This window comes from Dermacentor andersoni, chromosome 1, assembly GCF_023375885.2.
Source record: "Dermacentor andersoni chromosome 1, qqDerAnde1_hic_scaffold, whole genome shotgun sequence".
Classification (NCBI taxonomy): Eukaryota; Metazoa; Arthropoda; class Arachnida; order Ixodida; family Ixodidae; genus Dermacentor; species Dermacentor andersoni.
The window spans coordinates 344,161,013-344,300,273 of record NC_092814.1 but is presented as its reverse complement, the minus strand read 5'-3'; the positions used below and the strand labels follow the sequence as shown (position 1 = coordinate 344,300,273).

The window sequence follows — 139,261 nt, the reverse complement described above, 5'->3', positions numbered from 1 at the left end:
AGTCGTAAGCTGACCAGCCGTGAGCAGGCGTACAGCGCCACCGAGAAAGAGTGTGCGTGTCTCGTGTGGGCCGTTCAGAAATTGTCATGCTACCTAGCCGGCTCGAGGTTTGTCATTGAGACGGATCACTGCCCTCTCCAATGCCTGCAGACCATCTCTTCCAAAAATGGCTGCCTCCTGCGCTGGAGCCTCGCTTTGCAACAATATTCCTTTGAGGTGCGTTACAAAAAGGGGAGTCTTAACGGTAATGCCGATGGCTTAAGTCGAGGCCCCTAACGTAGGAATCAGCCTCAAAGTTGTTTGTTACTTATGTTTTTCTTCCTGAGGGAAGATTTTTAACTTGTTGCTTTTGTTTATTGTTTCAAAGTCATGACGTGCTTTCTAGTGCAATTTTCCAATTTGTGGATGTGTTCTGAGTGCTGCTAGACTACTGTAAGGAACTAGGCAGTAGTATAAAAGGGGAAAGAGCTTGGCATGGCTGAATGAGGGTTGTGTCGTGCTTGCTGACTGAGCGGTTGAATTTCGGCGTAGTTCTAACGCTTACTGGGAACGAGATAAAAAATGGCAACTCTCCCGAAGTCACTTTGCAGTGTCCTGCGTGAACCTGAACGTGAGAACGAAGCCTTCTCTGTGCGCTGCACTCAAGAAACGCCGAGGGACGACCGACTTCGGTTATGAGCATCGTCGAGCGACATCCTTCCGGACAGCGGATGCAGGCCCCTGACCATCGGTATCTCCTTCTCCCGGCGGGGCGGTCTGTTACGTTTCGCCTCCGCCGTGCGGTATAGCCAGCGCGAGGCAACGGACGCGGGGGCTTCGTTCATAGCGGCGGACATTTTGGCCAGTTCAGCGCTGCCCCAACGCCTCCTGCCAAGCGCGTCCAGGCATGTTTCAATGCCACGTGTCTTCGTGTGTGTGCGTGTGTGTGTGTGCATATTGGTGCCCACGCTTGTCAAAGCGCGGCAGCCGGGGAGAGGAGCTCCCCAACTGTGAAGCAAGGAGGTCTGACCGGCGCCGGCCCGGCGGATACGTCACTTCTTGTCACAACGAGTCCGTGCGCCGCCGTCACGTGCGCCTCTTCCGAGCCGTTCCTCCTTGCCCTCGACTCCAAGAGTATAAATGCAGCTGCCCCCGGACGCCAAGAGAGAAGCTTCGATTTCTTCAGTCGAGTAACGTGGTCTCCCGTTTCTCCACTTCGGTCGACCTGACCGGCCGCTCTTTTGCGATGCTAGAATAAACAAGTTGTTCTGTTAGCAGTCGACTCATCCTTTGCCAGGAGCTTCGGATGCTTCCAGCTGTGCCCCAGGCCGCCTGGCCAACGCTACCCTTGGGGCTTGCAACCCATTTGCAAGAGAGTACAACGACATGGCGAAAACTCCTGCAAAGCGCCTTGAACCCTCCGCAGGAGTTGTCCAGGAAGCGAACCGGGGGGGGGGGGGGGGGGGGGGCTGAGCCCTTGGCTGCAGCCCCGGGAACGCAGCCAGAGACTGCAACAGGAGACGCATGTGTGAAGGCAGCAAGCGCGTCATCGTCACTGCCGCAAGAAGTCGGCCAGGAAGCAACGGACGTCGAGATGCTCATGGCCGGAAGCGCCGCCGCAAAGTGTGCTCATAAAGAAACTGGCAGTATAGGAACAGCTACTGCGTCAGGCACCGGCGAACCTCCAACGAAGGCATCGACTGCCCAGCGGTCTTTGCTTAAACCGAAAGAGAGAGAGAAACAACTTTGTTTGCCATTGCAGGGTAGGAAGTTGCTTAAACCGAAGCCGAACGTGCCGCCTGGCAGCAGAGTGGCCCCTACAACGCCTCCGCCCTAGCGGAGGACTCGTTCAAGCGGCCGTCAACGATGACCACAAGAATCCCACAGTTGCGATGTGAGTAGGACGCCTGCACAAGCAACCCCACGAGATGGCGGATAACTTCAAATCTAGCCTACGCATTGCGACACTGAATGTGTGAGGAATGCATTCGCGCAGGCGGCAAAGCCAGATTAGTCGCATGCTTTTAGAGAATGGCGTTGAGCTTCTGGCTGTACAAGAAACTAAAATTGAGAGTGAGGAGCAAACAGAACAAGTGGTTCAAATTTTTTGCTCTAGATACAATGTATGTGTTTGCCATGCTGTTGGACAGCCAGGAGGCTGCGTCATTTTTATTCGCAATAGCATTTAGGTTGTTGAAAAAGTGTCCACCTGCGAAAGTGGGAGACTTGTCGCATGTGATTTTATTTTTGCTGGACTACTGTGGCGCGCTCTGTGCATCTACGCACCAAACAAAATGCACGAACGTGAAAATTTTTAGGCATGCTGAAGGGTTTTAAAAACAGAACGACCTGTTGCGTTTCGTGGGGACTTCAATTGCGTCTGTACGGGTGAAGATAAAACGACGAGCCTCAAAATACGCGATAGAAGCGCTCAGCTGTTGAACGCGATAGTAATCGAGAGCGAGATTGAGGACATTGGTTCTGCAATGACGCGAGATGCCCAAGCACGGTATACGCACTTTCAAGGTGATTCCCATGCGAGGTTTGATAGAATGTACATACCGGCAAAGCTTGTACCACTATGTTCCTCTTATGAAACACAATATCTCAGTTTTAGCGATCACAGTTTGGTCTCGATTATCATTGACGAAAAACGAAAGACTGTCAGGTTTGATTGGTTCCGTTGGAAGTTCAACAAAAAACTGCTGCAAGATGAAGTTTTTGTCACGAGAGCAAAGGAGTACCTTTGAAATGACCTGCATACCAAAACCAACAGTTTGATATCAGTGTGGGAGCAATTTAAATGCGACATGAAAATTGCTGCCATCGATAGAGCATCTGTATTGCGCCACAAAGAAAGACAACAAAGAAACAGCTAGACAGTGAGCTGGTGTATATGTTAGGGGTAGAACATGAAGTACCTGGAGCGTTCAAAAAAGAAATAAGAGGTGAAAGCAAAACTCGAGTTGATCGACGAAGATAAGTACCGCGGCGCAATGATATGGGCGCGCACTGAAAAGTTGTGGCTGGGCGAAACGCCCACTAAGCGTGTGCTTAGTGAAGAAAATAAGCATGCTGCACATAAGGAGATAAATGAAATTCTATATCGCAACAAAATTACACGACGAAGCGAGGAGATAGAACGTGCATTCGTTAATTTTTTTACCGAACTTCTTGGAGGAAGAATTTATGACCCCGAGTACTTCAAAGCCCACTTTCTGGCATGCCAATATCAGAGGGCGCGGTTAGAGAATCACGGGAATCTGAAATTAACTTGGCCGAAATTGAAGCGGCAATAGATGACTTAAGCAAGTCACCTGGGCCAGATGGACTGGGTGCAGCCATATGCAAGTTTTTAAAGGCAGAAATGGCAGCGGCTTTATACCGAGTGATCGCTGAATGCTATGAAAAAAAGCAAGCGCCTCTCTCGTTCAGGAACAGCGCACGTAGTAATGATCCCCAAAAATGACGATCCCGCAAAATTACTTTCAGTTGAGTCCTACCGTCCCATAGGTTTGACCAATACAGGTTATAAAATATACATGAAAGTGTTAGCTAGAAGGCTCCAAAACGTTATAAGTCCCTTGTTGGCCCGCATCAAACCTGTGGCATTAAATGTAGAACAATTTTTACAAACATTCACATAGCAAGAAGTATTCTGGAATGTTGCGACGCAGTGCATGATCACGTAGCTATGATTCAGCTAGACTTACATAAAGCGTTGGAGAAAGTTGTACATGAAGTTCTGTTTTTATTGTTGGAGCACGTAAATGTTGGATCTGTAATTACTGAAAAGGTTAAAATGGTGTATCAAGATTGTACAACCAAAATAGGGATTAACAAAGAATTAAGTATGTTGATTCCTGTGCGGTTGAGCGTGAAACAAGGATATGCATTGTCCCCTCTACTTTTTGCGATATACTTGGAGCCTTTTTGTTTGCGTTTGCTTGCAACATCATGTAATCGAGGCTACACGTTTTTGAGCAGAGAAATTAAGGTTTTAGCGTACGCGGACGACATAGCCGTGTTTTGCACTGATGCAATAAGCGTGCAGGAAGTTGTCAGTGTAACTAAGGCGTTCTGCACAGCAACTGGTAGCGCGATCAGTTCGCCGAAATGCCTTGGATTTGGCATGGTAACTGGCAGAGCACACCCGAAGTGTACTGTAACATGAATTGGACAGTCTCGCCGGGAAAGTGCCTCGGTGTCCCGCTAAATAGTTATTGCAATGCTGAGGAATATTGGTCTGCGGAAAATAAATGCTTCAATAGTGCTACCGATAGATGGGGTGGCCATAACTTTTCAATGTTTGCAAGAATTTCCGTTTGCAATATGTTTTTAATTGCAAAAGTGTTCTACGTGTTGCAAATGATGGTCATGGCAAGAATTTTGGTTCAAAAAATGCACCGAGTGTTTGCGACCTTTATTTGGGGATCGCAATGGGAGCGCACAAGCCGGTGTAATTTGTTTCCTAAGGTGAAAGATGGTTGTCTAGGGCTCTCACACCAGTGCTTTAAGCAGTTGGTCAGCAGATTCTTCTTTGTGCGGTATCAAACTGATGTTTTTTTGAGAATTGTGATCCAGGCAAGATTGCGGGTTTATCTATCTGACTTTGTCGTATCATCTTTTTCTTTGGGAGCTGGACCATTCAGCCCTTCTTTGCGTAAAGTGGCTACTTCTGTACGTCTGCTCAAGGCAAGGTTTTCCCATGAATACTTGTGTGATGTCCCAAAAAAAGCGGTTGTATTCTAATATTCTCGATGTATTTTTACCATTACCGGTTTACCGAGCTGCCTACAGGCTAGGTCCTGAGCGCGATGTGCTAAAGCGCGTTAAAAAAATGCCAGTGAGACCCTCTGCTAAAACGTTCTTTTTTCTAATACATATCTACACTCTCCCTCTAAAGCCATGGTTACAAAGCAAAGGTCTTTTTGTACCTTGGTCGGTAAACTGCTTAATCTGTAATAAGCCGGAAACAATTGAGCATATTTTTATTGACTGCCATGACGCCGTATCTCTGTGGGAGATCCTACAAAGAACACTTAAAAAAGAATTGCCGATACGCCCTTTTGGAATCCGGTTTCTTCGAGGTGCAAAAACAGGGCAAGTGCTGAGTGATATGCTAATGCTGCTTTGCATGCATAGTGTACGGAAGACGAGAATGGATATCAGAAATGGTCATATCCAGGCTCACTCAGCAAGACACTGTTTTGTGGAGAGTACCATATACACAGGCAACTTGTTCAGAGCACTATGGGAACCCGCGAAATGGCTACCTGTATTAGACCAATTGGCTTCTGTGAAGCCCTTTTAAACTTTCACTGGCCGAGCTGTGGCTGGTGTGTTTAGAACATGTACACCATTGCAATTTTTTCACAATAACGCGCGAGTCTCGACCGCAAAGCGTGTCAATGGCTATGTAGCGGCGAGGGCTTCAGGATCGCCACCTTTATGTGCGGTCGTGCAAGACGACTTCTAGTTCGAATGTATTCTGCAGCGCTGATCAGCTTTAGGGTATCACCTCACCGCTACAGGGCCACTGACATGCCGCGCGGTCCACACTCGCGCGTTATTGGTAAAAAATTTCAAGGATGTACATGTCGTGTATTTGAACTTTTTGTTTGCCTTTGTGAAAAGGCAATAAAGAAAGAAAAAAGGTTCCTGTGGTGCAGTGGTTATCACGTGCGCCTCACATGCGCAAGGTGCATGGTTCGATCTCGGGTGGGAACAATATACCCCTTTTTTTAGTTGTTTCTATTGCAATACACGCAGAACAAAAGGGGCAGCAAAATGGCCTGCTCCGTGCTCGTTTTCCGTGCTCTAGTGGTTATCACGTGCGCCTCACACGCGCACGGTCCCCGTTTCGATCTCGGGCGGGAACAATGTACTCGTTTTTTTGTTTCTATTGCAATCCCATACACGCAGAAGAAAAAAAGGGAGCAAAATTACATGCTTCGTAATCGGTTCCCGTGCTGTACATTCTGCTTCCGGCTCCCGAGTTGAGGGGATCGCGGGATAATGGGCTTCAATGGAGTGGCATATGCGGCTGTTAGCCACGGCAACAGGCTTTCGACAGACGAAGATAAGGATTACCAGATTATTCTGCCTCGGCTACTTACAGGACGCATCGTTTCAAACACACTTTTTTTGCCCAGCGAGGCTCGTGTTCACCCGTTTTGTGTAGGGGATTTTCGGGATGCGCTTCAAGCTGTTGGTATGCTTTCTGGCGTCGTCGCCCTTGGAACGTACGAAGTCAACCACCTATGGGTGGTAACGATGAACACAGCCAAGGCTGCTTAAAAGCTGGCGGCACTCAAGGAGCTGCAGGTGAAGGGGCGTCGCTGCCTGGTGATCGACATCAAGGAACAACAAGTGAAGCTTCGTCTCCACTGGCTTGTGCGTGGGGTGAAGACGTAAAGGCCGCGCTGCAACCTTTGGCAAAGTGACGGAAGTGGCCCCCGAGAGCTCGCGAGTGGATGCCGTTTCTGACAAGTGCCCGACGACACGAGCAGTGCTGCTGCAGCTAAAGACGGGAATGAAAGTTGACGACCCGCCCCACCAGATCTGCGTCGCCGGCGAGCTAGCGTTGGTGGTAGCCCCATGTCGTCACATCCAGTGCCTGCGCTGGCGGGGCTGTGGCCACGTTCCTCGAGAATGTAAGGCTCCCCATTTCTCCCGGTGCAGGCTTTTCGGACACAATGACGCGGACTGTGTACGTCCATACGCAGTAGCCGTGGGTTCGGAGGAAAGCGAGCCATCGACATTAGTAAATGTGATGGACGTGACCGAGGTGCAGGAATCGGCCAAGAAAGCCGGAAATGGCAACGTGGCGGCAGAAACGAGCGGGATGACCACGCCAACCGAAGGACGGAATAATCTCCCTCCCCCCAAGGAGCCAGCAGCTACACTCGAGAGCGTGAGGACGGCCCCGCAAGAAAACAAAAGCCTCCAGCCGGCTACGGATGCTACGCAGGCAGAGGAAGACAACGCGACCACTGCTGGCGCCCGCGTCGAAGACGTCTCGGCACCGGTCAAGACGTCCCTGCCGCAGGAAGAGAAAGTTGACGGAAAGGCCGGAGGTTACTCGGAGCCACCGCCCGCTAAGACGCTTTCCGAAAAGCGCTCCACCTTCAAGCTTAAGCCGAACCTGGAAGCCTATCGTAGGCCCACCGCGAAGCCGACCGAAGACAAACTCATTCGACGGCCACCAGATGACCACGGAGGCGTCTAGCGGTCAGCTAGACGTTAAGGCGAGCACCATGCTCCGGGCCTTCTCCCTTCCGGTTTACAACAGTAATCGCTACCAAGCCGTCGCTTAGCCTCGGCATGCTAAACGTTCGAGGTCTGGCCGACCTCGACCACCACCTCGACGTTTTAGCCGTGCAAGAAACCAAGGTAGACGGCGAGGAGGAGACCGAGAACATTGTGCAAAGGTTCACGTATAACTACTATAAGGTAGTGAGTCACGCCTCAGGGACTTCGGCAGGGTGTGTGCTATTCGTGAGGGAGCTCCCTGGTCTTGTCATAGAGGCTTACTTCTCGTGGTCGATTTGTCTTTTGTGACTTCAGCTATTGCAATGTCCAATGGTGCGTCTTTTGCATTTATGCGCCTGATACTGCACAAGAGCGGGCAAACTTCTTTTTGAGTTTAAATCACCACTTCCATGTGCACAAAATGATAGCCTGTGAAGGAGATTTCAACTGCGTATTGAGCGCTGAGGATAGGTCTACGCGGCGCGTAGATTATGATAAAAGCAGCCATATCCTGGCGCAGATTATACACAAATTCGAATGGGAAGATATCGCTGACTGTTTTCGGGCTGACCGAGACGTCAGGTGCATTCACCTCCAGGGCACAAGTCACGCACGATTGGAGCGTATCTATCTAACATATGATTTATTAGAAAAATGTCAGTGCTATGCAGTTAGTGCCGTATCCTTTTCTGACCAGTGCCTGGTAAAATGCAGGGTGGGCCGCAAAAAACAACGAAAGGAATTCGTCTGGGAACTGTGGAAAATGAATGCGGATCTGCTACGGGATGGAACATTTAATGAAAAGGTAGTGACTGCAATTAATTCTTTTGAAAAATACAGTTTTATGAAGTTTGTCGAGGAATGAGATTTGCTGAAGCAAACTATTAAAATGAAGGCAATTGAAAGAATTAGCTTACTGCGATATGAAGAGAAGGCCAGAGAACAGGATTTAAAAACATTGCTGGAAATATTCGCGACGCTGGAATGCATGCAACCGGGCGCTTATCAAGAAGATATCCGCGTTGCTAAGAAGAAGCTCAAGATGTTCGACGAAGAGCGCTATCGAGGCGCGCTCGTGCGCGAGAGAGCCGAAAATCTAACATGTGCGGAAACGCCAACGCAAAGAGCACTGGGACTAGAAAAAAAGCACTCCAGACCTAAGCAGATCGAGGCCATTGAATATGAAGGGGTGGTATTCACCGATTACAATAATACAGGGCATGCTTTCTTTGAACATTACCAAAAGCTTCTTGCCTTCAAGCCTGTCAACATGCACGGTTTCAAGCATTTATTTTGGCAGCGAATGCCACAGCTCTCGAGTGAAGTTACAGAAACGTTAGAACGGCCAATTACAGAACATTAAGCGATGAAGGCCATCGAAGACCTGAATTCTGGAGAGTCACTAGGTCCAGACGGTCTTTGGTCTTTGTGCCGCTTGGTACAAATCGTTTAAGGGCCACCTAGCTCATATCTTAACCCCAGTTTTCAATGAAGCATACGAACTGAAAATATTTCCACCATCTTTGGCCAGTCCATACAGTGCTGATTCCGAAATCAAAAAAGACCGAAAAGCTAAAACAACTTTCCTCCTACAGACCCATAGCGCTTACTAATTGTGACAACAAAATATTGATGAAGGTGCCGGCACGGCGATTCCAGTCAGTTAAGGAAGTAGTCAGCCCACACTAGACTGACGGGTGGCATTTGCGGAAGAATGATTTAATCTAACATTCATAAGATGAAGTGTGTGCTGGAGTGTTGTGACGCCATGTGCGATGCAGTAGCGATCCTCCAGCGGGACTTGGAGAAAATGTTTGATTGCGTTTCTCACGAGAGATTGCTCACCATCTTTGAACACGTTAATTTTGGCCACATAATGACTGAATGGGTGACCATGGCGTACCGGAGCTGTATACGAGACTTACTATCAATCAGAAGTTGGGGGCCCCTATTAACGTGAAGCGCTCCGTCCGTCAGGGTTGTCCACCCAGCCCACTCCTGTTTTGTGTTTACTTAGAAACGCTATGTCAGGACATCATAAAAAATGAATACGTTAAGCGATTTCGTCTTCACACGGCACAGGTTAAGCTATTGGCATACACCGACGATGTGGCTGTGTGTTGTAAAGATAAGCAAAGTGTACTGAATACTGTTAGTATCGTCAGAAGGTTTGGCGCCGTCACTAATAGCTTCGTGAACTGGGAGAAATGTTTGGGGTTCTGGCATGGACGATGGGCGTCCACACCAGACCACTTTTCGGACGTAAACTGGGTCACGACACCAGTTAAGTACCTTGGAGCACCCCTTGGTGCCTACAGGGACAGTAGCGAGTACTGGAAGGACCGGACAAAAGAGGTAAAAGAAAAAGCCGGCCGATATAACGTCGGTCACTTGTCAATGTTCGCGAGAGCTAGAACGTCCAACATGTTTCTCGTGCCAAAGAATTGGTATGTAATGCAGGTCCTACAGTGCTCTCGGATTAATGTGCAGAAACTGGACCGCGTGTTCGCTGTTTTCGTGTGGGCATCAAGCTGGGAGCGATACAGCAGCGATACAGCGATACAGCTTCTGGCGTGCGAAGGATGGCGGTCTGGGATTGGTGCACCACTTCTTGCGTCAACTGGTGAACAGGTTCTTCTTTTTTCGAGATAGAAATGACCCATTTCTGCGCACCGTGATCCAAATGAGGCTGTCAAGAGTAGGAGACCGAAATAATGCCAAGATCAGTCCGTCGTTTCTTTCGGAAAATAGTTGAAAGTGTTTCTTTCTTGCGTGTTCGTTTTTCAAGTGAATATTTGTGGAGCGGAAAACGCAAAAAGTTATATCGTGATTTGTGTGACAGTGTTTTGCTTGTACCCATGTACAGAGCCGTGTACAGTGGAGGCCCACGCCTAGACGCATTGAAAATGGTGAAGATGATGCCAGTTCAACCAGCCACGCAATCTTTCTTCTTTAAGTTACATACCGGTACTTTACCTGTTAAAATATTCCTGGAACAACGTGGGTTCTACATGCCATGGGAAACCCACTGCCTTATTTGTAAAAAACCAGGAAGCTTAGATCGTATCTTCATGCACTTTGGGAAGGGGTCTTTTTCTGGGACGTGTTGCAAAAGACCTTAAAAAAGGAGTTACCGATAGATCCCCACGGGATCAGGTTTCTACCAGTAAATGACGACGAAGGTTTCCCGTACGACGTCATCATGCTTGCGGGCCTCCACTGTTTATGGCGCGCAAGAATGGCGGGCTACCATTGTGATCCGGATGCCCGACCGGCATGTGTATACTTCCATGAATGCATACAGCGGTACGTGGAAGTACAGAAGTTGCAACAGCCTGTTCCTGAGTGGCTGTCCAGGGTTGAACCCCTAACAGCACTCAAGAAATTTTAATACGACAACGTCATGCCACAGTAGCGGACGGCAACGAATTACTGTTTCTTGTTCGGTTTTTGTATTCATTACCTTTTTGTTTTGGTCTTTTTGTATATCATTTAAGGAATGTGTGTTGTTGTGGTATGTCGAGGACTGGCAACAAAGAAAAAAAAAAGGTTTCCGTGCTGTAGTGGGTATAACGTTCGCCTCACACGCGCAAGGTCCATGGTTCGATGCCGGGTAGGAACAATGTACTTTTTTTTTTCTTTCTATTGCAATCGCATACATGCAGAACAAAACGGGGAGCAAAATAACCTGATAGGTGTTCGGTTCCCGTGGTGTGATTCCACTTCCGGCCACTGTAGTGTGCGGACGTGGCTGTCATGAGCTCCGTCGGAGCGGTATCAGTGGCCCAGCTGGGCCGCGGTTCTAGGTTTTTCGCCAACGAAGATTCTGATTATCAGGTACTACTGCGTCAACTACCAACAAGGCAACTTGTTACGAATACTTTATTCTTGCATGCTGATGTACAGGGTCGTCCTTTTTGAAAGGGAACACGCGAGCGCGTGGCCTGTGCTCTGCGGCGGCTGCCTAGAGCGCCGGTCAGTGGCAGCAAGAGGAAGCACGTCCGCTTTTGGCGTCATCTATTGACGGTCAGAATGACTAGGCATGGCCGATTGGAAGCGCCTACTGGACTGCCTTCCCCGTATTACTGATGCGCAAGGAGCGGGGCCTGCAGCGCAGCGTCTGCTGCTAGCAAATCGCGCTCGCGCTGCAGGCCCCGCTGCTTGCGCATCAGTAATACGGGGACGGGAGTCCAATAGGCGCTTCCAATCGGCCATGCCTAGTCATTCTGACCGTCAATAGATGACGCCAAAAGCGGACGTGCTTCCTCTTGCTGCCACTGACCGGCGCTCTAGGCAGCCGCCGCAGAGCACAGGCCACGCGCACGCGTGTTCCCTTTCAAAAAGGACGACCCTGTACGTGCAAGGCCATACCGGGCAGAAAACTTCCCTGACAGGCTGTCAAGCTTTAAGCTGCTGCCTGACGTTGTCGCCCTAGGGGTGTATCGAATGAGCCACGTGTGGGCCGTGACTTTCAAAAGTGGTGACAGAGTGAAATATTTGCAATGGGCAAAGGACTTGAAGGTGAAGGACAGACCATGCATCGTCATCAACCCTGGAAATCAAGCAATGCACCTCAAGCTACACTGGATATTGCACAACGTGCCGGACGAGGACATTCGTGAAGCCCTGGCGCCTTACGGCCGAGTCACGCATGTGGCAAGGGAGAGGTGGCGGGTGCATGGCCTTCAGGATAAAGGTTCTTCAACGCGCCTGGTCACCCTGATGCCGAGGAAGGGCTTGGGGGTGGCCGACGTGCCTCATCTGTTACGGATAGCCGGTGAGAAAGCTCTCGTGGTGATTCCTGGAAGAGCACCGCTCTGCCTTCGTTGCCGCACACAGGGCACATCCGGCGCGACTGCCGCGTCGCGCGCATAACACGTTGTCATCTTCACGGCCATGACGAGTCGCAGTGCGTGCGGACATATGCAAACGTGACGGGGCCGACGGCTATGGATGAAAGCGGTGAACTGTTTATGGATGAAGTGGATGCCGGGGAAGTTTCTGTCGGAAGCACCAATGAGGCGAAGGCGGCAGCGACACAACCACCGAAACCGAAAAGTCAAACGACTGCCGGAGCGGTGGTTGTGCCAGGAACGCCTACGCGACTTGTAAGCAAGGACTCGGCCGTTGATGTACATAAGCAGGCGCCGCGACTTAAGAAACGCCGGACGTCTCGACTATGACAGCAGCTAGTAACGAAGCGATGGACGTTACCAAGGCTGGTTTGGTGGCCGGTAAGAGGACACACGAGGAGTCCGCAAATGACGGCGGGAAAACTGGCGCACCGAATAGCCAGGAACCGCCGCCAAAGTCGGTGGTGATGCGCCGACCGTCAATACGGCCGACGCCGAATATCCCGCCGGACAAAAGACCAGCGGCGCCGACGCCTAAGTAGCCGAACGGACTTGTGCCTTCGAAGGCACTCAGAGGCGAAGTCGCGAGGCCCATCTCTACCGATAGGTCGGGGAGGTCGGCTGCTGCTCAAGCAAGGTATTCTTGTGGACGGCATTTAAATGTGTCGCGAACCAGCTGCACTGTCCGTTAGCACTCGTAGACGTAACTCTAAGTGTAATTAGTGGTGCTATGTGTGATTATATACGTCTTTTTCTGAATACCTTTTCCGCTTATTAACAATGGATTTGGAGAGGGGTATATGAGTAGCTACAATTAATGTACGCGGTCTCGCAGCAAGGCGGAGGCAGTACCAGCTGAGCCGACTGTGCGTTGAAAATGATCTAGGTATTAAAGCCGTGCAAGAGACGAAAGTTGAAAGCGAGGAACAAACAAACAAAATGGTAATACTTTTCAGAACGTATTATAATATATGCACATGTCACGCTGTCGGCACGTCTGGTGGTTGCGCTGTCTTGGTTCGAAGGGGTATTGGTATAGGTGAAGAGATTGTTACTGAGAGCAAAAGCTGGCGATTCATAATTCTTGACTTTTCTTTTAACGAATCACAATGGAGGATTATATGTGTGTATGCGCCAAAGATGTCAATGAAAGATGGCGTTTTTCTCGAATCTAGAAGAGTACCTTCGCTGTGAGAAGCACATCGTCTTTCTTGATGACTTTAACTGTGTGTGTTATGCAGAAGATTGTGCTAAACGTACTTTCCCGCGGGACAAGAGTGCAGTGTTTTTGAATACTTTAGTAAATAATTACAACCTAGAAGATGTTGGTCGCCTTTTGGCCAGTACATTGCAGCCGCAATTTACACACTATCAGCGAGATAGCCAGGCACGTCTTGACAGAGCTTATATCTCGCTGGATCTTGCGCCTCTGTGTGATAACTAGGTTGTGCAGCCGGTGTCCTTTAGCGATCACAGTATAGTGTAGTTTTCACTCGGTGCCAAGTCAAAGACGTCACGGTTTGATTGGGCACTTTCGAAACTTGCCGAAAAACACCTGAGTGATGACAGATTGGCAAACGCTGTAAAGCGCGAGATTAAGAACTTCTTCAGTAATGAGAGTGTACCTTGGGCAGAAGTATGGGAGGACCTGAAGGTTCGCGTGAAAATAGTCGCTATTGAAATGGGAACTGTTAGACGATAGAATGAAAAAAATTAAAGAAAATGAGCTCCAGAAGGTACTGAATTTTTTTTTATGGACAGCGTGGAACCTGGAAAATTTCGTGAAGAAATTAGAACAGTTAAAAGCGCGATGGAAGCTATTGACAAGGAAAAATATAGAGCAGCTGTTATTCGGGCACGGATCGAAAGACTGTGGGTTGATGGAACGCCGAACAAACACGCCATTGCCGATGAAATGAGGTACGCAAGTAAAAATGAAATACAGATTAACTATCGTGATGAAGTTACTTCCGATTCGAATATGATTAAACAGGCCTTTACCGAACATTACCGCAAACTGTTCGGTCTCCCAATCCACGGGGCAGCCGAGTTCGAAGCAAGTTTCGTAAATTTTATGCCATGTGTTGATGAAAAGGGAAAAGCCAGTCTCGAGGAACCGATAAGCGCGCGAGAAATAGAACACGCGATCAACGAACTCCCTGCAGGCAAATCACCAGGTCCCGATGGCTTAGGAGCCGCGTTTTATAAGGCATTTGCACCTACGCTTGCTGAAATGTTGGAACATGTATACACTGAGGCATATGAAAATATGTGACTGCCCCCTTCTTTCAGAAGTGTTCACATAGTTTTAATACCGAAAACAGATGATCACACGGCGCTTTTATCGGTTGGACAACACAGGCCAATTAGCCTTACAAATACCGATTATAATATACTCATGACGGTGTTAGCAAAGAGACTTCAAACAGTCATTACAAATCTTGTCGGTGCGCATCAGACTTACGGCATAAAAGGCCGCACCATTACCACAAACACCTACGTAGCGCGAAGCGTTCTTGGGTGTTGCGACGCTTTCGCTATACAGCTTGCTTTGTTGCAGCTCGACCTGGCGAAAGCCTTCGACCGTGTGTCCCACGATGCTCTTTTTCTTGTTTCGGAATATGTTAATATCGGGAAAGTTATTTTAGATGGTGTCAGAATGGCCATCGACCAATGCGCGACACAGATTATTATCAATAAATCCCTCACCGCAAAGCTTTCACTGAGATCTTCGCTCAGACAAGGGTGTCCTCTAAGCCCATTGCTGTTTGCATTGTATTCCTCGAGCCTTTCGGTTTAACAGTGCTACGCAATAACAACATCCGAAGATTTAAGATACAGCTTTCTGGAGTCAAATTACTTGCATACGCTGATGACATCGCAGTCTTCTACAATGATCGGGACAGCGTTCTTGAAGCTGCACGTCTTGTAAAGAAATACTGCGAACAATCTGGATCTCAGATAAATTGGGAAAGGAGCATCCGCATATGGCACGGTTATTGGGAAATTCTACCTGCTCATTTTGCAAACACTCGGTGGTCAGCAACGCCATCTAAGTACTGAGGAGTGCCGCTCGCACACTATAAAGTTTTAACAGCGAGAGGCGGGCTAGCTGGTGGTCGATATTGGAACGCATCATGTAACTGCGCGAACGACAATGGACGAGGAAAGAAACGCACAGGACTGGCGCGGAACTTCAACTGAGATTTACTCCGGGAAAGCCCACATTTATAGATGTATCATAATCACGCATGATAATCGTCGGACAACCATCACTCGTCATTGGCAAGCGGGCGTGAGTGGCGCAAAATTTGCTCGTAAATAATTGTACTCTTTATCACTCAGTGACACTGAAGAGCTGCTTACGCAGCTGCCACATTGCATTTTATACAGTAAGCTTCAGAGATTTCGCGGCTCAATTGTGATGCGAACATGTTCAAGACTTTAGTGTCACGGAACCTAGGCGTGCAATTACGACAGTGGCGACAATGCTCAGCCAGTTTGCCACGCCCCACCAATCCTTCTACTCCTGCGTGGTGCTCCTGCAGTCTGACGTTTAGACACCGTCCCGTCTGCCCTATGTAGCTGTTGCCACAAGAAAGGGGTATCTGGTACACTACCCCTATTTTGCATGGGACAAACCTGTCAACGTGCTTGATACCGCATTCATTTCTTTTCTTCCTTCCGGGCACCATGTTGCACATGCCCGCCAGTTTCTTGGGCGCTGTAAAAAGCCACCGGGACTTCACATTTTTCAGCCACCTTCTGAGCGACGAATGCTTTATTCAAGCTGTGAAAAAGGCGATAAACGAAATGAAAGAAGAACGGATGCCCATTGTTGGAGTGCAATGAGATTTATCAAAGCAACATGTCAAAGTGAAAACCATATAGCGATCTAGCTGCCTTAAGTATGAGGAAAAAGTCAAAGAAAGACGTTTAAGAACGATGCTCGAAAGGCTGGTTAAGCTTGAGTATCGAGAGCCGGGCAAGCTTAAAGACGACATCCCTAGCATAAAACAGAAACTCGAAGTAGTAGTAGAAGAACGCTATCGGGGAGTGCTCGTGCGGGCCACAGCGGAGGCTTCGGCTGCCGGAGAGACGCCCACAAAGCGAGCGCTCAGAATCGGAAGAGGCGCATGCCCGTCGCAAGCACATCGATGTGATAGAGGAAAACGGTGTTGAGATAACAGATACAGAGGGCATAGGCCAAGCGTTTTTTCGATTCTATGAAGGGCTGTTTGACCATAAATCAGTAGATATAGAAGGCTTTAAAACAACCTTCTTCGAACGCATGCCGCGGCTGTCAGAAGAAAGAAAAGGAGCTCTCGAAGCACCGATATCAAAAGCAGAAATAGAAAAGGCGATAGATGATCTTAACCGTGGCAAGTCGCCCGGGCCGCATGCTCTGAGCGCGGTATTCTACAAAGCATTCAAACATGACCTTTCCTCTGAGTTCAAAGATGTCTTTGATGAGGCATTTGAGTTGGGAACGTTGCCCGTGTCATTCTACCTAGCACCGACTGTGCTCATACCAAAAACAGAACAAAAGGATAAGCTAAGACTTGTGACCTCATACACATCGATTTCATTACCTACCTGTGATTACGAAATATTTATGAAAATATTGGCTTGTAGACTTCAGACAGTTATGATGCAGATTGTGGGATCCCATCAGACCTGTGGTATTAAGGGTCGGTCTATTTTAAGTAATATTAATTCTATGAGGTGTGTGCTTGTGTGTTGTGAAGCTTTTTTATCGGTCGGCTGTCGCAATCCTTCAGCGGGACCTAGAAAAGGCATTCGCTTGTGTACCTCATCTCATTTTGTTTGCCATACTTGAACATCTTAATTTAGGCTCAATCATCACGGACGGTATATTGATAGCGTATCGAAACTGCAAAACGCGTCTCATAGTCAATAACAGATTGGGGGGCCCCGTTGAGGTCCAGCGGAGTGTGCGCCAAGGGTGCCCAGCGAGTCCGCTCTTATTTTGTATATACATTGAAACATTATGCCTAGCAATAACTGAAAATGATATGGTTCATGGCTTTCAATTGCAGGCGTCAGAGGTAAAGCTCTTCGCGTACGCTGATGATATAACAGTGTGCTGTACGGAAAAAGAGTCTGCTGGAAACCATTGATGTAGTAAGAAGGTTTGGAGAGGTGACGGGGAGCTTTGTGAGTTGGGGAATGTGTCTGGAGTTCCGGCATGGCGAGTGGTCGTCAGCCCCCGACACATTTGCTAACGTGAAATGGGTTGAAACACCAGTTAAGTACCTCGGCGTCCCCGTTGAAAATTATAAGAGAAGTGATGATTGATGGCTAGAAAACGTAAAAGAAACACGAGAAAAGGCGGAGAGATGGAAAGGTGCACACCTCAATTTTCGCCAGAGCGACAGTTTGCAATTTATTTTTTGTTAGTAAATTATGGTATATTATGCAAGTGTTGTAGTGTTCGCGAGTGTATGTGCAGAAGTTGCATCGAGTGTTTGCTGTACTTATTTGGGCGTCCAGCTGGGAACGCTGTAGCCGCACGAATCGTTTTCGGCGAGTGAAAGATGGGGGCCTGCGGTTCACACACCTTTTCGTACGAGAGCTTGTAAATAGATTGGTTTTCATTCGTGACGTTAACGACCCGTTCTTAAGAACGGTGTGTCAAGTGAGTCTTTGTTATGTGTTACCAGAGTTTGTTATCAGCCTTGAAATAATGCCTGGTGCAGTATTCGGGTTTTTTAAAGAGATAGTAGCGAGTGTCCGTTTTTTGTCAGTACGGTTTTCGAATGATTATCTGTTCTATGTAAAAAGAAATAAATTGTACAGTGACCTGTGCTGTTATTTTTCCAGTGCCGATGTACAGAACCATATACAGTAGAGGTCAAGGTAACAATGTTTTAAAACGTGTTAAAAAAATGCACGTGCAGCCAGGAGTGAAACTTTCTTCTTCAAGCTTCATACTGGCACTCTGACAGTAAGATCGTTTTTGGAAGAACGCGGGTTTTACATGCCGTGGGGTTCCAACTGTTTGATTTGCAAAAAACTAGAAACAGTTGACCATGTTTTCCTACATTGTTGGGAGGGGGTGTTCTTTTGGAATGTCCTCCAAAAAACCGCAAAGAAAGATTTCCCGTTAGATCCGCATGGCATCAGATTTATGCCGTTAAATAATGAGGATGGGGTCCCATTTGACCTCATTATGCTCACAGGACTCTGTTGTCTATGGCGAGCCCGAATGGAAGGCTTCTATTGTGACCCAGACGCGCGGCCTGCGCGCCTGCATTTCCGTGAACACATGTCCCGCTTTATTGAAGTGCAAAATGGACAAGTTGTACCTGAGTTGCTAATGAGGATAGAAGCGTTGGCATTTCTAAAAGAATTTTAATGGGCCAAGTCAGCCAAGTCCTGCTAGCCGCTTTATTACAGCATATTTCTTTTTCTACATGATGCGTGGAATATTTTTTGTTTGTTTTTCGTTGTGTTGTTGATAAGATGTAAGAGTATTTGAATGTGTCGAGAACTGGCAATAATAAAAAAAAGTTCCTGTGGTGTAATGTATATCACGTGCGCCTCACACGCGCAAGGCCCACGATTCGATCCCGGGCGGATACGATGTACTTCTTTTTTTTTTTCTATTGCAATCGCATTCATGCAAAAAAAAAAAAAAAATGTGGAGCAAAATAACTTCAGGCGTGTTCGGTTCCCGTGGTGTAGTGGCTGTCACGTGCGCCTCACAGCACAAGGTCCCCGGTTCGATCCCGGGTGGGAACAATGTACTTCTTTTTTTTTGTTTCTATTGCAATCGCCTACATGCAGAACAAAACGCGGAGCTAAATAACCTGAGGCGTGTTCGGTTCCCGTGGTGTAGCGGTTGCCACGTGCGCCTCACGGCGCAAGGTCCCCGGTTCGATCCCGGGCGGGAACAATGTACTTTTTTGTTGTTTCTATTGCAATAGCATGCATGCAGAACAAAACGCGGAGCTAAATAAGGCGTGTTCGGTTCCCGTGGTGTAGCGGTTGCCACGTGCGCCTCACGGCGCAAGGTCCCCGGTTCGATCCCGGGTGGGAACAATGTACTTTTTTTGTTGTTTCTATTGCAATAGCATGCGTGCAGAACAAAACGCGGAGCTAAATAACCTGAGGCGTGTTCGGTTCCCGTGGTGTAGCGGTTGCCACGTGCGCCTCACGGCGCAAGGTCCCCGGTTCGATCCCGGGCGGGAACAATGTACTTTTTTGTTGTTTCTATTGCAATAGCATGCATGCAGAACAAAACGCGGAGCTAAATAAGGCGTGTTCGGTTCCCGTGGTGTAGCGGTTGCCACGTGCGCCTCACGGCGCAAGGTCCCCGGTTCGATCCCGGGTGGGAACAATGTACTTTTTTTGTTGTTTCTATTGCAATAGCATGCATGCAGAACAAAACGCGGAGCTAAATAACCTGAGGCGTGTTCGGTTCCCGTGGTGTAGCGGTTGCCACGTGCGCCTCACGGCGCAAGGTCCCCGGTTCGATCCCGGGCGGGAACAATGTACTTTTTTGTTGTTTCTATTGCAATAGCATGCATGCAGAACAAAACGCGGAGCTAAATAAGGCGTGTTCGGTTCCCGTGGTGTAGCGGTTGCCACGTGCGCCTCACGGCGCAAGGTCCCCGGTTCGATCCCGGGCGGGAACAATGTACTTTTTTGTTGTTTCTATTGCAATAGCATGCATGCAGAACAAAACGCGGAGCTAAATAACCTGAGGCGTGTTCGGTTCCCGTGGTGTAGTGGTTGCCACGTGCGCCTCACGGCGCAAGGTCCCCGGTTCGATCCCGGGTGGGAACAATGTACTTGTTTTGTTGTTTCTATTGCAATCGCATACATGCAGAACAATACGTGGAGCAAAATAACCTAAAGCGCGCTCGGTTCCCGTGGTTCATTCCTCTTCCGGCCACCGTGGTGTTTTGACGTGGGTAACATTGGCTCTCAAGGAGCGGATTGAGCGGCGCTTTCAAGCCGCGGTAACGTGTTTTGCTTCGGTCGACCAGGTCTGCCAAGTTGTATTGCCTCAACTACCAACAGGTCAGGTTGTTATGGATACAATCTTTCTTCATGCGGATTTACGTGCGCGCCCATATCGAGTGGAAGATTTTCGCTATGCCTTGGAAAATCTTGGAGCGCTTCCCGACGTTATCGCTCTGGGGCCTACAGGAGAAATAACGTTGGCGCCGTGACATTCAAGAGTGCTGATGCAACGATGAAAATGTTGTCAAAAGGAAAATTCTAAGAGTCGCCGGTGCCTGGTAGTTAACCCCAACGACCAAGGCTTACGAATGAAGCTGCACTGGCTTCTTTACGGGGTCAGTAATGAAGAAGTGCGTGCTGCCTTGGCCCCGTATGGAAAGGTTGCGGAAGTAACGAATGAAAAAGGGCGCGTACGTGGTATCACGGAAAGAGCATCTACAACCCGCCTAGTCACCATGAATCTGGGAGCAGGCGTCACTATCGACGACCTACCTCACCAGCTGCGTGTAGGAAGCGAACTTACCCTAGTTGTTGTGCCGAACCGAGCACCATTATGCCTCCGTTGCAACACCACCGGCAACATTCGACGTAACTGCCGTGTGCCTCGCTGTTTCCAGTGTAGGCGCTTCGGCCACATCGACCAGGGTCCGAATCTTATAAGGTTCGGAATACGAAGCGTTCGCTTCGCCGCTTACGTCACTAAATGTGCTACTCCCAACGGCGGTGGAAGAAGGGGAGGACGCGACCAATAGATGAGAGGGTGCCACCTCTGAAGTGTACGTCATTATATGAAGAGCTAATCGAGGAATTGCAGAATGTTTCTGCTTGCTAAATAAATGTAAAATATAAATTAACTATTTTACGCCAAGTTCTGAAGTATAAACTTGTGGTGCAGGGGGCGTTTACGCAATGCAGAAGTAATTTATTAATGTCATTCTTTTTCATTCTCAGCCCACAGGCGGTATCGCAAGCGTAAATGAGTTGGCAGAGCGCAGCGCTATGTCGTCTGCTACCAGGAGCTCACACGATGCATGCAACAGGAACGCACTGCCAGCACTTCTCCAAGTAGCTAGCGCGACAAAACCGTGAACTGGTTCTTAGGGACACCTTTACTAGCCGACTATATCAATTTTCCTTCTTTTTTCGCCCTTCGTCATCGGCTCGGACATGACTGGCTCGCCGCCGCGCTGCCGCTATGCCGGCGATCTGGCCCACGGCGCGTCGCGTGATAGAAGCAATGGAACTTAAATCGAACATTACGATATACGGGCCCTGCATCGCCTGCGCGAAGTCAAATCGAACAGTGTGGTGCTGACGGTGTGCGCTGTGCCGTGAAATTGAGGAACAAAGTGCGGCACTCCCGAACTAGAGAAAGAAGGGCAGCCAAATAAGAGATTTCCAGAATATCTTCCCGTTTATCAGCCGAACGAAGTTTTATCAGTTTTATAGTTTTATCAGCCGAACGAAGGAAGCGCTGAACCAGCCTAGGTTGAACCCTTCTGACTGCTGAACGGCGATCTGCTGGCTGTTCACGCTGGCGATAGCACTGGGAATTCGATATCGCCATGCAAATATCTCCTTGGCATTGACTTTGAAGCAGAGGTCACGGGAATGCTGACCCAACCCTTCAACCGCCCAACAAAGTAATTGCGAGAGCAACTTTGTGGACAGTGTCGGCAGCAGAGATCTAGGCCATTCCGATGAATGCTTCGCGTCCGACTGACCTCTGGGAGTTGCAGGCCGGTGGCGATGAACCGCAGCGCGCAATATTACTTCCTCTGCGTGGAATGGCCACTCGTACGCTTGCACCCGAGTCTCCTCCATTTGATAGCGTAGCCTGCAAAAGGTCTACTTAGAAAGCCAGCAATAGCGGTGCAACTCAATGTCCGTCTCTTCTTCGAATGCGTATCGCACTTCCAGCCGTGGTCGACACCGAAAGAGCAACGCCAGGCAGACGACGAAGGCAAGTAATAGCCTCCGAAGCAGCCTACGCACGCGCGCGCGACGCCCGCGTGTCTCCGGGGTCGCGCGACCGGCGCGCGCGGCCAGGGTCACAAGCCAACAGCCAAGCCACAGCAACGGAACCCAAAGCGGACTACCCCTTCGCCGGTCCCTACGACCGGTTCGCTTTGAAGATGATTGACAGATGCGTGACGTATTCAAAAATTGCGATACCGCCCCGCTGCCTCTGACGGCCTGTGACGTAATCAAAATTTTGGCCAATCAGGTGAGGCCAAAGGAACGGTTCCCCAACCTAACCGTTATAAGATTCGGCCCCTGGACTGCGTGACCACATATGCAAGCATCACTGGAAAAGCAAAGAAGGACGCGGACGCAGAGCTCATAATGGATGAAGCAGACACCGAAGAAGCCACTGGTGGGCGAAAGCAGGCGGACACAAGGAGAGAAAAACCAGAAGTTGCCCCTACCCAAACGTGGAAAGGTATTTTTGCTGATAACACCACACCCCAGACAAACGGAGTCCCTGTGATGGGGGAAACACAAGAGGGGGACAAGGTCAAACTGGTAGAAGCAGTGTTGGGTGCAGAAGCAGAAGCCGACGCGCAGGCCATGGAACTTGAACCTGGTACTTCTACCAAGATATCGCACGACGATGCAGGCAATGAAATGGGCAGGCATAGTGCAAGTAGTGGAGAAGAACCGCCCACCAAAAGAGTCATGAAGGCCGGCCTTCAAGTGGGCAGACGAGCCAGCGTAAAACCGAAAGCCAGCCTCTCTCCTGACCGGAAAACGGAGGGAAATAAGGCCTCGTAACAATGACGGTCAACGCACAGCGCAACGATTCCTCCACTTACGATCACCGAGCATCTACCATGGCGTAAAGTCACCTAGTAAAAGAGCCACACTGGCATCGACCCGATAACAGCTGGCTGGACGCGATGTTGCCCGTCGCAGGAAAGAATCGATCATGTGGCAACATAAAAGATCGTGGTAAACTTCATGCAGTCCATCTTTTTCGGTTTAACCATGTCCCTTAACCTTTAGAAGCCCCTTCGTTTAAGCACTTTAAGCGTTCGCGGTTTGGCGAGCAGGAGACGCCGGTACCAATTAAGCCGGCTTTTTCATGAAAATGATTTAGATATTGTCGCCGTGCAAGAGACAAAGGTGAAAGACCAGGAACAGACGGACCGCATGGTGCAGCCATTTAGAGCAATGTATACCGTCTGCGTGTGTAATGCAGTTGCCACTTCTGGAGGCTGCCCGCTCTTTGTTCGTAACAGTGCTGGTATTATAGAGGAACAAGTTATTAGATGTGGAACTGGCGCATTTGTCATACTTGATTGTTCCTGCTTTAAGTGGCGTATTTTGTGCGTGTATGCTCCAAATGACGAATGTTCACGTAGAATTTTTTTTCAACAGCTAGAAGAGTATGTGAAGTGCGTGCGATACCTAATTTTGATGGGGGATTTTAATTGTGTATGCAGAGGACTAGACCGAGCTAAAATAATGAAACGAATGGATATGAGCCCGTGGTTTTTAAATGTACTTATGAATGATTATTAAATGGAAGATGTCAGCGTTCTGTTATCGACGGGGAAAGCTTCCGTTTATACGCACTATCAAGGTGAAAGTCATGCGTGATTAGACCGAGCTTATAGTGCAATGTAGCTCGTGCCATTGTGTCAAAGTTACGAAATTAAACATGTATCCTTTTATGATCATAGTCTAGTGACGTTTGATTTAGGGCAAAAACGAAAAGAATCGAAATTTATTGGGACCCTTGGAAGCTTAATACCAGACTGCTTGATGATGGAATTTTTGTGAGATATATAAGCGAAATTATTAATTCCTCTATGATAGCGCAGAATATTCACTATTGAAACATGGAGAAACTCTCAAAACTGAGGTTAAGATAAAAGCGATAGAAAAGGCAACTGCACTGCGCCGCAAGGAAAAAACAAGAAGAAAAATAATTAACCAGTGAACTAGTATTTCTCATGTCAACAGAGTGTGAGAACGCTGCATCTTGCATTAAGCAGATAAAAGAAACGAAAAGTAAACTCGAACTTATCGACCAAGAAGGATACAAGGGAGCCATGGTACGAGCGCGAGCGGAACGATTGTGGAATGGGGAAACGCCCACTAAACGGGCGCTAAGTGACGAAAAGAGATAGACGACAAAAAATGAAATACAAGCAATATTATATCAAAACGAGGAAACTTCCGAACCCACAATGATAGAGCGAGCATTCGTAGATTATTAACGTGAACTGCTTGGGAACAAGAAAAAAATAGATGGGTGTGAGCAAGATTTTCTTCATCTTATGCCACGTTTAGAAGATGACATTAAAGCAAGCCTTGAATTTTCAATCACATTGGGAGAAATTGAAGACGCTATAGTTGGACTTGGTGCAGGAAAAGCTCCCGGGCCAAATGGTTTAGGTGCGCCCTTTTACAAGGCTTTCAAATTTCAGCTCAGCCAATTATTGCATAATGTCTTCAAGGAAATGGATGCAACACAGCGAATGCCGCCATCGTTCCGAACTACTCATATTGTGCTAATCCCTAAGTGCGAGGATCCGGTTAAACTGTTGTCAGTAAAATCTTATCGACAAATAAGCCTCACAAACTGTGATTACAAAATATTCACGAAAGTGTTAGCAAAGAGAATTCAAAGTATTGTAACACGACTATTGGGACCGCATCAAACATGTGGAATCAAGGGCAGAATAATTTCTACCAATAAACATTTAGCTCGTTGTGTTCTTGAGTGCTGTAATGCCCTCTCATGTTGGGCTGCAGTGTTGCAACTTGATTTGGAGAAAGCGTTTGACAATGAGTCACATGCAGTACTATTTTCAATATTATAATATGTTAATATCGGCGGAGTGATATTAGAAGGAGTAAAAATGGCCTACTCAGAATGCAGCAGACGCATCATTATAAACAAGAAGTTAAGTGAACCAATCCAGCTTCTCTCCAGTGTGAGGCAGGGATGTGAGATTTCATCATTACTTTTTGATATTCACCTAGAATCTTTCTGCTTCAGTTTAATTAATAGTCAAAGAGTACGCACTTTTATGCTTGAAACGACAGAAGTCAAGGTTCTCGCATACGCTGATGACATTGCTGTCTTTTGCCAAGATCAAGAAAGCATCAAAACCGTGGTTAGGTTGACTGTAGAATTTTGCAAGGAATCTGGCTGTAAGATAAATTGGGAGAAGACCGTACGTTTCTGGCATGGAGAGTGGAGCAAACAAGCCCCAATTCTTCGTTGGCATCCAATTGACAGCAATGCCAACAACGTACTTAGGTGTCCAATTACAACGTTATGAAGACACTAAACTATATTGGAACGAGGAACAGAACGCGTGAAAGAGAAGTTACAGGGATGGTGTTACGTTTCGCCTACAACGCGCGGTAATGCCGTCGCGGATGCAACGGACGCCGGGGCTTCGTTCAAAGCGGCGGACATTTTGGCCCGTGCGACGCCGCCGCAACGCTTCCCCGCCAAGCGTGTCCAAGCGTGTTTCAGTGCCACGTGTCTTCGTGTGTGCGTGTGTGTGTGTGTGCCCTCGCTTGTCAAAGCGTGGCAGCCGGGGAGCGGAGTTCCCCGAATGAGGAGCCTGGAGGTCTCTCGGCTCAACCGTTCGCGCCGTCGTGTGGGCGGGTTGGCGATGCGTCACTGCACTCGGTTCAGCAGGTCTCTCGGCTCGACCGTGCGCGCCGTCGTGGGCTCATGCTCCGCCGTCCCGTGACCTTCATCCCGTGACCTTCCCTTTTGGACCGCGACGCCGAGAGTATAAGAGCAGCTGCCCCCGGACGCCAGGAGAGAGGCTCCGATTTGTACTGTTGAGTTACGTGCTCTCCCGTCTCTCCACTTCGGTCGAACTGACCGGCCGCTCTTTTGCTATGTTAGAATAAACAAGTTGTTCTGTTACCAGTCTTCTCTTGCTTTGCCGGGACCTTCGGATGCTTCCAGTGCCCCAGGCCGCCAGGCCAACGCTACCCTTGGGGCTTGCGACCCATTCGCAATAACGGGCGCCAGCACCGAGACCCCATCAACTCGTGCCAGCGGTGCGATTCCAACAACTGGTTGCCAGCGGTGAGATCGCGACAACGGAGGCCAGCAGCGAAGAGATGCGGTTGACTGTATGCTGAGCAGCACAACGACCATCCGGGAGCAGTGCAACGAGCCCTGTGTGATGACTGGTTGCCTGCAGCGGAACGACTGCGCTGAATTCTTGGCTGCGAGGTTTGGTGAGTGCGGGACTTTCTTCTTCTGAGTTTTGCCAGGCTTTTGTTAGTGTTAGAAACAGAGCTGGTAATTGTGGTTGTCGTTGCTGCCGGGTTAGTTTGCGGCAAGACAATAGTAGGCAGTAGAGAAAGCAGCATTCAGAGCAGCCATGGATTTGAAGTCGTTGCGCAAACCGATATTGCTGGAGCTTGCAAGAGAGTTGGGTCTGGATGTCTCAGACAAACTCAGAAAACCAGAACTGCTAAGGGCTATTCTTGAGTTAGAAGCTGAGGATGACGAGCTGTCGGAATGCCTTGAGACCATTGAGGAGAGGGAGCGTGAACTTAAAGAACAGAAAGAGAAAGATGAGCGTGAACGAAAAGAACAGAAAGAAAAAGAAGAGCGCGAACACGCTTTGGAAATGAAGCGTCTCGAGGTAGAGATGGAACGCGCTCGTAATGGAAGTCAGGCACACGGTGCAGGAGAACGAGTATTGTTCAAAATGACTGACCTGATGCGGCCGTTTAAGCTTGGAGAGGACATTGGTTTGTTCCTGGTTAACTTTGAGCGAACGTGCGAGAAGCAGGGGTTCTCTCGGGAAACGTGGCCACAGCGCTTACTCACTTTGCTACCCGGCGAGGCGGCCGACGTAGTCGCTCGCTTGGAGAGAGAGGAGGCAGAGGATTTCGACAAAGTGAAATCGAGTCTGCTAAAAAAGTACCGGCTGTCAGCGGAGGCGTTCCGTCGGAAGTTTCGGGAAAACGAGAAAGGCAGAAGTGAGTCATATACAGAGTTTGCGTAGAGGCTTATGTCAAACATGCAGGAGTGGCTCAAAGAAGAGAAAGCGTTTGGTGACCACGAGAAAGTTCTGCAGTGTTTCGGGCTAGAACAGTTTTATAGTCGGTTACCTGAGAACGTGCGGTACTGGGTCTTGGATAGGCCAGACGTTAGTACGGTGGCTAGAGCCGCTGAGTTAGTTAGCCGAGGAGTTTGTGACGCGTCGGGCTCGCGGAGCTAAGGACGGTCAAAAGGGTGAATTTGGCTCCAAGTTTGAGAGGCCGAAGTTCACACCCATGAGAGCAAAGGGGGATACACGTAGTGCGGATGCGAGTGAAAGCAGTCCGACCGAACGTAAGGAGACGGCGGCAACCGAAGCCGAACGCAGAAAGCGGTTCGAGACGAGGCAAGCGCGCGTTTGTTATACGTGCCAGAAGCCGGGTCACTTTTCGGCGCAGTGTCCAGAAACAAAAACACAAGTCGTTTTTTTGTCTATATGCAGCACTGACGAGAACATGAAGCTTCTCGAGCCTTACATGCGAGACCTCCTCGTGAACGGGAAAGAGTGCCGAGTGCTTCGCGATTCCGCAGCTACAATGGATGTAGTTCACCCCTCTTACGTAGAACCCGATATGTTCACGGGCGAGTGCGCATGGATCAAGCAAGCAGTGGAAGCTCATAGCGTGTGTCTACCGGTAGCAAAAGTGCTTATTGAAGGACCTTTCGGAGCACTTGAGACGGAGGCCGCAGTGTCATCTATGCTGCCCCCCCAGTACCCGTACCTATTTTCGAACAGGTCCGATCACCTCCTGCGCGAGAGGGGCTTTTGTTTGGTGAGGCTAGCGTTCAGGCCTTAACCAGATCGAAGGTTCGGGAGCTCGCTGCAAAGGCGGTAGTTGCGGGGCCGACGTTGTTGAACGATGAGAAAGGGTCAGAGGCGCAGCAAGCTGGTATTCAGAGCACGCCCGAACGGGATAAAATTGAGCCTGTAGCGTTAAAGGCACCAGATACTGGAGAGGAAATTCCCGACACGGGAAAGTTAGAAGAGCTGTCTCCAGATTTGCTCATCGCGCCTACGTCAGACGGACTTAACAGGTTGCTAAAAGTCAGCCGGTCGGCTTTGATAGCCGAGCAAAAGAAGGATGGCAGCCTAGAAAACATACGCTGCATTGTCAAGGAAGGTATCGCCAAGAAAAATGCTCGCTTTGTGGAAAGAGGTGGGGTCCTGTACCGGAAGTATCTAGACCGCAGGGGAGTGGAGTTCGATCAGCTGATCGTGCCTCAATGCTATCGTCAGGATCTGTTGCGCTTGTCGCATGGGGGTTCGTGGTCCGGACACCTAGGAGTTGAGAAAACTAAGGACCGTCTCTTGCAGGAGTACTATTGGCCAGGGTGTTTTCGGGACGCAGACCACTTTGTGAAGACATGCGACACCTGTCAGCGGGTGGGCAAGCCAGGGGACAAATCGAGGGCGCCGTTGAAGTTGGTACCTATCATTACGGAGCCTTTTAGACGGCTCGTTATTGATACAGTGGGACCTCTCCCGGTAACAGCCACGGGGTACCGACACATTTTGACTGTGATCTGCCCAGCGACAAAGTTCCCTGAAGCAGTGCCGCTTAAAGAACTCAGCTCAGTTGAGATAGTCAATGCACTACTGTCCATATTTGCGCGAGTTGGTTTCCCTGCAGAAATCCAGTCAGATCAGGGCACAGTGTTTACTAGCGCTTTGACGACAGCCTTTCTCGAAAGGTGCGGGGTAAGGCTATTACACAGCTAAGTGCACCACCCCCAGTCGAATTCCGTTGAGAAGCTCCACTCCGTCATGAAGCGCGTGTTGAGAGCATTGTGTTTTGAACATCAAACTGACTGGGAGCTGTGTCTGCCTGGAGTGATGTTTGCATTAAGGACCGCGCCGCATGCGGCTACGGGGTTTTCGCCAGCTGAGCTGGTGTACGGTCGCTCGCTGCGATCTCCGCTTCGCATGCTTCGAGAATCATGGGAAGGCAGGGGCGACGACCCAGTCGTGGTAGAGTACGTGCTTAAGCTCCTCGAACGCTTAAGAAGGGCACAGGAGTTGTCAGGTGAAGCAATGGCAGAGGCCCAGCAGAGGGCCAAGGTTTATTATGATCGGACAGCCAGGGCCCGTCGTTTTGAGGTGGGCGATGAGGTCATGATATTGCGCACATCGCTAAAGAACAAACTCGACGTGCAGTGGGAGGGCCCAGCACGGATTGTTCAAAAACTGTCGGACGTTAACTACGTGGTGAGTCTGCCAGGAAAGCGGAAAGTTAGAAGAGCTTCCGGTCGAGCTTCCGGGACTAGGCTCAGTGACAAACAGGAAAGACACCGATCAAGTCATTAGTGACTTAATAAGTAAAGCATCGCTGTCGCCTGAGCAGAAAACAGAACTACACCAGCTCTTACAAGAGTTTCAAGGTCTGTTCTCTGAGAGGCCTGGTAGGACTTCTGTCCTTACTCATGACATAGAACTTACCTCCCCAGAGCCAGTACGATCTAAGGCGTACCGGGTGTCACCCCGCCAGAGCGATATTATGGAGGCTGAGGTAAAGAAAATGCTACAGCTCGGTGTTATTGAAGCGGGTGAGAGTGATTATACCTCCCCTTTGATTTTAGTTGAGGTACCGGGCAAGGAACCTCGTCCTTGCGTCGACTACCGCAGGCTTAATTCCATCACTAAGGATCAAATTTATCCGATCCCTAACATCGAGGAGCGCCTTGAGAGAGTGAGTAGCGCTCAGTTTATTTCCACCCTAGATCTTGTCAGGGGTTATTGGCAGGTTCCACTTACAGAAGAGGCTAGTAGGTATGCGGTGTTCATTTCACCAATGGGGACATTCCGTCCTAAAGTTTTGAGTTTTGGTTTGAAGAACGCGCCATACTGCTTTTCAAGCCTCATGGATAAAGTGTTGCGGGGACAGCAAGAATTCGCTTTACCGTATCTAGACGACGTAGCGATATTCTCCGCATCCTGGCCGGAACATATGGCGCACTTGCGGGCAGTGCTAACCCGCCTGCGCGATGCGGGCTTGACAGTCAAGGCTCCCAAGTGCCAGTTAGCACAGGCCGAGGTTGTCTACCTCGGACACGTGATTGGTCGGGGTCGTCGCCGCCCCTCTGAAATAAAGGTGGCCGCTGTGCGAGACTTCCCGCAACCGCGCACGAAGACCGATATTCGGTCGTTCTTAGGTGTCGCCGGCTACTATCAGAGGTACATCCCCAGGTACTCTGATATCGCGGCTCCCTTGACGGATGCTCTAAGAAAGACAGAGCCGCAAACAGTCGTCTGGGATGAGACGAAGGAAAGAGCTTTTAGCGCCCTAAAGAGCGCCCTAACAAGCCAGCCTGTGCTACGATCGCCCGACTACACAAAAGGGTTCGTTGTTCAGTGTGATGCTAGTGAGCGAGGCATGGGCGTTGTACTGTGCCAACGGGAAAATGGAGAAGTAGAACACCCCGTCCTGTATGCTAGTCGTAAGCTGACCAGTCGTGAGCAGGCGTATAGCGCCACCGAGAAAGAGTGTGCGTGTATCGTGTGGGCCGTTCAGAAATTGTCATGTTACCTAGCCGGCTCGAGGTTTATCACTGAAACGGATCACTGCCCTCTCCAATGGCTGCAGACCATCTCTCCCAAAAATGGCCGCCTCCTGCGCTGGAGCCTCGCTTTGCAACAATATTCCTTTGAGGTGCGTTACAAAAAGGGGAGTCTCAACGGTAACGCCGATGGCTTAAGTCGAAGCCCCTAACGTGGGAATCAGCCTCAAAATTGCTTGTTACTGATGTTTTTCTTCCTGAGGCAGGATTTTTTTTAACTTATTGCTTTTGTGTAGTGTTTCAAAGTGATGATGTGCTTTTTAGTGCAATTTTTCCGATTTGTGGACGCGTTCTGAGTGCTGCTAAACTACTGTAAGGAACTAGGCAGCAGTAAAAAAAGGGGAAAGAGCCTGGCAGGGCTTAGTGAGGGTTGTGCCGTGCTTGCTGACTGAGCGGTTGACTTTCGGCGTAGTTCTAACGCTTGCCGGAAACGAGAACAAAAATGTCAACTCTCCCGAAGTCACTTTGCAGTGTCCTGTGTGCACCTGAACGTGAGAACGAGGCCTTCTCTGTGCGCTGCGCTCAAGAAACGCCAAAGGACGCCCGACTACGGTTATGAGCATCATCGAGCGACATCCCTCCGGACAGCGGATGCAGTCCCCTGACCATCGGGATCTCCTTCCCCCGGCGGGGCGGTCTGTTACGTTTCGCCTACAACGCGCGGTAATGCCGGCGCGGATGCAACGGACGCCGGGGCTTCGTTCAAAGCGGCGGACATTTTGGCCCGTGCGACGCCGCCGCAACGCTTCCCCGCCAAGCGTGTCCAAGCGTGTTTCAGTGCCACGTGTCTTCGTGTGTGCGTGTGTGTGTGTGTGCCCTCGCTTGTCAAAGCGCGGCAGCCGGGGAGCGGAGTTCCCCGAATGAGGAGCCTGGAGGTCTCTCGGCTCAACCGTTCGCGCCGTCGTGTGGGCGGGTTGGCGATGCGTCACTGCACTCGGTTCAGCAGGTCTCTCGGCTCGACCGTGCGCGCCGTCGTGGGCTCATGCTCCGCCGTCCCGTGACCTTCATCCCGTGACCTTCCCTTTTGGACCGCGACGCCGAGAGTATAAGAGCAGCTGCCCCCGGACGCCAGGAGAGAGGCTCCGATTTGTACTGTTGAGTTACGTGCTCTCCCGTCTCTCCACTTCGGTCGAACTGACCGGCCGCTCTTTTACTATGTTAGAATAAACAAGTTGTTCTGTTACCAGTCTTCTCTTGCTTTGCCGGGACCTTCGGATGCTTCCAGTGCCCCAGGCCGCCAGGCCAACGCTACCCTTGGGGCTTGCGACCCATTCGCAATAACGGGCGCCAGCACCGAGACCCCATCAACTCGTGCCAGCGGTGCGATTCCAACAACGGCAAGGTCGAAATCTGTCAATGTTTGCCCATGCAACTACTTGCAATCTATTCTTGGTTGCCAAGTTATGGTATGTTATGAAAATATTGTTCATGTCGCGTATTAAGCTGCAAAAAATTCATTGTTCTTGCAGTGTTTATTTGGGGAGGCAGTTGGGAGCGAACTAGTCCAACTAACCTGTTTTTGTCCGTCAGAAAAGGTGGGCTTGGTCTGTCGCACCTCTTTGTCAAACAAATTGTGTCGCGTTCTATATTTTTAAGAGTTCAGTGTGATCCATTTTTGCGTACAGTTATGCAAGTTTCTTTATACAATGCACTCCCTGAATTCATCGTTTCTACAAATAAGACTGCGATGCATCGTATAAAAGGTTATTGGCGCGAGGTTGTTGTTGCCTTTCGCATGCTTAAGGTAAGATTTTCCTTAGAATACTTGAGTACGGTTAAAAAAAAAAGCTTCACAAGGTTTTACTTGATGTTATGTTACCTCGGCCAATGTACAGAACCATATACACTGGAGGCTATGGGCATGACCTCTTAAAAGGGGTTAACGGAATGCCGATACGGCCGCATGTAAAATCCTTTTTATTCAAGCTCCATACAAACACTTATCCTGCAAAAATGTGGCTACAAGATAAAGGAATCATTGTACCGTCGACAGTTAACTGCATACTATGCCAAAAACCTGAGACAATAGAACATGTACTTATTGAATGCTGGGATCCCATATTTCACTGGGACATCCTTCAGCGAACTATCAAAAAGGACTTGCCAATTACACCACATGTAATCCGATATTTACCAGTTGAGAATCATGGCGACATTCCCTACGACTTGATAATGGTACTCAGCCTCCATAGTATATCAAAAAATTTAATGTCGGTAAGACATGCCTACACTAACGCTCGACCGTAAGGGCAAATTTTATTGAACATGTAGCCTATATGCGAGAGCTTTACCGAGCCCAGCCAGAACCACCTGATATTGTAAGTCTCTTTGATGACTTGATCACTTTCGAAAGGTTTTGAAATCATTTTTCATGCTGTTTTCTGTACTATGTAAACAGGCAATAAAGAAAAAAAAAAGCGGTTGCTGTGCTGTAGCGGTTATCAGGTGCGCCTCACATGCGCTAGGCCCCCGGTTCGATCCCGGGCGGGAAGAATGAGCCGCCCCCCCTTTTTTTTTCTATTGCAATCGCATACGTGCGGACCAAAACGGGGAGCACAATAGCCTGAGGCGGCTCAGTTCCCGAGGTGTAGCGGTTATCACGTGCGCCTCACACGTGCAAGGCCCCCGGTTCGATTCCGGGCGGGAACAATGTATTTCTTTTTTTTTTTCTATAGGAATCGCATACTTTCAGAACAAAACGGCGAGCAAAATAGCCTGAGGCGTGCTCGGTTCCCGTGGTGTAGTGGTTATCACGTGCGCCTCACACGCGCAAGGTCCCCGGTTCGATCCCGGGCGGGAACAATGTAGAGGCGCACAATTATTTCACTGGCGTGCGCGAGCGGCGACTTTTCCGTGCATCAGCGCCGTATGACGGGGCCAGGCTGGAAACAGTCTGAGGCTAAGCGCATGCGGACAAAGCGCGCTCAGCTGGGCCCATTGTCTTCTAGGCTGTTCCTTCTTGAGGACGTCATACGACGCTGACGCACGGATAAGTCGACGCTCGCGCACGCCAGTTAAAGATTTGGGCGCCTGTACTTACTCTCTTTCTATTACAATCGCATACATGCAGAAAAAAAAGGGGAACAAAATAGCCTGAGGCGTGCTCGGTTCCCGTGGTGTAGCGGTTATCACGTACGCCTCACAAGCGCAAGGACGCCGGTTCAATCTCGGGCGGGATCAATGTAATTCTACTGCAATCACATACTTGCAGAGCAAAATATCCTGAGGCGTGCTCGGTTCCGGTGGTGTCATTCTGCTCCCGAGCTAAACGGATCGCGGGATCATGGGCTCCAATGGAGCGGCATATGCGGCTGTTAGCCGCGGCAACAGGCTTTCGACAAAGGCAGATAAGGATTTCCAGATTATTCTGCCTCGGCTACCTACAGGACGCATCGTGTTAAACACAGTTTTTTTTGCACGGCGACACTCGTGTTCGCCCGTTTCGCGTAGAGGATTTTCGGGACGCGCTTCAAGCTCTTGGTATGCTCTCTGGCATCGTCGCCCTTGGATGGATGGAAACAACTTTATTTTGAATCCGGCAAATTTGACGACCCGGGCTCAGGTCTCCCATGAGGGGACTTCGAGGCCTTGCCTCGTCGCCGCCTCTCGGGCTTGCTGGACAGCCCACTCTTGTGTCTTGAGGTTGGAGCTGCGCAGAGCGGCGGCCCACTTCGACGCAAGAGCCTCCGGAGCTACTGCCGTTGTAGCTGATGTAACCCGACACTCCCACAACATGTGTGACAGCGTCGCTTTATTTTCCTGGCACAATTTTCAAAGAGCAGTCGAGTATTGCGCGGGGAAAATGTGCTGCAATCGCACCGGACTGGGGAATGTTTGTGTTTGCAATTGTCGCCAGATGACTGCCTGGCGACGTTTCAGCATAGGGTGAGGTGGGGGCAGCAACCGCCTGCCTAGCTGGTAGTGCTTGGTGATGTCATTTTACCTGACCAGGCGTTCTCGCGTGTTTTGAACCAGGAGTTCCGAACTCGAAGAGGCGGTCTCCGATTCTGCGCGGCGGGTCAGTTCTCGGGCAGAGCGGTGTGCAACCTCGTTCAAGTTAATGAGGCCCTCATCGGTGGGGGTGGCGACGTGCGCTGGAAACCATATGATCGCGGTGTTATCGAACTGCTGTCGACCAGCTTTCCTTAGAATCTGGAGAGCTTCGGAGGAAATGCGCCCCCGCGCGTAGTTGCGAACTGCGGATTGTGAGTCGCTAAAAACTACCTCGCAGAGGGGTTCGGTAAGCGCAAGCGCAATCGCTACCCCTTCCGCTGTTTCGGGGTATTCCGTTGCGACACTACACGCGTGCGTAAGCCGGGAGCTAACGTCTACGACTACCGCCGTGAACCGGTGTTCTCGTGTGTATTCTGCGGCGTCTACAAAGCGCGTAGTCCTCTTTCCACCCAAGGAGCGCAGCAGTGTCTTGGCACGCGCCTGGCGTCGGCCCCGATTAAATTCGGGGTGCATGTTTCGAGGTATAGGGGCGACAATCAGCGTGTCGCTGAGGTCGCGTGGAATGACCTGTTTCTGACCGTGTTGGACGTGGTAGTTTAAGCCGAGTTTCTGCAGGATGTACCGGCTCGTGGCTGTCAGAGACATGCGTTCGAGTTGAGAGGTTCTTTGCGCATCCACGATTTCCTCAAGCGTGTTGTATACCCCCAGCTGTAGCAGACGAGCAGTGCTTGTGGACTCCGGTAGGCCAAGGGCAATCTTGTAAGTCCTGCGTATAAGGGTGTTGATTTTCTCCCTTTCAGTGACATTCCAGTTGTGGAAGGCAGCCGCATAAGTGATGTGACTGATTGCGAAAGAGTGTCTGAGGCGCATGACACTGTCCTCCTTCATGCCCGTGTGCTTGTTTGTAATGCGTTTGATCAGGCGGGTAGCCGCTGTAACCTTGCCTTCGATTTTGCGAATAGCTTCTATTTTTGACCCGTTGGCTGTTATATGCATGCCTAGTATGCGTATCTTCGGGACTCGGGGAATGCAGGAGCCGTCTTGCGTATAGAGGATTATGTCGTCACATTGGCGCGAGCACCTTGGCGCACCCCTTGATGCCTACAAGGACAGTAGCGAGTACTAGCGCGACCGTACCGGATTGAAGATTTCCGTGACGCATTGGCACAGCATTCGCTTCTTCCGGATGTTATCGCCCTGGGGGCGTATCGCATGAGCCATGTCTGGGCTATCACTTTCAAGGACGCGGACGCGGTGAAGAAGATCTCGAGCATCGGGGAGCTGCGTGTAAAAAACCGGCGCTGCCTGGTGATTGACCCGGCGAACCAGGACGTTCGACTGAAGCTCCACTGGCTTCTACACAATGTGCCTGATGAGGACGTGCGTGTCGCCTTTGCGCCATATGGAAAAGTTACTGAAGTAGGCCGGGAGCGCTGGCGTGTGCAAGGTATGACAGAGAAGGGCTCAACTACCCTGCTCGTCACCCTCAAGTTGAAAGCGGGCGTGAAGTTGGATGACTTGCCGCACCAGCTGAGCGTTGGCGGTGAGTTGGCGCTTGTTGTGGTACCAGGTCGACCCCTGCTGTGCCTTCGGTGTCGTGGTACGGGCCACATCCGCAAGGAATGTCGAATCCCGCGTTGTGGAATCTGCCGACGCTACGGGCACGAAGAAGGCCAGTGTACTCGCACTTACGCGAGCATTGCAGGCCCGGGAACCAGCGAGGACTCGGCCGAGATGCTGATGGACGAGATGGATGCGGAGGAAGCAGCCCGTGCAGGTGGACAACCACAGCGCGATACTCAGCCATCGTTCACGACTCTTGTGAAGCAGAAGGCGGGGCCCTCCCGCGCAACAGATGGTAGTGTACAGGCGCAGCATAAGCCTGAACAGGACGACGTTGACAAGGTGAATGAGGCGGCGAAAGCCGCGGTCGCCGAAGAAAGCAACGTGGAGACCCCCGGCTTTGATACGATGGAGACGAACCTGGAAGCGGCGAGCACCATGGCTGGGAAACGTCCGCATGAAGAAAGCGTCGACGTGAAGCTGCAGCCTGGCGGTGGCGGCGATGAGCCTCCGCCGAAGGCAGGGGGAGTGAGACGCTCGTCTTTAAAACCGCGGCCGAACGTTCCGGCCGACACGCGGAAGGCGGGGAAACCGCCTCCATAGTAGCACACGGTCCTGGTCGGTGTCGGCGCCGGTTGTGTTGGTCGGCCGGTGTCCAGAGGTCCTGGCAGACATGAGGAAGGCTACGTCAACCATGAAGGTGGGCACCATGCGGATAGAGGCGTTTCTTCTTCTAAGAGATGGCTTTTACACTTATTGCTCCACTTCGAGTTGCGACCTTGAATGTCAGAGGGCTGGGAGCAAGAAGGCGACAATACCAGCTTAATCGCCTTCTTCTGGATAACGATATTGATATAATTGCTATACAAGAGTCGAAAATAGAGAGCCAAGAGCACACTGACCGCATGGTGTCTTCCTTTCAAGCAAACTTTCCTGTGTGCGTTTGTCATTCTGTTGGGACGTCGGGTGGGTGCCTTGTATTCATTCGTAAGACGTTAAGAGTGAACGTAGAGTCTGTATTTGCGTGCCCAAGTGGTCGCCTTTTGATTGCTGGTTTCACATTTTCGAATTTATGATGGCGAATTCTTTGTGTATATGCTCCTAAAGTAGAAAGCGAGCGCAAAATTTTTTTTGAATCCCTTGAGCCATGGTTCAAAGGCGACAAGTTTTTGCTTGTACTGGGAGACTTCAACTGTGTGTGTGCTGCAGTTGACAGAGTGAAGTGTAGGCCACTGAGAGACAAGAGCTCTGAAGTTTTGAATACTTTTGAGCATGAGTATGGCCTCGAGGATGTTGGCAATGTGTTTTCCAATGGGAACCACCCTGAATACACGCACTTTCAGCGGGAGAGCCATGCGAGACTAGACAGGATGTATGTATTGGTCGAACTTATGCCGCTATGCTCAAGTTATGACGTTAAACCTGTGTCTTTCAGTGATCATTGCCTCGTGAGCATGACTTTAGGAATGAAGGGCAGGAAATCGCGCTTTAACTGGAACTTATGGAAACTGAACACAAAGCTTTTGGAGGATGAAGGGTTCATTATGCAAGTAAAGACCAAGCTAGACAAACTGCTAGACGCGCAGCCAGCTAGTTTTGCAACTGAAAGGGAGGAGTTCAAAGAGTGGGTAAAAATGAAAGCAATAGAAAAGAGCAGCGTGGCTCGTTATAAAGAGAAAGAAAAAGAAAAAGAAATGAACGGGCAACTTGAATGGATGCTGAGCATGGAAAGTAGCGCGCCGGGAACTTTCACGAAAGAAATACGGGAAGTGAAATGCCAGCTCGAAAGAATTGACACTGACAGGTATAGGGCCGCCGTCATACGCGCAAGGTCTGAAAAAGTGTGGGCTGGCGAAACGCCGACAAAACGAGCGCTATCAGACGAGAAAAGATACGCTAGCCAGAAAGAAATTAGGAGCATCCGATATAACAGCCGGACTTCGGAAGATGCGAGAGACATTCAGAGCGCTATAGCCAAACATTTCACAGAACTTCTTAGCAATAAGCTCGACACCATAGAAGGCTTCCATGTAGACTTTTTAAGACTGGTGCCAACACTAGATGACAAAATTAAGGAACGCCTTGAACTGCCTATAACTTTACAGGAGATAGAAAAGGCAATAGACGACCTACCATCTGGGAAAGCTCCTGGGCCAGATGGGCAAAGTGCGGCCTTTTATAAAACCTTTAAGCTTCCTGTTGCACAGTGCATGCTGCATGTGATAACTGAGGCTTATGAACGCAAACAGGTTCCATTGTCTTTCAACACGTCCCACATCGTTCTCATTCCCAAGACTGATAATCCGGAAGAACGACTGTTGGCGGGGTCATATCGACCGATTAGTCTCACCAACGTCGACTACAAAGTATTTATGAAGGTTCTAGCAAAAAGACTGCAGTCTGTGATCACGAAATTGGTAGGGTCTCACCAGACGTGTGGAATTAAAGGCCCTAGCATCGCCACAAATATACATGTCGCACGCAGCGTATTAGAGTGTGTTGATGCAGTTGGCGGTCAGATAGCAATGATACAGCTCGACTTGGCGAAAGCGTTTGACCGCGTCTCACACGAAATTCTTTTTTCCATCCTGGAACATTCTAAACTAGGCGACGTTACAGTAGAGGGCGTTAAAATGGCATACAAGAACTGTACAACCCGCGTTATAGTTAATGGCGATCTCACTGACAAACTTGTTGTACGATCTTCAGTAAGACAGGGATGCCCGCTTTCCCCCTTGCTTTTTGCAGTGTATTTAGAGCCGCTATGCCTGGCAATTATCAACTCTGACCGAATTTCAGGTTACAGACTGCAGTCATCACACGTGAAAGTACTCGCGTATGCTGACGATATAGCGGTGTTTTGCGCTGATAGACAGAGCATCTGTGAAGTCACGAGTGTGGTCGAAAAGTTCTGCGCTCAGACTGGAAGTCAGATCAATTGGGGAAAAAGTTCCGGTTTTTGGCATGGCGAATGGGACGTAACACCGGGTTGTTTTCCTCGGCTTCGATGGTCCACCTTGCCAACGCGGTATCTAGGAGTGCCCCTGGATGGTTATCGGGATCGCAGCTCGTACTGGAAAGAAGAAACTTCGAGAATGAAAGAGAAAGCGGTCGCGTGGCAAGGAAGACAGCTATCAATGTTTTCCCGTGCCTCTATCTGTAATGTCTTTTTGATTTCGAAGCTCTGTTATGTAATGAATGTGCTGTGTGCGACACGAACAGCTATTCAAAAAATGCATCGTGCTTTTGCTGTTTTTATTTGGGCGTCCACCTGGGAAAGAACCAGCCGAACTAACCTGTTTGTTTCCGTTAAAGGCGGAGGCCTTGGCCTGGCGCATCTTTTTTTGCGTCAAGTGGTCTCCCGATTTATGTTTTTGCGTGATCAAAGTGATCCCTTTCTAAGAACTGTTATGCAAGTGCGCCTACAGAGACTGCTCCCTGGAAGGGTAGTCTCCTGTGATAACATGTGTGGTGCTGTGACAGGATACTTGCGCGAGGTTGTTCTTTCGTGCAAGATGTTGGAAGTATGTTTGAGCCCTGAATACCTATGTTATGTTAATAAGAAAAAGCTGTACAAAGCGCTGGTTGACGTGATGTTGCCGGTACCCATTTATCGGACACCACAGTTTGGAGGCCCAGGGCAAGATTTTTTTAAAAGAGTTAGGAATATGCCCGTTAGACCTGGGGTTAAAACTTTTTTTTTAAACTGCATTCCGGTGTGCTGCCTGTTAAAACCTGGCTGCATGATAAAGGGCTATTCGTGCCATGGACAACAAACTGCTTGGTATGCAGGAAGCCCGAGACAGTGGAACATGTTTTCCTAGAATGCTGGGATCCAATTCTTTATTGGGATGTCCTTCAGAGGACGATTAAAAAGGAACTCCCTTTAAATCCTTACGGCATCCGGTACTTACCAGTTGAAAGTGAAGAAGTACCCTACGATTTAATTATGCTTCTTGGCCTCCACAGTTTGTGGAAAACCGGTGCGACATGCAGACATAAATACAGGTTCCACACGTGAAAACTTCATCGAAAGTGTTGTTTATCTTCGCGAAAGTTTCAGGGCTCAGACTGATCCACCAGAGTGGATATCACTGCTTGGTGATTTAGCACAAATGAAAAGATTTTAGCACCACTCGCCTCAGTCCAAGTGTGGCTGAAGTGTTTTACCATATGTTACTTTGTATTACACGTCCAAGACGGCAATAAAGAAAAAAAAAGAAAAAACATTCCCGTGGTGTACCGGTTATCACGTGCGCCTAACACGCGCAAGGCCCCCGGTTCGATCCCGGGCGGGAACAATGTACTTCCGTTTTTTTTCTATTTAAATCGCATACATGCAGAACAAAACAGGGAGCGAAATAGCTTGAGGCGTGCTCGGTTCCCGTGGTGTAGCGGTTATCACGTGCGCTTCACGCGCGCAAGGCCCCCGGTTCGATCCCGGGCGGGAACAATGTACCTCCTTTTTTTTCTATTTAAATCGCATACATGCAGAACAAAACAGGGAGCGAAATAGCCTGAGGCGTGCTGGGTTCCCGTGGTGTAAATTCTACTTCCGGCCACCATAGTGTACGGTCGTGTAATGTCGAGCTCGTTTGGAGCGGCGAATGCGGCCCAGCAGGGCCGCGGTAACCGGACGGATGCACAGGATTCTACTGACTATGACGTTATTTTGCCACAACTGCCATCAGGTTCGTCTGTTTTAAATACTGTTTTTCTTCACGGCAGCGTTAAAGCCAGGCCGTTTCGAGTTGAGGACTTCCGAGATACTTTGGATCGTCTGGAACTGCTCCCCGAGGTAGTTGCTTTGGGGGCGTTTCAGATGAACCACGTGTGGGCGGTGACCTTCAAGACTGCGGAAGGAATGAAGAAGTTGCTCGCCGTAACTGATGTGACTGTGAAGAATCACCGCTGCCTCGTGATAAATCCGAGCACCCATACTGTCCGCCTAAGGCTCTATTGGCTGCTTTACCACATACAAGATGAAGACGTGCGTGCTGCTCTTGCACCGTACGGAAAAGTGGCGGACGTTTGCAGAGAGCAATGGCGTGTACCAGGACTCGGCGATAAGGGCTCCTCGACACGGACGGTCAATCTGCAGCTGAAGGGTGGCCTGACTTTGGACGACCTGCCACACCAGCTACGAGTGTCTGGCATTACGGCCCTTGTGGTGGTACCGGGGAGACCGCCGCTTTGCCTGCGGTGTCAGCGAACAGGGCACATTCGCCGATACTGCCGCGTCCCATGGTGCAAGCTCTGTCGGCGGTTCGGACATGACGATAGCCAGTGCGCCAAAACCTACGCAAGCGTAGCAAGCCAAAGGAGCCGGGAGGACCCCACCGAGCACATCATGGACGAGGCGGACGCGGCGGAGGCTGCGGGAATCAAGGACAGACAACCTACGTCGGCAGCTGTTGAAACGTCCGAGAAGGAAATTGTGAAAAGTGTTGGAAGCGACAACAGTGACGTGGCACCTGTACGACAGGTTACCGCTACGCCAACGTGCGCCGTCAAAGACGTCTCTGAGACCACTCAAGCCTCGCCGAGTAGCGACCAAGAGGACATGGACGTCGCGAGCAGCTCGTCTGCGAAACGCCCACACACGCAAGTGTCCGAACGTGACGAAGGGGGCAGCGGGAAGGCATAGGAGCCGCCCAGGAAAGAAAGTTCGCACCGCCGCCCTTCTTTCAAGCCAAAGCCTCACATTCCGCCGGATTCCAGTCCGACGGTACCGAAGGCGCCCCCGCAATAACGAGGGCGTCGTGCAGCAATGCCTGTATGCGAGGTGAGGGACGGACTGCAGAGTACAATTGTAAAGTTCGGTCGCTTTTGCCTAGAAAGTATTGTGCGCGTTCCGAGAAATGGCAGGATGTATGAGCTCGCTTGAACTAGTATGCTTGTTTTTCTTCTTCTAAAAAAAAAAAAAAGGAAATGGCTTCAAAATCTGTAATAGCGCTACGCATTGGTACGCTCAATGTCCGTGGCTTGGGCGCGAAAAGGCGGCAGTACCAGGTCAGCCGGTTATTCCAAGAAAATGATTTAGACATAGTCGCTCTACAGGAAACAAAAATTGAAAGTGAAGAGCGCACCGACCGAATGGTTGAAACATTTAGAGCGCGATACAGTGCGTGCGTTTCCCATGCTGTCGGCAGTTCCGGTGGATGTGTTTCGTTGTTGCGGAAATCTTTAGAAATTGTTCCGCAATCTGTATTTGTTTGTGATGAAGGTCGAATGATCGTGTGTGACTTTTCGCTCTGGGATTTGGCGTGGCGGGTAATTTGCATATACGCCCCAAATAATGAAAGAGAACGCCGTGACTTTTTTGGAAAACTTGATGTCTATTTGAAATCTGAGCGCTATATTATCTTGCTGGGAGACTTCAATTCTGTTTGTTTTTCTGACGACCGGAATAACAACTTGCTTGTACGCGATCAAAGTGCAGGTTTCTTGCTCGCAGCAACCCGAGAGCGTGAATTAGAAGACGTTGGTGCGGTGTTTTGCAGTGGAAAGCATACTGTGTTTACGCATTTCCAACGGGGCAGTCACGCGAGATTAGATCGAGCTTATATATCAGCGAGACTGGTTCCGTTGTGTAGAAGCTATGACGTGAGGCACGTATCCTTCAGCGACCACAGTCTTGTAATGTTCTCGCTCGGCAAGAGAAAAGAAAACCGCCCTTTTAATTGGTACTTATGGAAATTCAACGTCAAACTTCTGGACGACGCAACCTTTCTCGCGTTTATAAAAGAACGTATACGCGAGATGCTTGCTAGTGAATCCGCGGGGTTTCTAGCGATGTGGGAAGAGTTTAAACAGGAATTTAAAATAACAGCCATTGAAAGAGCCTCTGTGTTACGCTACAATGAAAAAAGAAAAGAAAATGAATTACGAAATAAGCTTAACGTATTGTTGTCAATAAAATGCACACAGCTGGAAGATTTGTCAACAGAGATAAGGAATATAAAAAATGAGCTTGAAATCATTGATGTCAAGAGATATAGGGGGTCAGTGATACGTGCGCGCTCAGAGTATTTGTGGCTCGGGGAAACGCCCACAAGACGCGCTTTGAGCGAAGAGAAAAGATACGCATCGCAAAATGAAATAAAAGAAATTGAATACGGCAACGTGCGTAGTAGCGATAGTAATACAATACAGCGTGCCTTCTTCGAGCACTACAGAGAGTTGTTAAGCTGCAAAGGAGCGGTAGAAGCTGGCTTTGATAGCGAATACTTGCGTTTAATGCCGAGGCTAGATGGTGACGTCAAGACAGTCCTCGAGGAACCGATTACGTTGAATGAGATCGAAACCGCAATTGATGAACTCAAACCTGGAAAGGCGCCCGGACCTGATGGCCTAGGCACAGCTTTCTACAAGGCATTTAAGCATCAACTAGCAGCCATTTTACACCGTGTTCTAGCCGAGGCTTATAAAGTAAAATAGATGCCGCCTTCTTTCCGAAAAACCCATACAGTGCTGGTCCCGAAATGCGATGACCCTGTAAAGCTGCTCTCAGTACGGTCGTACCGTCCCATAACTTTATCCAATGTAGATTATAAGATATTCATGAAGGTGTTAGCAAGAAGGTTGCAATCAGTGATGACATCAATAGTAGGCCCACACCAAACTTGTGGCATAAGAGGCCGGTCGATACTTAGTAATATACATGTGGCAAGAAGTATTCTGGAGTGTTGCGATGCCTGGGAAGGAAGAGTTGCTATGATGCAACTAGACATGGTGAAGGCCTTCGACCGTGTTGTGCACAGTGTGCTCTTTTCTATTCTAGAGCACGTGAATGTTGGAAACATTATATTAGAAGGCATAAAACGGTCTTACGAAGGGTGTAGCAAGAACTTATTAGTGAATAAACAACTCTCTGGTAACATTAACTTATGTAGAAGCATAAAACAAGGATGCCCGGCTTCGTCACTTCTCTTCGCAATTTACTTGGAGCCTTTCTGCTTGAAAGTTATACACAATGAGAAAATACGCGGTTTTCGTTTAATGGCCAGTGAAGTCAAAATTCTCTCGTATGCGGATGATGTAGCCGTCTTTTGTGGGAATAAAGAAAGTGTTCGTGAAACTGTTAAACAAGCTCGAACGTATTGAAAAATGTCTGGAAGCGCTGTTAACTGGAAGAAGTGCGCCGGTTTTTGGCATGGCAGCTGGGATGAGAAGCCCAATGTCTTTGAAAATTTACAGTGGACAGTCTCTCCTACAAAATATCTAGGAGCACCTTTAAACTGGTATGATGAGCCTTCAGAATACTGGAGAGAAGAAGCTGAGAAAATGCGCCAGAAAACTACGAAATGGAGCGGAAAAAATTTATCCATATTTACCAGGTCAACTATTTGCAATACGTTCCTTGTTGCGCGAATTTGGTATGTGTTGCAGGTGCTCGCGATGTCACGAACTAAGGCACAAAAATTGCATAGAATTCTTGCATCGTTTGTATGGAATTCAACATGGGAACGCACAAGTCGTCTCAACTTATTTCACTCCCTGAAAGCAGGAGGGCTTGGCTTAGCTCATCTTTTTCTGAGGCAGATTATCTCAAGGTTTATTTTCTTGCGGGACCAGCATGACCCATTTTTGCGAGCAGTGCTTCAAGTGAGACTGCAGAATGCTCTCCCTGAGTTTATTGTGTCATCGTGTGGCGTTACTGGAAGCGGCTTGTGCGGGTATCTACGCGAAGTTGTAAGTGCTTTCAAGATTCTTCGAGTACGTTTCTCGTTTGATTATCTCATTATAGTATCAAAGAAACAATTGTACAAAGATCTCCGTGATGTGATGCTTCCAGTACCTTTATATCGAGCCATTTTTTCTGCCGGTCCGGGTAAGGATGTTTTAAAGAGAGTTAAAAAAATGCCGGTTCGGTCGTCTGTGAAAACTTTCTTTTTTCAACTCCACAGTGGCACGCTCCCAGTCAAACCCTGGCTGCAGGAAAAGGGCTTTTTTCTTCCCTGGTCAGTTGACTGCATTTTATGCCGCAAGCCAGAAACAGTAACACATATATTCCTAGACTGTTTAGATTCAATTTTTCATTGGGACGTCCTCCAGAGAACGCTGAAAAAAGATTTGCCCCTCACACTATATGGAATTAACTTTCTTGCGGTTAACAATGACGGGGGTGTGCCCTATGACATGTTCATGGTATTAAGCATGCATAGCATGTGGAAAACAAGAATGGCTGTCAGACATGCAGATCCTATTGTAAGATCGGTAAGAGAAAACTTCATTGAAAGTATTGCCTATATCCGAGATGTGTACCAATCCCAGGACGAACAGCCAACATGGTATCCTGTACTTAATGACCTAGTGTCATTAAAACGTTTTTAGCAATGTCGCGTCAACAAGCTACTGGTTGGCGCTTTTAACATTTTTGTGTTGGTTTCTCTGTTTTGTTTTGTCACATTGAAAATAAAGAAAAAAAAAAAAGTTCCCGTGGTGTAGCGGTTATCACGTGCGCTTCACACGCGCAAGGCCCCCGGTTCGATCCCGGGCGGGAACAATGTACTTCCTTTTTTTCTATTTAAATCGCATACATGCAGAATAAAACAGGGAGCGAAATAGCCTGAGGCGTTCTCGGTTCCCGTGGTGTAGCGGTTATCACGTGCGCCTCACACGCGCAAGGCCCCCGGTTTGATCCCGGGCGGGAACAATGTACTTCCTTTTTTTTCAATTTAAATCGCATACATGCAGACCAAAACAGGGAGCGAAATAGCCTGCGGCTTGCTCGGTTCCCGTGGTGTAGCGGTTGTCACGTGCGCCTCACACGCGCAAGGCCCCCGGTTAGATCCCGGGCGGGAACAATGTACTTCCTTTTTTTTTCAATTTAAATCGTATACATGCAGAACAAAACAGGGAGCGAAATAGCTTGAGGCGTTCTCGGTTCCCGTGGTGTAGCGGTTATCACGTGCGCCTCACACGCGCAAGGCCCCCGGTTCGATCCCGGGCGGGAACAATGTACTTCCTTTTTTTTCTATTTAAATCGCATACATGCAGAACAAAAGAGGGAGCGAAATAGCATGAGGCGTTCTCGGTTCCCGTGGTGTAGCGGTTATCACGTGCGCCTCACACGCGCAAGGCCCACGGTTCGATCCCGGGCGGGAACAATGTACTTCCTTTTTTTTCTATTTAAATCGCATACATGCAGAACAAAAGAGGGAGCGAAATAGCATGAGGCGTTCTCGGTTCCCGTGGTGTAGCGGTTATCACGTGCGCCTCACACGCGCAAGGCCCCCGGTTCGATCCCGGGCGGGAACAATGTACTTCCTTTTTTTTCTATTTAAATCGCATACATGCAGAACAAAACCGGGAGCGAAATAGCCTGAGGCGTTCTCGGTTCCCGTGGTGTAGCGGTTATCACGTGCGCCTCACACGCGCAAGGCCCCCGGTTCGATCCCGGGCGGGAACAATGTACTTCCTTTTTTTTTCTATTTAAATCGCATACATGCAGAACAAAACAGGGAGCGAAATAGCCTGAGGCGTTCTCGGTTTCCGTGGTGTAGCGGTTATCACGTGCGCCTCACACGCGCAAGGCCCCCGGTTCGATCCCGGGCGGGAACAATGTACTTCCTTTTTTTCTATTTAAATCGCATACATGCAGAACAAAACAGGGAGCGAAATAGCCTGAGGCGTTCTCGGTTCCCGTGGTGTCATTCCACTTCCGGCTTTCAAGCGAAATGGTCGCGGGATGGCTTGCTCCCACGGAGCGGTTTCGGCGGCCCAAGTGGGCCGCGGTAACAGGTCTTTTCCTTCTAATGCCGATGATTATCAGGTTATTCTGCCCAATCTGCCATCCGGACGCATCGTCGCGAACACCGTTTTCATGCACGGCGATCCATGAGCTCGGCCCTACCGTGTCGAAGACTACCGGGACACCTTGGCTAAACTAGGTGCGCTCCCCGACGTTTTGGCGTTGGGGGCGTATCAGATGAACCACGTGTGGGCTGTAACAATGATGAGAGCTGACGCCGCTCAGAAATTGCTCTCCGCCGTCAACGTGAAGGTAAAGGATCCCCCATGTTTGCGCATGGATCCAAATAACCGGTAGGTTCGCTTAAAGCTACACTGGTTGTTGCACGGCGTGACTGACGAAGACATTGGTGTGGCCCTGACACCCTACGGGAAAGTGCTGGAGGTGACGCGGGAGAAGTGGCGGGTGCAAGGCGTCACTGAAAAGGGCTGGACGACTCGCTCAGTTGGACTGCAATGGCATGGCGACGTGAAAGTCGACGACATACCAGAGCAGCTCAAGATAGCTGGAGAGCTGACTCTCGTCGTTGTTCCAGGCCGCGCTCCGCTCTGTTTGCGCTGTAAGAGCACCGGGCACATACATCGGGACTGCAAAGTGCCGCGCTGCAGTCGTTGTCGCCGCTTCGGCCATGAGGACGCGGATTGCCCGAAGACGTACGCCAGCGTGACCAGACCAGTCCAGGGAAACGACGCATTGGACCACCTCATGGATGAGGCAGACTCCGAGGAAACAGCAGGAGTGGGCCGAAACCCGACTACCCAAGATGGTACGCCGAACACTCCACAGGACGCCCTCCTTGAAGCACCAGGTAAGCCCGAAGCCGGGCTTCTGCATGAAGTCGTGGAAGACCGGAGCAAGAAGGCTGCTTCAAGTAGTACCGACCACACTTTTTCCGGCGGAGCTGTAGAGACTACTCCCGAGGAAGTGCCGATGACAGGCATCGATAGCGACATTGCCAGTGCGACCAGAAAGCGGCCCCACGAAGCGGGCGAAAAGGAGAGGGGGCCCAGCGCCGTCGCAACGGACGAGCCGCCTGCGAAAACGACTTCCGTGCGGCGCCTTCCCCTTCGGCTACGGCCGAACACTTCGACGGAGCGCAAGACGGCGGAAACGCCGCCTTTGCCGCCCTGAGGACTACACCGTGACAAAGCACCCAGGAAAAATGCGCAGTAGTGAGGTGAGCGTCATGCCCCCGGGTTTTCACCGCCTCGCAATGATGTCTATGGATAGGTCATTTCGTGTGGCCACTTTAAACGTACGTGGGCTCGCCTCAAGGAGGAAGCAAAGTCAACTGTACCGACTAGTTAGCGAACATGACCTGGACATTCTAGCAGTGCAGGAGACGAAAGTCGAGGGCGACGACGAAAGCGGGAGCATGGTGCGTCAATTCTTAGCGCGATACTGTGCTATAGTGAGCCATTCTGTGGGAACTTCTTCCGGGTGCGCTTTGTTCATCCGACATAGTCTTGGAGCAAAAATAGAAGCTGTGACGTCATGCCCGTCAGGTAGGCTTATTGTCTGCGATTTTTTATTATCGTCATTGGAATGGCGTGTTATTTGTTTGTACGCGCCGACTGTCGCTGAGGAAAGGCGCAGATTTTTCGATCAGCTAAAACAGTATACCCAGTGTAATAGGCTCCTCATTATTGCCAGTGATTTTAACTGTGTTCTTTCAGCCCCTCATAAAACTAGCGCTCGACCGTACAAGGATGCAAGCACCATTGCGCTTAGCGATATGATAAGGGACGATGGTTTGGAAGACGTGGCTGAAGGTCTCGGTGGTGGGAGGACTACGCAGTACACCCACTTTCAGGCAGCCAGCCACGCCCGTCTTGACAGAGTGTATGTGAGCCTTGATTTGATACCCCTTTGTAAGGAATACCATGTGAGCGCACTTTCATTCAGTGATCACTGTTTGGTCAGCTTTTTAGTAGCAAGCACGAAAGAAAAGGAAGAGGGTTTCGAGTGGCAACTATGGAAATTGAATTCGAAATTACTAAGCGACGAAACGTTTACAGCGGACGTAATGAAGCAAGTTGAACAAATGAACGCTGTTGGTAACACGACATCTGGGGAAAAATGGGAGAACTTCAAGCAGACGGTTAAAATCAAGGCTTTAGAGCGTGCGAGCGCTATATGCAGAGAAAAAGGAGCACAAGAAAAAGAGATGCGCCGCAATTTAGAAAAATTGATCAGTGAGGAATGTAGGATGCCCGGCATGTTCATGGACGATATTCGCGCACTGAAACATAAAATTGAACAGTTCGATATCGAAAGACACCGCGGTGCTTTGGTGCGGGCAAGGGCTGAAAGGTTGATAATTGGAGAAGCACCGTCGAAAAGAGCGTTAGGCTCTGAAAAGTGGCATGCGCGCCGCAATCAGATAGCGGAAATTGAATATTGCGGAAAAGTCAGCGACGCAGCAGCAGATATCGAGCGTGCTTTCTTCGAGCACTACAGTGGTTTATTCACAGACTGCGCAGTCGACATTGATCGTTTTAAAAAGGACTTTTTGTCGTTGACGCCAAGGCTAGATGAAAGTACGAAAGAAATATTGAAGGAACCAATTTCGGAAGAGGAAGAGAAAAGTGCTATTGAAAGTATGCATCCGGGGAAGTCCCCTGGCCCTGACGGTCTAACCTCAGCCTTTTATAAATATTTCAAAGGGGCGATCTCACCAGCCTTAGCGGACGTATACAACGAAGCATTCCAGCTCAAAGTATTACCCCCGTCCTTCTCATCTTCCCACACTATTCTTATACCCAAGTCAGAAGATCCCGTTGCATTGCGAAGAGTAACTTCTTACCGCCCAATTTGTCTCACTAACGGAGACTATAAGATACCCATACAAAAATGCTTCCTTACTTTCTTTAGAACTTTTATCAACATCCTATCAACTTTAGTAACATCCTATTGACTTTTACTTTTTAGTAACGTTTGTCAAAAGAAAGTTGGTTACTTCTTTTCTAACTTCAGTATGTAAAAAGAAAGTTACTAGAAAGTTAAGACACACTATTTTAACTTTTTAGAAACACGATTCAATAAGAAGTCAATAAAAATAATTATGTTCTAAAAGTACATAACCCAAGTTACAAAACATGGATGAATAATATTCAATAAGGTTATAATTATTCAGTGAACATGGCTGGTGCAAGACAGTCTTGTTTCATGGACAGGTGTAAATTTCCACAATTTTCAATCAACTTTCTAGTAACACTGGTTACTAGAAAGTTGTTAAAAATGATTTAGTGAAAATGAACATATAACAGCATCTGAACTATCAATGAATATGCAAAGACTGGCTGCCTTTTTAAAAAAAAATGTTTTTTTGCACAGTAACTGTTTTCCTAATTTTTAATCAACTTCCTAGTAACAGATGATAGTAGAATGTTCATAGAAAAAAATTGCTTCTAATACCGGACGCTAAGAGGAAATATGGTCTCACCAATTCAAGATGAGGGCACGTATTCTCGAAAACATGACAGCTAGTGCCATGGGAAGCGTGTATATGAGCGGTGTTCATGAATTTGTGCTCAGTAGGTGTCAAAGAAGCCCGTAGGCCATACACCATAGCACTTAGACGGAGCTGCACGGACGGCGCGCTGATCGGCTCGTGTTCGCCAACTAAAGCGGGAGACACACGGTCCGATTCGGTGTCCGATCCGGCGTCCGACTCGCCGAAACTGCAGCCCGAATCGAGCTGTTTTGCCGTGCCGAAGCGCCGGATCGGACGTCCGGCGTGCGACAAACCGGGCAGATTTTCATCGTCCGACGTGTCCGACAACTGCACCGTCGTCTGGCCGCAGCCAATGGCAGCGCGGCTGGCATGTGACGTTCTCTGACGTTCCCTCCACGGAGGCGGTGCTGGCTGGCCGGTTTCTCGCAGTTATTCTTTTTCCTTGCCTGCTGCAGTTTGTTTCTGACATGAAATAGTTACCAGTTCAGTAAAATTATCTCGAACGTGTGCCTGTTATGCAAACCAGCGCCCTGTACACTAGCACTAAGCTACTGGTGAGATCGGGAGCCGCGACGCGAGGGCATTGCGCGAGGAGACATCACACACCGACCGTCTGAGCGAGGCTGCCCGCTTCGCTTGCACGTTTGCCCTTCGCAACGACTGCGTCGAGTAAACCAATTGTATTTAATTACGGCCGACCTAAGTGTACAGTGTTAATTGTTTTGGCAAAAATAAGCACTCTTCGACGAGCTCGGGCTGGATCGCAAGCGCCGTCAGCCGCAGCGTCCGCCTAGCTATGCCTACAGGCCCTATCGCTGGATTTAGTGGAGCCGTCAGTGGACAACGCGCCGTCGTGAAGTGTTCTGTCACTCACAGGGGCATAATTTTATCGACAGCGTTCGAGTAAAGCGAAGCAGTGTTGTGCAGAGTTGTTTATATTGCGTTTCTCGACGTGGATATGAACTCAAGCTGGGGAGCTAGATGTGGGCGGAGCTTACGCGCCGCTCATGCCGTAGCATGCAGCGCCGCACGTCGGATCGGACACCGAATCGTACCGCGTGTGTCTGTATAGCTCGCTCATGGTTCAGCTGAAGTCCCCGTATATTCTTCATAAATAAGGAAGCCTACCTAGGCACTGTAAACCCAACGATTGGGGCCTAAATGCCTCTTCGCCTCCCACTACGGCTTCCTTTGAGTGACAAAGTCTGATCTCGAAGGCCGTGCTTTTGCAACCTGCATGCACCTGAAGCAATTGCGAATCTTGAAGGCAACATCCGCTTAGTTTTTATTATATATACATTTCCTTGAACTTCGTATCACAAAGTACAAAGTACACACTTTTGGACCAAACATATCTATTAAAGGACTCTATCAAATGTTATTACGTAAAAACACGCAATTTTTTCATTTAAGATATATTTTTCTACAAAACCGCAGAGTGGCGCTACTGCAGTATTTGTTTGGTCGACACACCACGTTGGTTGCAGTACACTCTAGTTGCAGTGAATGCTCCTTGCAGTAAGGTGGTATTTGAATTATATTTTAGAAGTGCCTAGACAAAACGTGCTCCTTGTCGTGTGCAGTAACCATCCCAAACCCTCCGGACTCGTGTAACGCCATTAGTTCGCCGTGTGTTTCGAGCGATCCACCAGTGTCGTCAGTGAGTGCCCTAGTACAGCGCCCGTCCGAGCTGCCTTTGTTCTGCCGAGCTGCCTGCCCGCGCTCTCGTGAAAAGCATGGTACTGGGGCTTAGAATTGTAGTGTTTGGAAGACTGTTGAAGGTTGTGCTTTTGTGGAGCTGGAATTCATCGGAAGTTCTACAGTGCTTGCGCCAGAGAAACGTCGGTGCCTCTGTACCTGTTAGACGAAGGAGCGTTTGCCAAGTCTTGAAAGGTGAGCAAGTTTGGCGCTTGCGCGCATTCTTGAAGCTTATGATTTACGTAATGAGCCTTGTGTAACTAGCTAGAGAAAAGCGCTTTCCTATCGTATGTTAGCCATGTTGCTGTGCACATTTAGCAAGCAATTTCACGAAAGCTTCCTCTGATGTTACAGCGTACTTGCATTCTGCTACCCGCCTTGATTGCTATGCCTGAATGGGCACACAATTATGAAAACACATTGAAAGTTGGTGTTCGTTCGGTAGTTTCCTGGCAAGAAGTTATTCGCTATATAGGCATTCCCGCAAGTACAGTACATGTGTAATGTATGCGTCGATGTATCATGGGCTTCGCGCGTTGACACACGATTGCTATGTTTGACGCTTAAGCAGATAGAAGCTTCTATGAAGATTTTTGTATGTATACAGTTCGGTTTGGAAGTCCGCGTCGCGAGAACCTGTGTGTATTGTTTATGTTCTTGAGTGTCTTCGCGTATTTGTCTTCTATGTTACAGAGCGGATATAGGCCGATATTACAATAACGAGGTGCATTTTTAATCTAGACATTTCAATCAGACGCCGGCCTTTAAGAAAGACAGACCAACCAAATCTTAAAATGTCAGCTCTTGCAATCGTAGGTTACGGCAGTGCGTAATAATTTAAAGACTGCGATTTTGTAGCGATACTTACCCCTCGATTCTATATCACTCTTCTCGCCCACCGCTAACGGCCGGCAGCTGCAGTACGTAGCACGGGCCGGGGCGTCGGTCAGCCCACTAACGAATAGCGAAAAGGAATACCATCGCTACAATATCGCGGTCTTTAAATTATTACGCAAATTTTGTGCACAATGAGATGTTATAAGCACACCTTGCATGTACATGAAAAAAAGGTTTACAACAGAGATGACATATATGCATGGGCACATATATGTGTCAATAAAATACTCGAGCGTCTTTCTGCCTACAGAAAAAGAAGTTATGTCTCCTTGAGAGCATGGCTGCTTGTACTAATGAACCTCTAAGGGAAGGTTTTCTCTAATCCCTATTTTTGATATCTAAATGCTTATGTGGCATGTACAAACTGCTTGCGTCAATTTCTCATTGGGATGAGCTGTCTAAAATTTAATTTTCAGTAATAATTGCAATAATTAACTCATTTCACCTGTCTTCTAATGACTAAAGTTCTATGCTTCTACCTTGACAAACCCTTTGTGAAATTAGTTTGATGAGGCCCAATATACAGGGCTTTCTAAATTGAAGGTATCAGTACCTATTAAAGACTATGCTGACTATGAAAATGCTGCTTGTGTATGTGGTTTATTCACTCTGTCAGACAAAATCGTTACACCCAAGTGCAGTCAGTAAATTGAAAACTGCATGTCTGCAATGGGAAGTCAGAATTGTATTTGAAGACAATTGCATCTTGTTTGATAGTTCTCGAGCACTTGTGCGCCACTAATCGAGCACAGCTTGGCCCAATACTCGATGAGGCTTGAAGCTTTCAATGTCTGCTAATCACTAAAACAGCACCAGATCTCACTCTGTGTCAAGGGGTGGCACACATTTGCTTAGTTCTAGGCAGATGCATGTCTTTTTTTCGCATTGAAGTTCCCAATACTTTCTAGTCTTACATAAAAGTACGCAGCTCAGTACAATGCATGTATGGTATACGTAAGGCTGCTTTGTTCTTTAAACCGAATCAACGAAAAGCAGCGACTTTCGTTTTTGCAAACCTTACCCTACTTCCTAACCATTCCTTGATCAAACGTGTATAAAATGAATCTGTGTTTGTTGTATTCTTTCACAGGTAGACATCGGTGACGGTGTATACGTTGAAAAGGGCATGCTGAAGAGGCTGTGCCTGGATGCTAACAACTCAGGCTTTCACTTCGCGGAGGGCCTCCTTAAAGCTCCTTTTTCAATAGAAGACGTTGAAGGGAGGTCCTTCTTTGGGCGGCTGTCAAATACCTTCCACAGAAGAATCCGTTGGATTCCAAGAAGGTCAACACCATAGTAGGTATGTGTGTCACAAAGAAGCATCTTAATATTCTTTGTGCAGTTTTCAACAAAACTCCTTTCATGGCAATTTCAGTGCTATCTTAGGGTATACTCCTTTCTTTCCTGCTAAAATAGCTATTAACCTGATTATAATAGCATACTATAATGCAAGCTTTGCCACCATAACTAGAAAATTGTCATTACTGTTGGCATATGTATTTTTGTGATCGAGGCCCTGGTCATATGATTGCACTGATAATATAATTTCCTGTCTTGTGGAAAGCTAACATGTTTAGTAACAAGCTCACTTTGACAATGTCTGCCTGCACAGCAAAGGCATTTTCTAATCTTGCTGTAGAACGTCCGTAATGCCTGTTCAACTGCTTACATGTTGCTTGTATCATTTCGTGGTTCTTAAGTGCAACACAAAAGTCAACTCTTCTATGTACCTGTGCCCAAGCAAAGCTGCAGCACTGTTATGACTGGCACCTTGCCTTTCCTAAGATAATTCACACATGAAACTTCCATGTACTGGTCACAATACGAATATCGAAGTTCATTAAACTGAAGTTGATTTACAGCTTTTGTTTGTAGACGACAATTGGTATGATAGAGTTTATGTGTCGTGCATCTGTTGGTGGGTTACGCACATCCATCACGCTCCCAGCTTTAATGCACTAATTCAGTCATTTCATGCATTTTTAGGACTTTGCACAAAACAGGTGGAGATGTTTAGAGCTCACAGGGTTGAAAGCTTGTCTCTTGTGCACTTCCTTTTTAAGAAACAGATGCATGGTGTGTTGCAATGTCACTGTAGCAAAACTAATATATTGCCTTTTCTCTTCTCTTTTCTAGACTACACAACGCAACATTTCAGCCTACTTCCAGGGCAGCTGGAGAACTCGTCCTCCTTACTAGCCCGGGGATATTAAATGGATGTGTTCAAGCACAAATGGAAACCTGTCTTCTTCTGTTGCATGCCACACCTAGCGACTTGGCAATCACTATTCGCCACAGACAGATAGTTGACAGGATGTTACTAGCAAGTCGTTAGGATATATAAAGGTGGTTAATAAATAGTCGCTGCACAGTTTTTAGGAAGCAAATAAAAATTTTATTCAAAGATAATCAAAGCTTATTTTTGCAATATATAATTGCAAAAGTAATTACCTCTGAATAAAATTTTTATGTACTTCCTAAAAACTGTGAAGCGACTATTTATTAACCACCTCTATACATCCTAACGACTTCCTAGTAACATCCTGTCAACTATCTGTGGCGAATAGTCGACAGGATGTTACTAGCAAGTTAGGATGTATAAAGGTGGTCAATAAATAGTCGCTTCACAGTTGATACTTTCTAACGACATAAGATAATAAGCAGTCGGTAAGAATTCTATCGACATTTTATATCTATACTTTCAATTCAATATCGGTGGCCAATAGTCGGTAGGAGGTTACTAGGAAGTTGTTACGGTGTCTAAAGACGGTTTTTAGAATGTCGATAGGTTCTAGTAACATTTGTCTAAAGACGGTTTATAAAATGTTACTAAAAATTTTTGTAAGGGTAATGATAAAAATCTTAGCAAAGAGGTTGCAGACTGTCATTGCGAAGCTTGTGGGGCCGCATCAAACGTGTGGCATTAAAGGCCGAACTATCTTCTCTAAGATACTCGTAGCACGCAGTATCCTCGAATGTTGCGATGCCATGGGTGCACGAGTGGCAATGTTCCAAATTGATCTCGAGAAAGCGTTCGACCGGGTGCCTCATGACATTCTTCTGTGCATTCTAGATCATGTGAATTTGGGTAGAATAATTAGAGAGGGGGTTGCCATGGCGTACCGGGACTGCTCGACGCGGCTTATTGTCAACAAGGTGGTGGGAGCGCGAATCCAAGTTAAGCGTTCGGTGCGTCAGGGCTGCCCTCTCTCGCCGCTGTTGTTTTGCTTGTATATAGAGCCGTTTTGTTTGTGTGTCATAGAGAAGGACTGTGTCCGCGGGTTTAAACTGCACGATGTTGAAGTCCGCCTGTTGGCTTATGCAGACGATATTGCTGTGTTTTGCACGGATTTGGACAGTATAACACATGCTGTCAAATGTGTTAAAAGCTTTTGTGCTGTGAGCGGCAGCGCGGTAAACTGGGGTAAGTGCCTGGGATTCTGGCACGGGGATTGGCGGGGGACCCCAGACACTTTCGCCAACATGAGTTTCGTTACGACTCCGGTGAAATACTTGGGTGTTCCCCTTCAGTGCTACAAAGACAGTGAGTCGTACTGGAGGAGTGAAGTGGATAAGCTGCGAGACAGAGTAAACAAATGGAATGGATGGAATTGGTCTATGTTTTCTAGAGCCACAATTTGCAACATATTTTTAGTGAGCAAACTTTGGTACATCCTCCAAGTCTTGCATTGCTCAAGGGTAAACATCCAAAAATTCACCGGGTGTTCGCAGTGTTCGTGTGGGCATCGTCTTGGGAGAGATCAAGTCGCACCAATTTGTTTCTTTGAGTTCGAAATGGACGACTTGGATTGTCACATTTGTTTTTGAGACAGGTAGTCAATCGCTTTTTTTTCTTCAGGGACGCAAAAAAACCGTTTTTATACACTGTCTGTCAACTTTGCCTGGGCAAACACTTGCCCGATATGATTGTCTCAGCGGGCAGTTTGCCAGGGGGTGTTTATGGTTTTCTACGTGAAGTTGTGGTTTCATGCAGGTTTTTGTCAGCGCGTTTTTCACTTCAATATTTGAGTGAAGTCAACCGGAAAAAGCTGTACAAAGACCTGTGTGATGTTGTTCTTCCCGTGCCTTTATATCGGTCTCTCTACAGAGCTAGCCATGGGCACAATGTTCTAAAGCGCGTTAAGGCGATGCTAGTACCGTCAGGCGCTAAGACGTTCTTTTTTAAATTGCACACCGGAGCGCTGACTGTCAAACCGTGGCTGGCTGAAAGAGGTTTCTTTGTTCCTTGGGGCACTCATTGTACAATTTGCAGGCAGGATGGAGACAATTGAACATCTTTTTCTGCATTGTTGGGATGCTGTTTTCCTCTGGGATGTGCTCCAGCGCACAATCAAAACAGATTTCCCCCTAGATGCGTATGGGATTCGCTATTTGCCAATAGAAAGTGATGATGGTACCCCATTTGATATGATCATGCTTATGGCCCTGCATAGCATTTGGAAATGTAGAATGGCGGTAAGGCACACCGATGTCGATGCAAGAGCGGCTCGCCAGTATTTTAAAGAAAGCATACGGAACTTTGTAGAGGAACAAAAGTTACTGGAGTGCATTCCAGAGTGGTTGCCACGTGTGGAATTATTATTGGGGATAAGGGAATTTTAGCACAAGCGCAGCCGCACAAGCTCTGCGGTCGTTGTGAGTGTGAGTGTGCCTTTTGATTATTTGTGAATGTGTATTTTTTATCCGGGCCAATGACAGGCAATAAAAAAAAAAAAGTGTAGCGGTTATCACGTGCGCCTCACACGCGCAAGGCCCCCGATTCGATCCCGGGCGGGAACAATGTACCTCCTCCTTTTTCTATTTGAATCGCATAAATGCAGAACAAAACCTGGAGCGAAATACCCTGAGGCGTGCTCGATTCCCGTGGTGTACATTCTATTTCCGGCCACCGACCGTGACGGACGGCGAATCATGAGCTCCAGTGGAGCGGCGACAGCGGCCTTTGTTGGCCGCGGAAACAGGTGGAACAGCGATGACGACGCAGGCTATCAGATTATTTTGCCTCCACTGCCCAAGGGGCGCGTCGTGCTAAACACCGTGTTTTTGCAGGGCGACGTGCGAGCTAGACCCTACAAAGTAGATTTCCGGGATGCTCTTGGCCCAACAGGATTGCTGCCGGAAGTGCTTGCCCTGGGGGCCTACCAGATTAACCATGTCTGGGCTGTGACCATGAACACCGCGGACGCCACGAAAAGGATGCTGGAAGTCAAGGAGCTGAAGGTAAAGGGGCGGCGCTGCATCGTGGTCGACCCTCAGGATCAGCAGGTGCGGCTGCGTCTCCATTGGTTAATACATGGTGTGGCCGATGAAGATGTAAGAACGGCATTGGCGGCTTTCGGTAAAGCCGTGGAAGTCACCCGAGAGCGATGGCGCGTTCAGGGTATCAATGACAAGGGGACGACTACCCGGTTCGTCTTGCTCAAGCTCAACAGCGGCGTGAAGGTGGAAGATCTCCCGCACCAAATTAGGCTCGCCGGTGAGCTGGCCCTAGTCGTCGTTCCTGGCAGGCCAATGCAGTGCTTGCGCTGTCAAGGCACTGGTCATGTACGACGAGACTGCAAGGTTCCCCGGTGCTCGCAATGCCGTCGGTTTGGACACGCCGAGGACCAGTGCGTACGTACATACGCCTCTATGACTGGGCCAGCCGAAGGCAATGACACAGCAAGGTTGGTAATGGACGCGGCCGAGGCCGAAGACACGGCGAAAGGGGCAGAAGACCAGGCAACCCCATGTGCTGTAGGCGGTGTGCTTGCACCTGATGCGGGCGCGGGGACACCACCGGACAAGGAAAACTCTACGGAAGGTGCGGCAAAAAAGCCAGCAGAAGAGACCAAGGAAGAAAGCAAGAGCAGCCTAACGGAAGCTAGCGAGCAAATGAAGACAGCTGAGGACCAGTCGGCGCAGAACGACCCTATGAGCAGCAATGTTGGAGCCTCGGTCAAACGGCCTCTTGAGAAGGCTGCAGACAGCAGCGCAGCGAACCAAGGAAGTGGGGAAGACGGGCCGCTATCGAAGACGCCAACGGGCAGGCGCAGCAGCTACAAGCCACGACCGAACACCGCTAACGCAGACAAGAAGTCCGAGAAGAAGCCGCCACCGCTCTCCAGTGGTACCGGTCCACCGGGCGGCTCCGGGGGCGTCTTGCTGTGTGCTAGGCGCTAAAGGTAAACACCATGCTCCGGGCCAAAACTTTTCACTAGACCTATAATCATGGCTCCCAACCCGTCGCTTAGATTGGCCACGCTAAACGTTCGAGGTCTGGCCGCCAAGCGAAAGCAGAGCCAAGTGTGTAGGCTGCTGGTGGACTATGACCTTGACGTGTTAGCCGTGCAAGAGACAAAAGTAGATGGTTATGAAAAGACCCGCAGTATGGTTCAGCGCTTTACGCCACGCTACTACGCGGTAGTGAGCCACGCCTTAGGGACGTCGGCGGGCTGCGTGCTGTTTGTTAGAAAATTACCCGGTATAACGGTGCAAGGTTTTTATTCATGTCCAACTGGTAGATTAGTTTTCTGTGATTTTGCTTTGCATGGAATTGAATGGCGGGTGGTATGTATTTATGCACCAAATGCGTTGGAGGAACGGGCTTTGTTTTTTTCCATGTTAAAAGAGTATATATCTTCTGAAAAGCAGATGGTGCTGTTAGGTGATTTTGATTGTGTTCTGAATGCCCGAGATCGGTTTAATAGAGGTTTAAGGAGCGATAAAAGTAGGGATGTTTTGAACGAGATAATTACTGAATGCGAATTAGCGGATGTGGCGGAATGTATGATAGGAACGCGAGATGTGCGTTTCACGCACTTTCAAGGAAACAGCCATGCGCGCTTAGATCGTATTTACTTGTCGCTTCAAGCAATACCAATGTGTAATAGTTACAGTGTATATCCTATTTCCTTCACTGATCATTGTCTGGTTAAATGTGACTTAGGAAGGAAGAAAAAAGGCGGCAGCTTCTCTTGGGAGCTGTGGAAAATGAATTCAAACTTAACTACTGACGAAAGTTTCGGAGAATATGTATCGGACTGCATCAAAAAAATTCTAATGAGAGGCAAGGGTGAATTAAAAGATCGATGGGAAGTGTTTAAACAGTGCATTAAAATGAAAGCCATCGATCGTTCCGTCTCAATTATGCATAAAACAAAAAAGAAAGAGAAGGAACTGCGAATAATCTTGGAAAAGCTGACAGAACTGGAGTGCCAAGAACCGGGAGCATACAAAAGCGACATACGGAATATTAAACAGAAACTTGAACTGCATGATGAGGAACGCTATCGCGGAGCGATAGTTCGTGCTCGAGCCGAATCCTTTGCGATAGGGGAGGCGCCCACAAAAAGGGCGCTCGGACTGGAAAAATCGCACGCTCGACGTAATCATATTGACGTGATCGAGGTGGGTGGTAACGAAGTTACAGAAAATGATAGTATCGCACGTGCGTTTTTTGAACACTACGAAAATCTGTTCGCATTTAGGCAGGTGGACCTAGAACGGTTTAAGACGAACTTCTTGAAAAGAATGCCTCAACTGACTGAAGAAAGAAAAGTTGCATTAGAAACGCCGATAACTGTTTTTGAAGTGGAACGCGCAATTGACAGTTTGAATCCTGGCAAGTCACCGGGCCCTGATGGGCTTTGCGCTCTGCGGTACAAGCGGTTTAAAAAGGAATTGTCAGTAGTACTTGTAGCAATTTTTAACGAAGCGTACGATGGTAAGGCGTTACCGCCATCTTTCGGTCAATCACACACGGTGTTGATTCCGAAGACAGAGGATGTAGATAAGTTGAAAAGTGTAACATCATACAGACCAATAGCACTCGCAAATGTAGACTATAAGATACTAATGAAAGTCTTAGCAGCTAGACTTCAGTCGGTTGTTAAAGACATAGTCGGCCCACACCAAACGTGTGGAATTAAAGATCGCACTATTGCGACGAATGTTCACAAGATGCGCTCAGTTCTTGAATGTTGTGACTCCCTTGAAGCGTGTGTGGCCATACTTGAATTGGATCTGGAGAAGGCATTTGATTGCGTAGCGCATGCTATTTTGTTTGCAGTGTTGGAACACATTAATGTCGGATCCGTCATCACGGATGGTGTAGCTCTGGCGTATCGGAACTGCTCTACCAGACTAATTATTAACAAAGAATTGGGGCCCCCCATTAAGGTGCAGCGTTCCGTGCGTCAAGGCTGTCCCATCAGTCCACTTTTGTTTTGTATATATATTGAAACATGTTTGTCAACAATTGAAAATAATTCTATCCGTGGTTTTCGTTTACAATCTTCAGAGGTAAAACTGCTCGCATATGCCGATGATGTGGCGGTATGTTGTATTGACTACGAAGGCATTGAAGAAACCATTCGAAGTGTTAAATTTTTCAGCGACGTTACGGGAAGCCGAGTAAACTGGGGAAAGTGTCTGAGATTTGGGCACGGCGTGTGGCCGTCAACCCCGGGCATTTTTGCCAATGTTGTATGGCAGAAAACGCCTGTGAAGTACCTTGGTGTGCCACTTGAGTTCTACAAAAATAATAATGACTACTGGCAGCAACAAGCAGAACTCTTACGCGAAAAGGCGAATGCTTGGAGGGCGAATTATCTCTCTATGCTTGCGAGGGCAACCGTGTGTAACATGTTTTTTGTGGCTAAGCTATGGTATGTGATACAAGTGATGCACTGTTCTAGGGTAAATGTGCAGAAACTTCATAGGGTTTTTGCGACCTTTGTGTGGGGATCGACGTGGGAAAGGTGCAGTCGCACAAATTTGTTCAGGAGTGTGAAGTGTGGGGGACTTGGACTGGCACACCTTTTTGTCAAACAATTAGTTAATAGATTTTTCTTTTTTCGCGAGGTCAGCGACCCATTTCTGCAAACGGTGTGCCAGGCCAGATTAGGGCGACTGCTACCTGAATATGTTATTAGCACGCAAGTCCCGACGGGGACGGCACAAGGTTATTTTCGGGAAGTAGTGGCGAGTGTGCGATTTTTGAGTGTGCGTTTTTCTAATGATTATTTATATTCTGTTAAAAAGAGGAAACTGCATAAAGACTTATGTGATATAGTGTTGCCAATCCCGTTGTACAGGGTGATATACAGTGCAGGCCTGGGTCAGAACGTACTCAAACGGGTTAAAAGAATGCAAGTAGCACCAAGTGCAAAAACTTTCTTTTTCAAACTGCATACCGGAACTCTCCCTGTAAGAACCTTCTTAGACGAGCGTGGGTTTTATATGCCATGGGGGTCTCACTGCATTATTTGCAAAAAGCCGGAAACGATCGACCACATTTTCCTTCACTGTTCGGAAGCGGTGTTCTTCTGGGATGTGTTGCAGAGGACAATCAAAAAAGAATTCCCACTAGACACGCATGGAATTAGGTACCTTGCGATAGACAACGAATAAGGTGTACCTTTCGATCTAATCATGCTGACAGGCCTGCACAGCTAGTATATGGCGCTCAAGAATGACTGGCTTCTCCTGTGAACCGGATGCAAGACCAGCAAGGCTGTACTTTAGAGAGAGCATTGCTCGGTTAGTAGAAGTGGAAAAAACAAAAGAATGTCTTTCTCCCTCGGTAGCCAGTGCAGAAACCTTAGTCACACTAAAGGAATTTCAAGTGACAATGTCAGTCAGAAGACGACTGATGGCTTTTCGCTCAATGTGTTGACAAATTGTATTGTAACCCCGTCTTGACTTTTCATGTGTTGTAAGTGTATTGTCGTTGCAAAACCGGTAATAAAGAAGAAAAAAAAAAGTTCCTGTAGTGTAGCACTTATCACGTGCGCCTCACACGCGCAAGGCCCCCGGTTCGATCCCGGGCGGGAACAATGTACTTCCTTTTTTTTCTATTTAAATCGCATACATGGAGAATAAAACGGGGAGCTAAATAGCCTGAGGCGTGCTCGGTTCCCGTGGTGTAGCGGTTATCTCGTGCGCCTCACACGCGCAAGGCCCCCGGTTCGATCCCGGGCGGGAATAATGTACTTCCTTTTTTTTTCTATTTAAATCGCATGCATGCAGAACAAAACCGGGAGCGAAATACCCTGAGGCGTGCTCGGTTCCCGTGGTGTAGCGGTTATCACGTGCGCCTCACACGCGCAAGGCCCCCGGTGCGTTGCCGGGTGGGAACAATATACTTGCTTTTTTTTCTATTTATATCGCATACATGCAGAACAAAACCTGGAGCGAAATAACCTGAGGCGTGCTCGGTTCCCGTGGTGTCATTCTGCTTCCGGCTCCCGAGCTGAACGGATCGCGGGATCATGGGCTCCAATGGAGCGGCATATGCGGCTGTTAGCCGCGGCAACAGGCTTTCGACGGAAGAAGATAAGGATTACCAGATAATTTTGCCTCGGCTAAATACAGGACGTGTTGTTTTAAACACAGTTTTTTTGCACGGCGACGCTCGTGTTCGCCCGTTTCGTGTAGAAGATTTTCGAGACGCGCTTCAAGCTGTTGGTATGTTCTCTGGCGTCGTCGCCCTTGGAGCATACCAAATCAACCATGTATGGGCGGTGACGATGAAGACAGCCGAGGCTGCCGAAAAGCTGGCGACCCTGAAGGAGCTGCAGGTGAAGGGGCGTCGCTGCCTGGTCATCGACCCCAAGGAACAACAGGTGAAGCTTCGTATCCACTGGCTTCTGCATGGGGTGGACGACGAAGACGTCAAGACCGCGCTGGCCTCCTTCGGCAAAGTGACGGAAGTGACCCGGGAGCGCTGGCGAGCGGATGGCGTTTCCGACAAGGGCTCGACGACCCGAGCAGTGCTGCTGCAGCTGAAGGCAGGAATGAAAGTCGACGACCTGCCCCACCAGATCCGCGTCGCCGGCGAGCTTGCGCTGGTGGTAGCCCCAGGACGTCCCATGCAGTGCCTGCGCAGCCGGGGCTCTGGCCACGTCCGTCGTGAATGCAAGGTTCCCCGTTGCTCGCGGTGCAGGCTTTTTGTACACAACGACGCGGACTGTGTGCGTTCATACACAGTAGCCGCGGGTTCAGCGGAGAGCGAGCCGTCGACGTTAGACCATGTAATGGACGTGACCGAGGCGGAGGAAGCGGCCACGGGAGCTGGAAACGGCAAAGTGGCGGCAGAAACCGGTGCGACGACCAAGCAAGCCGAACGAGGAAGGAATATCCCTCCCCCCAAAGAACCAGCAGCTACACTCGAGAGCGTGAAGACTGCCCCGCAAGAAAATGAGAGCCACCAGCCAGTTACGGATGCAACGCAGGCAGAGGCGGACGACAACGCGACCCCAGCTAGCGCCCGCGCCGAATCCGTCTCGGCACCGGTCAAGAGATCCCTGCAGCACGAGGAGAAAGTCGACGGAAAGGCCGCCGGTGACTCCGAGGCACCACCCGCTAAGACGCTACCTGGAAGGCGCTCCACCCTCAAGCCTAAGCCGAACCTGGAGACTGACCGTAGGCTTACCCCGAAGCCGACCAAAGAGGAACCCGGGCGACGCCCACCGGATGGCCACGGAGGCGTCTAGCGGTCAGCTAGACGTTAAGGTGAGCACCATGCTCCGGGCTTTCTCCCCTCCGGTTTTCACCAATAATGGCTACCAACCCGTCGCTTAGCCTCGGCACGCTAAAGGTTCGAGGTCTGGCCGCCAAAAGGAAACAGAGTCAGGTTTACAGACTACTAGTGGACCACGACCTCGACGTTTTAGCCGTGCAAGAAACCAAGGCAGACGACGAGGAGGAGACCGGGAGCATGGTGCAAAGGTTCACGTATAACTACTATACGGTAGTGAGCCACGCCTAAGGGACTTCGGCAGGGTGTGTGCTGTTCGTGAGGAAGCTCCCTGGTCTTGTTATAGATGGTTACTTCTCCTGTACTTCTGGTCGACTTGTCTTTTGTGACTTCAGCTATTGTAATGTCCAATGGCGCGTGTTTTGCATTTATGCGCCTAATACTGTGCAAGAGAGGGCAAATTTCTTTTTGAGTTTAAAGCATCATTTACATGTGCAAAAAATGATAGCCTGTGTAGGCGACTTCAACTGCGTATTGAAAGCTGAGGATAGGTCTACGCGTCGCGTGGTTTGTGACAAAAGTAGTGATATCCTGGCGCAGATTACACACGAATTCGAATTAGAAGATATCGCAGAATGTTTTCGCGGTCACGGACACTTAAGCTACACTCACTTTCAGGGCACAAGTCACGCACGCTTAGACCGTATCTATCTTTCATATGATTTAGTTGAAAAATGCCAGTGCTACACAGTTACGGCCATATCATATTCTGACCACTGCCTGGTAAAATGCACGGTGGGCAGGAAGAAAGAATGAAACAAGTTCGTCTGGGAACTGTGGAAATTGAATGCAGAGCTGTTACAGGATGAAACTTTTAACGAAAATGTAGTGGCTGCTCTGAATTCTTTTGGAGCAGACAGTTCTACGAAATTTGGTGAGGAATGGGAGTTGCTGAAGCAAAGCATTAAATTGAAGGCAATCGAAAGAAGTAGCGTACTGCGATATGAACAAAAGGCCAGAGAAAAGGATTTAACAACATTGCTAGAAAAATTTGCGAAGCTTGAATGCATGCAACCTGGCGCCTATCAACAAGATATGCGCGCCGTTAAGAAGAAGCTCGAGGTATTCGACGAAGATCGCTTCCGAGGTGCGCTAGTGCGCGCCAGAGCAGAAAGGCTATCATGCGGGGAAACGCCAACGAAAAGAGCACTGGGGCTAGAAAAAAAGCACTCGAGACGTAAGCAGATTGAGGCTATCGAATATGAAGGGGCGGTATTAACGGATAACAATGATATAGGGCGTGCTTTCTTTGAGCATTACAAGGAACGTTTTGCATTCAGGCCTGTCAACATGCACGATTTCAAGAAATTATTTTTGCAACGAATCCCACAGCTATCGAGTGAGGTTAAAGAAACCTTAGAACGACCATTAACAGAACATGAAGTGATGAAAGCCATCGAAGACCTGAATCCTGGGAAGTCGCCAGGTCCAGACGGTCTTTGTGCCGCTTGGTACAAATCGTTCAAAAGCCACCTAGCTCCTATCTTAACAGCAGTTTTCAATGAAGCATATGGACTGAAAATACTTCCACCATCCTTTGGCCAGTTCCATACACTACTAATACCGAAAACAGAAGAGACCGAAAAGCTCAAGCAACTTTCCTCCTACAGACCCATAGCGCTTACTAACTTCGACTACAAAATATTGATGAAGGTGTTGGCACGACGGGTCCAGTCAGTCATTCAGGAAGTAGTCGGCCCACACCAGACGTGTGGTATTCGTGGAAGAACCATTTTCACTAACATCCATAAAATTAAGTGTGTGCTGGAGTGTTGTGACGCCATGTGCGATGCAGTAGCCATCCTCCAGCTAGACTTGGAGAAGGCGTTTGATTGTGTTTCTCACGACGTATTGCTTACCATCCTTGAACACGTTAATTTTGGCCACATAATCGCTGAAGGGGTGACCATGGCGTACCGGAGCTGCTATACCAGACTTATAATTATTCAGATGTTGGGGGCCCCCATTAACGTGAAGCGCTCCGTTCGCCAGGGTTGTCCACTCAGTCCACTCCTGTTTTGTGTCTACATAGAAACGCTATGTCTGGCCATCATTGAAAATGAATGTATTAAGGGGTTTAGTCTTCAATCAGCAGAAGTGAAGCTACTGGCATACGCTGACGATGTGGCTGTGTGCTGTAAAGACAAACAAAGTGTATTGAATACTGTTAATATCATCAAAAAGTTTGGTAACGTCACTAACAGCTACGTTAACTGGCAGAAATGTTTGGGGTTTTGGCATGGAAGATGGGCGTCTACACCAGACCACTTTTCGAACGTAAACTGGGTCACGACGCCAGTTAGGTACCTTGGAGCACCCCTTGATGCCTACAAGGACAGTAGCGAGTACTGGAAGGAGCGTACAAAAGAACTAAAAGAAAAAGCCGACCGATGGAACGCCTGTCACTTGTCAATGTTCGCGAGAGCTACAGCGTGCAACATGTTTCTCGTGTCAAAGATCTGGTACGTAATGCAGGTCCTACAGTGCTCTCGTATTAATGTGCAGATACTGCACCGCGTGTTCGCTGTATTCGTGTGGGCATCTAGCTGGGAGCGATGCAGCCGAGATAATCTCTTCCGACGTGTGAAGGATGGTGGTCTGGGGTTGGCGCACCTTTTCTTGCGTCAACTGGTGAATAGATTCTCCTTCTTTCGAGATACAAACGACCCATTTCTGCGCACGGTGATCCAAATGAGGCTGTCAAGATCACTTCCCGAATTCGTTGTAGGTACGGAAATAATGCCAGGACCAGTCCGTGGTTTCTTTCGGGAAATAGTTCAGAGTGTTTCTTTTTTGCGTGTTCGTTTTTCAAGTGCATATTTGTGGAATGTAAAACGGAAAAAGTTATATCGTGATTTATGTGACAGTGTTTTGCTAGTACCTATGTACAGAGCCCCGTACAGTGGAGGCCCAGGCCTAGATGTATTGAAAAGGGTGAAGAAGATGCCAGTTCAACCAGCCACTAAATCGTTCTTTTTTAAATTACACACCGGTACTCTACCTGTTAAAATCTTCCTTGAACAACGTGGGTTCTACATGCCATGGGGAACCCACTGCCTTATATGTAAAAAAACAAAGCATAGATCACGTCTTCATCCACTGTTGGGAAGGGGTCTTTTTCTGGGACGTGTTACAAAGGACTCTAAAAAAGGAGCTACCTATAGATCCCCACGGAATCAGGTTTCTGCCAGTATATGACGACGAAGGTTTCCCGTACGACCTGATCATGCTTACGGGCCTCCACTGTTTATGGCGCGCAAGAATGGCGGGTTACCATTGTGACCCGGATGCCCGACCGGCGCGTCTGTACTTTTGTGAATCCATGCAACGGTATGTGGAAGTGATCAAGTTGCAACAGCCTGTTCCTGAGTGGCTGTCGAGGGTTGAACCCCTTACAGCACTAAAGGAATTTTAATCCGACAACGTCGTGCCACAATAGCCGACGGCAGCGAATGTAAACATTACTGTTCTTTGTTCCGTTTGTGTATTCATCCCTTTTTGCTTCTTTGTCTTTGTTTATATCATTTAGTAATTTGTGTTGTGATATGTCGAAGACTGGCAATAAAGAAAAAAAAAAAAAGGTTCCCGTGGTGTAGCGGTTATCACGTGCGACTCACACGCGCAAGGCCCTCGGTGCGTTGCTGGGCGGGAACATTATATTTCCTTTTTTTTTCTATTTAAATCGCATACATGCAGAAGGAAACCGGGAGCGAAATACCCTGAGGCGTGCTCGGTTCCCGTGGTGTAGCGATTCTACATCCGGCTACCGTACGGTACGGTCGCAGAATGTCTTGCTCCGTTGGGGCGGTTGAAGCGGCCCAGCAGGGCCGTGGAATCAGGTTTACGGAGTCGACTACACAGGAATACCAGCTTGTTTTGCCTCATCTGCCTTCAGGTATGACGGTTTCTAAGGCAGTGTTTTTGCACGGAGACTTAAAAGCAAGACCGTATCGCGTAGAACATTTTCGCGATGCGCTTGTCAGAGTACAGCTTATGCCGGAAGTGCTGGCCCTTGGGGCCTATCAAATGAATCATGTGTGGGCGATAACCTTCAAGGATGAAGACGCAAAGAAAAAGATACTTTCCCTCGAGGCGTTCAGCGTCAAGGAGCACCGGTGCGTTGTTATTGACCCGTGCAAACAGGATGTGCGGATGAAGCTTCACTGGCTCCTGCACACCACGCCCGACGACGAAGTTCGAACGGCTTTGGCACCTTTCGGCAAAGTTATTGAAATTTCCAAAGAGAAGTGGCGTGTCTCAGGCTGTTACGAGAAGGGCTCGCACACACGTTTGGTGTCCTTGCGCCTGAAGTCCGGTTTGACGGTCGAAGACCTGCCGCACCAGTTGCGCATAGGCGAAGACAACGCACTTGTATTCGTATCTGGTAGAGCGCCGCTCTGCCTCCGGTGCCACGGTACCGGTCACATACGGCGCGAGTGCCGGGTACCGCGCTGCGGTGCCTGCCGTCGCTATGGCCACGAGGAGAGCCAGTGTGTACGCAGCTATGCCAATGTAACCGGAACAGGTGGAAGCGACATTGTGCAAGAGCACCTTATGGGCCAGGCCGACGCCGAAGAAGCTTCTGTGGGAAGTGGGCATCAGGCGAGCAGGCAAGAGAACCAGCCTGTAGCGTCTTCTGAAAAGGACAAAGAAGTAAGAACGGAGGACGAAAAACGACAACCGGCCCACCCAAGCACACCCGAAAGTACTCCCGAGATGGAAACAAATCTCGGAGGTGGCGCATCGGCTTCGCAGAATGATTCGGAGAACGAGGCACTCCCGAAAAGTGAGAAAGGAAGTCAACCTGCAACAGCCGTTACTAAGAGACCTCATGAGAAGGTGGCTAGCGACGAGGATTGCTCCGACCCAACGAGCGCTGTGGGACCACCACCGCTGAAGTCAACGACCACTCGTAGGAGCAGCTTCAAGCCCAAGCCGACGGTCCCACCAGACCGGTTGCAAGGGCCGCGAGTGCCTCCGCGTTAGCGGGGGTACTTTTTTGCCTTGTTCAACTGTATGTACGAGGAGAATCATGTTGAGACTTTGGTTGAGTTGAGCGTCTTCAAGGTAGAAGCCGGGCTAATTACCCGTGTGGACGAATCCGCCTGCTGTGCACACTGACCGGTGATGTAAGTCTCCCTCGCCTGTATTTGCGTAGCGTATTAGGTATTGTGAAAAAAAAAATAAGACAATGGATCCAAATCTTTCTGCACTTCGTATTGCAACGTTGAATGTACGGGGATTGACAGCAAGATGACGGCAAGTGCAAGTTAGTCGCCTAATGCTCGATAATGACATAGATATTTTGGCTATTCAGGAGACAAAAATCGAGAGTCAGGAAGCAACAGACCGGATGGTCGAGACCTTTAAAGCAAGATATAACGTTTGTGTGTGTCATGCTGCTGGCAAGTCCGGAGGATGTGCCCTTTTTTTGCGCAATAGTATCGGAATATTAGAGGAAGCAGTCCTCACCAGTGAAAATGGTCGGCTAGTCCTGTGTGATTTTTCTTTTAATGAAGCTGAGTGGCGTCTTTTGTGCATCTACGCCCCGAATAGAGAGAGGGAGCGCAAGGTTTTCTTCGAGTATGTTGAACCGTTTTTGTCTTGTGAAAGGAAAGTTGTGCTTCTTGGTGATTTTAACTGTGTGTGCTTGCCTGAGGACACAGTCAAAAATGTACCTATTAGAGATTTGAGCGCTGATCTATTGAACACAATTACACAAGAAAAATATATGTTTGATGTGGGGGATGTACTCCGTGGTAATTGTGTGCAGTATACGCATTTCCAAGGTGCGAGTCATGCCAGGTTAGATCGCGCATACATTTCAGCAAGCCTTATGCCATTATGCTTCAAATACATGGTAAAGCATGTAAGCTTCAGCGACCATAGCCTGGTCATGTTTGAAATAGGCACGAAACGAAAAACTTCACAGTTTAATTGGAATCTTTGGAAGCTTAACGAAAAGTTGCTACATGATGAAACTTTTATGCGGGCAGTGACAGAAAGAATTGAAGCTGTTAACTCTGATAAGTCTGACAGGATTGGTGCGTTGTGGGAACAATTTAAAATCGATGTTAAAATTACTGCAATTGATAGAGCATGCGCACTGCGGCACAAATCTAAACAAGAAGAAAAAGAACTGCGAAATACTCTGGACTATCTTTTAAATGCTGAAACCACAATACCTGGGCTTTTCGCAAAAGAGATTAAAGAAGTTAAAAGAAAGATGGAAGCCATGGAAGCTGAAAAATATAGAGGGGCCGTGATACGAGCGCGGGCTGAACGGCTCTGGCTGGGGGAAACCCCAACCAAGCGTGCACTGGGAGACGAAAGATGCTACGGCGCAAAGAACGAAATCAAAAGAATTTGCTATCGTGATGAAGTCACGACTGATCAAAATGTGATCCAGAAAGCATTTGTTGAAAGATACACGGGTTTGCTGGGGTGTAAGACACCTGTACACGAAGGCTTCTTTACAGAATTTATGCCACTAATGCCGAGGTTGGACGACGATGCGAAAAATACACTGGAAGCTCCCATTAGTGTTAATGAAATCGAAACAGCAATAAAAGAGTTAAGTGTAGGAAAGTCGCCTGGGCCTGATGGCCTTGGCGCGTCATTCTACAAAGCCTTTAAACAGGAATTGGCTGAAATACTCTACCATGTTATTAATGAAGCGTATGACAGGCGTGGAATGCCTCCATCTTTTAAAACAAGCCATATTGTACTAATACCTAAAACAGATGACCCCTCGAAATTACTTTCAGTGGAAGCATATCGGCCAATAAGCCTTGCAAATGTTGATTACAGGATATTCATGAAAGTGTTAGCTAAAAGACTGCAAAGTGTAATAACATTGGTAGTTGGTAAACACCAAACATGTGGCATAAAGGGGAGGACAATTTTTACGAATGTTCATACAGCTCGAAGTGTACTGGAGTGCTGTGATATGGTATGCGGGCACGTGGCGATGGTACAGCTGGACCTTGAGAAAGCCTTTGATAGGGTAGCGCACGAGGCGATCTTTAGATTACTGGAATATACTAACGTTGGCAAGGTGGTCCTAGATGGGGTAAAAATGGCTTACACTGATTGTACTACCAATCTAATAATTAATAAGACATTAAGTGATCGAATATCAGTTGTAACTGGTGTGAAACAGGGAGATCCGATTTCAGCATTATTATTTGCAATGTTCTTGGAACCTTTTTGTCTTAAAGTGCAGAACAACCAGAATATACGAGGTTTCCGTTTCTTCACGCATGAAATTAAAATCTTGTCTCACGCAGATGACATTGCAATTTTTTGTGGAAACAAAACAAGCATTAAAGAAGCAGTAAAAGATGCCAAAGAATTTTGTAGCTTTACTGGCAGTGCCATAAACTGGCAGAAGTGTTTAGGTTTCTGGCACGGAGAATGGGAAGATAAGCCAGAATGCTATGAAAGCATAAAGTTCACAACTGTGCCATCCAGCTACCTTGGTGTTCCGCTTCAATATTATAAAGATGCAACGAGCCAGTGGGCAGAACCAACTGAAAAAATGAAAGCGCAGACATCAAAGTGGGGCGGACGAAGTATGTCTATTTTCACCCGTGCGACGGTGTGTAACTTGTTTTTGGTAGCGAAAGTGTTTTATATGTTACAAGTGTTGTGAATGTCAAGGATTTGTGTGCAGAAATTGCACAGAATATTCGCTGTTTTTTTGTGGGCATCTGGTTGGGAAAGGATGAGTCGTGTAAACTTATTTCATGCGGTGGGGAATGGAGGTGTAGGTTTATCTCATTTGTTCTTGAAACAGGTCGTGTCGAGATTTGTGTTTTTTCGCGACCAAAGTGACGCGTTCTTGCGCACTGTTATTCAACTGCGATTGTGTGATGCATTGCCTGATTTTATTGTTACGTCACACACGCTTCGTAATGTAGCTGTGAAAGGATTTATGCGTGAAGTTGTGGATAGTGTCCGTTTTCTGAGAGCGCATTTTTCAGTAGATTATCTGTCAGATGTTTCCAGAAAGAAGCTTTACAAGGACCTTATTTATGTCATGTGCCCTACACCGATTTATCGTTCAGCATATCATTTAGGACAAGAGCGGAATGTGCTGAAACGTGTAAAAGGTTTTCCTGTGAAGGCTTCTACAAAAACTTTCTTCTTTATGTTACACTGCGGCACACTACCTGTCAAACCTTGGCTCCAGGAAAAAGGTATCTTTGTGCCTGGGAGCGTCAACTGCATCATTTGTAAAAAGCCGGAGACAATAGAGCATATTTTCTTGAATTGCTGGGATTCTATATTCTTATGGGACATCCTACAGAGAACTCTCAAAAAAGATTTGCCATTAACGCCTTTCGGGATAAGGTTTCTGCCTGTTGAGCAAACAGAGATGGTGCCGTACGACCTAATAATGTTGTTGTGCATGCACAGTCTCTGGAGGACGCGAATGGCTGTCAGAAATGCAGACCAAGTTGCACGACCAGCAAAAGAGTATTTTGTTGAAAATATTGTATATGTACGTGAAGCATATAGGTCTTTATGCGAGCCCCCAGAATGGCTATTGATCTTTGACCACCTCACGACAACAAAATACCTTTAACCAAGCTGTATAATGTGTAATACAGCCGGTGTTTTTATCGCCTCATTTCATTGTGAATGTGGTTTTCCTTTGAATTCAAAATTGTGAATTGAGTCATTCCATGTTTGTTTCGTATTGTATCGCTCACAGGCAATAAATAAAAAAAAAAAGCTCCCGTGGTGTAGCGGTTATCACGTGCGCCTCACACGCGCAAGGCCCCCGGTGCGTTGCCGGGCGGGACCAATGTACTTCCTTTTTTTTCTATTTAAATCGCATACATGCAGAACAAAACCGGGAGCGAAATAGCCTGAGGCGTGCTCGGTTCCTGTGGTGTAGCGGTTATCACGTGTGCCTCACACGCGCAAGGCCCCCGGTTCGATCGCGGGCGGGAACAATGTACTTCATTTTTTTCTATTTAAATCGCATGCATGCAGAAGAAAACCGGGAGCGAAATACCCTGAGGCGTGCTCGGTTCCCGTGGTGTCAGGAGCAGCAGAGTGGCATTCCACTTCCGGCCACCGTTGTGTGCCGACGTGGGTAACATGGGCTCCCAAGGAGCGGATTCAGCGGCCCTTTCAAGCCGAGGAAACAGGTCTTTTGCTTCAGTTGACCAGGACTACCAAGTTGTATTGCCTCGACTGCCAACAGGTCAGGTTGTTACGGATACCATTTTTCTTCATGCGGATTTACGAGTGCGCCCATACCGAGTGGAAGATTTTTGCGATGCCTTGGAAAATCGTGGAGCACTTCCGGACGTTATCGCTTTGGGGGCGTACAGGATGAATCACGTTTTGTGCCGTGACATTCAAGAGCGCTGAAGCAACGAAGAAAATGTTGTCAAAAGGGGAATTCCGAGTGAAGAGTCGCCGGTGCCTGGTAGCTAACCCCAACGACCAAGTCTTACGAATGAAACTGCACTGACTTCTTTACGGGGTCAGCGACGATGAAGTACGTGCGGCCTTGGCTCCGTATGGAAAGGTTACGGAAGTAACGAAGGAAAAATGGCGCGTACGTGGTATCCCGGAAAGAGCATCGACAACCCGCCTAGTGGCCATGAAACTTGGAGCCGGACTCACTATCGACGACCTACCCCACCAGTTGCGTGTAGGAAGCGAACTCGCCCTAGTTGTTGTGCCCAACCGAGCACCATTATGCCTCCGTTGCAACACCACTGGCCACATTCGACGTGACTGCCGTGTGCCTCGCTGTTCCCAGTGTAGGCGCTTCGGCCACACGGACCTAGACTGCGTGACCACATATGCGAGCATCACCGGAAAAGCAACGAAGGACGCGGATGCAGAGCTCATGATGGATGAAGCAGACGCCGAAGAAGCCGCTGATGGGCGAAAGCAGGCCGACACAAAGAGCGCAAATCAAGAAGTTGCCCCTACCGACGCGTGGAAAGGTGTTTTTGCTGATAACACCACACCCCAGACAAACGGAGCCCCTGTGACGGGGGAAACACAAGCGGCGGATAAAGTCAAACCCGTAGAAGCAGCGTTGGGCGCGGAAGCAGAAGCGGACGAACAGCCAATGGAACTTGAGCCAGGTGCTTCTACCAAGAGACCGCGCGACGATGCAGGCAGCGAAATGGGCAAGCCCCGTGCAAGTAGCGGAGAAGAACCACCCACCAATACAGTCGTGAAGACCGGCCTTCAATTGGGCAGACGACCCAGCTTCAAACCGAAACCCAGCCTCCCTCCTGACCGGAAAACTGAGGGAAATAAGCCCTCGTAACAACGAGGGTCAACGCATAGAGCAGCGATTCCACCACTTACGAACACCGAGCACCTACCATGGCATCAAGTCTCCTAGCAACAGAGCCACAGCGGCATCGACCCGAGAACTGCTGGCTGGACGCGACGTTGCCCGTCGCCGGAAAGAATCGACCGAGTGGCAACATAAAAGATCGAGGTAAACTCCATGCGGTCCACCTGTTTCAGATTAACCATGACACTTAACCTTAAGAAGCCCCTTCGTCTAGGCACTTTAAACGTTCGCGGTTTGGCGAGCAGGAGACGCCAGTGCCAATTAAGCCGGCTTTTTCAAGAAAATGATTTAGATATTGTCGCCGTGCAAGAGACAAAGGTGGAAGGCCAATAACAGACGGACCGCATGGTGCAACCATTTAGAGCAATGTATAACGTCTGCGTGTGTCATGCGGTTGGAACTTCTGGAGGATGCGCACTCTTTATTCGTAACAGTGCTGGAATTGTAGAGGAACAAGTTATTATATGTGGAACTGGCCGATTTGTCATACTTGATTGTTCTTTTTCTGGCTTTAAGTGGCGCATTTTCTGCGTGTATGCTCCAAATGATGAATGTGCACGTAGAATTTTTTTTCAACAGCTAGAAGAATAAGTGAAGTGCGAGCGATACCTTATATTGATGGGGGATTTCAACTGTGTGTGCAGAGCACAAGACCGAGCTAATCAAATGAAACGAAGGGATACGAGCGCACAGTTTTTAAACATACTTGTGAATGATTATGAATTAGAAGATGTCGGTATTCTGTTATCGACAGGCAAAGCTTCCGTTTATACGCACTATCAAGGTGAAAGTCATGCGCGATTAGACCGAGCTTATATTGCGATGCAGCTCGTGCCATTGTGTCAAAGTTACGAGATTAAACATGTATCCTTTTCTGATCATAGTCTAGTGACCTTTGATTTAGGGCAAAATACGAAAAGAAACAAAATTTAATTGGGATCTTTGGAAGTTTAATACCAAACTGCTAGATGATGAAAGCTTTATCAGAGATATAAGTGAAATGATTAATTCCTCTATGACAGCGCAAACTAATCACTGTATTGAAACATGGGAAACTCTCAAAACTGATGTTAAGAGAAAAGCGATAGAAAAAGCTTCTTCGCTGCGCCGCAAGGAAAAACAAGAAGAAAAATAATTAACAAGCGAACTAGAATTTCTCATGTCTACAGAATGCCAGAACGCTGGATCTTGCATGAAGCAGATAAAGGAAACAAAAAGTAAGCTCGAACTTATCGACCAAGAACGATACAAGGGAGCCATGGTACGAGCGCGAGCGGAACGATTGTGGAATGGGGAAACGCCTACTAAACGGGCGCTAAGTGATGAGAGGAGATATGCGACAAAAAATGAAATACAAGCAATAATATATCAAAACGAGGAAACTTCCGAACCCACAATGATAGAGCGAGCATTCGTAGATTATTATCGTGAACTGCTTGGGAACAAGAAAAAAATAATAGAAGGGTTTGAGCGAGATTTTCTTCATCTTATGCCACGTCTAGAAGATGACATTAAAGCAAGCCTGGAATTTCCAATCACATTGCGAGAAATTGAAGACGCTATAGATGGACTTGGTGCAGGAAAGGCTCCCGGGCCTGACGGTTTAGGTGCGCCCTTTTACAAGGCTTTCAAATGTCACCTCAGCCAATTATTGCATAATGTCTTCATGGAAATGTATCCAACACAGCGAATGCCGCCATCGTTCCGAACGGCTCATACAGTGCTAATCCCTAAGTGTGAGGATCCGGTTAAAGTGATGTCAGTAAAGTCTTTTCGACCAATAAGCCTCACGAACTGTGATTTCAAAATATTCACGAAAGTGTTAGCAAAGAGACTTCAAAGTGTTGTAACGCGACTAGTGGGACCGCATCAAACATGTGGAATCAAGGGCAGGACAATTTCCACCAATACACATGTAGCTCGCTGTGTTCTTGAGTGCTGTGATGCTCTCTCATGTCGGGTTGCAGTGTTGCAACTAGATTTGCAGAAAGCGTTTGACAATGTGTCACATGAAGTACTATTTTCAATATTAGAATATGTTAATGTCGGCGGACTGATATTAGAAGGAGTAAAAATGGCCTACTCAGAGTGCAGCACACGCATCATTATAAACAAGAAGTTAAGTGAACCAATCCAGCTTCTCTCCAGTGTGAGGCAGGGATGTGCTATTTCCTCATTACTTTTTGATATTTACTTGGAACCTTTCTGCTTGAGTTTAATTAATAGTCAAAGTGCACGCGGTTTTATGCTTGAAACGGCGGAAGTCAAGGTCCTCGCATACGCTGATGACATTGCTGTCTTTTGCAAAGATGCCGAAAGTATCAAAGAGGTGGTTAGGTTGACTGGCGAGTTTTGCAAGGAATCTGGCTGCAAGATCAATTGGGAGAAGACCGTAGGTTTCTGGCATGGAGTGGAGCGAGAAGCCTGAATTATATGCTGGCATTCAATGGACAGCAATGCCAACAACGTACCTAGGTCTCCCATTACAATGTTATGAAGACACCGAACTGTATTGGAACGAGGAAACAGAACGCTTGAAAGAGAAGACGCAGGGATGGCAAGGTCGAAATTTGTCAATGTTTGCCCGTGCAACTACTTGCAATCTATTCTTAGTTGCCATGTTATGGTATGTTATGCAAGTATTGTTTATGTCGCGTACTAACTTACAAAAGATTAATAGTCTTTGCAGTGTTTATTTGGGGAGGAAGTTGGGAACGAACGAGTCGAATTAACCTGTTTTTGTCCGTCAGAAAAGGTGGTCTTGGTCTGTCGCACCTGTTTATCAGACAGATTGTGTCGCGTTTTATATTTTTAAGAGATCAGAGTGACCCATTTCTGCGTACAGTTATGCAAGTTTGTTTACACAATGCACTACCTGAATTCATCGTCTCTACAAATAAGACTGCGATGCACCGTATAAAAGGTTATTGGCGCGAGGTTGTTGTAGCCTTTCGCATGCTTAAAGTAAGGTTTTCCATAGAATACTTGAGTACAGTAAAAAAGAAAATGCTCTACAAGGATTTGCTGGATGTTATGTTACCTCTGCCAGTGTACAGAAGCATATACACTGGAGGCTGTGGACAAGACGTCTTAAAACGGGTTAAAGGAATGCCGATACGACCACATGTAAAATCCTTTTTCTTCAAGCTCCATACAAACACTCTACCTGTAAAAACGTGGCTACAAGATAAAGGATTGGTTGTACTGTGGACAGTCAACTGCATACTGTGCCAAAAACCAGAGACAATAGAACATGTATTTATTGAATGCTGGGATCCCATATTTCACTGGGACATCCTTCAGCGAACTATCAAAAAGGACTTACCTATTACACCACATGGAATCCGATACTTACCAGTTGAGAATCACGGCGACATTCCCTACGACATGATAATGATACTCAGCCTCCATAGTATATGGAAAACCCGAATGTCGGTAAGACATGCCGACACTAACGCTCGGCCTGTAAAGGAAAATTTTATTGAACATGTAGCGTATATGCGAGAGCTGTACCGAGCCCAGCCAGAAACACCTGATTGGGTTACACTGTTTGATGAGTTGATCAATTTCAAAAGTTTTTGAGATCCTTCTGTTGTTTCTGTATGATGTAAACAGGCAATAAAGAAAAAAAAAATCGGTTCCCTTGGTGTAGCGGTTATCACGTGCGCCTCACACGCGCAAGGCCCCCGGTTCGATCCCGGGCGGGAACAATGTACTTCCTTTTTTTTTTCTATTTAAATCGCATACATGCACAATAAAACGGGGAGCAAAATAGCCTGAGGTGTGCTCGGTTCCCGTGGTGTAGCGGTTATCACGTGCGCCTCACACGCGCAAGGCCCCCGGTTCGATCCCGGGCGGGAACAATGTAGTTCCTTTTTTTTCTATTTAAATCGCATACATGCAGAATAAAACGGGGAGCAAAATAGCCTGAGGCGTGCTCGGTTCCCGTGGTGTAGCAGATTTCTACTTCCGGCCACCGAGCGTGACGGACGGCGAATCATGAGCTCCAATGGAGCGGCGACAGTGGCCTTTGTTGGCCGCGGAAACAGGTGGAACAGCGATGGCGACGCAGGCTATCAGATTATTTTGCCTCCACTGCCAAAGGGGCGCGTCGTGCTAAACACCGTGTTTTTGCACGGCGACGTGCGAGCTAGACCCTACAAAGTAGGAGACTTCCTTGACGCTCTTAGCCCAACAAAATTGCTGCCGGAAGTGCTTGCCCTCGGGGCCTACCAGATTAACCACGTCTGGGCTGTGACTATGAACACCGCGGACGCCACGAAAAGGATGCTGGAAGTCAAGGAGCTGAAGGTAAAGGGGCGGCGCTGCATCGTGGTCGACCCTCAGGATCAGCAGGTGCGGCTGCGTCTTCATTGGTTAATACATGGTGTGACCGATGAAGATGTAAGAACGGCATTGGCGGCTTTCGGTAAATCCGTGGAAGTCACCCGAGAGCGATGGCGCGTTCAGGGTATCAATGACAAGGGGACGACTACCCGGTCCGTCTTGCTCAAGCTCAACAGCGGCGTGAAGGTGGAAGATCTCCCGCACCAAATTAGGGTCGCCGGTGAGCTGGCCCTAGTCGTCGTTCCTGGCAGGCCAATGCAGTGCTTGCGCTGTCAAGGCACTGGTCATGTACGACGAGACTGCAAGGTTCCCCGGTGCTCGCAATGCCGTCGGTTTGGACACGCCGAGGACCAGTGCGTACGTACATACGCCTCTATGACTGGGCCAGCCGAAGGCAATGACACATCAAGGTTGGTAATGGACGCGGCCGAGGCCGAAGACGCGGCGAAAGGGGCAGAAGACCAGGCAACCCCATGTGCTGTAGGCGGTGTGCTTGCACCTGATGCGGGCGCGGGGACACCACCGGACAAGGAAAACTCTACGGAAGGTGTGGCAAAAAAGCCAGCAGAAGAGACGAAGGAAGAAAGCAAGAGCAGCCTAACGGAAGCTAGCGAGCAAATGAAGACAGCTGAGGACCAGTCGGCGCAGAACGACCCTATGAGCAGCAATGTCGGAGCCTCGGTCAAACGGCCTCTTGAGAAGGCTGCAGACAGCAGCGCAGCGAACCAAGGAAGTGGGGAAGAGGCGCCGCCTTCGAAGACGCCAACGGGCAGGCGCAGCAGCTACAAGCCACGACCGAACACCGCTAACGCAGACAAGAAGTCCGAGAAGAAGCCGCCACCGCTCTCCAGTGGTACCGGTCCACCGGGCGGCTCCGGGGGCGTCTAGCTGTGTGCTAGGCGCTAAAGGTAAACACCATGCTCCGGGCCAAAACTTTTCACTAGACCTATAATCATGGCTCCCAACCCGTCGCTTAGATTGGCCACGCTAAACGTTCGAGGTCTGGCCGCCAAGCGAAAGCAGAGCCAAGTGTGTAGGCTGCTGGTGGACTATGACCTTGACGTGTTAGCCGTGCAAGAGACAAAAGTAGATGGTGATGAAAAGACCCGCAGTATGGTTCAGCGCTGTACGCCACGCTACTACGCGGTAGGGAGCCACGCCTTAGGGACGTCGGCGGGCTGCGTGCTGTTTGTTAGAAAATTACCCGGTATAACGGTGCAAGGTTTTTATTCATGTCCAACTGGCAGATTAGTTTTCTGTGATTTTGCTTTGCATGGAATTGAATGGCGGGTGGTATGTATTTATGCACCAAATGCGTTGGAGGAACGGGTTTTGTTTTTTTCCATGTTAAAAGAGTATATATCTTCTGAAACGAAGATGGTGCTGTTAGGTGATTTTAATTGTGTTCTCAATGCCCGAGATCGGTTTAATAGAGGTTTAAGGAGCGATAAAAGTACGGATGTTTTGAACGAGATAATAACTGAATGCGAATTAGCGGATGTGGCGGAATGTATGATAGGGACGCGAGATGTGCGTTTCACGCACTTTCAAGGAAACAGCCATGCGCGCTTAGATCGTATTTACTTGTCGCTTCAAGCAATACCAATGTGTAATAGTTAGTGTATATCCTATTTCCTTCACTGATCATTATCTGGTTAAATGTGACTTAGGAAGGAAGAAAAAAGGCGGCAGCTTCTCTTGGGAGCTGTGGAAAATGAATTCAAACTTAACTACTGACGAAAGTTTCGGAGAATATGTATCGGACTGCATCAAAAAAATTCTAATGAGAGGCGAGGGTGAATTAAAAGATCGATGGGAAGTGTTTAAACAGTGCATTAAAATGAAAGCCATCGATCGTTCCGTCTCAACAATGCATAAAACAAAAAAGAAAGAGAAGGAACTGCGAATAATCTTGGAAAAGCTGACAGAACTGGAGTGCCAAGAACCGGGAGCATACAAAAGCGACATACGGGATATTAAACAGAAACTTGAACTGCATGATGAGGAACGCTATCGCGGAGCGATAGTTCGTGCTCGAGCCGAATCCTTTGCGATAGGGGAGGCGCCCACAAAAAGGGCGCTCGGACTGGAAAAATCGCACGCTCGACGTAATCATATTGACGTGATCGAGGTGGGTGGTAACGAAGTTACAGATAATGATAGTATCGCACGTGCGTTTTTTGAACACTACGAAAATCTGTTCGCATTTAGGCAGGTGGACCTAGAACGGTTTAAGACGAACTTCTTGAAAAGAATGCCTCAACTGACTGAAGAAAGAAAAGTTGCATTAGAAACGCCGATAACTGTTTTTGAAGTGGAACGCGCAATTGACAGTTTGAATCCTGGCAAGTCACCGGGCCCTGATGGGCTTTGCGCTCTGCGGTACAAGCGGTTTAAAAAGGAATTGTCAGCAGTACTTGTAGCAATTTTTAACGAAGCGTACGATGGTAAGGCGTTACCGCCATCTTTCGGTCAATCACACACGGTGTTGATTCCGAAGACAGAGGATGTAGATAAGTTGAAAAGTGTAACATCATACAGACCAATAGCACTCGCAAATGTAGACTATAAGATACTAATGAAAGTCTTAGCAGCTAGACTTCAGTCGGTTGTTAAAGACATAGTCGGCCCACACCAAACGTGTGGAATTAAAGGTCGCACTATTGCGACGAATGTTCACAAGATGCGCTCAGTTCTTGAATGTTGTGACTCCCTTGAAGCGTGTGTGGCCATACTTCAATTGGATCTGGAGAAGGCATTTGATTGCGTAGCGCATGCTATTTTGTTTGCAGTGTTGGAACACATTAATGTCGGATCCGTCATCACGGATGGTGTAGCTCTGGCGTATCGGAACTGCTCTACCAGACTAATTATTAACAAAGAATTGGGGGCCCCCATTAAAGTGCAGCGTTCCGTGCGTCAAGGCTGTCCCATCAGTCCACTTTTGTTTTGTATATATATTGAAACATTATGTTTGTCAATAATTGAAAATAATTCTATCCGTGGTTTTCGTTTACAATCTTCAGAGGTAAAACTGCTCGCATATGCCGATGATGTGGCGGTATGTTGTATTGACTACGAAGGCATTGAAGAAACCATTCGAAGTGTTAAATTTTTCAGCGACGTTACGGGAAGCCGAGTAAACTGGGGAAAGTGCCTGGGATTTTGGCACGGCGTGTGGCCGTTCACCCCGGGCGTTTTTGCCAATGTTGTATGGCAGAAAACGCCTGTGAAGTACCTTGGTGTGCCACTTGAGTTCTACAAAAATAATAATGACTACTGGCAGCAACAAGCAGAACTCTTACGCGAAAAGGCGAATGCTTGGAGGGCGAATTATCTCTCTATGTTTGCGAGGGCAACCGTGTGTAACATGTTTTTTGTGGCTAAGCTATGGTATGTGATACAAGTGATGCACTGTTCTAGGGTAAATGTGCAGAAACTTCATAGGGTTTTTGCGACCTTTGTGTGGGGATCGACGTGGGAAAGGTGCAGTCGCACAAATTTGTTCAGGAGTGTGAAGTGTGGGGGACTTGGACTGGCACACCTTTTTGTCAAACAATTAGTTAATAGATTTTTCTTTTTTCGCGAGGTCAGCGACCCATTTCTGCAAACGGTGTGCCAGGCCAGATTAGGGCGACTGCTACCTGAATATGTTATTAGCACGCAAGAACTGACGGGGACGGCACAAGGTTATTTTCGGGTAGTAGTAGCGAGTGTGCGATTTTTGAGTGTGCGTTTTTCTAGTGATTATTTATATTCTGTTAAAAAGAGGAAACTGTATAAAGACTTATGTGATATAGTGTTGCCAATCCCGTTGTACAGGTTGATATACAGAGCAGGCCTGGGTGAGAACGTACTCAAACGGGTTAAAAGAATGCAAGTAGCACCAAGTGCAAAAACTTTCTTTTTCAAACTGCATACCGGAACTCTCCCTGTAAGAACCTTCTTAGACGAGCGTAGGTTTTATATGCCATGGGGGTCTCACTGCATTATTTGCAAAAAGCCGGAAACGATCGACCACGTTTTCCTTCACTGTTGGGAAGCGGTGTTCTTCTGGGATGTGTTGCAGAGGACAATCAAAAAAGAATTCCCACTAGACACGCATGGAATTAGGTACCTTGCGATAGACAACGAAGAAGGTGTACCTTTCGATCTAATGCTGACAGGCCTGCACAGTATATGGCGCTCAAGAATGACTGGCTTCTCCTGTGAACCGGATGGAAGACCAGCAAGGCTGTACTTTAGAGAGAGCATTGCTCGGTTAGTAGAAGTGGAAAAAACAAAAGAATGTCTTTCTCCCTGGGTAGCCAGTGTAGAAACCTTAGTCACACTAAAGGAATTTCAAGTGACAACGTCAGTCAGAAGACGACTGATGGCTTTTCGCTCAATGTGTTGAAAAATTGTATTGTAACCCCGTCTTGACTTTTCATGTGTTGTAAGTGTATTGTCGTTGCAAAACCGGTAATAAAGAAGAAGAAAAAAAAAAGTTCCTGTGGTGTAGCGGTTATCACGTGCGCCTCACACGCGCAAGGCCCCCGGTTCGATCCCGGGCGGGAACAGTGCGTTACAGTTTTGTTTGCTTCGCGATCGCGAATACGCAGAAGAAAAGAGGGAGAGAAATATAGCTTTCCGTGCTCCGTTCCCGTGGTGTAGTGGTTATCGCGTGCGCTTCACACGCGCAAGGCCCCCGGTTCGATCCCGGGCGGGAACAGTGCATTACACTTTTGTTTTCTTTGCGAACGCGAATACGCAGAAGAAAAGAGGGAGAGAAATATATCTCTCAGTGCTCCGTTCCCGTGGTGTAGTGGTTATCACGTGCGCTTCACACGCGCAAGGCCCCCGGTTCGATCCCGGGCGGGAACAGTGCGTTACACTTTTGTTTGCTTCGCGATCGCGAATACGCAGAAGAAAAGAGGGAGAGAAAAATATCTCTCCGTGCTCCGTTCCCGTGGTGTAGTGGTTATCACGTGCGCTTCACACGCGCAAGGCCCCCGGTTCGAACCCGGGCGGGAACAGTGCATTACACTTTTGTTTTCTTTGCGATCGCGAATACGCTGAAGAAAAGAGGGAGAGAAATATATCTCTCCGTGCTCCGTTCCCGTGGTGTAGTGGTTATCACGTGCGCTTCACACGCGCAAGGCCCCCGGTTCGATCCCGGGCGGGAACAGTGCGTTACACTTTTGTTTGCTTCGCGATCGCGAATACGCAGAACAAAAGAGGGAGAGAAGTATATCTCTCCGTGCTCCGTTCCCGTGGTGTAGTGGTTATCACGTGCGCTTCACACGCGCAAGGCCCCCGCTTCGATCCCGGGCGGGAACAGTGCGTTACACTTTTGTTTGCTTCGCGATCGCGAATACGCAGAAGAAAAGAGAGAGAGAAATATATCTCTCCGTGCTCCGTTCCCGTGGTGTAGTGGTTATCGCGTGCGCTTCACACGCGCAAGGCCCCCGGTTCGATCCCGGGCGGGAACAGTGCATCACACTTTTGTTTGCTTCGCGATCGCGAATACGCAGAACAAAAGAGGGAGAGAAATATATCTCTCCGTGCTCCGTTCCCGTGGTGTAGTGGTTATCACGTGCGCTTCACACGCGCAAGGCCCTCGGTTCGATCCCGGGCGGGAACAGTGCGTTCCACTTTTGTTTTCTTTGCGATCGCGAATACGCTGAAGAAAAGACGGAGAGAAACATACCTCTCCGGCTCCGTTCCTGTGGTGTAGTGGTTATCACGTGCGCTTCACACGCGCAAGGCCCCCGGTTCGATCCCGGGCGGGAACAGTGCATTACACTTTTGTTTTCTTCGCGATCGCGAATACGCAGAAGAAAAGAGGGAGAGAAATATATGTGTCCGTGCTCCGTTCCCGTGGTGTAGTGGTTATCACGTGCGCTTCACACGCGCAAGGCCCCCGGTTCGATCCCGGGCGGGAACAGTGCGTTACACTTTTGTTTGCATCGCGATCGCGAATACGCAGAAGAAAAGAGGGAGAGAAATTTATCTGTCCGTGCTCCGTTCCCGTGGTGTAGTGGTTATCACGTGCGCTTCACACGCGCAAGGCCCCCGGTTCGATCCCGGGCGGGAACAGTGCGTTACACTTTTGTTTTCTTCGCGATCGCGAATACGCAGAAGAAAAGAGGGAGAGAAATATATCTCTCCGTGCTCCGTTCCCGTGGTGTAGTGGAGGACTCTGCTTCCGGCCACCAAGCGTGACGGACGTATGATGACGGGCTCCGTTGGAGCGGCTTCAGCGGCCAGTTCTGGCCGCGGTAACAGGGCTATGGAAATGGAAAACGACTACCAGGTTGTTCTGCCAAGTCTCCCAACCGAGCGTTTAGTTTTAAATACTGTTTTTTTGCACGCGGATATCAGGGCCCGCCCGTACCGGGTGGAAGATTTTCGGGACGCGTTGGCTAGGCAATGAAAACTGTTTACAGCGCAAACACATGCAACCACAAATTTTGTTTGCGCTGTAAACAGTTTTCATGTCAAGTATGCACCAACTCGCCCAGAAAGAAGTTTTAATGGCTAGGCAATCGCTGCTCTCGGATGTTATCGCCCTGGGGGCGTATCGGATGAGCCACGTCTGGGCCATCACGCTGAAGGATGCGGATGCCGTTAAGAAGATTGCAGGCGTCGGTGAGCTGCGCGTCAAAGAACGCCGCTGCTTGGTTATTGACCCGGCGAACCAGGACGTACGTCTCAAGCTCCATTGGCTGCTTCATACCGTGCCGGACGAGGACGTCCGTGTCGCGCTCGCACCGTACGGAAAGGTCTCCGAGGTGGTCCGGGAGCTCTGGCGTGTGCACGGCGTGTCAGAGAAAGGCTCAACGAGCAGGATGGTCACGCTGAAATTGAAAGCTGGCGTTATACTGGATGACTTGCCGCACCAGCTTAACGTTGGGGGTGAGTTGGCACTCGTCGTTGTGCCTGGAAGGCCTCCGTTATGTCTTCGCTGCCGAGGTACGGGACACATTCGACGGGAGTGTAAGGTGCCGCGATGCGGAGCTTGTCGACGTTTCGGTCACGAAGACGGTGAGTGCCCCCGTACTTATGTAAGCATCGCCGGCCCTGGAACCAGTGAAGATGCCTCGGAGCATTTGATGGATGAGGCGGACGCAGAAGAGGCAGCGAGGACAACTGGGAAAACGGAGACGAAAGATGGGCCTTCGTTTACGGCTCTGGTTAAGCAGAAGACAACGACAACGTTGACGTCTCCAGCAGTGGTGGCATCTCAGCTAGCGCAGCGTGACCCCGAAAGCGACAGCGGTCACAGTGCGGTGGCCGATACGAAAGCTTCACTGAAAACCCCGGACCGCGTGGAGCCTCGCATTGCCGACGCCATGGACGCCGACGATGAAGCGGCTGCCCTAACCGCTGGAAAACGGTCCCGCGAAGAGAGCGCCGGTGAGAACCTGCAGCCTGGTGGTAGTAGCAGTGGGGAGCCGCCTCCAAAAACGACACGAAGTCGACGTTCGTCGTTGAAACCGCGTCCGAACCTTTTGGCCGATTCACGGCAGGCAGGTAAACTGCCTCCGTAAATTTTTTCCTGTGTTCTGTCGAATGTCAGCGTCGGTTGTGTATCGACCGACACGGTGTTTTTGGCTGACTTTTCGAGTTTGCGCGCATGCAAAGTGGAGGATGCGACGAGGAGGTGCCTCAGACCACTTCGAGACAAGCACCAGTCAACCCTTTGGGTGGCCAGACAGACCCCCCGTACATCATTGCGGAACTCCAGTCGGGAAAATCACATGGTCGACAGAGGTAGGCACCATGCGGATCGCGCCCCTTTTTATTACGTAAACGTATAGTAGTTGAGCTAAGAACCCCATTGCGTGTAGCAACTTTGAATGTTAGAGGGCTGGGAGCACGAAGGCGGCAATGTCAGCTTAATCGCCTGCTTATTGATAATGACCTTGACCTAATAGCTGTGCAAGAATCAAAGATAGAGTCGCAAGAACATGCTGACCGCATGGTGCCCCCTTTCCGCGCCAACTTTGAAGTGTGTGTGGTCACTCCGTTGGGACATCGGGTGGATGCCTTATCTTCATTCGCAACACATTAGGTATAAGTGTGGAGTCTGTATTTGCATGTGAAAGTGGCCGCCTCTTGGTTGTTGATTTTTCTTTTTCAAACCTACACTGGCGCGTTGTATGTGTTTATGCCCCCAATGTTGAAAGTGAACGTAAATGTTTTTTTGATTCCATTGAGAAGTACTTGAATTGTGACAAGGTGTTGCTTGTATTGGGAGACTTTAACTGCGTATGAGCTGCTACTGACCGAGTGAAGTGTAGACCAGTGAGGGACAAGAGCGCGGAACTGTTGACTCAATTTGTGCACGATTATTTATTGGAGGACGTTGGAAGTGTGTTTTCGGCTGGAACACGGCCTGATTACACACACTTTCAGCGCGACAGTCACGCAAGATTAAATAGGCTGTATGTTTCTGCTGATCTCGTGCCACTATGCACAGCCTATGATGTAAAACCTGTGTCGTTTAGTGATCATTGCCTTGTAAGCGCGACTTTTGGAACGAAGGGAAGGAAATCACGCTTTAATTGGTACCTTTGGAAACTAAATGAGAAAATTTTAGACGATGAAGGATTTGTCAAGGAAATTAAAAGTGATCTTGATGGGGTACTAGCTGAGCAAGTGGACTGCTTTGCCGTTGAATGGGAACGTTTCAAAGAACGAGTGAAGCTTAAAGCTATAGGAAAAAGTAGCGCAATTCGGTATAAGCAGAAAGAAAAGGAAACGGAACTTCGCGAACAACTTGAGTGCTTGGTTAGGATGGAAACCAATAAGCCAGGAAATTTTAGTAAAGAAATAAAAGACGTGAAGTGTCAGATCGAAACGATTGACACTGACAGGTATAGAGCAGCAATAATACGCTCAAGGAGCGATAACTTGTGGGCAGGCGAAGCGCCTACAAAGCGGGCGCTATCAGATGAAAAGCGGTACGCTTGCCAGAAGGAAATCAGGCAAGTAAGATACGAGGGGCACATTACAAGCGACCCTAGTGAGATTCAGCGCGCTATTACGGAATACTTCGCTGAACTTTTCGGCAATAGGCGCGAGCATGCGCAAGGGTTTGAAGGGGATTTCATCCGACTAATGCCAACACTCGACAATGATGTAAAAGAGCGTCTTGAATTGCCTATTACTTTGGAAGAGATCGAGAAAGCAATAGATGATCTTCCGTCTGGAAAAGCGCCGGGGCCAGATGGGCTGAACGCTGCCTTCTATAAAACCTTTAAACATGATGTTTCTCAGTTCTTGTTACAAGTGATAACAGAAGCCTATGAACGCAAAAAAGTTCCATTGTCCTTTGGTATTTCACACACTGTACTTATTCCCAAGTCTGATGATCCGGAGAAACGAATGTTAGTGGGTTCCTACAGACCTATCAGCCTCACTAATGTCGACTACAAGGTGTACATGAAAGTACTAGCCAAACGACTTCAGAGTGTAATCGACAAATTAGTAGGGCCACACCAAACCTGTGGCATCAGAGGACGCAGCATTGCTACAAATATACATGTGGCCAGAACCGTATTGGAATGTGTTGACGCGCTTGGAAGCCAGGTAGCTATGATACAGCTGGACTTGGCTAAAGCGTTCGACCGCGTTTCACATGACATTCTTTTCTCCATTCTAGAGCACGCTAACCTGGGTAGTGTAATAGTAGAAGGAGTAAAAATGGCGTACGCAAATTGTATGACACGCATTATAGTTAATGGTGACCTTACTGAGCGCCTCACAGTGCGTTCTTCCGTGAGGCAAGGTTGTCCGCTCTCTCCCCTGCTTTTTGCAGCGTATCTAGAGCCTTTATGTCTGGCCATTATCAACAGTGACTACGTCACGTGTTTCAAGCTGATCTGCTCAGGTGAAACTTCTTGCGTATGCGGACGACATAGCGGTATTTTGCACGAACAGAGAAAGCATTTGTGAAGTTACAAACATTCTGGAAAGGTTTTGTAACCAGACTGGATGTCAAGTAAACTGGGAAAAAAGTTCTGGATTTTGGCACGGGGAATGGGATATTACACCACAATTTTTCTCACGGCTGCATTGGTCTCCCATGCCAACGCGATACCTTGGTGTGCCCCTAGAATGTTATCGCGATCCCAGCCCACTTTGGAACAAAGAGATGTCAAGGGCGAGAGAGAAAGCGGGAGCATGGCAGGGAAGGAATCTGTCAATTTTCTCACGTGCCTTTGTCTGCAATGTTTTTCTAATTTCAAAAATATGGTACCTCATGAATGTGCTGTGTGCTTCGCGGACCTCTATTCAAAAATTGCATCGTATATTTGCCGTCTTTCTTTGGACTTCGACCTGGGAAAAAACGAGAACAAACCTGTTTCTTTCAGTGAAGAGTGGAGGCCTTGGACTGGTTCATTTGTTTTTGCGTCAAGTGGTATCACGCTTTATTTTCTTTCGTGATCAAAATGACACCTTCTTAAGAACGGTTATACAGGTCCGATTGCAGAGGCTACTCCCAAGAAAGATAGTGTCCTCTGGTGAAAACATGTGCGGTGCTGTAACCGGATTTTTGCGCGAGGTTGTGCTTTCTTGTAAGTTGTTAGAAGTGCGTTTTTCCCCAGACTATTTGTACAGTGTTCCCAAGAAAAAGCTGTACAAAGATCTTGTGGATATCATGCTGCCGGTGCCATTGTACCGGGCACCTTATCGTGGAGGCCCAGGGCAGAATATCTTAAAGCGAGTGAAGAAGATGCCAGTTAGGCCAGGCGTGAAAACATTCTTTTTCAAGTTACACTCTAATACATTACCTGTCAAAACGTGGCTTCAAGAAAAGGGAATCTTTGTCCCTTGGACAACGAACTGTCTTTTATGTAAGAGGCCAGAGACAGTCGAACATGTTTTTCTGGACTGCTGGGACGCGATATTCCACTGGGACGTCCTACAGAGAACTATAAAGAAAGAGTTACCACTAGACCCTTATGGTATCAGGTTTTTACCGGTTGATCACGAAGATGTACCATATGATTTGTTCATGCTTCTTGGCCTCCACAGCTTGTGGAAAACACGAATGCAAGTAAGGCATGCAGATGTTAATACGCGCAGTGCACGTGAAAACTTTATTGAAAGCGCTGCTTACCTTCGGGAATGCATCCGGGCACAGCATGACCCACCTCAGTGGGTAACACTTCTTGCTGATTTAGTGAGTTTGAAGAAATTTTAACTTTGCTCGCCTCAGCTCAAGCGTAGCTGAAGTGCTTTATCGTTTGTGACTTATTATTCCTCATGTGAACTTCGGAAATAAAGAAAAAAAAAAGAAAGTGGTGTAGTGGTTATCACGTGCGCTTCACACGCGCAAGGCCCCCGGTTCGATCCCGGGCGGGAACAATGCGTTACACTTTTGTTTTCTTCGCGATCGCGAATACGCAGAAGAAAAGAGGGAGAGAAATATACCTCTCCGTGCTCCGTTCCCGTGGTGTTCATTCTGCTTCCGGCTCCCAAGCTGAACGGATCGCGGGATCATGGGCTCCAATGGAGCGGCATATGCGGCTGTTAGCCGCGGCAACAGGCTTTCGACGGAAGAAGATAAGGATTACCAGATAATTTTGCCTCGGCTACCTACAGGACGTATTGTTTTAAACACAGTTTTTTTGCACGGCGACGCTCGTGTTCGCCCGTTTCGTGTAGAAGATTTTCGAGACGCGCTTCAAGCTGTTGGTATGCTCTCTGGCGTCGTCGCCCTTGGAGCATACCAAATCAACCATGTATGGGCGGTGACGATGAAGACAGCCGAGGCTGCCGCAAAGCTGGCGGCCCTGAAGGAGCTGCAGGTGAAGGGGCGTCTCTGCCTGGTCATCGACCCCAAGGAACAACAGGTGAAGCTTCGTATCCACTGGCTTCTGCATGGGGTGGACGACGAAGACGTCAAGACCGCGCTGGCCTCCTTCGGCAAAGTGACGGAAGTGACCCGGGAGCGCTGGCGAGTGGATGGCGTTTCCGACAAGGGCTCGACGACCCGAGCAGTGCTGCTGCAGCTGAAGGCAGGAATGAAAGTCGACGACCTGCCCCAGCAGATCCGCGTCGCCGGCGAGCTTGCGCTGGTGGTAGCCCCAGGACGTCCCATGCAGTGCCTGCGCTGCCGGGGCTCTGGCCACGTTCGTCGTGAATGCAAGGTTCCCCGTTGCTCGCGGTGCAGGCTTTTTGGACACAACGACGCGGACTGTGTGCGTTCATACGCAGTAGCCGCGGGTTTGGCGGAGAGCGAGCCGTCGACGTTAGACCATGTAATGGACGTGACCGAGGCGGAGGAAGCGGCCACGGGAGCTGGAAACGGCAAAGTGGCGGCAGAAACCGGCGCGACGACCAAGCAAGCCGAAGTAGGAAGGAATATCCCTCCCCCCAAAGAACCAGCAGCTACAGTCGAGAGCGTGAAGACGGCCCCGCAAGAAAATGAGAGCCACCAGCCAGTTACGGATGCAACGCAGGCAGAGGCGGACGACAACGCGACCCCTGCTAGCGCCCGCGTCGAATCCGTCTCGGCACCGGTCAAGAGATCCCTGCAGCACGAGGAGAAAGTCGACGGAAAGGCCGGCGGTGACTCCGAGGCACCACCCGCTAAGACGCTACCTGGAAGGCGCTCCACCCTCAAGCCTAAGCCGAACCTGGAGACTGACCGTAGGCTTACCCCGAAGCCGACCAAAGAGGAACCCGGGCGATGGCCACCGGATGGCCACGGAGGCGTCTAGCGGTCAGCTAGACGTTAAAGTGAGCACCACGCTCCGGGCCTTCTCCCCTCCGGTTTTCACCATTGATGGCTACCAACCCGTCGCTTAGCCTCGGCACGCTAAACGTTCGAGGTCTGGCCGCCAAAAGGAAACAGTCAGGTTTACAGACTACTAGTGGACCACGACCTCGACGTTTTAGCCGTGCAAGAAACCAAGGTAGACGGCGAGGAGGAGACCGGGAGCATGGTGCAAAGGTTCACGTATAACTACTATACGGTAGTGAGCCACGCCTTAGGGACTTCGGCAGGGTGTGTGCTGTTCGTGAGGAAGCTCCCTGGTCTTGTTATAGATGGTTACTTCTCCTGTACTTCTGGTGGACTTGTCTTTTGTGACTTCAGCTATTGTAATGTCCAATGGCGCGTGTTTTGCATTTATGCGCCTAATACTGTGCAAGAGAGGGCAAATTTCTTTTTGAGTTTAAAGCATCAGTTACATGTGCAAAAAATGATAGCCTGTGTAGGCGACTTCAACTGCGTATTGAAAGCTGAGGATAGGTCTACGCGTCGCGTGGTTTGTGACAAAAGTAGTGATATCCTGGCGCCGATTACACACGAATTCGAAGATATCGCAGAATGTTTTCGCGGTCACGGACAAGTAAGCTACACTCACTTTCAGGGCACAAGTCACGCACGCTTAGATCGGATCTATCTTTCATATGATTTAGTTGAAAAATGCCAGTGCTACACAGTTACGGCCATATCATTTTCTGACCACTGCCTGGTAAAATGCACGGTGGGCAGGAAGAAAGAACGAAACAAGTTCGTCTGGGAACTGTGGAAATTGAATGCAGAACTGTTACAGGATGAAACTTTTAACGAAAATGTAGTGGCGGCTCTGAATTCTTTTGGAGCAGACAGTTCTACGAAATTTGGTGAGGAATGGGAGTTGCTGAAGCAAAGCATTAAATTGAAGGCAATCGAAAGAAGTAGCGTACTGCGATATGAACAAAAGGCCAGAGAAAAGGATTTAACAACATTGCTAGAAAAATTTGCGAAGCTTGAATCATGCAACCTGGCGCCTATCAACAAGATATGCGCGCCGTTAAGAAGAAGCTCGAGGTATTCGACGAAGATCGCTTCCGAGGTGCGCTAGTGCGAGCCAGAGCAGGAAGCCTATCATGCGGGGAAACGCCAACGAAAAGAGCACTGGGGCTAGAAAAAAAGCACTCGAGACGTAAGCAGATTGAGGCTATCGAATATGAAGGGGTGGTATTAACGGATAACAATGATATAGAGCGTGCTTTCTTTGAGCATTACAAAGAACGTTTTGCATTCAGGCCTGTCAACATGCACGATTTCAAGAAATTATTTTTGCAACGAATCCCACAGCTGTCGAGTGAGGTTAAAGAAACCTTAGAACGACCATTAAGAGAACATGAAGTGATGAAAGCCATCGAAGACCTGAATCCTGGGAAGTCGCCAGGTCCAGACGGTCTCTGTGCCGCTTGGTACAAATCGTTCAAAAGCCACCTAGCTCCTATCTTAACAGCAGTTTTCAATGAAGCATATGAACTGAAAATACTTCCACCATCCTTTGGCCAGTCCCATACAGTACTAATACCGAAAACAGAAGAGACCGAAAAGCTCAAGCAACTTTCCTCCTACAGACCCATAGCGCTTACTAACTGCGACTACAAAATATTGATGAAGGTGTTGGCACGACGGGTCCAGTTATTCAGGAAGTAGTCGGCCCACACCAGACGTGTGGTATTCGTGGAAGAACCATTTTCACGAACATCCATAAAATGAAGTGTGTGCTGGAGTGTTGTTACGCCATGTGCGATGCAGTAGCCATCCTCCAGCTAGACTTGGAGAAGGCGTTTGATTGTGTTTCTCACGACATATTGCTTGCCATCCTTGAACACGTTAATTTTGGCCACATAATCGCTGAAGGGGTGACCATGGCGTACCGGAGCTGCTATACCAGACTTATAATTAATCAGATGTTGGGGGCCCCCATTAACGTGAAGCGCTCCGTTCGCCAGGGTTGTCCACTCAGTCCACTCCTGTTTTGTGTCTACATAGAAACGCTATGTCTGGCCATCATCGAAAATGAATGTATTAAGGGGTTTAGTCTTCAATCAGCTGAAGTGAAGCTACTGGCATACGCTGACGATGTGGCTAACAAAGACAAACAAAGTGTATTGAATACTGTTAATATCGTCAAAAAGTTTGGTAACGTCACTAACAGCTACGTTAACTGGCAGAAATGTTTGGGGTTTTGGCATGGAAGATGGGCGTCTACACAAGACCACTTTTCGAACGTAAACTGGGTCACGACGCCAGTTAAGTACCTTGGAGCACCCCTTGATGCCTACAAGGACAGTAGCGAGTACTGGAAGGAGCGTACAAAAGAACTAAAAGAAAAAGCCGACCGATGGAACGCCTGTCACTTGTCAATGTTCGCGAGAGCTACAGCGTGCAACATGTTTCTCGTGTCAAAGATCTGGTACGTAATGCAGGTCCTACAGTGCTCTCGTATTAATGTGCAGAAACTGCACCGCGTGTTCGCTGTATTCGTGTGGGCATCGAGCTGGGAGCGATGCAGCCGAGATAATCTCTTCCGCCGTGTGAAGGATGGTGGTCTGGGGTTGGCGCACCTTTTCTTGCGTCAACTGGTGAATAGATTCTCCTTCTTTCGAGATACAAACGACCCATTTCTGCGCACGGTGATCCAAATGAGGCTGTCAAGATCACTTCCCGAATTCGTTGTAGGTACGGAAATAATGCCAGGACCAGTCCGTGGTTTCTTTCGGGAAATAGTTCAGAGTGTTTCTTTTTTGCGTGTTCGTTTTTCAAGTGCATATTTGTGGAGTGTAAAACGGAAAAAGTTATATCGTGATTTATGTGACAGTGTTTTGCTGGTACCTATGTACAGAGCCCCGTACAGTGGAGGCCCAGGCCTAGATGTATTGAAAAGGGTGAAGATGCCAGTTCAACCAGCCACAAAATCGTTCTTTTTTAAATTACACACCGGTACTCTACCTGTTAAAATCTTCCTTGAACAACGTGGGTTCTACATGCCATGGGTAACCCACTGCCTTATATGTAAAAAAACAGAAAGCATAGATCACGTCTTCATCCACTGTTGGGAAGGGGTCTTTTTCTGGGACGTGTTACAAAGGACTCTAAAAAAGGAGCTACCTATAGATCCCCACGGAATCAGGTTTCTGCCAGTATATGACGACGAAGGTTTCCCGCACGACCTGATCATGCTTACGGGCCTCCACTGTTTATGGCGCGCAAGAATGGCGGGTTACCATTGTGACCCGGATGCCCGACCGGCGCGTCTGTTCTTTTGTGAATCCATGCAACGGTATGTGGAAGTGATCAAGTTGCAACAGCCTGTTCCTGAGTGGCTGTCGAGGGTTGAACCCCTTACAGCACTAAAGGAATTTTAATCCGACAACGTCGTGCCACAGTGGCGGACCGCAGCGAATGTAAATATTTCTGTTCTTTGTTCCGTTTGTGTATTCATCCCTTTTTGCTTCTTTGGTCTTTGTTTATATCATTTAGGAATTCGTGTTGTGATATGTCGAGGACTGGCAATAAAGAAAAAAAAAAGTTCCCGTGGTGTAGTGGTTATCACGTGCGCTTCACACGCGCAAGGGACCCGGTTCGATCCCGGGCGGGAACAGTGCGTTACACTTTTCTTTTCTTTGCGATCGCGAATACGCAGAAGAAAAGAGGGAGAGAAATATATCTCTCCGTGCTCCGTTCCCGTGGTGTAGTGGTTATCACGTGCGCTTCACACGCGCAAGGCCCCCGGTTCGATCCCGGGCGGGAACAGTGCGTTACACTTTTGTTTTCTTTGCGATCGCGAATACGCAGAAGAGGGAGAGAAATAGCCGTCTCCGTACACCGTTCCCGTGGTGTAGGGAGCGGCGTTGGCGTACAAGAACTGCACAACACGCTTAATTGTGAATAAATCATTGGGGGCCCCCATTAACGTCATGCGTTCTGTGCGTCTGGGCTGGCCCCTCAGTCCTCTTTTGTTTGGAATTTGCATAGAAACTATGTGTTTGGCGATAATTGAAAATGATCAAATACGCGGTTATATCTTGGCAGACACGGAAGTCAAGCTCTTGGCATATGCAGGTGACATCGCAGTGCGTTGCACAAGCAAAGAAAGTGTAACGGAAACGATAAGCGCAGTGAAAATTTTTTGTGGTGTGACGGGCAGTAGAGTGAACTGGGGGAAGTCCCTTGGTTTGTGGCACAGAGAGTGGCCTTCGGCCCCGGACAATTTTGCAAATGTGAACTGGTTGAAAACCCCGACCAAGTATCTAGGTGTTACCATGGACAGTTACAAAAACAACGACGAATACTGGATGAACCAAGCAAAAGAAACTTGAGAAAAAGCAGAAAGGTGGAAAGGCTACAACCTGCCCATTTTCGCAAAGACAACTGTGTGTAACATGTTTTTTATTACGAAGTTGTGGTATGTCATGCAGACGTTGTACTGTTCAAGGGTAAACGTGCAAAAGCTGCACAGGGTGTTTGCTGTCTTCATCTGGGGCTCTACCTGGGAAAGGTGTAGCCGAACAAATCTGTTCAGGCACGCGAAGGAAGGGGGGCTGGGCTTGGCGCATCTTTTTGTGCGACAGCTTGTCAACCGCTTTTTGTTATTTCGCGATGTGCGCGATCCTTTTTTGCGCACCGTATGTCAGCTCAGGTTGAGCGACGCATAGCCTGCATATGTTGTTAGTACGGCAAGCACGATCGGAACACTTCGTGGTTATTCATTATACTTCCGGCCACCGAGCGTGAAAGACGGCAAATCATGAGCTCCAGCGGAGCGGCGATTGCGGCCTTCGGCGGCCGCGAAAACAGGCCTGAAGAAGTTCAGGATAGCGAGTATCAGATTATTTTGCCAATTCTGCCCATCGGACGTGTTGTTTTGAACACGTTTTTTTTGCACGGAGACCCACGTGTGCGACCGTTTAGAGTCGAAGATTTCCGAGACGCGCTGACCAAGACCGGTACGCTCTCTGACGTGGTGGCGTTGGGGGCGTACCGAATCAACCACGTCTGGGCGGTGACTTTAGGCAGCGCGGAAGGAACGAAGCGGCTTCTCGCCTTCAAGGAGCTGAACGTCAAGGAGCGCCGGTGCCTTGTCCTGGACCCAGAGGAGCAACAGGTGAAGCTTCGACACCACTGGATGCTTCATGGCGTGGCCGACGACGACATTCGGACGGTGCTTGCGGCGTTTGGGAAGGTCACTGAAGTGGCCCGTGAGCGCTGGCGTGTTCAAGGCGTCCACGAAAAGGGTTCAACCACGAGAACCGTGCTCCTAAAGATGAAGCCTCGTATGAAGATCGAGGACCTGCCGCATCAGATAAGAGTTGCAGGAGAGCTGGCCCTCGTTGTCGTGCCTGGACGGCCGATGCAGTGTTTACGCTGCCGCTGCACGGGCCACGTACGCCGAGAATGCAAGATACCAAGGTGTTCGAAATGTAGACGTTTCGGCCATGGTGAGGAGGAGTGCGTACGAACATACGCAGTGGCTACAGGAAGTGCGTCGGCAGTAGATTCGGCGGAACACATCATGGACGTTGACGAAGCAAAAGCAGCTGCAAAAGGAGCCGGGAATGCGAGAAGCCTGCAGCGACTGCAAAGTCTTCGGTGACTGAGGGAGAAGTAAAAAAAAAACGATTACCAAAAAAAGCAAAGAAACGGCAACGATACGCTGCGAAGGAAAAGAAGACGGGAGGGCGACTGGTGCAGAGGGAGCACCAGAGCCGGACGTATCTGAACCAGGGAACAGCCAAGAGCCCCTCGACAAGAGCGGCGGCCGCCGAGCATTGAGTGTCACCGGCACACCGAAACGCACGCACACCGAACGCGGCAACAAAAAGGACCAGGCTGCGGCCGCTAGATGCGAGGAGCCACCGACGAAAACGACACAAGGGAGACGACCACTCTTCAAAACAAAGCCAAATGTAAGGTCGGAAACGAGAGTCGCTGAAAAGCACGCCTTGCAGCTAGGCCCACCTGGCCAAACAGGTGACCCCGGCACCAACAAAAGCGTCTAGCGATGTGCTGGACGCGAAAGGTAAGCACCATGCTCTCGGCCTCTTATATAACACCGCAGCAAAACGGCTTCTGAGCTCACGCTTAAAGTTGCCAGTCTAAGTGTGAGAGGCTTAGCCACAAAGAAAAGGCAGAGTCATGTGCTGCGCCTTCTAACTGACCAAGATATCGATATGCTTGGTCTACAAGGTACAAAGGTGGAAGGCGAAGAAGAGACTGAGAGCATGGTGCAGCGTTTCACGTCTAGGTTCTAGGCCGTTGTCTGTCATGCAATTGGTACTTCTGCCGGGTGTGTCATGGTTGTCAAAAAGCTGCCTGGTCTGGAAGAAGACGAAGAAGTGGCTCTTGTGTGGAACACCGTTTTCTACTGTTCTCATTTTGCGAGTATTTTTGCGTGTTTTCGGGAGGCGCCGCTTCCGAGACCTTCGGCGATGGAAGCGGAGTCAGCTAGACGTCCGGAGGAGGCCGACGTCACAGCGTCGAGCGCTCCGAGGAAGCGCAATCACCTGATGAGCGACACAGGCAGCGAGGACACCTTGCTGTACTACTCTGCTTCAGAAGAAGATCTGTCGGATGACGGCGACTACTTGACAGTTGTGAGGCAAAAAGGAAAGAAGAGATTCGTCACTGCCTCCTCGTCTTCAACAAGGACGACGGCGGCAGCAAAGGCCCATGACACGGCTCATACCATCCTCTCCTTACCCGAGACGCCGACCGACAACCTGAATCGGCTAAACAGGCAAGCCGTATCTGTAACACTAGAGGCTGTTGTTCCAAATGAGATCACGGATATGAGAGTTAACACCCGTAAGAACATTCTCGCGGTTGATGTCAAGAACAGAGCAGCATTGGATATCTTGAGTACAGTGAAAATGCTGGGCAAGATAAATGTTCGCACCATAATACCACAGGACAGCAATACTATATCAGGTGTGATTTATGATGTCGATGAGTCAATCGACGACAACGATATGCCTATTTTGGTCAAACCCGCCACAGCAGATGTACCTATTATTGAAATCCGTCGCCTAGGAGATTCACGCTGTGTGAGGATAACTTTCAAGGGAGGTAGCTTGCCGTCCCACGTGAAAGTTGGATTTTTTCGTCATCCAGTGCGACCGTTCGTCCCAAGACCACTTCACTGTCGTAATTGTTTGAAGATCGGACATGTCAGCGGCATATGCAAAAATTCGACTGTGTGCGCAAGATGTTCTGAGCAGCACAGTGCAGATGCTTGCCGTTCGACTCACTTCAAATGTGCCAATTGCTCCGGTCCCCATGAAGCATCGTCGAAAGACTGCCCGAGACACAAGACAGAGAGGAAAGTAATCAAACAAATGGTGAGAGACAACTCAACTCACAGAGCAGCCGCCGCCAAAGTACGACGGCGTAGTGTCCGCCGTCACCGTAGACGATCCTCGTCTACTAGAAATACTGATACTGTCGCAAGACAGACGATACTTCCTGAGGCTGGTGCTCCCAAGGCGCTCACCCACACTAACAACACGGTGTCCGCTGACGCAGTGAATACCTCTACTGCAAACGACTGGCCTGCACTTCCGACATTAAGTCCTCCAGCCCAGCAAAGGTCGACGGTGGACTACGGACGAACCAATGAGGGCACAGATCACGTGCGAGGTCAAGACAAGCCAGTAATCGCCATAATAAGATCTCTAATGAATGTCATTCGCGTGTTGATAAACGACATGCAGACGCCATCTGCTCGAGGTGCACTACAAGTGCTGGACGGCCTGGATCCGGTTCTTGCGAGCCTCGAGTAGCAAGCACAATGGCTCTACCGCGTCAGCCGTTCTTCAGACAAGTCAAGGAAGCATCTATTATGCAATGGAATGCCCGTGGCCTGAAATCCCGCGTTGATTTTCGCCATTACGTTTTCACCAATCGATTCCCCATTGTTGTCGTCTGTGAACCGAAGCTACAGAAACCTGTCCGGATCTCAGGCTATGAACCTCATGTGTCATCGACTTGTACTGACATTAGCAAAGTGACCATCTACGTACGGTGTGAACTGACTTATGTTGTTCATCCAGTGCGGCCACATGACACTAATCAGTATGTGTGTTTGACTGTGAAAAAACAAAAACTTGCGTTTACTTTAGTGGGCGCTTACCTTTCTCCATCAAGTCGTTTCGATAGGCAGAGACTGAGTGACATTATAGATGCGACACCTGGTCCATGGATTGTTGTTGGGGACTTCAACGCGCATCATTCACTTTGGGAAAGCAACAAGATAAGTTCCAAAGGAAGAAACCTCGTGTCCTTTGCTTGCGACCATGAACTTTGTTGTCTAAATGATGGCAGTCCCACGTTTCTGCGCGGCCGGACATACAGTAGTTGTTAAGATTTAGCATTTGTTTCGCGATGCCTCACTCGCAGCGTCCATTGGTTCGCAGATATAGAAACCCACGGAAGCGACCACATTCCTACCTACCTGAAGATAAAAGGCCTCACCAAATCCATTCCATCAAATTTTAAACAAACAATAGATTGGCCCGTGTTTAAATTCCTTATGGAAGACGCATGCCACGAAGGCATTTCGTCCACACTAGAATTTGAGATCGCCAAGGCTATGCAGGATGCTATGCGCTCATTTCGGCCATTAGAAAAATACACAGATTTTGATTCGGAAATACAGGGCCTCCGTGCAATCCGCCGGCGAGCGGAGCGACGGTACAGACGGACTAAATCACTATACGACCTTAGAGAGGCCAGACACATTCAAAAGAAAATTCAGCGTCGCCTTGCTGTACTGCAAAATCAACGCTGGAAATCGTTTTGTGAGTCTCTCGACCCGCGTAAACCTCTGTCGGTTGTCTGGAGAACAATCCGTGGACTTCGAACAGCTCCTCAACAGCGTCGTCCATTTAAGTCTCTAGCCCTACATCAAGGACGCCGAGAAGTCGAGGTAGCCGAAGATTACTGCGGAAGGATCGCGGGTCCGGCGCTCACGTATTCACCTTGCGCACCTATTCCCATTGTGCCCCCTTGCTCCCGAGATCCTCGCATAGACGCTGCTTTCTCCATCGAAGAACTGGAGGCCGCACTTGCTGGGTGCAGGCGATCTTCGTCACCAGGACACGATGGCATCACATACTCTGCGCTTGTAAACCTTGGTCAAGAGGCCAGAGATGCCCTTCTTGGCCTATACAACGCATCATGGCGTGACGGCTTGGTCCCTACAACGTGGAAATCCAGTCGGCTTGTTCCACTCCTCAAGGCTGGCAAATCCCCGTTGGAATTGTCATCTTACCGTCCAATAGCGCTGGCCAGCTGCGTCGGCAAGGTAATGGAGCGAATGATACTTACACGGTTAGAATGGTACTTGGAATTCTACAACGTCTATCCAGAGGTGATGGCTTGTTTTCGACGTGGCCGCTCGTCAATAGATAGTGTTATCGACCTGGTAACATACGTACAACACCAGAAACATCTGAAACGAATCACTGCGGCCCTATTCCTTGATGTTAAAGGTGCGTACGACAATGTAGATCATCATGCCCTTCTGGACGCCTTAGAAGCTGTAGGGATTGGTGGACGCACCTTTCGCTGGATATGCAACTATTTGCATGGAAGATCTTTCTTTATTTTGACTGAAGACGGACCAACGCCATCTAGCTATACCAGTCGTGGTGTACCGCAAGGCGGAGTACTCAGCCCTACCCTTTTCAACCTGGTGCTCGTTGGTCTCGCTGATTCTTTACCGCAAACCGTACATCTCTCCGTATATGCAGACGACATTTGCATATGGGCTTCAGGCGTGACACGTGTACAAGTCCGCGCGCGACTTCAGAAAGCCTCAACGGCTGTGTCAAGATACCTAAGAAGACAAGGCCTGGAGCTTTCTGCTGAGAAATGTGCAGTCGTTGCTTTTACTCGCAAATCGATGGCCCCGTATGCTTTGCGAATTATTGACCAAATCATACGATATAGACGAACGCACCGATTTCTTGGCGTCATCATTGATAGAGACTTGTCTTGGAGCCCTCACATCTCGTACATGGCTAAGCGTTTGGCCGCCATTGTGGACCTTCTTGCGTTTCTCGGCGGGAAGTCCTGGGGTGCAACAGTACCGTCAATGTTGCAACTATATCAAGCACTGTTTTTGGGCTTCCTGCGGTACAGCTTACCTGTAATAGGAAATACTTGTACTACGAATATTCGCAAACTCCAGAGCGTACAAGCCCAAGCACTCAGGACTTGTCTCGGTCTTCCCAAAACAACGTCATCGATTGCAACAGTGGCCATAGCCAGAGACGCTCCTTTGACAGTCTACATTGATACAGATGTCCTGAGAGCGCACATCCGACACCTGACTCGGATTCCCTCACACCATCTTGCTTGCTTGCCAGCAAAAAGGCCACTTTCAACTTTTTCAAAAACTATTGTAAGACATCAGTCGTACTTACCATCAGAATTTACACCCGCTTCACGATTGTCAGATCCATTGTGGTGTCTGCACCGGCCTCAAGTGCAACTGACAATTCCAGGAATCAGAAAGAAAGCTGGAGCGCCATTGCAAGCTTTGAAACATGCAACTTTGGAGCACATTCACAACGTGCACAGATTCCGACAACATGTATACACAGATGGCTCAGTAAAACTCAACAGCTCTGCTGCTGCAGTCATCATCCCGGCGCAATCTGAGGAAATCAAATTAAGAACTTCATGTGTGACCACATCGACGGGTGCAGAACTCGCAGCGCTCCGTGCTGCACTTGATTTCATTAGGCAGAAACCACCGCAACAATGGGCAATCTTCAGTGACTCCAAGGCAGCTCTTCAGTGCATACGAAGCCCAATGCGCCATGGACCCAATGAACAACTGGCCTCAGAAATTCGGCACATATATAATCAAAGCTATGACAAGGGACACAACATAATCTTTCAGTGGCTTCCAGGACACTGTAACATCAGCGGGAATGACCACGCCGACGAAGCCGCCCGATCTGCACATGAAAGTGGTCAACGAGTCTTCATTCCGCTTTCGCGAGCAGACGCTGCGGCTGCGCTGCGATTGATGTCCCGTGAGTGTACTTTGCCCCTGTGGGACTCCAATGTTTTCACCAAGTGTCGGTTGCGTTCGTTGTCTCCGGACATACGGATGCACCTCCCGCCTGGACTACCACGACGTGAACAGACCATGCTTTACCGTCTGTGGCTAGGCGTTGCCTTTACAAACGCCTATGCTTTCCTCATAGGAATGGCCAACAGCCCCACGTGCGACACATGTAACATCGACGAGACGCTCGCACACATTATCTGTGTCTGCCCGCGATACAGTGCTGAGAGACAAGTGATGTGCAGAGTACTGGATCAGTTGGACAATCGCCCACTTTCAGAACTGAAAGCTTTAGGCCAATGCTCCGAAAGAACATCCGCGTTGAAGGCCTTAGTCGCGCTATTAAGGTTCTTGCGGTCTACGGGGCTTCACGACAGACTCTAAGAATGCCGCCCCCTACCGCTCTGTAGTGTACGCGCCTTGTTCGTGCTTGTCTCCCTTTCTTTCTATCTCCCCCTTCCACTCTGTTTCTCTTTTTATCCCTCTTAACCCTTCCGCCTGCGCAGGGTAGCCAACCGGAACTACCCCTGGTTAACCTCCCTGCCTTTCTCTGCATTATTTTCTCTCTCTCTCTCTCTGCCTGGTCTAGTTATCCAGTCGCATGTTTCACTTCCTTCAGGACGAGGAGTTGTCTGTGATTTCGTTTTTTGTGCTACTGAATGGCGCGCTGTCTGTATATATGCACCCACCGAAGTTCACAAGAGGACTGTCTTTTTTGAATTTATTACGCAACACCTGAACATGGAAAGGCAGCTCATTCTGTTGGGTGACTTCAATTGTGTTCTGAGCGCCGATGACAAAACTAGTGCGCGTACTTTCAGGGATAGTAGTACTGCCGTTCTTATTCGTTTAATTGATGAATTTGCTTTGATGACGTGGGAGAATTCCTGGTGAGCAGGTGTCCAGTTAAGTACACTCATTTGCAAGGTACCGGCCACGCCCGACTCGACAGGATTTACGTGTCTGCATGTTTGCTCCCAAAGTGTCATGGCTATGACGTAGTGCCCGCGCCCTTCTCGGATCACTGCATGGTTCAGTGTTTCATTGGTGCAAAAAAGCGAAGCAGCTCTTTTCAGTGGGATCTTTGGAAGGTAAACAAACTGCTCAATTATCACGAATTCGCTAAGGGAGCGGAGGAAGAAATTCGTAAAGTCACTGGAGGGGGAATAGATGAATTGGGCCAGGAATGGGAACTGTGCAAGCAGCAGATCAAAATAAAAGGAATTGAAAGGGCGAGCTGCATACGGTACCAAGAAAAACTAAATGAAACGCAGTTAGTCTAGAAAAATTTTTAGCTCTGGAGTGCGAGGCACTGGGATTATACATGGACGACGTTAGGAAAATAAAACAAAAACTAGAAATTAATGAAGAAGAACGCTATCGTGGAGCACTTGTACACGCGAGAGCTGAACATCTAGCCGTGGCGGAGACGCCCACAAAACGGGCGCTAGGGATGGAAAAAATGCACGCAAGAAGGAACCATGTCACTGAGGTACAATGGGCGGGTCGCAGCGCAACAGATAATAGAGAAATCGGGCAAGCTTTCTTTGAGTATTACCAGGCATTATTCGATTTGCGTTTTGTAGAACTGGACCGGTGTAAAGAATCGTATCTGCGGGCGATGCCACGACTAGACGAGGAACGAAAAGCAAGACTGGAAACAGCCATTAGCGAGCAAGAAGTAGAGCGTGCAATAGACAATTTAAACCCTGGTATATCGCCTGGGCCTGATGACTTGACTGCAGCGTTCTACAAAACTTTCAAGCAACAACTAGCTCCATTGCTGACTGCGGTATTCAATGAGGCATATGAAATAAATGTTTTACCTGTGTCGCTTGGAACGTCACATACTGTACTTATTCCGAAAACCGACAAAGCAGATAAAGTTAAGCAGGTATCGTCATACAGACCTATCGCTCTGACAAACGTAGACTACAAAATCTTCATGAAGGGTCTTGCCAGCAGATTACAGAGTGTTATAGGCGAAATAGTTGGCCCTCATCGAACGTGTGGGATCAAAGGCCGTTCCATCGTTTACAACATTCACAAGGCGAGGTGTGTACTTGAATGCTGTGACGCCACATATGCACGTGTCGCACTACTACAATTAGATTTGGAAAAGGCCTTTGATTGTGTGCCACATTTTATTTTGTTTTGCATCCTGGACTACATCAATATAGGTTCGGTCATCCGGGAGGGAGTGAGCTTGGCGTACCGTAACTGCACTACGAGGCTACTTGTTAATAAGTTGCTGGGGCCCCCATAAACGTACGACGTTCGGTGCGCCAAGGTTGCCCCCTCAGCCCTCTGTTGTTTGATATATATATTGAAGCACTGTGTCTGAACATAATACAAAACGATGAAATTCATTGATTTAGACTACAAGCAACCGATGTGAAATTGCTTGCGTATGCAGACGATGTTGCAGTTCTTTGCAGGGACAAGGAAAGTGTTAGTAAAACAGTTGAAAGAGTAAAGTGCTTCAGTGAGGTAACCGGAAGTAGGGTGAATTGGGATAAGTGCCTGGGATTTTGGCACGGAGAATGGCCTTTAATCCCAGACACTTTTGCCAACGTGGCTTGTGTGACAACGCCTCCGAAGTACTTGGGGGTGCCGCTGCAATTTTATAAAGACACTGATCCGTACTGGTGAGCGCAGCTGCAAGAGAGCCGAGAAAAAGCGGACAGATGGACAAGCGCTCACCTATCTGTCTTCGCAAGAGCTACGGTGTGCAATCTTCTTTTTATTAGTAAGTTGTGGTATGCAATGCAAGTGCTACATTGCTCCCGAGTAAACGTGCAGAAGCTGCACCGTGTATTAGCTGTCTTTGTTTGGGCGTCCACATGGGAGAGGTGCAGCCGCACGAACTTGTTTCGGCAGGTGAAGGCCGGTGGTTTAGGACTGGGACATTCGTTTGTGCGACAGATTGTAAACAGGTTTTTATTTTTCCGTGATGTTAGAGACCCTTTCCTGCGCACCGTGTGTCAACAAAGACTTGGGGAAGTTTTGGCTGAGTATGTTGTGACAACGCAATGTATTTCAAGAAGTGTTTGTGGTTTCTTAGAGAAATTGTTCAAAGTGTCAAATTTCTAAGTGTACGTTTTTCGATGCAGTATTTGAGTAGCGTTAAAAGGAAAACATTGTATAGGGATGTTTGTGACGCGCTGTTTCCAGTGCCCTTGTGCAGGACCATACACTCTGGAGGCCCAGGTGGCAATCTTTTAAAAAGAGTTAAAAAAATGCACGTGTCGCCGGGAGCCAAATCTTTCTTTTTCAAGTTACACACTGGAACTTTAACTGTGAAGTCCTTTCTAGAGGAAAGGGGTTTATTTCTACCGTCGGGTTGCCACTGCCTTATATGCAAGCAGCTTGAGACAATCGACCATGTTTTTCTTCATTGCTGGCAAGGGGTATTTTTCTGGGACGTGCTCCAAAGAACCATTAAAAAAGAATTACCGCTAGACTCTCACGGGATCCGGTACCTGCCAACCGATAATGAGGATGGCGTCCCCTTCGACCAGATTATGCTGATGGGTCTCCACAGTATATGGCGCTCCCGAATGGCTGGCTATTTTTGTGATCCGTACGCGCGACCAACACGTATGTATTTTCGCGAAGGCGTACACAGATTCCTGGAGACTTTGAAAGCGCAAACAGATGTTCCTGAGTGGCTGTCAAGGCTGGAGCCTTTGGTAGAGCTCCGGGAATTTTAAAGATGACAACGCCAGGCCTCCGTGGCAGTTAGGCCACTTGTGCCTTCTGGCGCACAATATATTTTGTGTACTTTTGTCGTATACTGTGTCGAAGACCGGCAATAAAGAAAAAAAAATAGTGTAGCGGTTATCACGTGCGCTTAACACGCGCAAGGCCCCCGCCCCGGTTCGATCCCGGGCGGGAACAGAGCGTTACACTTTTGTTTTCTTTGCGATCACGAATAAGCAGAAGAAAAGAGGGAGAGAAATATACGTCTCCGTGCTCCGTTCCCGTGGTGTAGTGGTTATCACGTACGCTTAACACGCCCAAGGCCACCGGTTCGATCCCGGGCGGGAACAGTGCGTTACACTTTTGTTTTCTTTGCGATCACGAATAAGCAGAAGAAAAGAGGGAGAGAAATATACCTCTCCGTGCTCCGTTCCCGTGGTGTAGTGGTTATCACGTGCGCTTAACACGCGCAAGGTCCCCGGTTCGATCCAGGGCGGGAACAGTGCGCTAAACTTTTATTTTCTTTGCGATCACGAATAAGCAGAAGAAAAGTGGGAGAGAAATATACCTCTCCGTGCTCCGTTCCCGTGGTGTACATTCTACTTCCGGCAGCCGAGCTGTACGGACGTGTGGATCATGGGCTCCGAAGGAGCGGCTTTTGCGGCCACCGGCCGCGGTAACAGGCTTATGGACGATGACGAGGAAGCGAGCTACCAGATTATTTTGCCACCACTGCCCAAGGGACCTGTCGTGAAAAACACCGTGTTTTTGCATGGCGACGTGCGAGCGAGGCCATATAGGGTCGAAGACTTCCGAGATGCACTCATCCCGACTGGACTGCTGCAGGAGGTCATGGCCCTTGGAGCCTACCAGATCAATCACGTATGGGCAGTCACCTTCTCGAGTGACGAGGCAACGAAAAGGATGCTGGCGTTGAAAGAGCTCAACGTGAAGGGGCGTCGTTGCGTTATCGTCGACCCTCAAGACCAACAGGTACGCCTCCGCCTTCATTGGCTGCTTTATTGGGTGGCGGACGAAGATATAAAGGCAGCGCTAGCGGCCTTTGGCAAGGTCGTGGAAGTGACGAGAGAACGATGGCGTGTCAGAGGCGTAGGCGACAAGGACTCAACGTCGCGGACCGTTCTGTTGAAGTTGTAGGGCGGGATGAAAGTCGATGACCTCCCGCACCAAATCCGAATTGCCGGTGAACTGGCCCTTGTCGTAGCGCCTGGACGGCCGATGCAGTGCCTACGATGCAAGGGTGTCGGACACGTCCGTCGCGAGTGCAAGGTACCGCGTTGCGCTCGGTGTCGCAGCTTTGGACACTCTGAAGATCAGTGTGTGCGCACGTACGCTGCAGCTGTGGGGCCACCAGCGAACGAGGTCGTCGCGCAGATGAGGATGGATGCTGCTGAAGCCGAGGACGCTGCCAAGGGGGCTGGTGACAAGGAGAGCGCCAGCAATGCAGAGGCGACATCGAAGGCAGCGAAAGATACAGATGTATTTGTTACCCTCGAAAAGAAAGATGGGACGACAACGGGTCCTGCAGAAGAGCGGGCGAAAAGCAAGGAAAACTGCCTTGTAGTTGATGAAGCCGCATGCGAGACAGAAGGTGGGGATCCGCCCCCAACCAGCGACCCTATGGATACGAGCGGCAACGCTACCTTTAAGAGGCCGCTAGACGCTACCGATGGGAAAACAGCTGCAAAGAACCATGCCGACGGGCCACCTGCAAAGACAACTTTGACGAGAAGGAGCAGCTTCAAGCCCTCTCCAAACATTCATCGGGATAGGAAAGCCGGCGACAAGCCACAGCCGTCCGCGGACCACACCAGACCACCGGACGGTCCCGGAGGCGTCTAGCCGCTGGATAGACGTTGTGGTGAGCACAGTGCTCCGGGCCTCTCTAACTTTCTCGTATTAGCAATGGCAACCAACGCAACGCTTAGCTTAGGCACGCTGAACGTAAGAGGTCTGGCCGCCAAGCGTAAACAAAGCCAAGTGTACCGGATGATGGTGGACCAAGACCTCGACGTTCTGGCCGTGCAAGAGACAAAGGTTGAAGGGGAGGAGGAGACCCGGGGCATGGTGCTAAGGTTTACGTCTTTATACTACGCGGTAGTGAGCCATGGTAAAGGTGCGTCGGCGGGTGTTATTTTATTTATTAGGAAACTTCCCGGCTTATCTATCGAAAATTATTTTTCATGCCCTTCAGGCAGGTTAGTGTACGTTGACTTTAATGTTGGTAATGATTCGTGGCGTGTTGTGTGTGTTTATGCACCTAATGTTTGTGAAGAGCGCACTCTGTTTTTTTCATCCTTAAGGACGCACATTTGCATGAACAAAAAAGTGATAATTCTGGGAGATTTTAATTGTGTACTCCGAGATCGGGACAGAACAGGCCGAAGAACAAATGACAAAAGCTGCCATGTCCTCGCTGAATTATTAACCGATTTCGACCTAGACGACGTGGCTGACTGTCTGGTTGGAACACGCGAGGTTCATTACACACACTTCCAGGGCAATAGTCACGCGCGTCTAGACAGAATGTACGTGTCACTAGACGTAATACCCCTGTGTAACAGCTACGGTGTCACGCCTCTTTCATTCACTGATCACTGTTTGGTCAAGATGTATGTTGGACGCAAAGCAAAACACCACACTTTCACGTGGAAGTTGTGGAAAATGAATTCCAAATTGTTAACTGACGAGCTTTTTCTAAGCAAAGTACAGGAATATTTGAAAGAAGTGGGAAATAACGTGTTGCGAGTCACCGAAAAGTGGGAAAATTTTAAACAACGAATTAAACTAGCCGCCATCGAACGCTCCTGCAAAATAAAGTACGAAGAAAGAGTTAAAGAGAAAGAACTAAGGGTGGTTTTGGAAAAGTTAACGGCCTTAGAGTGCAGCCAACCGAGCGCATACAAAGACGATTTGCGTAGCATCAAATCGAAATTGGAGAAATGCGATGAAGAGCGATATCGGGGAGCGATTATACGCGCAAGGGCAGAGGCTTTGACAGCAGATGAGGCTCCAACTAAACGTGCGCTCGGTCTTGAAAAGAGGCACGCACGGCGTAACCACGTAGATGTACTTGAAGTAGATGATCACGAAATAACCGACTGTGAGGACATAGCGCAAGTGTTTTTCCAGCACTTTCAACAGCTTTTTGCATCGAGTCCTGTTGACGTAGATGCCTTCAGAGCCACGTTTTTGGGACGCATGCCGCAACTCAACGACGACACGAAGAACAGACTAGAGGCACCGATATCAGCACGTGAAGTGGAAAAGGCAATTGATGATTTAAAAAGTGGAAAATCGCCGGGTCCGGATGGCCTTTGCGCCGCTCTTTATAAACAGTTTAAATCAGACTTGTCGCCTCTTCTCGCTGACGTCTTTAACGAAGCGTATGAAGTAAACGCATTGCCATATTCTTTCGGGGAAGCACACACCATGCTCATTCATAAGACCGACGAGCCTACGAAACTAAAATATGTAAAGTCGTACAGACCAATATCACTTACCAACAATGATTACAAAGTATTCATGAAGATCATCACTTGCAGGTTACAATCAGTAATGGAAACCATAGTAGGTAGTCACCAAACATGCGGCATCAAGGGACGTACTATTAGCACAAACATACACATAATGAGATCAATTCTGGAATGTTGTGACGCCTTAAGGTCGCGAGTTGCTATTCTCCAACTTGATTTGGAGAAAGCTTTTGACTGTGTTGCTCATGTTATTTTAATTGCCATTCTAAAGCATATAAATGTCGGGTCCATAATTACTGACGGGGTGGCCATGGCGTACCGGAACGGAAGCACTAAGCTTATAATTAACAAGTCACTGGGGGCCCCCATCAGCATTCAACGTTCCGTGCGTCAGGGCTGCCCAGCCAGCCCACTCCTGTTCTGTATTTATCTAGAGACTCTGTGTTTGGCAGTGATTGAGAACAAATGTATTCATGGGTTTACAATGCAAGCATCAGAAGTTAAACTTCTGGCCTATGCTGATGACGTAGCCGTGTGTTGCAATGACAAGGAGAGCGTTTTGCAAACGATAAATGTTGTTAAAAAATTTGGCGAAATCACTGGAAGTAGAGTAAACTGGAGCAAGTGCCACGGTATTTGGCATGGGGAGTGGCCTAAGACCCCCGCTATCTTTGCGAATGTCACGTGGTCGACAACGCCAGTAAAATACCTGGGTGTACCACTTGAAGCTTATAAACAGAGCGACGGATACTGGCAGTGCGAGCTTAAAAGGGTTAAAGAGAAGGCTGAGGCGTGGAGAGCCAAACACCTTTCAGTATTTGCCAGGGCTACAGTGTGCAACTTGTTTTTCGTAGCTAAGCGATGGTACGTTATGCAATTCATTTTTTGTAACAGAGCCAATGTACAGAAATTGCACAGAGTTTTTGCCGTGTTTGTGTGGGGTTCTGGATGGGAGAGATGCAGCCGCAACAATCTTTTCAGACGGGTGAAAGATGGAGGGCTAGGGCTGGCCCACCTGTTTGTGAGGCAATTAGTCGGACGGTTCTTTTTCTTCAGGAACAATGATAATTCATTTCTTCAATCGGTTTGCAAAGTTAGACTTGCGCATTTGTTACCCGAGTTTATTATAAGCTCTGAAAGTGTACCGGTGGCAGTGTTCGGATTCTATAAGGAAATTGTGCTGAGTGTTCGTTTCCTTGCTGTACGGTTTTCCAAAGAATATTTGTTTACGGTCACAAGAAAAAGGCTGCGCAATGATCTATTGGACAGCCTTTTTCCCCCACCTCGGTACCGAACTATGTACAGTCGAGGCCCAGGCCAGAATGTTTTCAAACGTGTTAAAAAAATGCAGGTACCGCCTGGTATGAAAACTTTCTTTTTCAAGCTACACACAGGAACACTATCAGTTGCAACGTTTTAAGAAGACAGGGGCTTTTACATGCCATGGGGCTCAGATTGCTTCATATGCAAACAACCAGAAACAATAGACCATGTTTTTTTACACTGTTGGGCGGGGGTTTTCTTTTGGGATGTTCTACAGCGAACAATAAAGAAAGAATTTCCTCTTGATCCACATGGCATAAGGTATCTACCGATAGATGACGAGGACGGAACACCTTTCGATCAGATAATGTTAACTGGCCTCTACTGTATATGGCGAGCCCGCATGGCTGGCTTCTATTGCGATCCCGATGCGAGACCAGCCCGTGTTTTCTTTCGAGAACAAATAACACGTTTTCTTGATGTGCTTGCTACACATGAGTGCCCACCGCCTTGGATGGCCAGGATAGAACCCCTGGCTAATATTAAAGAATTTTAAACAACGCCAGCTCACATATAACAGGCGGCTTTTACTTATTAATTTTTGTTAACGGATGAGAAGTTCATCGGTCTGTGTATATATGTTCCTTATGTTGTCCTTCCGATGTACTGCTGATTACCGGCAATAAAGAAAAAAAAAAAAAACCGTTCCCGTGGTGTAGTGGTTATCACGTGCGCTTAACACGCGCAAGGTCCCCGGTTCGATCCCGGGCGGGAACAGTGCGTTACACTTTTGTTTTCTTTGCGATCACGAATAAGCAGAAGAAAAGAGGGAGAGAAATATACCTCTCCGTGCTCCGTTCCCGTGGTGTAGTGGTTATCACGTGCGCTTAACACGCGCAAGGTCCCCGGTTCGATCCCGGGCGGGAACAGTGCGTTACGCTTTTGTTTTCTTTGCGATCACGAATAAGCAGAAGAAAAGAGGGAGAGAAATATACCTCTCCGTGCTCCGTTCCCGTAGTGTAGCGGTTATCACGTGCGCTTAACACGCGCAAGGCCCCCGGTTCGATCCCGGGCGGGAACAGTGCGTTACACTTTTGTTTTCTTTGCGATCACGAATAAGCAGAAGAGAAGAGGGAGAGAAATATACCACTCCGTGCTCCGTTCCCGTGGTGTAGTGGTTATTACGTGCGCTTAACACGCGCAAGGTCCCCGGTTCGATCCCGGGCGGGAACAGTGCGTTACACTTTTGTTTTCTTTGCGATCACGAATAAGCAGAAGAAAAGAGGGAGAGAAATATACCCCTCCGTGCTCCGTTCCCGTGGTGTAGTGGTTATCACGTGCGCTTAACACGCGCAAGGCCACCGGTTCGATCCCGGGCGGGAACAGTGCGTTACACTTTTGTTTTCTTTGCGATCACGAATAAGCAGAAGAAAAGAGGGAGAGAAATATAGCTCTCTGTGCTCCGTTCCCGTGGTGTAGGGAGCCACTTGCGGCCACCGAGCGTGACGGACGTGCGCATCATGTGCTCCAACGGAGCGCTATCAGCGGCCCAGCTTGGCCATGGAAACAGGTTTGCTGGCTCGAGTGACCAGGATTATAAGGTTATTCTGCCGCGGCTACCAAAAGGTCGAATTGTTGCAAATACGCTCTTTTTGCACGCCGACGTCAGAGCAAGGCCCTACAAGGTCGAGGATTTTCGCGACGCACTGGTTCGTTTGACACTGCTCCCCGAGATTGTCGCCTTGGGGGCGTACCAGATGAATCACATCTGGGCAATCACGTTCAAGAGTGTTGACGGAATGAAGAAGCTGCTTTCAGTCCGTGAAGTGACTGTTAAAGAACGACGGTGCATTGTCATTGATCCCGACGACCAGGACGTGAGGATGAAGATCCACTGGATTTTGTACAGCGTGCAAGACGAAGATGTGCGAACAGCCTTTGCACCTTACGGAACGGTGACGGAAGTCGCCAAGGGACGCTGGCGCGTTCAGGGAGTCATGGACAAAGGTTCGTCAACGCGTTATGTGTCTTTGAAGATGAAGCCTGGAGTCACAATTGATGACCTGCCTCACCAGCTACGCATTGCTGGAGAGCAGGCCCTCGTTGTGGTTCCTGGAAGAGCCCCGCTTTGCCTAAGGTGCCATACTTCAGGACACGTCCGACGGGAATGCAAAGTTCCCCGTTGCAGTCAGTGCCGTCGCTTCGGCCATGACCAATCGCAGTGCGTCAAAACGTACGCAAATGTCACAGGGCACATGAGAGGAGAAGACGACTCCGAACTTCTCATGGATGCGGACGAATCCGAGGAGGCAGCGAGAACAGCAGAAAAGAATACGCCGCAGTCAGCGCCTAACGACGTCAAGGGGGGCATGGCAGCGACACAGACTGAAGACCAGACCACTGCGTCGAAGCAGGCTGTTGTAGCCCCGAAGATTGACGCAGCGGAGCTAAGCACAAGTACTGCTACGGAAGCAGTACATGGAAAACCTCAAGAGGAGGGAGAAGGCATGGACGTCGTCCAAACAAGCATGAGTAGTGCTCCAGCAAAGAGGACACACGACAAGGCCTGTGTCGAAGAGGTTCAGCATCCTTCTGCGAGTATCGACGAACCACCCCCCAAATCGGGAGGGCAGCGCCGGCCGACGTTTCGCCCGAAGCCCAACAACCCGCTGGACAAAAAGCCGGTGAAGACTACACCGACTTAGCAACCATGGCTCCCTTCTGGCTTGACAAGGGACGAGAGGCGACCCACAACGGGACTACGACGGCCAGCGCGCTGAGGCTGCGCCAGCCTGCTGCAGAACGCGAGCACGCCTCTTGGGTGGGCTCGAGAACTCTTGAGAAGGGAAAATTGCTGAGCTTCACTTCTCGGTGTATTAAGGCTGAAGGTGAGCACGAAGCCGTTCGGCCTATTTAATTTGTCGCGCAAAATGGCAGGCAGAACAGAAGCAGCACTTAAATTTGCCACCTTTAATGTAAGGGGACTGGCAGCGAGGCGGCGTCAGTATCAATTAAGCCGCCTCCTGCTTGAGAACGATGTGGACGTAGTGGCAGTGCAAGAGACCAAGGTGGAAAGTGAAGCTCAGAAGAACCGCATGGTTGAGCCTTTTAGAAGCCGTTACAATGTATGCGTGAGTCATTCTGTTGGTACGTCAGGAGGGTGTGCCATTTTAATTCGAAATTCTTTAGGTGTTATTGAAGAATCTGTTACAGTTTTCAACACCGGGCGTTTTGTGATGTGTGATTTTTCGTATCTTGATCTACAGTGGCGGGTAATGTGTGCGTATGCCCCAAATAAGGAAAATGAGCGCAAAGCTTTTTTCGAAATGGTTCAGCCCTATCTGAAGTCTCCTAGATACATCATTCTGATGGGTGACTTCAACTGCGTATGCATGCCCGAAGACAGAGTTACTAACGCGACCATTCGAAACCAGAGCTCGTTACTTTTGAATGCAATTGTCCTGGAGCACAATTTAGAAGACGTCGGGAGTGCTCTGTCAGAAGGTGCCCGTCTGCAGTTCACACATTTCCAACAAGCAAGTCATGCAAGACTTGACAGGGTTTACGCGTCTGCTGGCCTGGTCCCAATGTGCAGTGACTACTTGATTAAAAACGTTGCGTTCAGCGATCATTGCATGGTAATGGTTACAATAGGAACGAAGACCAAAAGGTCGAAGTTCAACTGGGAACTATGGAAATTTAATATAAGGCTTCTTGAGGATGAACGTTTTGTGTTTACAGTAAAAGAAAAAATTGACTGTTTGCAAACGGGTGATCAGAGGGACGTTATTGGGAAATGGGAACATTTTAAAGAAGAAATAAAATTGATCGCTATAGGAAGAGCGAGTGCGCTGCGTCAAAGCGACAAGGCAGACGAAAAAGAATTTCAGAGCCGCTTAGATTTGCTGCTGAGGCTGGAAAGTGCTCAGCCGGGCCAGTACGAAAAAGAAATAAAAGAAACAAAAAATCAGTTAGAACTGATGGATAAAGAGAAATATAAAGGAGCGGTCATACGCGCACGTGCAGAACGGTTGTGGTTTGGCGAGACGCCGACAAAGCGGTCCCTGTGCGACAAAAAACGATATGCAGTAAAGAACGATATAAAAGCGATAGAGTAAAAGGGCGAAATGTCTCGTGACTCTAATACTATTCAACGTGCGTTTGTTGATTATTACGAAGGACTGCTGGGTCACGAGTCACGTGTTGAAGAAGGCCTCGCGGCGGAGTTCTTGGCACTGATGGCTATCTTAGAGGATGAAGTCAAGCTGGGGCTCGAGGCATCGATTAGTGCAGCGGAACTAGAGCGCGCAATCGACGAGTTAAGCTCCGGAAAATCACCTGGTCCCGACGGGCTGGGCGCAGCTTTTTACAAAGCGTTTAAGTCTGACATGGCGCATATTCTACACAGCGTTATTCAAGAAACATACGAAAAGCAGATGATGCCTCCGTGCTTCCGAAGAAGTCACATCGTCCTAGTACCGAAGAATGAAGACCCGGTTAAGAGATTGTCAGTTAGAGAGTATCGGCCCATAAGTCTCACGAATGTGGACTATAAAATATTCATGAAGGTTCTGGGCAGAAGGTTGCAGAAGGTAATAAAAGCTATCGTAGGCCAGCACCAAACGTGCGGGATTAAAGGACGTACGATAACGACAAATATTCACGTAGCACGGAGCATATTAGAATGCTGCGATGCTTTTGATAAACGTGTAGCCATGTTGCAACTGGACATGGAAAAGGCCTTTGACCGCGTCAACCACCATGTTCTGTTTTGTATCCTCGAACACGTGAATGTCGGCCGAGTGCTCTTGGAAGGTGTCAAAATGGCATATGCTGGTTGTACGGCAAACCTTATTGTTAATAAGCAGCTGATTGAAAGTATCACAGTTCGTTCTTCCGTGAGGCAAGGGTGCCCATTGTCTCCATTGTTGTTTGCACTGTATCTCGAACCTTTTTGCCTAAAAATGATATCAAAGGAAAAAGTGCGTGGCTTCACGATGTTGTCCACTGAAGTAAAAGTACTTGCGTATGCGGATGATATCGCCATATTTTGCGAAGATAGGGAAAGTCTAACTGAAGTGGTGAAGGACGCGGCTAGGTTTTGCAAAGCCTCCGGAAGTGTGATAAACTGGGAAAAGTGTTTTGGTTTCTGGCACGGAAAATGGGATTATGCGCCTGAAATGTTTGAGAGCGTTCAGTGGGCAACGTCACCTGTCAAATACTTGGGAGTGCCACTAGACCAATATCAAGAACCTGCAAAATATTGGGAAGCGGAAAATGAGCGCACACGCGAATGTACGCACAAATGGGGTGGCCGCGATCTTTCAATTTTTGCTCGGGCCACAGTATGTAACCTCTTTTTGGTGGCCAAGGTATGGTATGTGTTGCAGGCACTGTGTATGTCACGGACCAGCGTCCAGAGATTGCACCGAGTTTTCGCAGTGTTCATTTGGGGGTCGAGTTGGGAGAGGACAAGTCGCACAAATCTATTTCTGTCCGTTGGAAAGGGTGGCCTAGGTTTGGCTCATTTGTTTCTTAGGCAACTTGTGTCAAGATTTATGTTCCTCCGAGACCAAAAAGATGCTTTCCTGCGTACGGTAATGCAAATTTGGTTGAAAGAGGCACTGCCTGAATATGTTGTATCATCCAGCCCGGTGAAACGCGTACGGGTGCGGGGCTTTCTTTGGGAGGTTGTGCGCGCTTTTCAGTGTTTGAAAGTTCGCTTTTCTGCACAGTATCTTGCTGATGTTAGAAGGAAACAACTTTATAAAGACCTTATTGATACTATGTTGCGTATACCTTTGTACCGTTCCATATACTGTGTTGGCTCTGAAGGGAATGTACTGAAGAGAGTGAAAAAGATGTCGGTGCGGCCCTCAATGAAATCATTCTTCTTTCAGCTGCACACTAGCACACTGCCCGGGAAACCATGGCTACAAGAGAAAGGAATATTTGTCCCATGGTCCGCAAACTGTCTAATCTGTAGAAAACCGGAGACTATAGATCACATGTTCCTTCACTGCACAGACGCTGTATTTCACTGGGACGTCTTGCAACGAACTTTAAAAAAGGAGCTTCCAATATCACCTTACGGCATAAGATTTCTATCGGTAGATAGCGGTGACGAAGTGCCGTGGGACATGTTTATGCTTATCAGCTTACACAGTATATGGAAAAATCGAATGGCGTTTAGGCATGCAGATGAAACTATCCTCCTTGTATGAGAGTATTTCATTGAAAATGTGTCTTATGTAAGAGATGTGTTTAAGGCTCAAAAAAAAAAAAACAGCCGGAATGGCTCCCATTAATGGATGACCTCGCCAAACTGAAACGCTTTTAATCCTTTGGTGTGAGCTGGCCAGTGCACCGCTCGCATCTTTTACTTGTAAACCGATATTAGTGTTTTGTATGTCTTTCATTGTCATGTACCAAGAAGGTAATGAAGAAAAAAAAAAGTTCCCGTGGCGTAGTGGTTATCACGTGCGCTTAACACGCGCAAGGTCCCCGGTTCGATCCCGGGCGGGAACAGTGCGTTACACTTTCGTTTTCTTTGCGATCTCAAATACGCAGAAGAAAAGAGGGAGAGAAATATACCTCTCCGATTTTCTGCTTCCGGCCACCGAGCGTGACGGACGCGTGATGACGGGCTACGTTGGAGCGGCTTCAGCGGCCTTTTCTGGCCGCGGAAACAGGACGATGGAACAGGAGGGCACCTACCAAGTTGTTCTGCCAGGTCTGCCAACAGGTCGTTATGCTTTAAATACAGTTTTTTTGCACGCTGATATTACGGCGCGACCGTACCGGATTGAAGATTTCCGTGAAGCATTGGCACAGCATTCGCTTCTTCCGGATGTTATCGCCCTGGGGGCGTATCGCATGAGCCATGTCTGGGCTATCACTTTCAAGGACGCGGACGCGGTGAAGAAGATCTCGAGCATCGGGGAGCTGCGTGTAAAAAACCGGCGCTGCCTGGTGATTGACCCGGCGAACCAGGACGTTCGACTGAAGCTCCACTGGCTTCTACACAATGTGCCTGATGAGGACGTGCGTGTCGCCTTTGCGCCCTATGGAAAAGTTACCGAAGTAGGCCGGGAGCACTGGCGTGTGCAAGGTATGACAGAGAAGGGCTCAACTACCCGGCTCGTCACCCTGAAGTTGAAAGCGGGCGTGAAGTTAGATGACTTGCCGCACCAGCTGAGCGTTGGCGGTGAGTTGGCGTTTGTTGTGGTACCAGGTCGACCCCCGCTGTGCCTTCGGTGTCGTGGTACGGGCCACATCCGCAAGGAATGTCGAATCCCGCGTTGTGAAATCTGCCGACGCTACGGGCACGAAGAAGACCAGTGTACTCGCACTTACGCGACCATTGCAGGCTCAGGAACCAGCGAGGACTCGGCCGAGATGCTGATGGACGAGATGGATGCGGAGGAAGCAGCCCGTGCAGGAGGACAACCACAGCGCGATACTCAGCCATCGTTCACGACTCTGGTGAAGCAGAAGGCGGGGCCCTCCTGCGCAACAGATGGTAGTGTACAGGCGCAGCATAAGCCTGAACAGGACGACGTTGACAAAGTGAATGAGGCGGCGAAAGCCGCGGTCGCCGAAGAAAGCAACGTGGAGACCCCCGGCTTTGATACGATGGGGACGAACCTGGAAGCGGCGAGCACCATGGCTGGGAAACGTCCGCATGAAGAAAGCGTCGACGTGAAGGTGCAGCCTGGCGGTGGCGGCGATGAGCCTCCGCCGAAGGCAGGGGGAGTGAGACGCTCGTCTTTGAAATCGCGGCCGAACCTTCCGGCCGACACGCGGAAGGCGGGGAAACTGCCTCCGTAGTAGCACAAGGTCCTGGTCCGTGTCAGCGCCGGTTGTGTTGGTCGACCGGTGTCAGGAGGTTCTGGCAGTCGTGAGGAATGCTACGTCACCCATGAAGGTAGGCACCATGCGGATAGAGGCGTTTCTTCTTCCAAGACATGGCTTTTATTCTTATTACTCCCCTTCGAGTTGCGGCCTTGAATGTCAGAGGGCTGGGAGCAAGAAGGCGACAATACCAGCTTAATCGCCTTCTTTTGGATAACGATATTGATATAATTGCTATACAAGAGTCGAAAATAGAGAGCCAAGAGCACACTGACCGCAAGGTGTCTTCCTTTCAAGCAAACTTTCATGTGTGCGTTTGTCATTCTGTTAGGACGTCGGGTGGGTGCCTTGTATTCATCCGTAAGACGTTGAGAGTGAACGTAGAGTCTGTATTTGCATGCCCAAGTGGTCGCCTTTTGATTGCTGATTTCACTTTTTCGAATTTATGGTGGCGAATTGTTTGTGTATATGCTCCTAATGTAGAAAGCGAGCGCAAAATTTTTTTTGAATCCCTTGAGCCATGGTTCAAAGGCGACAAGCTTTTGCTTGTACTGCGAGACTTCAACTCTGTGTGTGCCGCAGTTGACAGAGTGAAGTGTAGGCCACTGAGAGACAAGAGCTCTGAAGTTTTGAATACTTTTGAGCATGAGTATGGCCTTGAGGATGTTGGCAATGTGTTTTCCAATGGGAACCACCCTGAATACACGCACTTTCAGCGGGAGAGCCATGCGAGACTAGACAGGATGTATGTATCGGTCGGACATATGCCGCTATGCTCAAGTTATGACTTTAAACCTGTGTCTTTCAGTGATCATTGCCTCGTGAGCATGACTTAAGGAATGAAGGGCAGGAAATCGCGGTTTAACTGGCACTTATGGAAACTGAACACAAAGCTTTTGGAGGATGAAGGGTTCATTATGCAAGTAAAGACCAAGCTAGACAAACTGCTAGACGCGCAGCGAGCTAGTTTCGCAACTGAATGGGAGGAGTTCAAAGAGTGGGTAAAAATGAAAGCAATAGAAAAGAGCAGCGTGGCTCGTTATCAAGAGAAAGAAAAAGAAATGAACGGGCAACTTGAATGGATGCTGAGCATGGAAAGTAGCACGCCGGGAACTTTCACGAAAGAAATACGGGAAGTGAAATGCCAGCTCGAAAGAATTGACGCTGACAGGTATAGGGCCGCCGTCATACGCGCAAGGTCTGAAAAATTGTGGGCTGGCGAAACGCCGACAAAACGAGCGCTATCAGACGAGAAAAGATATGCTAGCCAGAAAGAAATTAGGAGCATCCGATATGACAGCCGGTCTTCGGAAGATGCGAGAGACATTCAGAGCGCTATAGCCAAACACTTCACAGAACTTCTTAGCAATAAGCTCGACACCGTAGAAGGCTTCCACGTAGACTTTTTAAGACTGGTGCCAACACTAGATGACGAAATTAAGGAACGCCTTGAACTGCCTATAACTTTACAGGAGATAGAAAAGGCAATAGACGACCTACCATCTGGGAAAGCTCCTGGGCCATATGGGCTAAGTGCGGCCTTTTATAAAACCTTTAAGCTTCCTCTTGCACAGTGCATGCTCCATGTGATAACTGAGGCTTATGAACGCAAACAGGTTCCATTGTCTTTCAACACGCCCCACATCGTTCTCATTCCCAAGACTGATGATCCGGAAGAACGACTGTTGGTGGGGTCATATCGACCGATTAGTCTCACCAACGTCGACTACAAAGTATTTATGAAGGTTCTAGCAAAAAGACTGCAGTCTGTGATCACGAAATTGGTAGGGTCTCACCAGACGTGTGGAATTAAAGGCCGTAGCATCGCCACAAATATACATGTCGCACGCAGCGTATTAGAGTGTGTTGATGCATTTGGCGGTCAGATAGCAATGATACAGCTCGACTTGGCGAAAGCGTTTGACCGCGTCTCACACGAAATTCTTTTTTCCATCCTGGAACATTCCAAACTAGGCGACGTTATAGTAGAGGGCGTTAAAATGGCATACAAGAACTGTACAACCCGCATTATAGTTAATGGCAATCTCACTGACAAACTTGCTGTACGCTCTTCAGTAAGACAGGGATGCCCGCTTTCCACCTTGCTTTTTGCAGTGTATTTAGAGCCGCTATGTCTGGCAATTATCAACTCTGACCGAATTTCAGGTTACAGACTGCAGTCATCACACGTGAAAGTACTCGCGTATGCTGACGATATAGCGGTGTTTTGCGCTGATAGACAGAGCATCTGTGAAGTCACGAGTGTGGTCGAAAAGTTCTGCGCTCAGACTGGAACTCAGATCAATTGGGGGAAAAGTTCCGGTTTTTGGCATGGCGAATGGGACGTAACACCGGGTTGTTTTCCTCGGCTTCGATGGTCCACTTTGCCAACGCGGTATCTAGAAGTGCCCCTGGATGGTTAGCGGGATCCCAGCTCGTACTGAAAAGAAGAGACTTCGAGAATGAAAGAGAAAGCGGTCGCGTGGCAAGGAAGACAGCTATCAATGTTTTCCCGTGCCTCTATCTGTAATGTCTTTTTGATTTCGAAGCTCTGGTATGTAATGAATGTGCTTTGTGCGACACGAACAGCTATTCAAAAAATGCATCGTGTTTTTGCTGTTTTTATTTGGGCGTCCACCTGCGAAAGAACCAGCCGAACTAACCTGTTTTTTTCCGTTAAAGGGGGAGGCCTTGGCCTGGCGCATCTTTTTTTGCGTCAAGTGGTCTCGCGATTTATGTTTTTGCGTGATCAAAGTGATCCCTTTCTAAGAACTGTTCTGCAAGTGCGCCTACAGAGACTGCTCCCTGGAAGGGTAGTCTCCTGTGATAACATGTGGGGTGCTGTGACAGGATACTTGCGCGAGGTTCTTTCGTGCAAGATGTTGGAAGTACGTTTCAGCCCTGAATACCTATGTTATGTTAATAAGAAAAACCTGTACAAAGCGCTGGTTGACGTGATGTTGCCGGTACCCATTTATCGGACACCACACTTTGGAGGCCCAGGGCAAGATATTTTTAAAAGAGTTAGGAATATGCCCGTTATACCTGGGGTTAAAACTTTTTTTTATACTGCATTCCGGTACGCTGCCTGTTAAAACCTGGCTGCATAATAAAGCGCTATTCGTGCCATGGACAACAAACTGCTTGGCATGCGGGAAGCCCGAGACAGTGCAACATGTTTTCCTAGAATGCTGGGATCCAATTTTTTATTGGGATGTCCTTCAGAGAACGATTAAAAAGAAACTACCTTACACTTTGCGTTACACTTTTGTTTTCTTTGCGATCACGAATAAGCAGAAGAAAAGAGGGAGAGAAATATACCTCCCCGTGCTCCGTTCCCGTGGTGTAGTGGTTATCACGTGCGCTTAACAGGCGGCAAGGTCCCCGGTTCGATTCCGGGCGGGAACAGTGCGTTACACTTTTGTTTTCTTTGCGATCTCGAATACGCAGAAGAAGAGAGGGAGAGAAATATACCCTCCGTGCTCCGTTCCCGTGGTGTACATTCTACTTCCGGCCACCGAGCGTGACGGACGGCGAATCATGAGCTCCAGTGGAACGGCGACAGCGGCCTTTGTTAGCCGCGGAAACAGGTGGAACAGCGATGACGACGCAGGCTATCAGATTATTTTGCCTCCACTGCCTAAGGGGTGGCGTCGTGCTAAACACCGTGTTTTTGCACGGCGACGTGCGAGCTAGACCCTACAAAGTAGAAGATTTCCGGGACGCTCTTGGCCCAACAGGATTGCTGCCGGAAGTGCTTGCCCTCGGGGCCTACCGGATTAACCACGTCTGGGCTGTGACTATGAACACCGCGGACGCCACGAAAAGGATGCTGGAAGTCAAGGAGCTGAAGGTAAAGCGGCGGCGCTGCATCGTGGTCGACCCTCAGGATCAGCAGGTGCGGCTGCGTCTCCATTGGTTAATACATGGTGTGGCCGATGAAGATGTAAGAACGGCATTGGCGGCTTTCAGTAAAGCCGTACAAGTCACCCGAGAGCGATGGCGCATTCAGGGTATCAAAGACAAGGGGACGACTACCCGGTCCGTCTAGCTCAAGCTCAACAGCGGCGTGAAGGTGGAAGATCTCCCGCACCAAATTAGGGTCGCCGGTGAGCTGGCCCTAGTCGTAATTCCTGGCAGGCCAATGCAGTGCTTGCGCTGTCAAGGCACTGGTCATGTACGACGAGACTGCAAGGTTCCCCGGTGCTCGCAATGCCGTCGGTTTGGACACGCCGAGGACCAGTGCGTACGTACATACGCCTCTATGACTGGGCCAGCCGAAGGCAATGACACAGCAAGGTTGGTAATGGACGCGGCCGAGGCCGAAGACACGGCGAAAGGGGCAGAAGACCAGGCAACCCCATGTGCTGTAGGCGGTGTGCTTGCACCTGATGCGGGCGCGGGGACACCACCGGACAAGGAAAACTCTACGGAAGGTTCGGCAAAAAAGCCAGCAGAAGAGACCAAGGAAGAAAGCAAGAGCAGCCTAACGGAAGCTAGCGAGCAAATGAAGACAGCTGAGGACCAGTCGGCGCAGAACGACCCTATGAGCAGCAATGTTGGAGCCTCGGTCAAACGGCCTCTTGAGAAGGCTGCAGACAGCAGCGCAGCGAACCAAGGAAGTGGGGAAGACGGGCCGCCTTCGAAGACGACAACGGGCAGGCGCAGCAGCTACAAGCCACGACCGAACACCGCTAACACAGACAAGAAGTCCGAGAAGAAGCCGCCACCGCTCTCCAGTGGCACCGGTCCACCGGGCGGCTCCGGGGGCGTCTAGCTGTGTGCTAGGCGCTAAAGGTAAACACCATGCTCCGGGCCAAAACTTTTCACTAGACCTGTAATCATGGCTCCCAACCCGTCGCTTAGATTGGCCACGCTAAACGTTCGAGGTCTGGCCGCGAAGCGAAAGCAGAGCCAAGTGTGCAGGCTGCTGGTGGACTATGACCTTGACGTGTTAGCCGTGCAAGAGACAAAAGTAGATGGTGATGAAGAGACCCGCAGCATGGTGCAGCGGTTTACGCCACGCTACTACGCGGTAGTGAGCCACGCCTTAGGGACGTCGGCGGGCTACGTGCTGTTTGTTAGAAAATTACCCGGTATAACGGTTAAAGGTTTTTATTCATGTCCAACTGGCAGATTAGTTTTCTGTGATTTTGCTTTGCATGGAATTGAATGGCGGGTGGTATGTATTTATGCACCAAATGCGTTGGAGGAACGGGTTTTGTTTTTTTCCATGTTAAAAGAGTATATATCTTCTGAAACGAAGATGGTGCTGTTAGGTGATTTTAATTGTGTTCTCAATGCCCGAGATCGGTCTAATAGAGGTTTAAGGAGCGATAAAAGTAGGGATGTCTTGAACGAGATAATTACTGAATGCGAATTAGCGGATGTGGCGGAATGTATGATAGGGAGGCGAAATGTGCGTTTCACGCACTTTCAAGGAAACAGCCATGCGCGCTTAGATCGTATTTACTTGTCGCTTCAAGCAATACCAATTTGTAATAGTTACGGTGTATATCCTATTTCCTTCACTGATAATTGCTTGGGTAAATGTGACTTAGGAAGGAAGAAAAAAGGCGGCAGCTTCTCTTGGGAGCTGTGGAAAATGAATTCAAACTTAACTACTGACGAAAGTTTCGGAGAATATGTATCGGACTGCATCAAAAAAATTCTAATGAGAGGCGAGGGTGAATTAAAAGATCGATGGGAAGTGTTTAAACAGTGCATTAAAATGAAAGCCATCGTTCGTTCCGTCTCAATAATGCATAAAACAAAAAAGAAAGAGAAGGAACTGCGAATAATCTTGGAAAAGCTGACAGAACTGGAGTGCCAAGAACCGGGAGCATACAAAAGCGACATACGGAATATTAAACAGAAACTTGAACTGCATGATGAGGAACGCTATCGCGGAGCGATAGTTCGTGCTCGAGCCGAATCCTTTGCGATAGGGGAGGCGCCCACAAAAAGGGCGCTCGGACTGGAAAAATCGCACGCTCGACGTAATCATATTGACGTGATCGAGGTGGGTGGTAACGAAGTTACAGATAATGATAGTATCGCACGTGCGTTTTTTGAACACTACGAAAATCTGTTCGCATTTAGGCAGGTGGACCTAGAACGGTTTAAGACGAACTTCTTGAAAAGAATGCCTCAACTGACTGAAGAAAGAAAAGTTGCATTAGAAACGCCGATAACTGTTTTTGAAGTGGAACGCGCAATTGACAGTTTGAATCCTGGCAAGTCACCGGGCCCTGATGGGCTTTGCGCTCTGTGGTACAAGCGGTTTAAAAAGGAATTGTCAGCAGTACTTGTAGCAATTTTCAACGAAGCGTACGATGGTAAGGCGTTACCGCCATCTTTCGGTCAATCACACACGGTGTTGATTCCGAAGACAGAGGATGTAGATAAGTTGAAAAGTGTAACATCATACAGACCAATAGCACTCACAAATGTAGACTATAAGATACTAATGAAAGTCTTAGCAGCTAGACTTCAGTCGGTTGTTAAAGACATAGTCGGCCCACACCGAACGTGTGGAATTAAGGGTCGCACTATTGCGACGAATGTTCACAAGATGCGCTCAGTTCTTGAATGTTGTGACTCCCTTGAAGCGTGTGTGGCCATACTTCAATTGGATCTGGAGAAGGCATTTGATTGCGTAGCGCATGCTATTTTGTTTGCAGTGTTGGAACACATTAATGTCGGATCCGTCATCACGGATAGTGTAGCTCTGGCGTATCAGAACTGCTCTACCAGACTAATTATTAACAAAGAATTGGGGGCCCCCATTAAAGTGCAGCGTTCCGTGCGTCAAGGCTGTCCCATCAGTCCACTTTTGTTTTGTATATATATTGAAACATTATGTTTGTCAATAATTGAAAATAATTCTATCCGTGGTTTTCGTTTACAATCTTCAGAGGTAAAACTGCTCGCATATGCCGATGATGTGGCGGTATGTTGTATTGACTACGAAGGCATTGAAGAAACCATTCGAAGTGTTAAATTTTTCAGCGACGTTACAGGAAGCCGAGTAAACTGGGGAAAGTGTCTGGGATTTGGGCACGGCGTGTGGCCGTTCACCCCGGGCATTTTTGCCAATGTTGTATGGCAGAAAACGCCTGTGAAGTACCTTGGTGTGTCACTTGAGTTCTACAAAAATAATAATGACTACTGGCAGCAACAAGCAGAACTCTTACGCGAAAAGGCGAATGCTTGGAGGGCGAATTATCTCTCTATGCTTGCGAGGGCAACCGTGTGTAACATGTTTTTTGTGGCTAAGCTATGGTATGTGATACAAGTGATGCACTGTTCTAGGGTAAATGTGCAGAAACTTCATAGGGTTTTTGCGACCTTTGTGTGGGGATCGACGTGGGAAAGGTGCAGTCGCACAAATTTGTTCAGGAGTGTGAAGTGTGGGGGACTTGGACTGGCACACCTTTTTGTCAAACAATTAGTTAATAGATTTTTCTTTTTTCGCGAGGTCAGCGACCCATTTCTGCAAACGGTGTGCCAGGCCAGATTAGGGCGACTGCTACCTGAATATGTTATTAGCACGCAAGTTCTGACGGGGACGGCACAAGGTTATTTTCGGGAAGTAGTAGCGAGTGTGCGATTTTTGAGTGTGCGTTTTTCTAATGAATCTTTATATTCTGTTAAAAACAGGAAACTGTATAAAGACTTATGTGATATAGTGTTGCCAATCCCGTTGTACAGGGTGATATACAGTGCAGGCCTGGGTCAGAACGTACTCGAACGGGTTAAAAGAATGCAAGTAGCACCAAGTGCAAAAACTTTCTTTTTCAAACTGCATACCGGAACTCTCCCGGTAACAACCTTCTTTGAGGCGTGTGGGTTTTATATGCCATGGGGGTCTCACTGCATAATTTGCAAAAAGCCGGAAACGATCGACCACGTTTTCCTTCACTGTTGGGAAGCGGTGTTCTTCTGGGATGTGTTGCAGAGGACAATCAAAAACGAATTCCCACTAGACACGCATGGAATTAGGTACTTTGCGATAGACAACGAAGAAGGTGTACCTTTCGATCTAATCATGCTGACAGGCCTGCACAGTATATGGCGCTCAAGAATGACTGGCTTCTACTGTGAACCGGAGGCAAGACCAGCAAGGCTGTACTTTAGAGAGAGCATTGCTCGGTTAGTAGAAGTGGAAAAAACAAAAGAATGTCTTTCTCCCTGGGTAGCCAGGGTAGAAACCTTAGTCACACTAAAGGGATTTTAAGTGACAACGTCAGTCAGAAGACAACTGATGGCTTTTATCTCAATGTGTTGACAAATTGTATTGTAACCCCGTCTTGACTTTTCATGTGTTGTAAGTGTATTGTCGTTGCAAAACCGGTAATAAAGAAAAAAAAAGTTCCCGTGGTGTAGTGGTTATCACGTGCGCTTCATACGCGCAAGGTCCCCGGTTCGATCCCGGGCGGGAACAGTGCGTTACACTTTTGTTTTCTTTGCGATCTCGAATACGCAGAAGAAAAGAGGGAGAGAAATATACCCCTCCGTGCTCGGTTCCCGTGGTGTAGCGGTTATCACGTGCGCCTCACACGCGCAAGGCCCCCGGTTCGATCCCGGGCGGGAACAATGTACTTCCTTTCTTTTTCTATTTAAATCGCATACATGCAGAACAAAACGGGGAGCAAAATAGCCTGAGGCGTGCTCGGTTCCCGTGGTGTAGCGGTTATCACGTGCGCCTCACACGCGCAAGGCCCCCCGGTTCGATCCCGGGCGGGAATAATGTACATCCTTTTCTTTTTCTATTTAAATCGCATACATGCAGAATAAAACGGGGAGCAAAATAGCCTGAGGCGTGCTCCGTTCCCGTGGTGTAGTACTTTGCGATTTTTATGTTAAAGAGGCACTATGGCGAATTATTTGCCTTTATGCACCAAACAAAACTAGTGAGCGTTTAGATTTTTTCCGATACATCGAAGCCTTCTTGAAATGCGAAAGAAATGTGTTACTATTAGGGGACTTCAATTGTGTATGCATGGCTGAAGACAACGCCAAGAACCTACCGATACATGATAAGAGCGCGTTGCAACTTACGACCTAATTGATATAGGCGATGTACTGCGAGAAAAGCGAGTTCAGTTCACGCATTTCCAAGGTACAAGCCACGCCCGACTTGACCGAGTATATCTGACAGCAAGCCTCTTATCTTTTTGCACAACATATGCCGTTAAGCATGTAAGCTTTAGCGATCATAGCTTAGTGACTGTTACAATAGGCACAAAGCGTAAAACGAGCACCTTTAATTGGGACCTCTGGAAATTCAATGATAGTCTCCTGCAAGACGAAATCTTTGTCGAAGTAATAACGGCAAAAATTAAAGAAATGCAGGAAAACGACTTCATCAGCCCTGTCGAGTTGTGGGAGCACTTTAAGTGTGAAGTTAAGATGAGCGCAATCGAAAGAGCTAGTGTCGTGCGCTACAAGGCAAGACAGAAAGAAACCGAGTTGCAGCGTACTCTAGACTATCTCTTAAATGCGGAAAGCACTGTTCCCCGCCTGCTTGCAAACAAAGTTAAAGAAGTGAAAAGGCAACTTGAAATTATTGATTCGGAAAAATATCAAGGTGCGATGATAAGGTCGCGTGCCGAGCGGCTCTGGATGGGCGAAGCACCTACCAAGCGACCGTTAAGCGACGAAAGAAGCTACGCTACGAGAAACGCAATAACAGAGCTGCGCTACCAAGGTGCGCTTTCCACAGACCAAAAGCTTATCGAACGAGCGCTAGTGCAACGTTTCAGAAACTTGCTAGGCTGCGGGGCGAATGTGCGAGAGGGCTTTGACACCCATTTTCTGAAATTGATGCCACGATTAGAAGATGAAGTAAAAACACAAATTTAAACACCAATAAGTGTTAGTGAACTGGAAAATGCGATAGATGACTTGCCTACAGGGAAAGCTCCGGGGCCCGACGGGCTTGGTGCCGCTTTTTATAAATTCTTTCAGCATCAAATGGCAAAAATGCTCCTCAGAGTTATAGAAGAAGCTTATTAATCCAAAATGATGCCTCCGTCATTTAAAAGAAGCCACGTCGTACTACTACCAAAGACCAAGGACCCTGTAAAATTACTGTCACCCGAAGCATACCGACCCATAAGTCTAACTAACACGGATTATAAGGTTTTTATGAAAGTTATAGCTAAGCGACTTCAGACCGTGATTACAAACTTGGTCGGTGAACATCAAACTTGTGGAATCAAAGGGAGAACCATAATCACGAATATTCATGTGACCAGAAGTATATTGGAACTATGTGACCTAATGCACGGACGGGTAGCCATGATTCAACTCGACTTAGAAAAAGCTTTCGATAAGGTAACCCACAGCATTCTTTTCTCCCTCTTAGAACATATCAACGTAGGTAACATCATATATGATGGAGTAAAAATGGCCTACACTGGGTGTTCTTCAAAACTAATTATTAATAAAAAATTAACCGAAAGCATTACAGCATACTCTGGTGTAAAACAGGGATGCCCTGCCAGCTCATTGCTATTTGCAATTTACCTCGAACCGCTGTGTTTAAATCTAATGATGAATAAAAAGATACGCGGTTTCCGGCTCTTATCACGTGAAATAAAGGTCTTATCCTATGCTGACGATATCGCAGTATTCTGCACGGACAAGGAACGCATTCAGGAAGCTATGCATACCGCAAGAACTTTCTGCAGCTTTACAGGAAGTGCAATAAGCTGGCAGAAATGCTTAGGTTTTTGGCATGGTGAATGGGAATCTACGCCAGAAATTTTTGACACTATAAATTTCAGCGAGACACCTGCTACTTACCTCGACGTACCACTCGAACATTACCGCGACACGACTGAGCAGTGGACAGCAGATACTGATCGGGCAAACGAGCAAACAAGAAACTGGGGAGGACGGAACTTCTCAATGTTTGCGCGTGCAACTGTGTGTAACTCATTCCTCGTGGCTAAAGTGTTCTATATGTTTCAAGTATTATGTATGTCTAGGATGTGTGTCCAAAAATTGCACAGGGTATTGGCAATGTTTGTTTGGGGATCGGGATGGGAACGTACAAGCACGCTAAACTTATTTCATTCCGTGAATAACGGAGGCCTTGGTTTGTGTAATTTGTTTTTAAGAGAAGTAGTCTCAAGGTTTATTTTCCTACGCGACCAAAGGAATGCATTTCTACAAACTGTTATACACGTCCAACTACACAATGCCTTATCTGAGTTCATTGTTACATCATGTGGAACACCACAAGTAGTGGTGAAAGGATATATGCGCGAAGTGGTAAGCGCTTTTCGATTGCTCAAAGCCCATTTCTCACTTGAATATTTGTCTGTTGTCGGCCGGAAGAAATTGTATAAAGACCTCGTGGATATTTTGTGCCCCGTGCCTATATACCGCTCAACATACACTCTAGGGCCTGAACGCAATGTCTTGAAACGTGTAAAAAGAATGCCTATCAGGCCGACTACAAAATCTTTCTTCTTTCTTGTGCACAGTGGCACGCTTCCCGTAAAACCATGGCTAAAAGAGAAGGGTTTGTTTGTACCATGCAGTATCGATTGCGGTATATGCCATAAACCGGAAACTATAGACCATATATTTCTAGATTGTTGGGACTCGGTGTTCTTGTGGGACATCCTACAAAGAACCATCAAAAAAGAATTCCCTCTGACACCATTCGGTATTCGCTTTCTGCCTTTTGAAGAGACGGGAGACGTGCCATGCGACACAATAATGTTGCTCTGCTTGCACAGTGTCTGGAGGACAAGAATGGATGTAAGGCATGAAGCTCTCCAACCTCGTTCTGCTCAGGAATATTTCGTGGAAAACATCCTGCACCTACGTGACATACATAAGGCCAAAGGGGAGCCACCAGCGTGGCTAGCCATATTAGACAAATTAGCCACAGTTCGGTTCCCCTAACCAAGCTGCTTTACCCAATATGCAGCCGGTGTTTTTACCAAAGTACAGCTACCTCTTTCTGTTTTTAACTCTAACGCGTGGAATATTCTACTGAGAGCAAACGTGTTACCTTTTTTTGTACGTGCGTTGTGTGTAAAACAGGTAATAAAGAAAAAAAAACCGTTCCCGTGGTGTAGTGGTTATCACGTGCGCTTCACACGCGCAAGGTCCCCGGTTCGATCCCGGGCGGGAACAGTGCGTTACACTTTTGTTTTCTTTGCGATCTCGAATACGCAGAAGAAAAGAGGGAGAGAAATACACCCCTCCGTGCTCCGTTCCTGTGGTGTAGTGGTTATAAAGTGCGCTTCACACGCGCAAGGTCCCCGGTTCGATCCCGGGCGGGAACAGTGCGTTACACTTTTGTTTTCTTTGCGATCGGGAATACGCAGAAGAAAAGAGGGAGCGAAATAGCCCTCCTCGTGATCCGTTCCCGTGGTGTAGGGATTCTACTTCCGGCTTCCGTTCGGTGCGGACGCAGAATGCCTTGCTCCGTTGGGGTGGTGTTTGCGGCTCTGAGGAGCCGCGGTAACAGGAATGCTGCTATGGATAGCCAGGACTACCAAGTTAACTTGCCGCCTCTGCCTACTGGACCATGGGTGGCCAACACGCTCTTTCTTCACGGAGACGTAAAGGCAAGGCCCTACCGAGTCGAGGATTTTCGAGACACGTTGGTTCGTCTGGGTCTGCTTCCCGAGGTTGCGCCTTGGGGGCTTTCCAGATGAACCACGTGTGGGCGGTTACTTTCAGAAGCCCAGATGCTATGAAGAAAATGGTGGCCCTTGGAGAGATTACGGTTAAGGAGCGTCGCTGCCTGGTGGTTAACCCAGCCAGCCAGGATGTGCGGCTTAAGCTCTACTGGGTCCTTCACAACGTGCAAGATGAGGACGTCCGCGCCGCGCTCACGCCTTTTGGGAAGGTTACGGATGTCTTCAAGGAACGCTGGCGTGTGCAAGGCATCACCGATAAAGGTTCGTCAACCCGCATCGTATCGATGAAGCTGAAACCCGGAGTTACCATAGACGACCTCCCGCATCAACTTCGGGTCACCGGCATCATGACACTGCTGGTTGCGCCTGGGCGTGCCCCGCTCTGCCTGAGGTGTAATCGCACAGGTCATATTAGGCGAGAGTGTCGCGTACCGCGCTGTGCTTTGTGTCGACGCTTCGGGCACGACGAAAGCTCGTGCGTGCGAACGTACGCGAATGTGGCGGGACCATCCAAAAGTGATGAAGTCATCCAGGAGAACACAATGGACGCATTCGATGCTGAAGAGACGGCTGGAAAAGGTGGCGTGGTGCAACGTCCTGATCCAAAGGAAGGCACCCGTGAACCAGCGAAGAAAGCGGACACCAAAGAATTAGAGGAGAAGCCCGCTCGAGCTAAAGAAAAAGAGCAGCACGCGGAAAATAATGACAAGAACAAGACAAGCAACGAGCCTGCGGAATCGCTTGGACACTCTCCGAGTCGCATGGACACGACGGAGCCCCTTAAAGGAGCGGGCCCGGTAAAACATCCACTCGAAGCTAACGAGAAAAAGGACGGAGGATCAAGTGGATCAAGCCACGAGGAACCGCTTGCGAAAACACCGAGTGGCCGTCGGTCGAGCTTCAAGCCGACGCCTAATATCCCACCTGGCAGGAAAGGGCCAGCGTCGGGACCGACGTGAGCCCCCAGCAAGTGTTCGCAGTATGTGTGAGTACTGAGGTGAAGGAGGGGAGGATGTAAAGACTGACGTCGCATTCGAACAAAGTGAGTGTCAGTAGTCTGTTTAAGAAGGACTTTAGTCTCACGCGCCTCCTCACATTACCATGAAAATACGTCTAGACACAGCCTTACGATTTGGTACAATTAATGTCCGAGGCCTTGCAGGAAGGCGCAAGCAATATCAGCTTTGTCGCCTGCTCATGAAAAAGAATCTTGACGTAATCGGTGTACAAGAAACAAAAGTCGATAGTGAAGAAGGGACAGATCAAATGTTGCATTCATTTAGGCCACGTTTTTACGTGTGTGTTTCGCACGCATGCGGTACTTCAGGTGGTAGCGCGCTTTTTCTGAGAAGCGCTATAGGCTTCTCGGTAGAAACTGTGTTCACAGACGATAGTGGCTGGCTTATTGTTTGCGATTTATGTTTCTGTGATATTAAGTGGTGCGTCATATGCTTGTATGCGCCTAACAAGGTGAACGACCGAAAGAATTTCTTTGAAAGTGTTGAAAACCATTTGCAGTGTGATCGAATTGTTGTGATGATGGGTGATTTCAACTGCGTCTGTAATGTAAAAGACAGAGTGGGAAGGCCACCTATTCATGATGCAAGTGTGCAGTCTTTGAACGTAGCGATAGAAAAATACAATTTAGAGGCTGTTAGGGATGTGATGTCCAATGCAGAGATGTCACCATTCACCCACTATCAGCGAAATAGTCATGCCAGGTTGGATCGCGCCTACGTTTCAGCGGATATAATACCATTGTGTTTTCTATATGAAGTAAATCATGTTTCGTTTACCGATCACAGCTTAGTCAACATTGTAGTTGGTCCGAAAAAGCCGACCAGTTTTAACTGGGAGTTGTGGAAATTTAACTTTAAGCTCTTAGAAGATGAATTATTTTTGATGGGTGTTAATGATAGCCTTCACGGATTGTTCGGGACAGAACGCAAAAGTTATGCAGAAGCGTGGGATAACCTCAAACAAGACGTTAAAATGTTACCCATAGAGAGGTCTGGTGCCTTGCGCCGAGAGGAAAAGAGAAAAATTAGAAATGCAAAATAATTTAAATTTTTATTTAAGTGTTGAGAATGTCAGTCCCGGAAAGTATACGAAGGAAATAAAAGAAATTAAATCCCAGTTAGAACTAGTCGAAGCTGAAAGATACAAAGGGGCCGTCGTACGCGCACGCGCAGTAATGTTATGGTGCGGTGAACAGCCGACGAAGCGTTCACTCGGGGACGAACGAGCTTATTCCTCGCGGAACGAGATAACAGCCTGTTGTTTCGCCTACGACGCGCGGTATAGCCGGCGCGGATGCAACGGACGCCGGGGCTTCATTCAAAGCGGCGGACATTTTGGCCCGTTGAGCGCTGCCGCAACGCCTCCCCGCCAAGCGCGTCCAGGCATGTTTCAATGCCACGTGTCTTCGTGTGTGTGTGTGTGCGTGTTGGTGCCCACGCTTGTCAAAGCGCGGCAGCCGGGGAGAGGAGCTCCCCCAACTGTGAAGCGAGGAGGTGTGACTGGCGCCGGCCCGGCGGATGCGTCACCTACTCGTCTCAACGTGCCTCTCAGCGTGTCCGTGCCCCGCATCGCGTGCGCCTCATCCAGAGACGTTCCTTCTTGCCCGCGACTCCGAGAGTATAAAAGCAGCTGCCCCCGGACGCCAGGAGAGAGGCTCCGATTTCTTCTGTCGAGTAACGTGCTCTCCCGTCTTTCCACTTCGGTCGATCTGACCGGCCGCTCTTTTGCGATGCTAGAATAAACAAGTTGTTCTGTTAGCAGTCGACTCATGCTTTGCCAGGACCTTCGGATGCTTCCAGTTGTGCCCCAGGCCGCCAGGCCAACGCTACCCTTGGGGCTTGCGACCCATATGCAACAAGCCGTAACATACGGCAGTGAGGTTGTACGAGATAAAGAAACAATAAGACAGGCTTTTTAAGAGCATTACTGCGAACTACTAGGGCAAGAACGCATTCGCGATGAAGGATTCGATACTGAATTCCTGCCGCTATTGCCAAGCCTTGAAAGGGAAGTAACGGAAAGGTTCGAAGAACCGATTACATTAGAAGAAATAAAATGTGCGATCGACTCACTAAGTTCCGGAAAAACGCCAGGGCCAGACGGTCTCAGCGCCGCTTTCTACCAAGCTTTTAAGCAAGACATAGCCACTGCCCTTCGTAAAGTAATTGCGGAAGCGTATGAGAACTGCGTGCTGGCCCCTTCTTTTCGTCAGAGTCACACGGTGTAGATACCGAAGTCCAAAGACCCTCATGTACTACTGTCGACAGGGGGCGTACCACCCGATAAGTCTCACAAACACAGATTATAAAATATACACGAAGGTTCTTGCACGGAGACTCCAAAATGTGATACAACAATTAGTAGGGTCGCACCACTCTTGTGGCATAAGAGGACGATCCATTGTCACCAATATACATGTAGCGAGAACAATATTGGAAAGTTGTGACGCCTTCTCAGAAAAGGTAGCACTGTTGCAACTTGATCTTGAAAAAGCGTTTGACAGAGTGTCACATGAAATCCTTTGTCTTGTTTTAAAACATGCCAGGATAGGTTCTGTTCTTTTGCAAGGTGTTAAAATGTGCTACGCTGGCGTATCTACGAAACTAATAGTTAACAAACAGCCTACGGCTATGATAGAAATTAAGTCAGCACTCCGCCAAGGATGCGCCTCATCGTCTCTACTTTTTGCATTGTACGTGGAACCATTTTGCTTAAAGGTTATTAGTAGTAATAACATAAGGGGATTTGCAATGGACTCCAGAGAAGTTAAAATCTTAGCGTACGCGGACGATATCGCCATATTCTGTCGAGACAAGCAAAGCATCTCTAATGCAGTAGAAGTGACGAACAGATTCTGCAAGGTCACCGGAAGTGCGATAAACTGGAGTATTGGGCATCTGGCATAGTAATTGGAATGATAAAACAGCATTTTTTGAAAATATGCAGTGTACCACGACCCCTGCGCGGTACCTTGGGGTACCTCTGCAATATTATCATGGTACAAAAGACTATGGGCAAGAAGATCTAGAGCAAGGTAAAGTTAAAACAACAAAGTTCGGAGGTAGAAATTTATCGATTTTCGCGCGATCAACCGTATGCAATGTTTTCCTTTTTGCAAAAATCTGGTATGTACTGCAAGCACTGTGCATGTCAAGAATGACCATCCAAAAGATACAAAGAGCATGCGCTGTTTTTATATGGGGATCCACATGCGAGAGAACGAGCCGCACTAATTTATTTCGGTCGGTGAAGTCAGGAGGCCTTGGTTTGGCGCATTTGTTTTTGAGGCAAGTTGTCTCAAGATTTCTTTTTTTTTGCGAGATCAGAAGGATCCCTTCTTGCGAACAGTGAGCCAACTACGTTTACGAAATGCGTTACCTCAATTTATCGTAACCTCAAGAACGGCAAATGGCGCAAGTCTCCGCGGATTTTTGCGGGAGGTAGCTTGGTCCGTAGAATTCTTGCATGCTCGCTTTTCATTTGATTATCTTGCTATTGTTGCAAGAAAAAAATTGTATAAGGACCTAGTTGACGTTTGTATGCCTGTTCCTTTGTACCGATCTATGTATTCAGCGAGCACAGGAGCAGATGTATTGAAGCGAGTGAAACAGATGCCAGTGCGATCTGGGGTTAAATCGTTTTTCTTCCAATTGCATGCTGGAACTTTTCCCGTCAAACCTTGGCTAGAAGAAAAAGGCCTCTTTGTCGCATGGTCGGTCAACTGCAGCAGGTGTAGAAAACCAGAGACGATCGAACACAAATTTTGGGATTGCTCGGATGCACTCTTCTTGTGGGACATTCTGCAACGTACACTAAAAAAGGAGTTGCCTGTCACACCGTACGGCATCCGTTTCCTTCCAATTGCCAGTGAAGATGGTGTTCCTTATGATATGCTTATGGCGCTTATTCTACACAGCCTGTGGAAAACACGCATGGACGTCAGGCATGAAAGACTTGTTATTCGCCCAGCTAGAGAGCACTTTACTGAAAGTATTTTGTTCTTTCGCGAGGCTTGCAATGCACGACTAGATAAGCCTGAATGGGCTACCTTGTTAAATGAACTCGTCTGTCTAAAGCGGTTCTAACAATGCACGCCTGCCAAATGACGGCAGGCGGTTATATCACCAGAGCACTGTACATCTCATCCTTACGCCATCTGTATGTCTGTTTCAGTTGTCAAAGAAAGGCAATAAAGAAAAAAAAACGTTCTCGTGGTGTATTCCACTTCCGTCTGTCGAAGAGAGCGGACGTGGTCATCATGTGCTCCGATGGGGCGGTGTTTGCGGCAATGAATAGCCGCGGTAACAGGAATGCGACGCCTGCTGAACGTGAAGATTATGAGGTCATCTTGCCTACAGGTCGTACAGTTTTGAATACCATATTTTTACATGCCGATATTCGGGCCAGGCCTTATCGAGTTGAAGACTTCAGGGATACGTTGGACCGTCTGGCATTGCTCCCTGAGGTGCTAGCCTTGGGGGCGTACCAGATGAGTCACGTATGGGCCGTCACCTTCAAGAATGCGGAAGGCGTGAAGAAGGCTCTCACCATCGGTGAAATGAAGGTGAAGGGTCGCCGCTGTGTTGCAGTTGACCCGGCGAACCAAGCCCTGCGCCTGAAGTTGCACTGGCTGATTTTCAATGTTCCCGATGAAGATGTACGTGCTGCACTAGCCATGTTCGGGACGGCAACAGACGTCGTGAAAGAAAAGTGGCGTGTGAATGGCATCCACGAGAAAAGTACGACGACGCGGACGGTGAGCATTAAGCTCCATCCAGGCGTCAAGGTTGACGACCTCCCACACCAGCTTCGTGTTGGTGGGGAGCTGGCGCTGCTAATTGCGCCAGGAAGAGCACCAGTGTGTTTGCGCTGTCACACCGCCGGACATATACTACGCGACTGCCGTGTCCCTCGATGTGCTCGGTGCCGTCGTTTTGGGCATGACGAGAGTTCGTGTGTGAAGACGTACGCAAGTGTAACAGGACCAGTTGGAAAAACTGACGCAGCAGAGCTCGTCATGGACGAAGCCGACGCGGAAGAAGCTGCAGGAACGTCGAGTCAAGTGACTCAAAAGGAGATACGACCAGCAGACACGCCCTCGTATCCGCAAGAAAATGAACAGCAAGGAGACCATAGCCTTGTAGAAAAGCCCGACGTGAGGGAAGTGCCTGAAAAGACAAGTGTGGGCGCAGAACACGGTGAACCTTCAAAGGATCCAGCGAGCCAACACACGGAAAGCATGGACGTCACGGTACAATCCACCGGAGGCGCAGTCGGCAAACGAGGACGCGAAGCCACAACGGACGAGGCGGACAGACAAGACGTCGTTGGATCTGTGGAACCACCAACGAAAACGGTGGTGACTCGACGCCCGTCATTGAAACCCAAGCCCAACGTTCCACCAGGCAGAAAAGCGGTGTTGAAACCGTCAACGTAGCCGCGAGCTTTGGCGCTCTGCGGTTCCTTAGGGACTACGTCGACGCACATCAACTATTGAATAAGGACAATGATTGGAGCCTATTGCCGCGCAACCCAAGCCGAAGGTCGAGGATTGCAGGCATCGGGAATCGGTTTGCTTCTTGGCAATAAGCTGCAGGCTTTCTGGTGTGCCTGCGCTCACGAGGTATGCACCATGGCGTATATGCAATTTTAATATATGGCGAGAAATCTCAGCACAGCACTAAAAATTGCGACTATCAATGTTCGAGGCTTAAATGCTAGAAAGAAACAATATCAGCTAAATCGCCTTTTCTTGGAGAACGACTTGGATGTAGTAGCTGTACAAGAGACGAAAATAGATAGCGAGGAACAAACTGACCGCATGGAGCTGCCTTTCCGAGCAAGGTACGATGTTTGTGTTTCTCATGCTTTCGGCACGTCAGGCGGATGTGCCATTTTCATTAGAAACAATTTAGGAATAGTTGTTGAGACCGTGCTTGTGTGCCAAAGTGGTAGATTTGTTTTAGTGGATTTTGTTATGTCCGAGTCTTGCCGGCGAATAATCTGCCTATATGCGCCGAACGCCGAAAATGAACGTGACGTGTTTTTTGAACGGCTCGAGCAGTACCTGATATGTGAAAGAAAAATAATTATGCTTGGAGATTTTAATTGTGCTTGCTTAGTAGCTGATCGAGTGAAAAATGTCCCACTAAGGGATAAGAGTGC

General features: G+C 48.6%; 1 long non-coding RNA gene and 45 other non-coding genes across 46 annotated transcripts; all 46 read left to right on the top strand.

The window, feature by feature from the left end:
- The first annotated feature begins 33,245 nt into the window (after positions 1 to 33,245).
- TRNAV-CAC (transfer RNA valine (anticodon CAC)) lies at positions 33,246 to 33,318 on the top strand. The gene has a single exon. It is a non-coding gene; the product is annotated as a tRNA-Val (tRNA).
- Positions 33,319 to 33,398: 80 nt separating this feature from the next.
- Positions 33,399 to 33,471, top strand: TRNAV-CAC (transfer RNA valine (anticodon CAC)). Its single transcript has one exon. It is a non-coding gene; the product is annotated as a tRNA-Val (tRNA).
- Positions 33,472 to 40,414: 6,943 nt separating this feature from the next.
- Positions 40,415 to 40,487, top strand: TRNAV-AAC (transfer RNA valine (anticodon AAC)). Its single transcript has one exon. It is a non-coding gene; the product is annotated as a tRNA-Val (tRNA).
- Positions 40,488 to 40,566: 79 nt separating this feature from the next.
- Positions 40,567 to 40,639, top strand: TRNAV-CAC (transfer RNA valine (anticodon CAC)). The gene has a single exon. It is a non-coding gene; the product is annotated as a tRNA-Val (tRNA).
- Positions 40,640 to 45,621: 4,982 nt separating this feature from the next.
- TRNAV-CAC (transfer RNA valine (anticodon CAC)) lies at positions 45,622 to 45,694 on the top strand. The gene has a single exon. It is a non-coding gene; the product is annotated as a tRNA-Val (tRNA).
- A 77-nt stretch (positions 45,695 to 45,771) lies between these two features.
- Positions 45,772 to 45,844, top strand: TRNAV-CAC (transfer RNA valine (anticodon CAC)). Its single transcript has one exon. It is a non-coding gene; the product is annotated as a tRNA-Val (tRNA).
- A 78-nt stretch (positions 45,845 to 45,922) lies between these two features.
- Positions 45,923 to 45,995, top strand: TRNAV-CAC (transfer RNA valine (anticodon CAC)). The gene has a single exon. It is a non-coding gene; the product is annotated as a tRNA-Val (tRNA).
- Positions 45,996 to 46,074: 79 nt separating this feature from the next.
- Positions 46,075 to 46,147, top strand: TRNAV-CAC (transfer RNA valine (anticodon CAC)). Its single transcript has one exon. It is a non-coding gene; the product is annotated as a tRNA-Val (tRNA).
- Positions 46,148 to 46,225: 78 nt separating this feature from the next.
- Positions 46,226 to 46,298, top strand: TRNAV-CAC (transfer RNA valine (anticodon CAC)). The gene has a single exon. It is a non-coding gene; the product is annotated as a tRNA-Val (tRNA).
- A 78-nt stretch (positions 46,299 to 46,376) lies between these two features.
- TRNAV-CAC (transfer RNA valine (anticodon CAC)) lies at positions 46,377 to 46,449 on the top strand. Its single transcript has one exon. It is a non-coding gene; the product is annotated as a tRNA-Val (tRNA).
- Positions 46,450 to 46,527: 78 nt separating this feature from the next.
- TRNAV-CAC (transfer RNA valine (anticodon CAC)) lies at positions 46,528 to 46,600 on the top strand. The gene has a single exon. It is a non-coding gene; the product is annotated as a tRNA-Val (tRNA).
- Positions 46,601 to 46,679: 79 nt separating this feature from the next.
- Positions 46,680 to 46,752, top strand: TRNAV-CAC (transfer RNA valine (anticodon CAC)). Its single transcript has one exon. It is a non-coding gene; the product is annotated as a tRNA-Val (tRNA).
- Positions 46,753 to 51,906: 5,154 nt separating this feature from the next.
- On the top strand, positions 51,907 to 55,228 carry LOC129381328 (uncharacterized). The gene is made up of 3 exons (XR_008609530.1): positions 51,907 to 52,292; positions 54,085 to 54,294; positions 55,131 to 55,228. It is a non-coding gene; the product is annotated as an uncharacterized lncRNA (long non-coding RNA).
- Positions 55,229 to 62,760: 7,532 nt separating this feature from the next.
- Positions 62,761 to 62,833, top strand: TRNAV-CAC (transfer RNA valine (anticodon CAC)). Its single transcript has one exon. It is a non-coding gene; the product is annotated as a tRNA-Val (tRNA).
- Positions 62,834 to 62,911: 78 nt separating this feature from the next.
- TRNAV-CAC (transfer RNA valine (anticodon CAC)) lies at positions 62,912 to 62,984 on the top strand. The gene has a single exon. It is a non-coding gene; the product is annotated as a tRNA-Val (tRNA).
- A 10,442-nt stretch (positions 62,985 to 73,426) lies between these two features.
- On the top strand, positions 73,427 to 73,499 carry TRNAV-CAC (transfer RNA valine (anticodon CAC)). Its single transcript has one exon. It is a non-coding gene; the product is annotated as a tRNA-Val (tRNA).
- A 5,013-nt stretch (positions 73,500 to 78,512) lies between these two features.
- On the top strand, positions 78,513 to 78,585 carry TRNAV-CAC (transfer RNA valine (anticodon CAC)). The gene has a single exon. It is a non-coding gene; the product is annotated as a tRNA-Val (tRNA).
- Positions 78,586 to 78,665: 80 nt separating this feature from the next.
- Positions 78,666 to 78,738, top strand: TRNAV-CAC (transfer RNA valine (anticodon CAC)). Its single transcript has one exon. It is a non-coding gene; the product is annotated as a tRNA-Val (tRNA).
- Positions 78,739 to 83,708: 4,970 nt separating this feature from the next.
- On the top strand, positions 83,709 to 83,781 carry TRNAV-CAC (transfer RNA valine (anticodon CAC)). The gene has a single exon. It is a non-coding gene; the product is annotated as a tRNA-Val (tRNA).
- A 79-nt stretch (positions 83,782 to 83,860) lies between these two features.
- TRNAV-CAC (transfer RNA valine (anticodon CAC)) lies at positions 83,861 to 83,933 on the top strand. The gene has a single exon. It is a non-coding gene; the product is annotated as a tRNA-Val (tRNA).
- Positions 83,934 to 84,012: 79 nt separating this feature from the next.
- TRNAV-CAC (transfer RNA valine (anticodon CAC)) lies at positions 84,013 to 84,085 on the top strand. Its single transcript has one exon. It is a non-coding gene; the product is annotated as a tRNA-Val (tRNA).
- A 79-nt stretch (positions 84,086 to 84,164) lies between these two features.
- Positions 84,165 to 84,237, top strand: TRNAV-CAC (transfer RNA valine (anticodon CAC)). The gene has a single exon. It is a non-coding gene; the product is annotated as a tRNA-Val (tRNA).
- Positions 84,238 to 84,316: 79 nt separating this feature from the next.
- Positions 84,317 to 84,389, top strand: TRNAV-CAC (transfer RNA valine (anticodon CAC)). Its single transcript has one exon. It is a non-coding gene; the product is annotated as a tRNA-Val (tRNA).
- A 79-nt stretch (positions 84,390 to 84,468) lies between these two features.
- Positions 84,469 to 84,541, top strand: TRNAV-CAC (transfer RNA valine (anticodon CAC)). The gene has a single exon. It is a non-coding gene; the product is annotated as a tRNA-Val (tRNA).
- A 79-nt stretch (positions 84,542 to 84,620) lies between these two features.
- On the top strand, positions 84,621 to 84,693 carry TRNAV-CAC (transfer RNA valine (anticodon CAC)). Its single transcript has one exon. It is a non-coding gene; the product is annotated as a tRNA-Val (tRNA).
- A 79-nt stretch (positions 84,694 to 84,772) lies between these two features.
- TRNAV-CAC (transfer RNA valine (anticodon CAC)) lies at positions 84,773 to 84,845 on the top strand. The gene has a single exon. It is a non-coding gene; the product is annotated as a tRNA-Val (tRNA).
- A 78-nt stretch (positions 84,846 to 84,923) lies between these two features.
- TRNAV-CAC (transfer RNA valine (anticodon CAC)) lies at positions 84,924 to 84,996 on the top strand. The gene has a single exon. It is a non-coding gene; the product is annotated as a tRNA-Val (tRNA).
- A 79-nt stretch (positions 84,997 to 85,075) lies between these two features.
- Positions 85,076 to 85,148, top strand: TRNAV-CAC (transfer RNA valine (anticodon CAC)). The gene has a single exon. It is a non-coding gene; the product is annotated as a tRNA-Val (tRNA).
- A 79-nt stretch (positions 85,149 to 85,227) lies between these two features.
- On the top strand, positions 85,228 to 85,300 carry TRNAV-CAC (transfer RNA valine (anticodon CAC)). Its single transcript has one exon. It is a non-coding gene; the product is annotated as a tRNA-Val (tRNA).
- A 5,209-nt stretch (positions 85,301 to 90,509) lies between these two features.
- TRNAV-CAC (transfer RNA valine (anticodon CAC)) lies at positions 90,510 to 90,580 on the top strand. The gene has a single exon. It is a non-coding gene; the product is annotated as a tRNA-Val (tRNA).
- Positions 90,581 to 95,540: 4,960 nt separating this feature from the next.
- TRNAV-CAC (transfer RNA valine (anticodon CAC)) lies at positions 95,541 to 95,613 on the top strand. Its single transcript has one exon. It is a non-coding gene; the product is annotated as a tRNA-Val (tRNA).
- A 79-nt stretch (positions 95,614 to 95,692) lies between these two features.
- TRNAV-CAC (transfer RNA valine (anticodon CAC)) lies at positions 95,693 to 95,765 on the top strand. Its single transcript has one exon. It is a non-coding gene; the product is annotated as a tRNA-Val (tRNA).
- Positions 95,766 to 107,068: 11,303 nt separating this feature from the next.
- On the top strand, positions 107,069 to 107,141 carry TRNAV-AAC (transfer RNA valine (anticodon AAC)). The gene has a single exon. It is a non-coding gene; the product is annotated as a tRNA-Val (tRNA).
- Positions 107,142 to 107,220: 79 nt separating this feature from the next.
- On the top strand, positions 107,221 to 107,293 carry TRNAV-AAC (transfer RNA valine (anticodon AAC)). The gene has a single exon. It is a non-coding gene; the product is annotated as a tRNA-Val (tRNA).
- A 4,962-nt stretch (positions 107,294 to 112,255) lies between these two features.
- Positions 112,256 to 112,328, top strand: TRNAV-AAC (transfer RNA valine (anticodon AAC)). The gene has a single exon. It is a non-coding gene; the product is annotated as a tRNA-Val (tRNA).
- Positions 112,329 to 112,407: 79 nt separating this feature from the next.
- Positions 112,408 to 112,480, top strand: TRNAV-AAC (transfer RNA valine (anticodon AAC)). The gene has a single exon. It is a non-coding gene; the product is annotated as a tRNA-Val (tRNA).
- A 79-nt stretch (positions 112,481 to 112,559) lies between these two features.
- On the top strand, positions 112,560 to 112,632 carry TRNAV-AAC (transfer RNA valine (anticodon AAC)). Its single transcript has one exon. It is a non-coding gene; the product is annotated as a tRNA-Val (tRNA).
- A 79-nt stretch (positions 112,633 to 112,711) lies between these two features.
- Positions 112,712 to 112,784, top strand: TRNAV-AAC (transfer RNA valine (anticodon AAC)). The gene has a single exon. It is a non-coding gene; the product is annotated as a tRNA-Val (tRNA).
- A 79-nt stretch (positions 112,785 to 112,863) lies between these two features.
- Positions 112,864 to 112,936, top strand: TRNAV-AAC (transfer RNA valine (anticodon AAC)). The gene has a single exon. It is a non-coding gene; the product is annotated as a tRNA-Val (tRNA).
- A 5,070-nt stretch (positions 112,937 to 118,006) lies between these two features.
- Positions 118,007 to 118,079, top strand: TRNAV-AAC (transfer RNA valine (anticodon AAC)). The gene has a single exon. It is a non-coding gene; the product is annotated as a tRNA-Val (tRNA).
- A 4,660-nt stretch (positions 118,080 to 122,739) lies between these two features.
- On the top strand, positions 122,740 to 122,813 carry TRNAV-AAC (transfer RNA valine (anticodon AAC)). The gene has a single exon. It is a non-coding gene; the product is annotated as a tRNA-Val (tRNA).
- A 4,965-nt stretch (positions 122,814 to 127,778) lies between these two features.
- Positions 127,779 to 127,851, top strand: TRNAM-CAU (transfer RNA methionine (anticodon CAU)). The gene has a single exon. It is a non-coding gene; the product is annotated as a tRNA-Met (tRNA).
- A 79-nt stretch (positions 127,852 to 127,930) lies between these two features.
- TRNAV-CAC (transfer RNA valine (anticodon CAC)) lies at positions 127,931 to 128,003 on the top strand. Its single transcript has one exon. It is a non-coding gene; the product is annotated as a tRNA-Val (tRNA).
- Positions 128,004 to 128,082: 79 nt separating this feature from the next.
- On the top strand, positions 128,083 to 128,156 carry TRNAV-CAC (transfer RNA valine (anticodon CAC)). The gene has a single exon. It is a non-coding gene; the product is annotated as a tRNA-Val (tRNA).
- Positions 128,157 to 131,491: 3,335 nt separating this feature from the next.
- Positions 131,492 to 131,564, top strand: TRNAV-CAC (transfer RNA valine (anticodon CAC)). The gene has a single exon. It is a non-coding gene; the product is annotated as a tRNA-Val (tRNA).
- A 79-nt stretch (positions 131,565 to 131,643) lies between these two features.
- On the top strand, positions 131,644 to 131,716 carry TRNAV-CAC (transfer RNA valine (anticodon CAC)). The gene has a single exon. It is a non-coding gene; the product is annotated as a tRNA-Val (tRNA).
- The last annotated feature ends 7,545 nt before the right edge of the window (positions 131,717 to 139,261 follow it).